We start from the raw sequence: 144,179 nt of genomic DNA on the forward strand, positions 1-144,179 counted from the left end.
TCTCTAAAGATGTCCAAAGGTTTCCATCAGGAGACAAACAGGCTAGAAAACAACCACCACCTGAAAGTATATCTCATCAGAAGTCATCAAAGTGGAGGAACTGGAGAAAGCCTTATGGGCTCAGGAATTAACCAATACAAGACAAAGATGTCTCTTCTGTGGTTGCAGGAACCCAAGACTGGGGTTAAGCTGCTGTGATTCACTGTGTTTCTAGGATTGTATCTTCACAACATATCTTTACCAGAAACAAAGTTTACGCTGGGTACAGACAACACATCCAGAAGACAGAAAACTGCTGCAGGATCTTGCTTACCCCTGCAATGGCATCTACTACATGGCACTTTACAGCACAGCTTCGATCTTCATCTCAGCAGGAGGAAAACTGCTTTAAGTGCGCTAGTAGTGCACTTTGGTGAAACCCACAAGACTCCAGCTAGAGAAGCAAGACAAAATGACACCTGAAAAGAATCCCTCCAGTGCACTAAATTACTAGTACATAGTAGTATTAATAATAATAATTATTATTATTTCTGTTTCCCCATTCCACCCTCTCTTCCCTGCCCTCCCAATTCCCTATTTTGGTCTTAACTTAAGAGATGTTCAATAACAAATTTGGGAAGTGCTGCTTCCTACTTACTACAAACATCTTTATACTGTTGCTTTCTGAGAAAATTTGACTATCTGACATCGTCTCCATTCTCCTTGCACTTTGTGAGATCCACATGAATCATTTAAAGACTGTATTAGGGAGCTACAGAAAGCTCAGACACACAAGCAAGTCACTATGTGTCAGCTGAGACATTAACTACGAAAGAGATTTAAGCTAAACTGAATTGCCTGGCAGTTGCATTTGCTTTAGATTAAGAGAAAATAAGCACAATTAATATGACTCAGCTGGTATGATATTTTGATGGTGCTTGTACCCAAAAGCTGTTCCTGGAAGAAGCTTATAGACTTGTATGTACCAAAGATTAAGAGCATGAGTTCTCCTGAGACCTTGCAAGAAGGTACAAGGAAAACAAAGCAGGTACACAATGTAACAAAGCAGGGAACTAGGTAAAATGATTTACAGCATTACCACCCAAAATATTGTTGAAGAAACTTTTCTGAAGTATTAGCAATAGGCATTGCAGTATGTTTATTTCCATTATAATAGACCATGTGTCAGGTACTGTAGGAACATGGAAGACAAAAGAATGTAACTCTGCTCCTGGCAGCTTCCAGTTTAAGACAGGATACAACAAGAGTATGCAGACAGGAATCAGACAGAGTCCAAGACAAGAGTCATCAGGATCATATGTTGGGTCTCAGCATGCCTGAGGACAGACATTGTCAAGGTTTGTGTTAGTGCCATAGCAAGTGACTTTGAAAAATAATGAGACAAAATGTTTTCAAATGTTTGTAAAACTAAGAGAGGGATTCCCCGGGAGTGAGGGATCCCAGGGAGTTCAAAATGAGAGTTAAGTCTCAGCAGTTTGATGCTGTCCAGAAGTGTAAATAAATAGGCTGGGAGATTCAACAAAGCAGAGTGAGAAATTAATCCTTGCAGTGAGTTTCTGAATTGATATGAGGTGGTGAAATTACTTTTGTCAAGGCCAGAGAATAGATTTCAGTAAATGTGACATGAGATAATGACAACTTGGATGACAGTTTATTTCTGTGTATGGAGTGAAGACATTTGAAAGTATGTGGAAAAAATGTAAACATAGCTTGGAAATGAGGACATAGGGAATTGAAGAAGGCACTTAGACCATGTCATTGTCAGTAATGAGCAAGGATGATTTAGGAAAGGCAAAGCTGATCGTGCTGGATCCAACTAGAGGCTGAGCCATGACTTATTACAGAGAGAGGCCGAACTCTACATTTGGTCAAATAAAAGACAAATCTGTGTTATAGGAGTAGATCTGCCCTTCATAGGAGGAGAAGCCATGCTGATGTTTGTGAATAAAATTACTCCAGTATAAGGTGCAGAGAAAAAATGGATCAGAGGACAGGATCTTTTAGTAGACCATAGACAGTATTTTGGGGTATACCAGGACCTTCTGAAAGGCAATTTGTAAGTGTATCTCAGAAAACAGGTGGAGAACCATTGGCAGACAAAATCACAAACGGTAAGGTTTTAAGAAGAGATTTTCAGATAAAATCAAAGGTACATGCCAGGATAACATGATGGCAGAGAATAGAGATTTTTGTTGGTTGATTGTATTTAATAGAATAAATAAAAACACACCAGCTGAGAAAAGGGAGAAAGACTAGAGGAGGTTCTGGGGAAAAGCAAGATAAGAAGGTCAAAAGAAGATGAGCTCTACCCAGATGATGAAGCCATATCTGCAGGAGAAGCAGTCAAAGAAGTAGTAGGTGAGGCAAGGCCATGTCATTATGTTGATTCCTTACCCCCCCACACCCCTTGGAAGCAATTGGCAAGACCTGTTTGGAGAAGAAAGAGACAAGAACATGGGGACAACTGAAAGTGTATGCACAGAGAAAGTGTGACTCAGCTAAGCCAGAGGCAAGGGATAGAGCTAAAGGACAGACACACTCGTCGTGGCAGAAGAATTCAGTCTATTCACAGGACTTAAGCCAGAGATGCCCCATAGCAAAAGCAAAAGAAGCAGCTACTGGAGGGCAGCCAGCCTGTAACTTCATGATAGGAAACAGAAGTAAACAATTAAAGGGTAGAGGAGACTGCAGAAAGGAAATATTTTTAGAAATGTATGTCACTAAGGCATGCATAGGCACTTTGATGAGCTATGCCTTTAACCGCATATATTGCTTTTCAGAAAAATCCTTAAGAGACAGAAATGTGTCTCTGCTTCAGCTGAGAGGGAAATTGAGATGCAGAAAGGGGTAATAGGTATAGTTTCACATGCAACATTGCCTCAGTGTCCATCTCCCTGTTCAATGATTGTGTAACCGCACTCAGCATGATTTCATTAGCAATAAGTGATGCATCAGGCAGGACACTTTTTCCAAGCCCATAAATGGTACTAGCTACGTTGGCCCATAACACTACTAGGTGTGTTAGCAGGTGGTTGAGCGATCCCTTGAAGACGGTTCCGTGCACAAAATAGTGAAACTATTCAACATATCATTTAGTGACACAGCCCTCTCTCTAGGTTACTGCTCCTACCTCAGGATCCAACACCGACTGAGAATCTTCTAGGACCTCCACATGACAAGCTGATTAGCAGCAGGCTGCACACTGTACCATTTAATCAAGCAAGTGCGCAATACTGTTGTCTGTACAATGTCCTACCACTGCATCTTTATCCAAACCAGTCCTCATCCTATTCACCCACAACCAAGTCCCTGTTAGTTTAGCTAGATCATGTGGGAGTGTGGAAGGGATGGATTTGGGAGGCAAGGGGAAACATCTGGAATTAACAAGGACCAAACAGAGAGCATCTTAACAACTGTGGAAGCTCTTCAGCCCATGTTGGCTTGATGCCTTCCCTAACCACCTTGCAGGGACTGCACAGATGCTGGTGGAGAGCATGCCATGCTGAGCATGCGGCACCTGGCTGCTGCACCCACTCAAGGAAACACACTCAAAAAAGTGAGATGCAAATGCTGCTTTCTGGCCACCGGACAGCCCCGCAAGAAATAAGGTCTCCCAGTATGCACGGGGACAAGTAGCAAGCAGCTTGCACAGAAAGTTCATGTGAACATTAACAGCCTGGCTTTAATGGCTCTTGCCATTCATAGAGTGAAACAGAGCTTTCCGTCACCCTGTTTCTTCCTGGCTCTGGTACAGATGCTGTTGTGAAGCATGCTTCTTTTGCAGACAGTGTACATTTTAATGTCCCCTTTCATCTTTCCCACCTAAAAAAACAGTATGACTTTCCAATGGAAAGCAGGTGTTGGAACACAGTGTACAAGGACCCACTCTCTCTGCTTCAAGTAGCAGACCACTCTCAGGGGCAGCGGTGAGGCAGCACGCTGGGCAAAGTCAAAGCGATGCAGCATTTGAAAGCAGAGAGCTTCAACATCCCTGGCCCAAGGCACACAGCCTCCCCCATGCTGCCTGACTGATCAAATGTGCAGCTGTGTCACCAGAGCCAACACCAAGAGAGGGGCATGGTGGGAGTCTCTCCTTCCCAGAGAGGCACTTTTCGCCTCTAGAAAGTGTCAAAATTTCACCACGGGGGAAGGTACAGAAAGGCCGTTTCATGAGAAGTTACCAAACAATTTCTCTCTCCTTCATGAATTGTCACAAACCATTAAACTCTGCGATAACTGGCAGACAGGAAAATCCTGTTGAACTGAATTGCAGTTCCTGAGCAGGAATAATAAACCTTCCAAGAATTCCAATTAATACTATCGAGCCCAGCAAAGAAAGATATTACCCTACCCCCCAAAAACGACTTGTTGGAAGCAAGTAGGTAAGCGAATGATTAAACAAGCTGTTATCTCAGCTTTCATCAGAGGCACATTTTGTTGAGGAAAACTCAAGTCCAGAGATGCAGTCAGTGTTTTGGGTTTTCTGTTTCAGAGCAAAGGACAGGAGATTTTAATTCCAGCTGTCCTTTTGTTCACGGTATGAGTAAGCCCATTCACATAGTACTTTCACTGTGTCTTTACTCACACAATTTCATGTCTATGAGAAAAACATTAAAATGAATGTATTCCAAAATTCTTTTCACATTAAAAACAGAAATCAATCTTCTCAGTGCTGTCACCACAGCATATTACATTCTACCCCCGTATTGAACCTTAAATACTCTTTACATGATACTAGATTTGCACATTTTTGCTAGGAACCTAAAATCAATAAAGGAATTGTTTTCATATCCACATTGCACACTTGTCTTCACAAATATCCAATTTACATGAAACAGTCATGACTAGACTGTCACCCTGTCCTTCGATGGCTCTTAAAACATAACTGAATGAAACTTGTCCAAAATAGGAATCAAACTCTACAAACTCCATTATTTCTGATGTTTTCATTATTTTTAAGTAATCCATTTGCATTTTTTAACCAAAAGGTGGGGGGGTGGAGAAGGGAAGCATAAGATCTTTTACACAGCCCTTAAAAAAAGGGCAATTACATGCCACTGTGAACTTCCTTTATTGTACCAGTAAGTGTTGTTTCTCATCAGCTAAAACCATATAAAAAAAAAAAAAACAGAAAGTAGATGTCATTAGACAGAAACAACTAACATTTGACACGTAGAAGGAAAGAAATAAGCCACAACCTTACCAGCAAGGAATTCTGATGAACAGCCACACTTGTCCTGTCAACTCCCACACCTCAAAAAGCAGAGAGGAAACACTTAGAGAAATCAGCTGCAATGCTGAAATTGCCCAAGAGGAAACTGGTGTCTCTTTTACAAGTCATGACTACACAAACCACAAGCCAGGCATCAAAGCAAGTGCTAAAAGCCATGCCTGCCAGAACTATTAATACTAGAACCAAAGTAGGTAGAAATGGGGTAGGAGACGGGACTAAAAAATTAGAAGTATTCCCAGATGGCTAGTTTTTTTAGTTTTTTGTTTCACAAATGGAAATGAGCTTAAAAGCTGTGTTATCGAAGAGTTCTGAGAAGAGGCCTAGAGTGCATTGTGAGAGGCAGGAGAAAGCGTATTATAGGTGCCCTATAACAAATTGCACTATCCAAGCCTCAGCACAGTCCCTGTTTCTAAGCCATTCCCCGGAGCACCCCTTCAGCCTTAGCTTCCCAGGGGCCCTCCAGGGTCCAAACCCTGGACCCCGAGGTGTGGGAGAGCTCAGGGCAGCCCGAGCCCAGCCACGCCAAGGCCGGGGAGCCCTTGGGACAAAAGGAAGGATGGGGCATGAAGCTCTACCAGTTTGTTTTTTCTGGGTCACCTGCAAGGTGTGTCCGAGGAAACACCATCCAGGCGGGGATGGAGCTGACAGCAAGATCTGCAAAAGAGCTCATGGGTCTAATAGTTTCAAATCAACAATCTTTATTTCCCATTTTTCACTACATGATGCAATGGCAAGCCAAAATTAATAGCCCTATTCAAAATATGAGACAGATGCTTCTATATAAAAATCAGGGCCTTGGTAGTTTTGGGTACTTTTCTGGCTTGCATATTCAACAGTTTCAGCCACAGGTATATGAACTTCAAGAATGAATAAACATCTAACTACAGCACAAATATCTAAATAATTTTTATTGTTCTCTCTAAACAGCTGTCTACGTATTTCATATATCACATTAGTCTAGAAAAGACAGAGCACGCACTCTGTTAAATCTCATCCTTCTTCAAAGTGATAAGCATAGCTAAAAATAAGGAAGATCATTGCATGCTTTGAAGTGAATTTTTCCTTTTTGACCCACTGGAATATTACAGACTCTTTCTTCAAAGCAGGACAGAGGGATGCTGCTGTCTAGGGATTCTCCTGTGTTTCCTCAGATCTCTCCCCGCTGCGGCAGGGAAATTCCAGGGTCCAAAGGCAGGTAAAGGAGACATCCAGAGATCTGAATGCTTTACTATTCATGACACTGAAATTACAGTGCCACCTGTAGGACACCCAGAAGAAATTTAATTTGGGCCTTGCTGATGCCACAAACACCAGTTGTTTTAATTATAGGGCTTTCTAGTAGTCTTGGCAGAAGCATAAGAACATAGAAAACAGATGACTCATATTAGTCTATGGGAAGTAACTTGAAAGCCTTGTTCACACTGAGCAACATACATTGTTTTAAGTACCTCAGTGCATCCAGAAGAAGATATTTTGCTATGAGGATGAATCTTTTGTGGGAGGAGGACGTGCCAGTACAATGCACTCATAGTCCATCCAGCTGGTGCCACTGTAGGCAGGAGAGAAGAGCCACATCCTCAACTGCTTCCAACCAAGACCGAGATCACCCTCAAACAGATGAATCTGAGGAAAGTTTCCATTATGGCTGCACATCTTTTCTTTTAAATTTACTTTTTAGCTATTTACTATGTAACTCAATGCATCACACTACAGTGACTGGTATTTCCACTGCATGCATACGGTACTTTGCATCAGTCTTGGGAAGTACTCCTATATCCTTCAGAATATACTAGTAAACTTATTTTATGTTGCTTTCTCTTTTTCGCTGCCACCCCACCCACCATTTAACAGAGTCATTTTCCACTTTTCCAGCCCATAGCTAAGGTGATGTCTGTAAAGACTTCTCTCCAATGTATCATTTGAAGATACATATTAAGACAAGGGTAAGTATAAGCACCTTTGTTGTTAAATTTCCATTAATAACATTTGAAGTGGAAAATACTCAACTGACTAACTTAATAGCTCTGTTGCTGCACACAAACTTAAAAGAGGAGGTGTACGACATGTTCAAAAGCACCTTCTGCTTCATGTTCAGCTGTGGTCAAAACCAGAACAAAATGTTCAGACAAATGAGGAAAGGAATGGTGAATAATATAATGGGTTTAAGAATGCTTTTGTTTAAATCAATGGTAGTTTTATGTGGAATACTATGTAAAATAACCATCATCAACAAACAATAGAAAGAATTCTGTAAGACTAAATAGCAAAGAGTGAAAAGAATGATCAAGAATTGCCAGGGAAAAAAGCTCTTGTAGGAAGATGGATTTTAATACAAACGATGCTTTGTAGTGTGGCATAATTGATAAGGGATTCAACAAAAATATTTAAAATTATGACTTATATAGGGAAAACACAACTTTCTCAGTTATATAAAACAAAAAAGGGAAGGAACAAACAATTAAAGGTGATATACAAAAATGGACAGAAGGAAATGGGATTGAGCACAGTATTTGGAACTCACTGCTGCAGTGAGCTAAGTCTAGAAGGTGGGGCAGAATTGAAAATATTATTCTGTGAAGCAGAGCAAATAGTGATTCACTGTGTGCAGAGAGCAGTAAATGAGGTAATTTCCAGGAAAATTAGGTTGAAACATACATGGCAAATTTCACAGCATAGGAAAATTATTCTCTCAGTTTTACTAGCTTCTTATGGCCAAAGCAGTGACAAAGAGTATGAGACCTTCACTAACGTTTGAGGTAGATGCTGCACATCACAAGAATAAACATTTCAGTAGGATGAGTGATGCAAAGAGTTAAAAAATTATGCATAGAATTGTGCAAATACATGCTGTAGAAATCACTAGGCTTCCATCCAGTGAGATGGGCAGGCTGGAGCAGAAAAGAGATTTCTGAAGGGAATTCCAAGACCTTGACAGCTTGCCAACATGGCTATAAGGACACAAGAAAACCTTAAAAATTTAGGAATTCCCAATTCCCATTTATCTGGCAAGCTCCCTGTGAGGAAGCAAAGGATTGTGGAAGCAGAATAACCAAAATCATGTGTAGCAGGAACATGAAGGCAGCTCACAGAGATAAGAGTAAGGTTTGGTGAAAGCAGGCAGGTTAAACTACTTTTCCATTGTGTTCCTACAGCAGATTTCAAATCCAGTGGATTTGGACATCGCACAGGGGAAAATACATCTGTCTGGTTGAAAATGCAAGACATAGCATCTGTCTTTTCTGCCTGAGCCGAGCAGCAGTTGTCACAGGAATCAGAAAAAAGTGACCCAGGTTCACAGCTTATTTGCAATGGAATCCCATTAGACACTGTCTTTTTTATTCAAAAATGCTCTGTGAGCATTTGTTTCTTACCAGACAGGAAAGTAAGCTATCATTTGAGCCTTCCTTAGCCTATTCAGCTAACTAAGTAACCGATGAATGTACCAAAAGGTACGGGAAAGCCACTGAAAGCAGATTACATATCACTTACAAACAAACCCTATTGGTTGCATGACTTCTGCCACAGGCTGCGGAGACCACAAGTGGGATGAGATGAGTCTCTATCAACCAATATGATTCATATTTGCCGTACCCATCTGTTACATGCAAACCAGTTGCTGCTGGCACTTAACATTTATGATTGAAAGCTACCAACTCCCACTACCATGAAGTTTTCCTTCTAAGCAGTAAAGATGTTCCAGCGTCCTCTGTGAGGTTTCTTTTCTGTTTTAACTTGTTTCACATGATGAAGTGAACTTGAAACTGAGCGCGCTAACCAGCCCTTGAACACTCCAGTGTTGAGAGAATGGCAGGGTTTACACACATCATTCCAGTTTTGTATTTCTCAGATCAAGTCAACCTCATAGGAGCATTATTTGCAAAACTAAAGGAGACGAAATCAGCTGTGTTTTTACCTCTACCACTTGGCTAAATCCCAGCATGAGACTTGGAGAATAAAATGCTGATGGACAACATAGGACTGGCAGCCTTTGAGCAGGGAACAAGCACTTGGAGGCTCCAGCCCTGGCTCTGGCACTGACTCACACTTGACTTTAAATTGACCACTTCCACAGCTTTGCCTCTACACTTTTAAAGGAGGTGCACAGTAATTACCTACAAGGAGGAATGTTATGAGAATTTGCTAATTAATACCTCTAAAGTGTTTGGAGTTCCTCAGATTAAATGTTTTGCAGGAGGGCAGTATATTAGCTATCTTTATAATGACAGCATGATCAGAAAAGAAAAACAGAACATCTTTAAAGTGACCAGCAAATTGCTCAAATGTCTTGAAAACAAACAGTTGCCAAAGTTAAACATTAGACACTGGTTTTATTGCAGCACTATACTAATCAAGGAGTTTAACATATGTTCAGAATCCTAAATCCCACTCTTTGAAGCAAAGTCATTTCTTCCACAACCTTATGCCACTGCTTTCCTTTCATCTTTGATAAAAAGCCTTTAGCAGTTCCAGTTGTATTAACACTACTGCTGCTTGTTGCGGCTGTATATGTTAAAAATGCATTGACCTGCCAGAGAGCCTGCAACAGCTTCCCATTGTAAATATTCACATGGACAATTTCATCACTAAATTTGTGACAGAAACTGAGTATTCCAGATACACTGGGAGTGTGGTGGGCTTGCAAGAAGGCCAGCAGCATCCTGGGCTATGTTCTTGGGAGCATAGCCAGGAAATCGAGGGACATAATTATGCCCCTTTGCTTAGTTCGAACCATATGTAAATACTGTATCCAGTTTGGGCCCCCCCCCCCCAATATAGGAAAGATGGTGACAAACTGGAACAAGCTCAGCAGGGGACACCAAGATGGTTGCAGCTGGAGCACTTCTCCTGCAAGGAGAAGCTGGAGGGGCTGGGACATTTCCAGCTCAGAGAAGGGACAACTTCAGGGGCCATCTAACAGCAGCCCTCCACCACCTGCAAGGGAGTCAGCAACATGATGGAGATAAGCTCTTCCCAGTGGGTCATGACGTAAGGATGAGACACAACAGGCAGAAGTTGAAACAGGAGAGCTTCAGACTGGATATAAAGAAAACCTCTTTCCCCATGAGGACAGTGGGACCAGTCTCCCAGAGAGGTTGTACAGTCTCCGTCCTTGGAGGTGTTCAAGACTCAACAGGATAGAGCCCTGAGCAAGCTGGTCTGAGCTCACAGCTGAGCCTGCTGTGAGCAGGAGGTTGGACTGAGGCCTCCTGAGCTCCCCTCCAGCCTTGGTGGTGCAATGAGCCTGTTGTTCCCTGTTTGATCCAAACCTACCCCTGACTAGTAGATCATCCACAAACCCGTAGTGAAGATATTAAAAAGTCTTCCCAGAAGTAGAAAAGTGCATATATTTTCAAAAGGCAGGATATGTATGAGTAAAAATACAAGTTTAGGAGAAGCTGTGTACTTGCGCACATTTGTAAAAATCTGTGCTAAAATCCAACAACAAAATATCACTGTTAGGGATATGGTAATGAATTGAGACTATACAACCTTCAAAAATACAATCCTTTAGAAGTTTTCTTATCTCACTAAGCCAACACATCCCTCTCCTTCACTCATATATTTCAGCTGTTCTGCCAAGTCATCCAAACGTAAAGTTTTTAAAGCATGTTTTTTCACAGACAGAAAAAATAATAAGACCTTTATACAACTATTTCATATTTTAAAAATTATTTGAGAAAAGAGGGTAGCTGTTGGATGTAACGCTTTTAAGAAAAAAGTTAGTTAAGTAGGAAAAATAAACCAACAACACACATTTTTTCCATTATCGCTCAACCATTTCTATTCCAAGCACAGGGTCATTTTGCAAAAGCAAAATTAAGAAAAAAAAAATAGTCTATTTCTTGAAAATGAAAATATTAAGATGTTTGAAAGTCTTCTAAAAAAATCATTATTTTCACACATCTCATTCATTTTTTAAAATAACTCTAGAGTTGTGCTCTAAGCTTTCTCAGGCTAGCCCATCTAATTACTTGTAAAGAACCCAAAAGAGAGACGTTCTACTCCAGCTATAAGATAAATAGATAAAAAGCCAATGCAGCCATTGACTGGTGTCATCAAATTCAACAATTTGTCGATAATTCATCAATAAACTTTAAACACTTTGTATATAAGTCACTCAGAGTGCATTAATTTCAATCGTACTTTAGGGTCACATGAGCTGCATTTAAATTCAAATACTGTACTGATATAGCCATCTGAAACGCAGAGCCTAATCACTGCCTTCAGAAATCTTTAACTTGCAAAAGGTCAATTTTTGAAACATTGGTCAGAAAAGGCTGACATACCATGGTCTTTTTGTTTGCACATCCATTTATCAAGTAATGGCTTTTCAAATGATACTATCATTAGGTATATACACATAATCTGTATTAATTTAGATTAATTGAATTTCCCCAAATCAAATTCCCTCCCATCTTATTTCCTTTGTTTGCATTCCTGGGCTGAAGGAAACTGACTGCTGAGCCCTCACACCTCCAAGGAGCAAAGCGGGTCATGCAGCAACACTGACACATTCACCAGGAAGAGCACCAGCATCAGCTGCGTGTTTGTAATTTCTCATTAGTATTTTCTGCTGAGGTTGCAAAGTGTCCATGATTGCTACTTCCTCTTTCTCTCTTTCTCCCCCACAGCATTTGTCCCTGGCACAGAACCAAGCCTGGCAGGATGAGGAGGGTGAAGGATGCTCTCCAGTCACTCTTTCTGCCCAGCTATGATTTTTACCCTTCCTCCACTCCCCCAGCTTATTTGCATTTTTCATCATCAACAGTCAGTCATAATAAGGTGACAGAAGGGAATAAAAGTGTTTTGTGATAATCTTAGTAAATATTTGAGTCATTGTGGTCTAGTGGTTAAAATCTCTCTCTCTATTTTGAATAGGTTCCTATGCTAGTACCTAAGCACTAGACTTCAAGAAATGTAATTGAGACTCGCTGTTCCTTTTTTACCAAGTCATTTTTCTCTAGGTTCACATGTGCCTCAACAGGGCACTTCACCTTCATAAAGACTTAAGTCTGGAGATCTCCAAACTTCTTAAGGAAGACAGCTCACTTAAGCCCACTGTATAGATGAGGAATGTGAAAATGTTAGGACTAGATTGTACCCTGATTAAACAAAACCCTAAGAACTTGTGTGACACCTCTACCAACACTTTTACATTGCTCATGACAGCAATTCTGTGCTAAAGCACTGAAAACTTCCCATGCAGGCACACTGAGGATACCCCACTAGTTTCTGCTTCGTCATAAGGGAGCAATTGCTTAACCAGCTCTCAGAAAAGCCTTCCAAATATTCCTTGATTAAAAAGACAATGTTATCTATGGTATCGTCAACTCTAACTTTCAGGTTCATCACCAACCAGCAGAAATTTATTTTCCTTTTATACCGGAACTGACCAGTCGTTGTGCAAGCTCCTCTGAAAGCAGCAAGATTCAAGCCATTGGAAATGAAGCAGAGGAAGAGCCCTTCCGCTGCTCTCCACCCCCACAGCCAGCGTGACTCAGTGGCATTGCCACACACAGTCCTCCGACACTTCAAGCAGGGCTCAGAGCTCCTCCACCTCACCACTACTCCTACAGAGTTGTTCCACTGCTCTAAACAGCTGCTGAGACCCAAGCAACTCATCATGCAAGGGTTTGGGCATAACAGCACTTCAACAAACACTTCAAGCTCACATATTATATTTTTAGTTCCAACAGTTCCTGTTATATAGGAATTCCTTGTCCATTCAAGAAAGAGACGAAGGGGAGCAAAGGTGAATGGCTATGGAAAGAGTGAAAAAGGGGAAGCGGGATGGCTAGAGAGAAGATGTGATTAGACAAACCAATAGTACAGATTCCTGCTTTGCTACATACCTTTTCTCCAAGAGCCTGCACCAGTTCTTTGCTGAAAAGTTCAAAGGTTCTTTGAAACTCAGAAAAGCACCATATCTTTTGAGGAGCTCTCCACAGCCCCCCAGGCAGTTTTTGCTTGCCAAGACACCCACCCAGTCTTCCAATTTCAGCTCTTTAAGGAGCTCTACATGTTTTCCACAGTGTCATCACTTTGAAGCAATTCCCTTCCTGTGGTACAGCCTGCTACAACAGTTTAACCACAGCTGTAACATCCCCAGTGCTCCCTACAGTCAGAAACTACCAAGGTACCCTTATGGGTGTTCTTGCTTGTCTTAGTCCTTGGCAAAGCAGCCCTCTGCCTGCCCCACGCCCCACCAGCCATCCCTGCTACCACTGAGCTTTGGCTCAAATGCCCAGGGCAATGTCACTCCCAAGGCTGACACAGAGACAGTGTGAGCAAGGCACTTCCCACAGCTGGATACTACAGCAAGACTCTGCAAGTGAGGTTACAGGTGGTGCACAAGGCTGAGAAGCCCTGTGCAAGTCTTCACAGCACCATCAGGATCTCCAGAATTAAAGCAAGCTTCCTTGGCCATTGCAAGGCAGTGCAGTGTTGTTCGAGAACATACTTGTGCAGGTTTCACCCCTGACACTTTCTAGAGTGCTTGTCCCAAGGCTACTATATAAAAAGAAGGATGGATAATATGGTGTCCCAAGGGGATGCAGAGGTGAAGCACCTGTATCTTCAATAACAAGCTGAAGAAAATTGATCTCATGGATTTTTTTTTTCTGAATTACTTACATGTCAGGTTTGAAAAGGAAATAAAAGTGTAATTTTTATTTAATGTTCTGAACTGGGTCAGAGTAAAGGTAATCCCAGACTCTGTCTCTGACAATGTCCAAGAGCAGATACCAAAACAAAAAGCACAGGAATAGAGACAATGTAAAGTGAGGCCTCCATGGGGACTTTCCACATGCCATTCCACAGTCTGGGCACATCCTGAAGGAAGATTTGCACAGCGTTGTTTTATGCAACAACTCTCAACAGCCTCTCCTTCCATAAACTTTTCTCCTTGCTTTTTGAATCCATTTATACATTCAGCAAAACAAAATCCAGACCAACTCCCACAATTTAATTGCGTGGTGTGTGAAAAAGTACTTCCTTTTTGCTTAAATTTACTGTGAGGTTCGTTGGGTCTTTTTGTTTGGTTGGGGCTTTGGGGGTTATTTTAATAAATGGTGCATATTAGTTTTCCTATGAAAAAATGAGTATTCACTGCCACCCTGTAGCGATCTCTGTGCCAATCATAACTGGCAGACCTTCACCACATTACCTCTCAAATCCTCTTTTTCAAGCTGAGGAGCCCCAATGTACTGAAACCCTAGTTCCCCTTTTCTGTACATTGTTTCTGACCTTAACGTCCCATCTTTTAATTAGCTCTTAACCCACAAAAGACCTGTAGCTGCCTAGCTGTCACAAGCCTTTGGCAATAGCCCTGCCAAAAGATTTCTGGAAATCCAAGTCCACTGCACTGATATGTTCCTGGGCAAGTAGTGCAGTAGGCCACCAACAACGAATTTGTAGAGCAAAATAGGTGGTGCCAAGGATCTGACACGCATGCAAGTATTGCAAATGAGTAGCCATAGTCTAGTCTCATGGACTGATTAGCAGTGCACTCCTGGAGCACATCTGGTTTAATTTTATACTCATTTTGTATAATGTGAGATCAGTCTGCTGTGTGAACCACAGCAAGGTAAGTGAGGATAATCAGGCGATTTGCTTCAGAAATGTACTCCTGATCTGAATTAGCCCACTTACAGCACTGCCATGCTCTGGGGCCGGTGACACCTGGCAGGAGAGGGCAAGGGCTGGTGACACCTGGCAGGAGAGGGCAGGGGTCAGGCTCTGCTGGGAAGCAGCACCATGCCCCAGCCATATGCAGCACAGCTGCTCACCTCTTCTGCTCTGCAAGCTACTTGTTTAATAAATACTACATATGCATGCACATATTAAGCATACATTTGTACAGCAGTGCATTTACAGAAGTCTTTCTATCCCATCCCTTAGGCTGCCTGCCAGAAACACTCAACTGAAGCAGTTCCAGATTTCTCTATAGCCTAACCCCATATAAAAAATTTGAACCAGCTTATGACCCAGCCTCCACGAGCCATAGAGTGTTTAACTATTAACTACTCATTGGACCATGGAAGATTTATATCAACAGCATACTTCCTGGTCCAGCCACTGTGTTACAGCTGGATGAAGCTCTGGTTTAAAGAGCAGAACATGACAGCTGGTGGAGTGACCTCCTCCAGCAGAGAAGGAAGCAGGGACCTACACTTGCATGCAGGGCTCGCCCTTTGGAGAGCTCAGGTTTCAGTGAGAGGCTCCCTTGGACCTCTTATGCTCTGAGATGAGATAAGGAGAGTCTAATAAAACACCTAGCTTCTGTGCATGACTCCATCAGCTCTATCTAATCAAAGCATGGTAGAAGCTGGTTATGCTGGAACAGCATTCAGTTGTGTAAAATGTTAGAGATTACAATTACACAAGGTATTCAAGAAAGCACTAGTTATAACCAACTTTTAATCCCATGAACAGTAGTCAGATAAAACATTTGTGTCCTTTCCCAGTCCTGCCCTATGACATATAGCGAAATCCAAAAGGAACATTACATACAGCTAAAAAGCTTTTGGGAAATATGTAGGAAGACATTTTGAAACAAGTGCCACATATAAATCTGACTCTACCAAAATCTGTAGAAGATAACAGCTTTGTTCCGATCATTACAACCCAGCGGAGACTCCCCCTCCTGCAGCTGTCTACTCAGCCTTCTGCTGCAGAAGGTAACAACAGCATGCATATCTTGTCCCCAAAGAGACCACGCTCTACACGTGCCCAATGAGCAGGCAGTGGAAACACTGCAAACCACAAACCTTGAGCCTCTCTTTACAGAACTTTTCCGTACCACAGCTCAAACCATTCCCTTCCCCCTTCTTCAGTAAGGAGAATTGTGCACATTCTAGTCCAGAAGAATTAAAGCAAAATAAGAGTTAGACCCTGACCACTTCTAGTATCCAAAAAAGAAAGTGGAATCACTCCAAACAGATCAAAGTGGTGACTAAAAATCTTAACAGAAAATTAAAACTCGTTCTGGACAGAGAAATATCCACCCAGATGTTTTTCTCAATGCTAATTTGCAGACTTAAGTTTTTAGTGTTCTTCCTTCTGCAGGCCTGGGAACCACATCAAGCAGAGGTCATTTCAAGGACTAAATAACTGGTAGGGACCACTACCATGTACTACTGAATGATCCACAGCCACTGAATAGTTAAGAGATTGCCAGCAGGGAAGATTGTTCAACTGTAGAAGAGCACTAGTTTACAATTCAAGCACTTTCCATTCCCACACTTGCTTTGCAGTGCTGAGTAAACTTGGCTTACCTCTGTCTCAGTTCCCAAAATCACCCAAGGAAAGTGACGGCTGTTCTCTCCCACTGATGGAATTGTTGTGAAAAGCAGACATTAATCCACTAAACAGTACAGGGAACTTGAGCTCTTCAGCTGTGGGAACTGAAGTCCTCAGGTACCACCCAAAACAAGTATCTGTTATTAGATGCCAATCAAGATCAGTCTGCCTCATTAATAGCGGCACTTAACCTTTCAACCAGAGGAACGGAAAAGATGCAAAGGCTACTACTTGCTGCCCAAACCCTCATGTTTTTAAGTTAATGAAGCTGATGACAATGCCATAGCTACAGTGACACAGAAGTCAGCTCTTTGTGCAAGAACAGGAGGTACCCTCTCACAGAAACACCTCTGGTCCAGGGGCTACAAGCGCCCCAGTTCCCAGGAGCTGCTGTGTAACAACATTAACACTGACACGTTCTTGACAGTCATTTTCCTTAGGGTTATATGCAGCATCCAGTTACTATCTCTGACAGCAGAGCCTAAGGATAGAACTAAACTTTCTAAACCTACTGATTCTTCTTCTGGAGCAAGAGAGTTCCCTACAGCAAGCCTGCAGCTTCCAGGCAGTTACAGAATAAAATCCTCGTATTTCCGTTCCAGAGAAGGCAGGTGACTGAGCTGAACCTGTGTGTTCAATTCTAATTTCACAACACACTATCTCAAGAAAATGCTTGCTTCCCCCCCACCCCATTTAAAAGTTTCAGACATTGCTAGATAATAAGGGAGTTTCCCCAACTTACATAACGCTTCCCCTTCTCCTCCTCTTCCCTTACATCCTCCAAGCTGGCGAAGCAGAGGATGTGGACGTAGCCCCAAGAAGTCTGCATGAAGAGCAACAGCGATCCTTGCTACATTCTCGCCAGTCATGCTACAGACCTCCCAGACCTGACCAGGAGATGAGGTGAGCGCCGGACTTTCTCTGCCACGTGGGGATGCTCCACATCAGAGACAATTACACCTCTGCTCAGCAATTCTCTTCCAAGAGACAGAAGGAAAAGGCAACTCCAGACAAACATAAACAGTTGCTTTGCTTTCTCTCTTCATCCCCTTTTTCTACTCTTCAGTTCAAAGGACTGTATTTTACCTGCTGTCCTTCCTTCAGCTCCAGGAACACCTGGACCTGGGAAGTGACCGCTTGTTCCAGGCAGCTACTTTTTCCAAGCCTCCAGCAGCCCAGCTGCAGCTGAGTTGGAGTTGCAAATGTGACAACTGAGCAGGGAGAGTAGCTCTGGGAGTTTGCTCCGGCGTAGGCTAAGAGTGGGAGGACTGGAAGAGGACTGACGTACCAAAGTCTGTATAAGGCCTTGTGACAACTAGCAGTTGTCTCGGTGGTTTTACAAGTATGAGTTGTATTTACTCTAGCTGAAGTGTTGCATCCGCAATAGAAATTCAGGTTTCCTATGGCTGCTTCCCAATTCAACATTCATGAAACAGCCAACACCCTTGGTCAGGATCAAGGCCTCATCATGGTAGATACTAGGTAGATAAAGAAGATGACATCATCCCATCCCAAAGAGCTGGCAAAGATAAAGAGGGAGTAAGATGATGGCAATGTTCCTGGAAAGGGGAAAAACAGATCCAACCATACCTCCTCTTGGCCTCTGTCAAAATAATGACTATGTGTAAAGCCCTGATTGTATGCATACACGTACATAAAAATCAAGACTCAAACTCAGAGCCGGGAAGTTATTTAGATGAAGTCTGCAAGCTCCTGCCTGTAATAATCTTCCTGCCTTCTGATTAGAGCCAAGAAAAGGGTTTAGCATTTTTCAGCTTCTCTAATCTAATACTATTTGTAAATGTGTTTTTCCTCCCTCCTATCTTTCCAGTTGGTTTTATTTATGTAGACATGCCAGTGCGGTAAATTTCAGACCTATAATTTGTGGCTTCCTGACTTAGGGATTGTTCTGAAGTAGTTCTCATGAGGCTGTTCCTCCAGCTAAATATTTACACACGTATACACTGCGCATAGCTTTTACTTATGTGCATGGGCAAGGGCTCTGCATGCTTCACAATTTTTCGGAGTCTACATGTGTTTCCGATCATGACAACACAGTGAAAATATGTGCCTACAAAACACATTTTAAATGTATTTATACAAAACAGTATGTGCTTACCCTTGAGGTGTTTTCTATATATAGAAAAGCTGAAGATTAGACTTCCTGTTCTCATTCTTTCCCTTCAAGTTTTTCTCTTGTTATTCATTGTATCCAGGTTTCCATTACGACTCAGCTATACATTATTTTTCACTGGCATGGAATCAATTCAAATGTGAATTCTAATAATACACATGTACATGATAAAGCATGATACTATCCCCTAAAGAGACATCTGGACTTTCACATTTCAGTCAGTTCAACAACAATGATGGTGCACAAATGAGCATCTTTGTCCTGCTCAGTGTCTACTGAGAGACCACAGCTTACAAGTCTTCAATGTATCAAAAAGGAGTATAGTTATGAATGACCACCAACGTTTGTTGCCATCATATTTAACATATACATGTTTCAAATCTCTCTTCTTTGAAAAAAATTCTAATAAATTCAATCTTGTCTACCAGAGTGGTTTTAAACAGTCATTTAGCTCCAAAGCCCTTTTTCTTTAATTATTTTAGCTTGTGGATGAGGCCAAACAAGTCATTCTAAGTTTTCTTTCTGATGGCAAAACTGAAGGTATTTCTTTATAAGAAGTTTCACATCCGAACCGTGCAATAAGCTACATGTACTATCAACTGTCAGTCACCCTGTTGATCCCAAATAGGAAATACAAAAAGCCATGGCTAGTTCTTGATGCCTCACAGTTTTGAAAGTATTCACAATGTGACTACTTCACAATATGAGCAGTTAAACATTACTTTCTCTACCATGACCGTCCTTTTCCTACTGCTGAGATGCAAGAGAGCAGGCAGGCTGCAGCAGCCGTGGGACCCGTGCTCACAACTTCCAAGTTCCCAGGTAACAGTTACTCACCTCTGGCATAGCCTTCCCCTGCCTATGAAATACAAAATACATATGACCATAGCCTGAAAACGCTAACACATTAAAATAGATGAGATTTAACAAAATGACTCTGGGTATTCCATAGCCTTTGGACTAATCTTATAAACTCGAGCAGTCGTCTAGAAGTCAATTGTGCTACATAAATGTATTCACACGCAGATAAATGCTTGCAGGACCAGGGCCTAAACTAAGCAGATTCTACAGACCTCACTATTATCCGGATTTACAGAAGATGATCTATTTGACTTCTGTTCTGTTCCTTTTTCATCATCATTATCCTGAATGGATTTTTATTTATGTGCATGACTGGACAGTCTGTGCTTTTTATGAATACCCGTATTCATCCACGGAGGACAAAAAACCATCTTTCTCCCACTGCAAAACTCTGTCAGGGAGCAGAGAGAGACCCACACAGCTTATCCAGGCAGTCAAACACCATGAATAACAAACAGGAAACCATAGAAGCAAACAGTTTCAGAAGGACTTGTACACCAGGGTGTTATACATGAGCTGTTTGTCACACCATTACAGACGGCAAATCAATTTGTACGATTCAGAATGTTTTCGCAATCTATTTGAGATAAAACAAAAGAGAGGGCTGAGCAGACCAGAAAATGCAACCAGCACTAGTCACCACTGACAACTCCTCAGTATCCCAGCTAACTAAAGAGTTACTGTTGTGCTCTCCTACAGCAGAGTCTTACAGATAAAAGCCTGATTGCCCAACCAGTCAGACTGCAAGCGCCATCTGCTCAACACAGTGATATTTGAAAAAATGTTAAATACTACAGCAACAAAACCTTGTCAGAAATTCCAGATAAGAGCTAGCCTTTTGCATGGATCCTTTTGAAATTGGATGAGGTTCAACAAGACCAAGTGCCCGTCCTGCACTTGGGTCACAACAACCCCATGCAACGCTACAGGCTTGGGGACAAGTGGCTGGAAAGCTCCCCCGCAGAAAAGGACCTGGGGGTGTTGATCGACAGCCAGCTGAATATGAGCCAGCAGTGTGCCCAGGTGGCCAAGAAGGCCAATGGCATCCTGGCCTGTATCAGAAAGAGTGTGGCCAGCAGGAGTAGGGAGGTCATCGTGCCCCTGTACTTGGCACTGGTGAGGCCGCACCTCAAATCCTGTGTTCAGTTTTGGGCCCCTCACTACAAGAAGGACATTGAGGTGCTGGAGCGTGTCCAGAGAAGGACGACGAAGCTGGTGAGGGGTCTGGAACACAAGTCTTATGAGGAGCGGCTGAGGGAGCTGGGGTTGTTCAGTCTGGAGAAGAGGAGGCTGAGGGGAGACCTCATCGCTCTCTACAACTCCCTGAAAGGAGGTTGCAGAGAGGTGGGTGTTGGTCTCTTCTCCCAAGTGATGAGGGACAGGACAAGAGGAAATGGCCTCAAGTTGCGCCAGGGAAGGTTCAGGCTGGATATTAGGAAAAATTTCTTTGCTGAGAGAGTAGCGAGACACTGGAATAAGCTGCCCAGGGAAGTGGTGGAGCCACCATCCCTGAAGGTGTTCAAGGAATGTGTGGAGGTGGCATTGTGGGACATGGTTTAATGGGCATGATGGTGTTAGTTGATGGTTGGACTTGATGATCTTACAGGCCTTTTCCAACCTTAGTGATTCTGTAATAAACCTATAGAAAGTGATATGAGAATATGCTGTATAAATGATAAACATTTTGGCAGTCACTGTCTGCCCATCTTGGCCAAAACCAGCGGGGACTGATCTAGGGCCTGCCAGGGTTACCAACACAAGATGCGGCAGTTTGCAGAAAAGCACCAGATCTCTCCAGCTGTACCTCTGATGTCCTCATATGCCCTGTGAAGGGGGCAGGGTGAGGAGGCTCCATCAGGTGAGCACCAAAGAGTATTGCATCCAAGAGAAAGACCTTTCTCAGACAGACTTTCTGACCAGTGCAAATGCCTCAGGGCACCAGTGCTGGGCTTGGTGCCCATCTCAGAGGAGTGAGGAGGCACAAGGTTCAGTGGTGGTACCACTGCGCCTGTTTTCACCTTGCATGAGAACAGTGCTGTGTGGATGGACTCTGCCGACACCCAACATGCTTTGGTGCAGGGTATCCTCCTCTTTGCTCTAATCTACAATCCTCCTCAGGGATCTTCAGCAACACCCAGTGCTCCCGGCACAAGAAGATAATCAGACAGACACCCCGGCTCCTCCAGCCATGGTCCAGTCCCTACCATGGCAAAGAGGAGGCACCATTCCTTCTACACCTCCACTCTCGTGAGCAGGACCTGGCGCTGCTGCAGCCCTTTCCTGCAGTGGGAGGAGTCCAGTGGAAAACCACAGACACCAGGAGCACAACGAGCTCACTTGGGAACTTTCTTATAGCCCGTTGGTCCCAAAACAAACTCTGAACTACACCCTTCCTCACCCATCAACTATCTCTTCCTAAAGAAAATACTGGGCCCAGGATCTGCTAGTAGGGTCACTGGGAGGAGGAAGGTACTGATGAGGAGCTGTTTTGGGCAGTGAGGAGGCAGAAGCACATGGTGGCATGTTTGGGAGAAAAAGGCTTGAGCATGTTCTGAACATACAAGTCTTCCCAACAAGTGTCCCTGTACTGGCTGTGTTTCTCTCCCAGCTGTGCTTCAGATTCCTAGTGCCATTCAGATATCAAAGAGGCAGAGACTAAAAGGCAAAAATAAATAAATCACCCACAGTCTCAAGCCAGAAGCCATTTGGAGTGAGGGGTTTGTTCCCTGAATCATTTACCATGTTTGAGTCTTGTGTTAAGCTTGGAATAGAAATTCAGACCACAGTTTTATCCAAATTTTATCCAAATCTGCAAATTCATGGAAAAAATAAAACAGGATTCTTAAGTTAAATTCTCTACTAATAAAACTGAGCACAACTTTAATCTAGTTTCTCCCATTCTGGTAAACCCACAAATTGACATAATCTCTGCTATTACAAATTTAATCCAGAATAATCCACTTTTTCTACTCATTCTGATGAGGGTTTCTCAAGAGAATAAATGGATCTTTAAGACAAAATAAATTGAAATAAAACATTTTTTTAAAAGGTTAAATGGCGCCTGATAGTCTACCTTCTGTCAAGTTAAGCAAACAAGGTGGGGGTGGACCCTACCTTGTAAATAAGGCAATTACAAATCTAGTTTCTACAGCCTGGAATGAAGCCAGGATCTAAGTGTGAAGGATTGAGAGGAAAAATCTGTTGTAAATTCCTTTAAGTGAAAGTCCCTATTTAAAAGGAAGAGAATAGCAGTTTTAAAAAGGTCATTAAGTCACAGCATTTTTTTCAAAGCACAGCTCTAAATGTCAATTTGACCTCTTTTTAAAGGCAGAAACAGACACAGCTGCACTTGGAGTGTAACCCTTACACTAGAAAGAGAATAGCAATGATTAACAAGATGCTTTGCACTGAACTTTCTGTAGACAGCCATAAAAAAATTAAATTTACCTACTCAGCAGGCAGCACAACCTCAATGATTGTGAAAATTTATTGTTGTATATTCTCAGTTTAGAAAAAAAAAAATCACAAAACCAAGAGAAATATACCTCTCCTACAGGCATAAAGTTGCAAGTTACACACAAGCTGCATCATTAAAGCTTTCACTTGAGCCTGATTTTACCCCCTTTCTAGGTAAGGTGACATGCTGTGGGGACAGGGAGATGTGGCAGCTGGCAGACCCATGTGCCTTGATTATAGTTTATAAGTCTAAGCTCTTCGGGAAGGATTGCAACAAAGGTGAAAGTGGCTCTGAAAGACAGAGCTGACAAATCAAGCAATTCCATCTCTGATAAATATTACAGATGAGTAGTTTAAATTCAGGCAGGATTCAAAAATACATGGGTATATATATGTACACCCACAGACATACACACACATAAATGCACTTCTATAAAGATCAGGCAAATTCCACTAAAACTAGGAAGCCGGACTGGAAGATTCACTTTATACTAAGCCTTTGCATTTTATTCATAAATTAAATAGACTGTGAGTGTTGTGACTAACTGGCAGATGGTAAATTGAGGCACTACATGGTGTTTACCATGAGGTAAACTGTTGCTTCTCCTTATTTTTAATTGGAGGTTAATTGAACTCTGGCACACTCCACTATAAACAAGTCCTGGCACTAAAAACAAAAAGACAAGGCATAATTTCATGAATATATTCCCTTAGTCCATCAAACATTCATCACATACATTGCTCAGATATACTGTCGAAAGTGATAAACATACACATATCAATAACAATAGTCTGATATTCTGCTCCATTCCCAATCACAGAGGTACCTGATCCTGCTTTCCAAGGCAAGCAAAAGCATAGGGTGCAACCACGTTCAAGAACGTGAAAGATCTGGCTCTAACTCTCCAAAGCCTTCCTGAACATATAGCATAAGACGATACCTTGATCCTGGCCCTCCATTCATCTTACAGATAATTGTACGCACATGCAAAAGCAACTATGATGTAGATATAAAATGACCTAGCAACATTTGACACACATCTCCTAGGTAACACCAGAACGCCTCATGGCAAATGCTCCAGCCACTTGCCATTACCCCCAGTCAGGATACTGGCAGATCACCCAAAAAGAAAACTTTGCAAGAAAGAAGGGTCCTGGCAGGAGAGTGATGGTAAATCCTAGAAGAAAACTACTATAGCACCATAGACTCAAACAACAACAGGCTGGCAAAGCTGCCACATTTCAGGCACTACATATCTGAGCAACCCCAACCTACTTGGAGTTGTACTGTGGATCAAGCAGAGATGAAGAGACACAAATATCTCATTTGTAGCTTTCTGCATACTTTGAAAAACAGAGGTTATTAGTTATTGTTTTTTAGCTTATCGGATTGTTATTCTCTTGCATTGCTACTTTGCTGTGTATATTATTCCCCGCGCCCAGAAAAAAAAAAAAAAAAAACACAACGTCCTTAATCACAGGTTGTTCCCACTAATAAAGTACCTATTTAATATGTTTATATAGGCTCTTTTCCACAGTACGAGTCATGTTAAAATTGCCCTAGTTAAAATATTTCCATTTATTTGCATGACTAATCAGTATTTATCAGTAACACAGCACTTTATATCTTCAAAGCACTTTAATTGCATCTAAATGGATTATCTGAGAACTTGCCCAAGAACATATCTTGGAATCTGATGCAGAGACTCAGCTATTGCTTCCTAAAATAACTACTGCCTTTACATGTGCATTGAATCACTGTGAGAATAATAGTGACAGGCCTGAAGAAGCATGTGTGTTACTTATGGAAAGAATGAATAGTCCATAGAAGAGATAAAGACAGCAGACCAGACAGTGTTCAGTGATGACAAGGAAAAGCAGATGGCTCAGTCCTTTGAGTGGTAGAAAAGACACAGTCTATCCCACTTCCCGCCATGCTTTTTGCTGAAGCGGGCTGTCGTACTCAGGTGCAAATGAAGTCCCACATCTCTAAAATTGCTTGCAAGAGACTTGCCACCGTTCTTTCACTTCCTCCTCTTTGGAGCTTTCTACAGACTTGTATGCCAAAATATTCAGGGCATCTGGTGCTGCCTTCTGGAGACTCTGGCCACTGATGACTTGCACTGTGTAGGAAATTAATTTCTCAGTATAATGCCATCACTGTGTCTCCCCACAAAGCTCTTATCCCTGGGCCACCCATTGGTTGAAAGAAGATGAGGGTGGTTACTTTTTTGCTTCACAGATAGTTTTAACAAGGAAGTTATATATAGAAACAAGCTACTTCCATAAGCACTGAGCTACCCTGCCTGTCTGCAAATTATCTTCCTTTTAAAAATTACGGATTATAACAGGAATGGCACGGAGAAGAAACAAATGGTCTTTCAGCTCTATCGTATCAAAGGAAGTGATACAAAAGAATAGATTTTGTAGACCTGTTGTTTTGGTTTTGAAAGACTAAAATATCTGTTAGAGCTATCAATGTGCTCTCCCTTGAAGGCTCCAAAGTGTAGAGCCATCTCTAATACTTTAATTAAGGGTGGGCGGGGGGCAAAATGTAGTTCCTCAAATTAAATAGCTATGTTTTTCTAATGTTCTGCAGATGCCTCAACTGAAGGAATGACAATGGTAATTGCAGAAAATGATGATTTTATTCTAGACAACTGCAGATCTGCAAAAGTATTGATTTCCACTGTACTGATTGTCATTTTTCCACTGAACTGAATCTTCTCATGCATTCACTAGATTGCCTCAAGCTCCTTTAAACCTCAAAACTTCACTACGATTATAGTTATTTGAAGTGCATATGGCGGCTTTCATCCAGAACAACCTGAAAGCTCTTGATGAACTCTACCAGGATGCAATTACATAGGGCCTACTCACATCTCTGCAGATTCATAAGGTTGGAAAGAGACATCAAGAGATCATTAAGTCTGTCCCTCCCAGCAGGATCAATTATACTTGGGCTATTCCTGACAGAGGCTGCCTAACCTGTTCCTAAAAGACATCAAATAATGGAGGTTCCACAGCTTCATTCCGCAGACTAAACCAGTGCTTAAGTCTCCTTGACTTTAGATTTTTCTACCAACTTCAAGCTCTATGCTGTAATTTAAGCCTACTGCCTCTTGTCCTATGAAAATCTGTCCTATAAATTTCTTACATAAATCTTTATCATGCTTGTTCTTACGACAAGAATTCAGTCACCTCTTAAGACTATGCAACATAATTTTACTTAATACTTCCTCAAAGGCCAATGTTTTCTAACCAAAGAGCCCTAAGGGGGCCGTTGCCCCCTCATTAGAAATACTTGCTGTGGTGAGTACTTCAGGTTATGTGACTGGCACTGCCAGCCCTAAAATGACAGTCACTAAAAGGCATGGAAGTGCCCCGTTAGCACGCTCAGTGACAGACTCTTGAAGAACCTGCCTAAAACAAGATCCCCAATCCTTTTTTCTGTTGTGTGTTGGTTAGAAATACAGGCAATTTACCATCATTTCCCAGGCAGATTATTATTCACACTGACATAACCACAGAGGTTGGTAGAGACTCAAAAGAAGATTTGAATGCCTGCTGATTGTGTCCCTCTTCAGCTTTAGGAAAAAAAAGAAAAAAATCAAGCCAACAAGAAGATCTCTGAGCAAAGCTCCTCTGTGTTGCTTTTTCCATTCCAAACCAAGGCTCTTGTTGCTGCTTCTTAGGCCTTTTGAACTGTATTACCACTATTTAGTATGAAAGTGCTTAGAAGCCAATTAAATCACCAATCCAGTGTGCTCAAGAAGTTGCAGCTATAAGATATGGCTTGCTACAAAAAAGCCTTACAATCCTAATAGATAGACTGTAATAAAGGGATAGAGCATGAAAACAGTTAACTTGTTTGCCAAAGTCAACTTAAAAAAGTATCCCACAGAAAACTAGATACATCCTCTATGCGGAAAACTAAAGATGTTGCAGCTGCAGGGAGGGGTGGGGGGGCATCTGCAAAACCACTGCTCCCCTCCCAACCCTATCACCTGTGTCTCCCACTCCTTAGCTGGGAGTTTTTCCAGCATTAAGCAGCCCTTCACTATCATTGAGTTTATGTAGGTAAACATGTAAAGTAAGTATTAAGTTTACAACGTAGGCAGCACAAGAGGTAAGTCGAGTTACCATTTTCTGGCTGAAGAGGCACCAAACCTCACAGCTCACCTCCTGATTTTGAGAGGGGAGCAGGAGACACAGAAGCCACCCCAGAAGGATCCTCAGCCCGAGCACAACTCCCATGTCTTCTCCATGAAGCACTGCTCGAAATATAACTTACACTAAGCAAATCATGCCTGAAAAATGTATGAAGCATTATTACTTTAAAACATAAACACTTTATAACCTAGTTAAGATATATTGCCTCTTCAGTCCTCTGAATATAGTTCTAACTTACCACAAATCTAGAGATCTCTCAGGAAAATCATGAAGTTCGCACATATGAACCAAGAGGGCTCCCCCCCATGAAGACTCCTTCCCATCTTCCTTTTCTCCCCCCCCCCCCCCCCCCCCCAATACAGGAAGAGAGATCACCAGCTGTCTGCTGAAGAAAACAACCACCAAACAGTGTGCATCATTCAGATAGCATGGATGATTCAGCTTTTCCACATGAACTTTACTGAAGTTGCACACAAATGCTGCTTTGTACATTTCTGAATCAAACACGTAATTAATAGTCCGAGTACATATCAACACAATTTCTGTTTGAAGAACAACTTTTCATGTAAAATGCAGCAGTGTAGCCATTACTTTACAACAGCTGCAGTTCTCAAACCTATAACTACATCTACCTGTGCTTATATATTGCAGTATCTCCAGCCTTTAAAAAAAAAAATTTATATTGTTCTCAAAAGTTGCACCAAACAGGGCAGTGAAAAGAGGATCTAGTGACAAGCTCATCATTTTGAAAGCCGCCTGATGTGATGTGCATTGGTTTTAAAGTGGGAGGGCTGGGAAGGAACAGAAAAGCCAGATGTTGCAAGCAGTCTGCTCTCCCAGGTACAAGAGCACAATAAGCAGCAGCTTGATCTGAACTGTCCCACAAAGTTACCTGCAGCTACATTTTGAAAGTTCAAGATATCCTCATTGTCTAGAAACCTGTAGGAGAAAAATGTTTAAAGTTTCCAGACAGTAGGCTGAGAGCAAAAAAACCAGACAAATGCAAAACACATACAAGTTTACTTAGTGTATTTTTGTTTTAGCACTGCTCAAAGATGAGAAAACAGTGGCTGTTTTTACTTCTCTAACTTCCTTGGCCTTTTTTCATTTGTTCAGATGTTCACTTGAATCCTCTTCATCAACAAGATCCTATTTTCATTTCACCCCTGCAGCTATAAATCAGGAATGGCTCTCATAAACCAAACAGATTTGATACAAAAAGTAAAAAAAGAATTAGACCTAGTGCTGCCTTGGACAGAACCTCTTGCCAGACAAGCCCTGCTTACTTAGCAGGAGAAATGCTTATCCTAGAGAACAGAAGCAGCACGTCGAACACGACACTGCCTTCTGCAGGCGCGCAAGCATGACAACGCAGAAACCACGTAAGGTGCTCAGCAAGGGCAGCCAAGCTGGAGCAATCTAGAGGAAGACACAACTGTTGCCCAAGTGCACATGCAGCACCCATGCCACCACAGGCCACCTTGCTTAAGCAAAGGGAGAAGGCAGCAGCAGATTGAATGGACTAGTCATCACTGGAAGTTGCTCAAGACCTGGAGAAAAATAACAGAAACGTTGCTTGGCCTGGTGCTTTGATCAACAGAAGGAAGCCTTTGGGGTCACCTAAGTGTGCCCCTTTCCATTAGGGCACCACCTGGGATTTTGTCTTAGGGGTGCAAGGTAGGTAAGAGTACTGGAAAGCAAGCAGAGAACCATTCTTTGGCAGCATCTCTTCTTCCACTATTGGCTTTTGTTCGTTTTCGTGTTTTTATAACTGACTTTCACTTCGTTTTAAGATGTAGACATGTTATGTACATCCAGCCCGAAGACCTTGTATCCAACTAGTCAGGCTGGTGCAACCCTCACCTTGCAGCTCCTGCCTGAAGTCAACACTGCCAGATTCACCCACCCTCACCAAGATGTCTCTGATCACACCCAGCTACGTGAGCAGCAAGCACTGTGTGAAACCAGAAGATGCCCGAAATCTTCTGCATTTTGAAAACATCAATTACTTCATTGGAAACTAGACAAAAATCCACATTTGCAGGAGTGAACTGTGGGAGATGTCACATGCTTTGGTTACCATGGGTGGTTCAGGTTTTCTGAACTTCAAATTTCTGGTGTTTTTTTCATTGCCCATCATTTCTTGATAGCAAGGGGAGTACTTCTCATCACAGCTTCCCATCACACCCCCCTCTTTGGGCAACCACTGGGAAAATGAGTCACGATACTGAAACCTGAGCCTCTTCCACATCCTGCTAGAGGCCTTATTCCTCACACCACGCCATAGACCATATCCATCCCAAGCACAACAGCCAACTCCAGTCAGTAGCAAGTCAAATGCGCTTCTTGTGGCCAGGCTCACCCATGCATGAGCACCCCTGGGTGCCTGCCTCAGTGCCTCGCTTCGCAGTCTCTCCCAGACAACTCCAGCTTACTTCACCACCTTGCTTTAATAAAGGTCTTTCTGCACAGCACTAGGTGAATCATGTCTGTGCCACACAAGGAGCTCACAGGCTGCCAAACTTTTTTTGTTTTTTAAATAACAGCTCCCTCACATTACCTCTGCATCAACGCCGTGCTGTGGGACACATCATCCCTCCAAACGGTTCTCACACTTCCACAGGAAAACAAACTTCGCAAACCAAAGAACAACTCACATATCAAGTAGCCTTTTCTTCTCAATTTTAATTTTCTAGTTCCAGACTCACATGCCATTCAAGTATACTTGTAAGTTAGTTCTGACCTACAGCTCATTGGGACCACAGTCACAGCAATCAAGTGCAGGTTATTCCACACAGGACACCACACAGCTGATGTGGACCGGCTGTATGACCCAGCGTACCACACCAGCCTCTTCCCTCTCTCCCTGCTAACAGGGAGCGAGTCTCACCTGGCTCCCAGCTCACAGAAAGGCCACGCTGGGGGAGTAAGGAAATCCCGTACTTGACTACAGGGCAGCAGGAAGCTGTCAGTGCGGATGCCGTTAGCAAAAATCCATCCGGTCCCTGAAAAAAAGCCGGAGAGCAGCCCCTGCGTGACAGCAGGAGAGGAGGCCACAGAGCTCACCAGTGGCCTGCTGCTTCAAGGGTTAATGCCCAGCCACATCGGCAGCATCCCAGGCAAGCCTTCGACTGGGAAACAATTAAGTGCACTGATCCTAAACGTTTGTACTTCCTGTCTTTGAGTTTATCACTTCTAAAAAAATCTGAGCAATTACTCATCTCTTCTGCAACTAAAAGCTTTCTAAACTTGTATTTTGAGAGCTGAACCAGAGGCCCGTCACTCAGCTCCTGAGCAGAAGGAAGAGAAGAGAGGCACTGCCGTTTTAGCTGCCGGGGTCCTCCTCGCCTTCTCATCCCTCCCTCCCGCCGAGGGAATGCACAGACAGCAGGAGAGGGGCAGGCAGGAAAGGGCAGGAGGCCTGTGCGGTAGGTCCGCACCCCTCTCTCCAAGGGGACCTGTGAACCCAGAGTTACAAAACTCAGAGCGAGGAGAAAAAGCAGACCCTTCTTCCTCTCCAGCGATAAGCAGACGATGTGTTTGGAGCTAAAGGGCCAAGGACTGCTTGGGGTGGTCTAAGCAGCGTCAAAGCAGAGTCTAAGCCAACAGCTTACTAAACAGAGAGGAATTCTTAGGCGAATCGAGAGCTTGGAAATACTGTCTTGCCACCGGCAGCGCTATTTTTACTGGAAAGCTCTGGCCGAAACTATTTTGGACAACAAAACAAACTAGATTATGCTATAAATATTAAAAGCTTTATAGCTGTTTGTTTGCGCAATAAATTCCTGGAAAGTCCCTTGGCCTTAATGTAGGGAGAAGGTCAGAGAGGAAGAAGGAAGTAGGGAAAGGGAAATAATTCATTTTGGAGATCATTTATTTTGTTTTCACCCTGCTCACTTACAGCAACTTATACCAGCTTCCCACCAGAAACAAACGGTCAAGAGCTGTGTCAGAAGATATTGAGACTTCTGCGTGTTCAATGGGACATTCAGTGGGCTTGGGGAAGACAGTCGCAGCTAGAGCTGCATTATGCTTAAGAAAGCCTTTGTTCAAGTTCTGTGGAGAAAAATTCAAATACCACGGTTGCTCTACAAGAATCTACAATACCTGAACTACAGCCCTCGCTTCCTACTATCATGTAATAAAATCAAATAAATCACCCAAGATGCAGCCACTAAAGTTTGGCTGATCCTTTCACCTGGGTGAAAAGCCTTAGTTTAATCATTATTCATTATCATCAATGAAGTTGTTATTCATAAGGTAGAAAAAGGGTTTCTTCTTGTGGTTTGGGTTTTTGTTTGGTTGGTTGTTTTTTTGGGTTGGTTGTTTGTTCTTTTACAGTTTACAGATAAAACTTTACAGCCCATTTGTGACTACTTTGCATTATTAACATTTTCACTGGATGGAAACAGGCGAGGATTTCACTAGAAGCATTTGCACTGGAAACAGCTAGTGGGGAATGGAAGAAGGAAACACATTAGTAAGTAGCACTGAGAAGCATGCAATTACTTGGACCCGTTAAATACACATCAATTTAGACTGTGGCATTTTCTATGGCTCTCAGTACATACTTCCCCAACAAAAAAGCCTCTAAGGGAAGGTCACGAGGGTCTGAGGCTAGTTACCTGCAAAGGCAGTCCCAGAGTACATCAAAATGCGCAGCGGCTGAGCGCCGGCAGCAAGCAAAGCCCACTGCTTCATTGGGATCTCATTGGGTTTGGCTCCACAGGTACGTTTCAACAGTTCCTACTCTGGCCCATCCATACTGAAGGAGAGCTGCACTTGCAGGGGAAAAAGAAGCCAAAACAAAAAACCAAACAAAAAAAACCAAGCAACTAACCCACTTTGCTGAATGTGGCACTGTAAATTGGACTTGGTTGTCCTCTGATTCTTTGGCTGCTGCCTAGCTGCCACCACACATGGTGAACGTTCATCCTCCCCAGAGCCCAGGGAACAAACAGAAATTGCAATCACAAACTGACCCCAAGGATTCTCCCTGTAAATCAGCACTGTCCAGCATTTGTTTTATGGTTAATTCCTCCATCTCCATAGCCAGTTAACAAATCACATAATCGCCTAAATAAAGATATTTTTGCCCTCTCCCAAAAAAATGTATTATGTTAACTCCATAACCACTTAAGGGGGAAAGCCAGTGGCTTACATCATCCTAAACAACTGAGGTGGCCACACAGGGAGGTTTAAAAAGAAATGTTTACATCTACTTTATGTCATGCTAAAACAAACACATTTGTCCCGCTGGCAGGAACTGGAGGACACCCAAAGGTCTGGGGTTTTTTTCCTCCACTGAATATGTAATCCTCATTTTTCTTCCTATTGGCAAAGTATGTGCAACAGAGAACTCCTACCTGTTTCATTTTTAGTATGTATTAAAAATACCCAACTCTAAGTGATATTGGCCCAGCAATGTTGTTCTTAAACTTGACTTTCTACTTCTGGACTGAGTCCAGAGTAACCCAAACTAAGCTTTTGGACCACTGCATGAGGCCCTGTGGGAATGACAATCTCACCAGCAGTTACCGACTATCACAAAAGAAGGTAAAAAAACTGATGATTACGCACTTGCTAGAGAGCTGGGTTTGCATTGTGCAGGCAACAGGGTAAAGAGGGGTTACTATTTTAAACTGATGCAGCAGCAACGTAGGCAGTAGAATCTGGTGAAATTATATATTGACAGCAGCTCTCAACTGCTTTTGTCACGCATCTTACAGCTCAAGTGCTGTGCATGGAACTATGAATAACTACTTTGAGGACAAAATTAGTTTACTCCAAAGGACCCAACACTTCTTTCCAGTTGGGCATGAGCATTTCTAAGTCATGGTCTGAGATGGTGCACTAGGACGTATGATGGAAGCCGGGGGAAGAAGAACTTAGGTAAGTGCAGAAACCACAAGCACAAGCCAGCACCCACCCTCTTCCAAGATACCAATCCAGCTGGCAAAGGCAATTCTGAGAACACATGCACACAAGAGTCTTGCTGCCCAGATCATGCATAAGAGACTCCAAAAATTGACTGATGAATGCAGAAAAGCTCCTGAGGAAGTAAAACCCTCAGAAAAGGTTTGAGCTGAATTTATCATCAAGGTTCAAATTAAAGCCTGATGAGGGGTTTAACTTGGTCTATTCAGGATGTGGCTGCAGGTTTAGAGCAGTTTGTGAAGACTGCCTCTTGGCAACATGTGATAAAACAGAACATAAGATTTGGAAAAAAAATATTTTCATAAAAAGAAAATTAGTTATCCTCTGCAACTATAAAACTAGTCAACTTCACCATCTGTTTCCTGGTTTGGCCAGGTTTTAGATTATTTTTTTCCCCTCTCTTCCTGTTCAATGAGCACCCAGCTTAGAGAGTATGTTGGTTTTAAAACAAGCCCTGCTTAGGAGGAAGAGAAGGTTATCAGTTCACTGATTAGTATAAAATTAGTATAATACTCCCAGTACTCTGTCCACCTCTGATGGTCATCCAGAATTCAAACACTAGTTAATTTCATTATCCATAATATTAGAGGAAACACATTGCTTGAAGAATTGCCCTGAACTCTGTCTCTACAAGCCATTAGTATTCATTTTTATACCTTATTTCCTCTTGCACATTACCATCTAGAATATTTTCTCGCAATGGTTATGTGAGGGAACACCCAGGGTATTGGCTTGCAAATACTCTGCAGACTAAAATAGAAGCCTGCTCAGTATTTCTGAAGTGCACGTTCCCGAAATGTCACTATACATATATGCAAAAGCACCAAATAATCATTTTTGTAGGTTTTATAATCTTTTCCAATTAATTGTGTTGTTTTGCTACCATGATAGAGTATTCAGAGTATTGTGGAATACTGGACCATGGCAGGATATCTGGATACGTGTGTTGCAATACTCGTTAGGGAAGTCAACCTAGGCATAGTTTTGTTATAACAGATACACGTACCTTAATACCAAAAAGTGAGCCAAGTTTCTGCATAATAGCAGTTTCTAACTTGTTACCTACATATCTCAGACTAAGCCAAAAAGATATTGCCCAATTTATTCGTAGCTCTGTGTGTCTTTTTTCTCCCACCCAAACTATAGAGCACCCTCTATATACACTATACACAGTAAGAAGTTAGGCAATCAATGTATTTCAAATTAAACCGCTGGGACAAAGAAAGTACACTAGTCTTCGGGAGTTCAGACTTTTCAGACGTTTCCCCTCGCTTTTCAATTATTATGGTGCAAAGAGGAAGAGCAGGAGATGGGTAGGAGAAATTATTCCACAAACACAGAACAGATTTCACCCTCTCCAAATGAGATTAAAAAGTAAAAGGAACGATCTGCAAAAGTTGAATTTTTAACACTTCTCCATGCACTAGAACTTCTAACATGAGCCATTAGTGTAAAGAAGAAAAATAACCACACTCAGGAGTATTGTGACATGCACTGCTATGGGTCTTTCCTGCATTTTAAACCATTCTTCCAAATCAACAGCTGCATTTCTCCAAAACAGTAACAATAGTGGTAAATTATCTGTGCCATGTTGCTATTTGCTAAACATCAGCTAGTTAATATTGCACGTTGTGCACAAACATAGAGAAAGCTGGGGTTTTAAATCTCTATTCTTTGCTAGGGAAGAGGGGTCATGTAGGGAAGCAAACCATCTAAAGTTCAAGTGCTTCTCATAGAACAGTGTAAAACCTGCTCTTAAAGATCTGCTTTCTACCAGTTCCTTGCAACTTCACTTTATTTCTCTTCCTACCACACTTGTAGGAGGGTACTTGTATTTTCCCCCTCATTTGGTGTTTGTGCAGTGAGGGACTTCCAATGTTTCTCTGAAACAAAATGTAGGACTTGATTAGCTGCCATACACATCTGCAGCAGCTTATTCAACCAATTGCATTATCATACAGTGGTAACAGTGCACTTGTTCTCTACACAACACCGAGTCCGTCTCCAAATCAGAGCCTGACTCCCCCATCTACTCCTTCAGTTCTCTCGGAAAGACCTTTCAGTATTAACATTTTGTAACAAATATAAAGAAAAGGAAGAGCTACATGCTTGCTTCTTTGGTAAAGAAATCATTTGGACATTATTTGTGCATACCTGAGCTAAGAACACCCTTGCTTAGTGGTCACTTCTCAGAGCCACATACAACCACTCCACATAGCAAGAGGCTCCACAGGATGGAGGAGAGCTGCTTTGGTGTGACATACACATAGGCAAAGCAGCTGCTGGAAAGTCCTTGAAGAGATGAGGTTCCTTCTGCTACCATTGGCCATACTCACTAAAAATAACACTGATCAGGAGGGCTAGGGAGCAGTTGTCCTCCCTTGAAATACCTTGGTTGCAGGTGCCTATGGACTTACAGCCTTTCCTGAGTTCTTCAGACCTCCTCCCCTCTCTATGCAGGAGGAGAGGGGACTGTTACTTCCCCTTGAACATGACATAATTTATGAACATGTGTCTCCCATAGATACTCCCTTCTTTTCCTTCCTTTCTCTCAGGAAAAGGGACAAAATGGGTCACTTTGAATCAAGATTTCTAGAGTGAATGATGAGTGCCTAACCATGAAGCCCAACAACAGTTGATAAAAATTTACATTAGAGGAGAATCTTGCAGTCAATACATTAACAGCTACCCCTGTGTAGCAAGATCAGATCAGGTCTTTAAAAAGATGCAGACATTTGGAAGAAGGTCAAGTTACATATATCGGAAAGCTATACAGGCAAAGGAAAAAGGGGTCTGGCATTTAATTCACCTTACCAAGTGCTTAAAGTTACAGCTATCTATTTTATTGGGTTTTTAAGTTTTCTTGATACATTTGCTTTTTGGTAATCAATGTCACCAGCACAGGAAACAAAAAGTTCTAGTTTATATATATTAGAAAGAGAAGAGTCTGCTCCCGTAAGTCTTTCAACTGCACTTATCGCTTCATGTTTCACAAACCAGAGATATGGCCACATTTTAGGTCACTGTGTTAAACTGCTTGTTCCCATAAGTGAAGTCACTGCACTAAAAAGTCATGAGAGGTAGAGGGATGGAGGACGAGTGCATGTGTCCAATATCTACAATTTATACTGCAACCCAAAATACCCTATTACTATTGAGAACAGCTATCGGAGCCTTTCCATCTGATAATCAGAGAGGGAAAATAACCCAACCCTCTGCTGAGGCCAATAAAATGCCAGCTTCCCAGAGAAAGACTCCTACATAACATACATTACATAAAAAGGTTTGCAGCATAGTGAGCAGTAAGCAGCACTGGCAGACAAGAGTATCAAGAAGTCAAGGTAGCTTACTAGAGCACACGGTTAAGTTCACAGTAATAAGGATGTGGCTTTTGCAACAAAAACAGGTATATTGTGTTCTGCTACATTTATTCGGCCTACATACACTCCAATGGCCAAAAGTCCATCAATAATGACGGATAAAGCTCAAAAGGGGCAAAAAAACCCGCAACGTTATTTGCCTTTTTGATTGAGAAACCATGTACGACTGTTTTCAATGATCTTGACTAATTTACAGCAGAAACTCAGCTGCATTAGACAAAGTATTGCCAGCAGGTTGAGAGAGGTGATCCTTTCCCTTTACTCAGCACTCATGGGGACATACCTGGGGTACCATGTCCAGTTCTGGGCTCCCCAGTGCAAGAGAGACATGGACATATGGAATAGAATTCAATGAAGGGACCCCAAGATGATGAAGGGACTGGAGCATCTATCCTATGAGGAGAGGCTGCGAGAGCTGGGACTGTTCCACCTGGAGAAGAGAAGGCTCAGGGAGATCTTACCAATGCATATAAATACCTGAAGGGAGGGTCCAAAGACGACAGAGCCAGGCTGCTCTTAGTGGTGCCCAGTGACAAAACCGGATGCAACAGGCACAAACTGAAACGCAGGAGGTTCCCTCTGAACATCAGAAAACACTTTTTTACTGTGAGGGTTACCGAGCACTGGCACACATTGCCCACGGCGGTTGTGGAGTTTCCATCCTTGGAGATATTCAAAACCCATCTGGACATAGTCCTGGGCAACTGGCTCTAGGTGGATCTGGCTGAGCAGGGGGGTTGGACCAGATGACCTCCAGAGGTCCCTTCCAACCTCAACCATTCTGTGATTCTGTGAAACTGCAATACCACTTCTGATTATTTCCAGAAAAGTACCTCTGTTTCCCCTGTTCATAAGAGCCAGGGAACTCTTTCCCTGGACAATCAACTATTGGATATCCTTACGACTGACAAAAAGGTCAAATTTAGTGCCTTAACTCAGCATGGTTAGGACGCTGGAGTGTGGAGAGGACATTGGTTGGTTGGGTTGTTGGTTTTTAATTTGGGGGGGTGGAAGGGGGGAGGAAGGAGGGGAGAGGGAATTAGCTTGTATTTAGGCAATAAGACAGATTTTGAAAGTGTCACTCTGCCTAAATGCTTATAAATTCCTCTTTCTTCATAGCTGCAGTGATTTACATCTATTTGTTAAGTTAGGGCAAGCTTATTTCACTACTCTTAGATCAAACTTCAGGAGAACCTAACTGAACAAAGGCAGGAAACTTTTCAGTGTCTTAAAAATGTGCCCGGGTACAACCCAAAGAAACCAAGTGCACCCATAGGTTATTCCACGCCAATATGCATGAATGCATACACCAAAGTATATCCTTCCCCATTCATTTTTAAACCATGGAAAACAGGACATTAAAGAACAAGCAAAAATTCTGTTTTACAGCCTTGTTTAGACATCTCTGACTTTAAATCAAAGTTATTGAGTGGATTAAATTTAAACAGTTTGATCAATTTGGGACTGGACTATACTACAACACAGTGCCTACAACACGACAGTTTCAGCCCTCTCCTCAGAGGCAGGACCAAACTGGTCTAGGATTCAACTGCACTGCAGCTGTGTTTGGCCATATCTCTAGTACAGACTGCCATCGTGGGAGGGTGGAGAACAGTGGCACAAGACAGCCATATTATAATCTGCTTTGATCAAAAAGGTCCAAACCAGCCCCCACTTAAATCACCAGTGAGTCAGAATCAAACATAATTAATTGAGAACTGAATTTAACACCCTGTGTCTCTGCAGGGCTGTAGCACAACTTCATTAACTTGTTGCAGCAGAATGGTCACATCTTCACAGCTAGAATTATGGTATGTTTTTAACACTTGTGTTATCACATACGATTCTTGCCCCAGTCCAAAGTGCACACTAGCATTTAACCTCCCTCTTTCCCCACCAATTATTAAATACAAATTCTTCTTCTTTTCTTCAGCAAGACCAAAGGAGTAAAGGCTGTTGGCAATGCATCATCTATGAAAATAGTTAGTCTTATAATTAGTGAGGAATATAAGACTTTTTTTCTCTTCATCTGACTAAATCTGTGCCCAGTACCACAGACAGGAAGGTACAAACTGTATCTGTTTAAGTGTAAAATATATACAACTATATTTAATATTTAAATTACTTTAAACACAACTGTTTGCATACTAACAATCTTATGTACATTCAGTTTTAAACAATACCTCTTTAATATCCTCTTCTTTTGTTAAACAAGTTTTATTTTTCTCCCAAAATACCCAATGCTACTTTAAAATTCTGGAGTGAGAAAAATTTGAGCTATATAGAAAATAGCAAGATGTCTAACAATTGTAATGTATCATAGCACATATTTTTTCATAAAAACAATGCATCATTCAAAAACTGAACCACTGTAGAAGTTCTCATAAGTCCAACAGGACTGTCTTTAAAAGCTTACTTTGGTTAACAGCAAACCATTCTTAAACAATTAAGGAAAAATATATATATTTTACCACCTCTACAGATGCATTTCCTTGGCATGTTGTAGCAATCCACATATCTTTACGGACGAGCACTACAGCTGTTCTGCGCTCTTTATTTGTACTGTGATTTCAATAAAATGGATTATGTATCAGGTTGGATTGATTCATAATTAAATTAGTCCAACTTCTTAAGATCTCTGAATAAGTGAACTCTCTTCCTAAGACTTCCTAAGATGTCTGGATATCTGAGAAAGAATGGCAACACTAATATTTCTTCCTCACAAGGTTGATCTCATGCAGTACTTGCAACGGCATTATTAATTTGTATGAAACTGCCATTTCCCTGCTTAATCTTTCCTGGTCAGGAGCGCAACACAACTTTTGCTGAGCTCTACATACTCTGCCTCAGCACATTCAGACAACTGAAGTGCCACTGGACTTTACAGTAATGCAATGATTTCCCCTGAGTCATTACGCATATTTCAGGTCACGTGTGGCCTCTATATCACTGAAATTTTACTCATTTCCAGGGGAATAAATGCCTTCAGCTTTTGGCCAGGAAGAGGAACTTGATCTTTACCTTTCTTCCCTCCTTGCGCTATGAAACTCTCTGATCCATCAAAAATCACAAACAAAAAGGCAAAAATGTAAGATTCTCCAGGAAAAGAACACTGCATTAGTCACTATGCAGCAGTTAAGCTGAAAAGTAGAGAAGTCTGACCGATGAGCAAAGGCACTTGGTAACAGTCCTGTGAACAATAGTCAATGAGTCAACAATTTCAGTCTCGTGATCCAACCGACCAGCAGCGAGGGCTCTGCTGAGGAAGATTTTGTGGACGATGTAACAGAAGATTTTTTGGCACCTTCCTCTTGAAAAGGAATTGTTGCACTGTTGTGGAGGTCTGTATTCATAAAATACCTGCTGCCTCGAATATAATCCGTTCCTCTCACTAACTGCTTGTCAGACACTGGCCTTGAGAGGGGGTGTTGTGTGGAGGGACTTTCTTCAATGATTGGGGGTATCCTTTCATTACTGAAGTACCTGCAGAGGACATCTTCACCTGTGCCAACAGGAGGAGGAAAACCAATTATTGCTGACTTCAAAACCCTCCATTAACATTTTCTATTTTTATCAAAAGATTCTGGTTATACTTCAAGTTACCAAGATTTTGGTTACCTTTCATAACACACCTGGACGTAAGCAGCTGTCAGTAGATTTATGGCTTTTTGCACCTTTAATATTTAAGCAACACACAGAACAACAAAAGAAATTCACACAGAGAAAGGATACCATTTGATTGTTAAATTCCAGATTCACACACCCCCAAACTGCTAGCACAGATCACCTTCATGCAAATCATTATCATGAGTGAGACCTAACAAACCTTCTCGTAACATGTGTCATTCAAGATGCTGATAAACATGGATTCAACTCTGGTCTATCTGAATGTAACTCATGAGTAACTTAAAAGCTACAAATATTACTCTGGACAACAGAAATTAATTTTTCAGATAAAGATGTAAGCACTTCCCTGGTTTTGAACCATTGATTTGCAATGATTTCTCTGTTTTTACTCTTCCCTAGATACCTGACCATGGCTGCTGCTAGAGACATCCTACTGGGCTAGAGAGGCCTTTGTTCTGACCCAGTACAGCTTACGTACAAGCCTGCAGCACTTAAGAACATTGCAAGAGTTAAAAAAGCCAACACAAAACCAAAACCAAACAAAAAAACCATACACACAAAAAACAGTCCTGCCACCCTGTGATTGTTCTGTTAGACTTGTTACTTAGCCTGTTTCTAATATCCCTCCAGGTTGCTGCTTCTTGTTATCAGCTTCTATTTTTGCATTAAAATAATAGATTTCAGTTTCTATTTTCCCTAGACATCAGCTTTCTTAACTGATTTCAAGAATAAACTAAAAAGTCATCCTTTCTTATTTCCCCCCTCTAACAGGACTCATAGCCTTTCAGATGCAAAAGGGGGAAGGGAGAGAAGGGCAGTGGGGGAAGGAAAAAAGCCACCCAACCTAACACCCAACCTTATCAGCTTCTGTCTCTCTCCCATTCTGTGACATCTGCAGAATATGTTGTTTTTCTAACAGCAGTCGCAGCAAAAAGCAACTCCTAAAGGCCCTACATTTTACTTTTGAGAACAAGCTTGCTTCTACAACAGCCTCCACAATGAGCTAAACAAACAGAACGACATCGAAAAAACAGTTTTATGATCAATATTAAATGCAGAAGAAAGGGAAGGGGTGGTAAGAGCAAAATGGTAAACCTGTGCTATAAAGAGACATGTACAGATCTGCCCTAGTCATTCTAGCCCACTTTTAACACTCACAAGAATTCTAAGATAGAACAAAAGTTTGAGCAGCAGCACAGAATAGCCTCACAAATTTCACAACTACCATCTGGCATTCCTGCTAAAACCAACGATCATTATCTTGGATCAGTTCAGCAATACACAAATACTAATCCTTCGTTCCTAATTCAGACACTTCCATTCAGTTCATCCCAAGGAAAATTTGGAGAGGGAGGGAAGAGAAAGAGGGACAAGAGCTAAAACCTTGCCTTTTCTCCCTGGTGCTCGTGGCTTGGAGAAGGGTTCTGCAGCTCCTATCCAGCTCCCATCAGCAGGCATTGACAAGGGACGAGGTTTTCCTAAAGGCAACAGAGGTTAGGAGGAACAACATTAAGTTTAGGAAAACAATTTTTAAATTGATATCTTTCACAATTAAGCAAAGGGAGAGTTACAGCAGTTAAAATTGCAGTAAAAAAATATTTCAAGGTATTTCCACTGGTGAAATATAAGAAAGCAGTGTTCTGAGATTGAACAGCCACACTCTTGCTTGTTTACAGCAGCAGTGGACATTATGACCAAAAGTTATAAGCAAAATACATGGAAATGGCCAACCATGGCAGCAGAGCCCAGCTGAATAACATTCATTAAAGAAATAACAGCATTTAAGTGAAATTATTTCAGATGTGGAATTTCAGTCACAATTTGCACAGACTGCCCTTAATATCCATCAAGTCTAACGAGCAGTTTTTTAACACAAATTATTCCAAATTGACCAAAGCATTTATGATAACAGCACTAATGAAAGAGGAATGAACTCACCATAGGACTGTGTTTTTTCCCTCATCTTGGCTGGTAGGTTATTTGCTTCCATGGGGTACCCAGGCAACTGATCCGAATCAGCAATAGTAAACCTTCGCCTTCGACTCTCCTGATCCAGAAAGGAATTGGGAGACTCGGCACCCCTGGACCCAGATAGTGGCTGACTGGGTTTGTTGCCTCCTCCATATACAAAACTCCCCTTTTCATCTCTGAAAGGACGTTTCACTTCAGTTAGTGGCTTAAAGGAGTTTCATGCTACAAACATTAGTAAGTTTGAAAGATACTTCTAGCACCCAGTCATGCTCCTGACAACTGGCACTGTGCTGCCAACAAGCTAAAAAAAAAAGTCAAGTGATGGAAGACTTCATTATAAACATATTTACCAAGGAGAAAAGAAAGCTACCACCCTCATGCTAATTCACTTTTAATGAGCCAGTAATTTAACACCCAGAGAAGTTTAGAGGGTTTTTTTACCTCAAAAAGCTTTTGAGAAATGAGACCTTTCTGCCCTGCGGGTATCAAAGCTCCTGATTCACTGCCTGTTCAGTACACAGTTGTGACGGAGGAGTGCATACATAGATTTATCCACCTGTCTGTAATGGCAACATCTACTGCCTCCATCTGAGGGACTATGCTTTTCAGTCATTCTAAGAGCCCAACAACTGCCACTGGATATTCATCACCTTCTCTCTCCATCCGAAAGTGAGACCCCCCTGAGAGCTTCCAGTAATAAATTCAGTGTATATACATATGATTTTGAGCAATTTCTGCAGGAACTCCCGTCCCAGAGCAATCCTTCATTCCAAAGGCCAGGAACAGCCATTTTTAGAACCAGTCCTTGTGAGTACTTTTGGAAGAAAAGCTACCCTCCAAGTTAAGATTTGTCCATTTTTTCCCCCCCCTTCCCTGTACATGCTACAATCTTATTGCTTGAAGCAACCATCAGCCAAGTCAAGCATAAAAATACACAGCTGACTGTCTTAAGCACATACATATCCCATTATTCTTAACAGCCCCCCGGCCAGCGCATACCACTTTTTCCAGTTCTCCATCAAGAACAATGCTAGAACTCAGTGAATGGGGTGGAGCTATTTATGGAGATTCAGGGACCAAAAATTGCACAGAAGTGTTACACCACAACTATGTGTGTGCAGAGAGCTCTCCTACAACACCACCGTGTGGAGACTGTGCCGTGGGAAGGGAAACCAGCCACTGCTCTCTGCCTCCCCAGCGTGGACCAGACAAGGTCCACGCCAGGAAGGGAAGAGAACAGGATGATGAGGGGGAAAAAAAGAAACGACCACACAAATGCACCACAGTTTCAAAAGACGACCAAAACATGCAGAGGTGAAATTACACAGCCAAACAGAAGGCAAGAGAACTGCCCTTTCTCCTCTTCCTGTCTGCCACAGCTTCCCACATTTGCTTTTTATAAAAGTCAAAGTCAAGAAGCCTTCCCCTTTCCACACATCATCCAGGACAAGTTTTACAGCTCACATTGCTACTTCCTTCCTTGTCAACAGGGATTCAGGTGTAAAGGCATCCGAAGCTAGGTATAATTTTGTGACTCTTTAGGAAAGAGATAAACAGACTGAGCACATGCACATAATTCACCAATGCGCTTGAAATATAACAATTTAAAGAAAAGACCAAGGCATTCCAAACTCAGCTGTTAAATCTACATACTTGTTTTTATGCCATGAAATTTGATTTTTTTTAGTATTTTTTTTTTTAAACTGAGCATGCATAAACATGAAAAACAGGGAGACAGCAGGTCAATGTGGGTCCAACTTCAGTAAAGAGACCCCACATTGGAGAAACCCTCTCTCCCTGCCCTAGTACTGCCCTAAAGACTGCAGCAATACAACCTCTGTCTCTATATCAGGCCTTACATGACAGGAGGCAAGCTCTCCTCCCATATGAGTCCTGCAGCAAAAGGTCAAGAGTTTCTGTGCTGGGCTATCTAGAAGTAACCTAAAGTGTCAGGGCAGGCCAGGAAGCATGCCCTGCTTGAAAACCCTTTTGTCTGTCACTTTCCCAGGTCAACTGGCAGTGTTATGGCATGAGTCAGCCTGGACTTGAGAACAAACAAAAGCTAGCCATACCATACTCCCCCCCTCCCTTCTGTGTACACAGGTCTCCATTTTTATAGCTTACACCACAGGGTAAAAAATAAAGTTGAATGAATTGACTCTCCCTTCCCTTCAGCGGGAACATTCCTGATTTATACAGCTTGCAAGTTTAACAATTTAAAACAAGTACTCTTCTATCCTAACTCCCACAACAGTTACTTAATTTGTCAAAAAAAAAAAGTAGAAAAAGTTACAGACAAAAACGACTTCTTGCTATGTGCAGTTGGATTTAAACAAAATCAAAAACATAACCCCACAACAAAACCAGGGATGACATCCATTCATGCTTTGAGAACAACTCTGATTATGGGGCACACAATAATCTTCTAATAATAAAATCTATCATGATCCTGGTAGTTTACGCATTTAAGCATAAGTTAAACAATCCTATGTATTTAAGCAACTAGAAGAAAGTCTGTGAGATCTGCAGTTTCCTCAAGCTAATTTGCACAGAGCTCTAACAGCAAGACAGCTCAGAAACAAGTGTAATAAAGGAGTTTTTTCTTCAGTAGTGCATGTTTACTTGCATACCGAGGAGAATACGGAACAGCTGGTGGAGGTGGTATATACAGATCCAAAATGGCTGGCTTCTCTTTTTTCAGTGAAATATCCATGGTGCTTTCTGGTGACTGGGTTGAAGTTGGTGGAGGACTGGTCTGAAACGTTAGACAGCTATCAAACATCTAGGCATTGATTTATCATTTACCAAAAGATAAGTCAATAATCAATAGTACCATTTCATCCCCTAGTGAACTACTTCTATGCTTAATAAACATGTTAGAAACTCTTAGTATTGACATTTTCCTCCGCCCCCAGTTTTAGCTAGCTTTGCAGTCCCTCCTACAGAAATCCTATCACAGGTAATGCATTGCTCAAGAATTTTTTTCTCTTTCCAGTTCTATTTTTCCTGCAAATTCCATAGACAGAAAAAGCAACAGAGACAAAACCCCTTCTTCTATTTTTAGATCTATTAGAGGAATGCAATTTGTTAAATACAGATACGATCTGCAACACTTACAAAGCCAGCTCACACTACCCTTATTCTATACAGTCCAATGTCTGGGGCATGGGAACAGGCAGGAATATGGTGAAGTTCAGCGCAAATTGCATCAAGTGATATAACTAGCGTAAGGGAAGCAAAGGAAAAATATACTTGATATTGCTCATCTGTGCAAGTTTGCCATTTTGCTTTTTGGGGCTCACTTCTATGTCCCCAGCATCTTGCCAGGCTCCTGTCCGCCTCTACGAGAGCAAAGGCTTGAAGGACCCTTTCACCTTTGTCAGGCAAGAGGACTGCACTCTCCCCTTTTTGTCAAGGACTGCCCAGGCTTTCACTCTGGCCACTCAGTTAATAGCACCCCTGCACAAGCATCTGCCTTTTACCAGTCAGTACACTGGAGCCCAGAACTGTCAACAGGCTTCTCCAATCACCCATTCCCCCAAGAAAAAGCTGCTAGGCACAGCCTATATCCCAGCCCATCTCAGCTCTTCACACTGGTAACACAGTCCTTGCTTTGGGTAACCCTGGAAAATTCACAGGGTGATGTTTTCTTCTCTTTGGCTCTGATTAAATGGCAGGCATAATGCCACAAAAACAGACACAGGCATTGGTTAAAGGAAGGATGAGAAAGGAATTAAGCACGTATCCTCTACCCAGTTTGAGAGAAATCTGCCTGCCTCGAGACTTGCAGTAGCCACTGGCATTTCACAAGTTGAAAAATTATACTCACAACTGTAGGGAGACTTGTGTCAGAATAGGAGTAGGAATAGGAACTCTCCCTGGTTTTCTTTATTGCAGGTAATCAGTTTAGATTCAATTAGGTTATTTCCTGCTGTAAGCTTTAAGCCCTAAGCTTCCTAATACAACGTGTAATTCCTCAACATGGTTATTTAAGTTATTAACTTCACTTTCTCTGTCTGCTCATTACCCAACCTGTGAATTGCCCAACAACCAAATGTTCTTTAAACAAGTAATTTAAATAACTTCTTGAAAAATAATCACTCTTTCCCACCCTTCACCAGACTAAAAAGAGGACAAATACATGGGATAATCTAAACTGTGTCAGCAAAAACTTATTATTCTGCTAAATAGAGGCAGCATTAATTACTTCATGGTGATGAATTCCATACGTATCAGTGGTTTCAGCAGTTTCGCCTCAGGTAAGTTCTCCCAGTGGCATGCTGACTGATTAAAATGCTCAACACACCTAGTCCCTTTGTGTATCAAAAGGACATTATCTAGGTTTAAAAAAAAAAAAAAAAGGCAAGAAAATGTTCCCTTTTATCTAGGAACCAGAAGAGGACAACCATTTCAGCTACCCTGCCTTGACCTATACTTAAACATGAGTACCTGGGAGTGTTTCTGGTATTTTTCTTTTTCAAGTTGTAACCAAGGCATTCCCATCCCAACACTACAGTTGAGGCGGCAGCCTCTCACCTGCACCAAGGGTGGCTTCCAGCGTAGGTTCTTCAGTGGAGCGGGAGTAAAATGGAAAGAGCCTGTAGGACGTTTCTTAAGCAGCAGCCTGACTCCAGCAGGATTCTCTCGCAACTTTGCCACCAGATTTTTTAGTTGCCATCCAACCTGGAAGAGAATAAAAGACATCTTTTATTTAGTATTGCTTTTCCAAAAGCAAGCAAACAAGAAAAAAACAAATCCCCCAAGTCAAACTGTCTGCTTTAACATGAAGCTGAAGAGAGAAAAGAGATGCAGAAAAGCCAGAATGAAGAAAAAATTGGAAAGCTCCTTTTTTGGAAGGATCATCTCTGTTTTGTTTCAGAGAAAGATCTCTACTTAACCTGTAAATTAAACACTGAGATATCAAGCAATGCTCTTTATACCTCAGCTCCGGTCCTAGAAGGATGCATGAACGTGGTCAAACTGAGTGAGTAACACAGGGATTCAGAGTGAACTACTTCAATCATGTTTCTTTCTCACATTGAAAGGCATTGCTTACCTGTGCTAAGCAAAAATACAATCTTTTTATCTAAGTTCCCAGATGCAAATTATTTGACAAATACCTGGGGTTTTTTAAAGCTATTTTTATCTGCATTCCAGTACACTGTAACAATGCATTTTAAAGCAGGCCTTGTATACAACATGAAATATTTTAATATGATGCATACAGCATTTAAACACAATATATTGCACATTTATTTTATCAAAATATTGCAAATAATTAAGTCCAAGTAAGATTTGTCTTGAAAGCAAAACGTTAAAAAGTCTCAAAGATTTCAAGAGGAAAACACCAGAACTGCCTCCTGACCCCATCCATTCAGAACCTGTAGGGAGCAAGCTTTGCAGAGCAAGCGTAAGGGAAGATCGGTAAGGCTGTTTGTTACTAACCACAGTTTGCCGATTAACCTGGATCACTTCATCACCAGCATGAATCTTCTGAGATCGATCAGCAGGGGACTATGAAGAGGAAAACAAGAGGCATGTGCTTCAGCAGGTTTTCTTTCCTCCTGTAACAACCCCCACCTGGCTAAGTCAAAGGTTGTATCTATAATGATGAGCATTGCTGAAAATTTTCGCACAGCTAGATCACATATTACATCTGCTGACGACTTGAGAAATGCAAACAAATTCAACTTATGATTTGTTTTTGATACTGAGGGAACTAGAGGGAAAAGGAGAAGAAATAGCCTACATCTGTCACAGGCCAAATTGTATCTCCACTGTACTTTTGCCTCAGTTTGTATTGTAGTTCCAGAGAGCAGTGGGAGAAGACTGAAGAAAAAACTTCTGTCCTAACAGAGCAACTATCTTAAACTTAGTTTTCAAATAAATGTATACTGATTTTTAAAAAATACACTAAGATTTTGAATGTACAGAACAAAAAAGGACCAAAAACCCTTCAACCTACAAAACAGACCCATTTCACTTTCACTTTTTGTTTCCTAATGTAAATAAAAGCTACCAACTTGAATGTGAAATTATCTGCCTGCATCACCAAGGTCAACAGATAAAATAATGCTTGCACATATCAAGTGTGCTTAGATAGGTATTTGAAAAATACCTATAATAATAATAATAAAATACATTTTTCTTGGAACAAAAACCAGGCTCCAGGGAGCCATTAGTGAAGAACAGCTAAATGTGTCAATATTTATTTAGATTTATCTACGGCTGGTGACATGTACCAGCTATCACTACAGTTATTAAAAACTGTCTCACTGCCATAACACACCAACTCTGACCAGCCTTGACAACACCCAAAGCGCACAGGCATACTACCTTGGTATATTGCACCCTGGTCACGGGACAACTTCTCCTCCCAATCCCCCCACCCCATGAGTAACAATCCGGCAGCAGGCCAGCTCTTCCCAGTGACTCCAGAACTAAGCACTTCGATTAAGGACTCCCTTCTCCTCGTCATCACACCTTCAGAGCTTAAGTAACATTTTTATTACAAGGAAATGTAGGAATAAACAGCGCAACAAGGGAAGACAACGTGGGGGAATTTGTGGGAGGCTCCAGCTATCATGACTAACCCCATTTCTTCATTGTCTTCTCGCTTCCTTTGAAAGGAAATGCCTCCATGGAAAGCTGCATATATGAGTCAACCAAGATCATGAAAAAACGCTGGGTTAAAGTCAAGTTTGTATAAAACAAAGCTCATTTCAAGCTGTCCTTTGGGCGATCAACAGCCCATCTGAGGGAGGGTGGGGGACCCTTGCAGAGAAGGATTCCTACAAGTGCCAGCTAACACAGCAGACACTGCAATTGCATTGTGAGAAAGGAGGAAAGAGCAAAGTTTAGATCTAGGCCAACGGTGGCGTGGGATGTCACAAGTAGGACGGCACAACTCAGGAATCCTCTTGGCTGACTGGTATCAAATGCGTCGACTTCCCCAGTCCTTCCAATGTACAGTACTGTTAATTTTGGGGTGCAATTCCACTGCATTCCAACCCACGGACTTCTGGGGACAGCTACTAAAATACCATTCCAAACCTAGCAAGGAAATTGAGCTAAGACACAGCCTGATCCCACACCACCAGAAAGACACCAGTTGTTTGCAGCTCTGTTACTTCAAGTTTTGTTGCTCCGAAGGAAAGAGCCAGTGTTCATAAAAAGTGGAAGTTTAGGTTAACGCTCAAAGCTATAGAAGCAATACAGCCCCACTCCTGGCCTCCAAAAATGAGATCTATACAGCCAGGGAGCTTGGCAGCAGTCTATGTTACATCCTCTCACATTTAATCGGATATTGAAATTGCTGTCCAAGTGGCCTTGGTCTACGTTGCAGACCCTATACAGTGTTATGCCAGGGCAATAGCATGAAAGCTATAAAAGCTTTCAGTTTTCACTCTGAACTGCAAGCACAAATTTCCACCCGCTTCTCCCTGACCCCTGAACTTGGCAGGGGTACCATTAGAATCCCAGGTTCTTTCCTATTCACAAAAAAGGCATTGCTGCAAAAGGCAAGCTCCTCCACTCCTTTTTCTTTCAGCCACTACTCCCGGAGAGCAGCATGGCTGACAGCACAGCATCAGCCGCCAGACCCAGCTGCTGGCCAGAGGTCCACTGCAATGACTGCCAGAAGCCTTTACAGCTACAGAGAAGTCACAATGTAAGAATAAAACAAGCAACCATCTGCAGCAAAAAAATACAGTTGCCTATCATGCTGACCATTTCCTTCCATCAAACAGCTCTTACAGACTTATTTTCATAGTCTTTTTACTTTGCAAGGTAATTTTATCACTGGACATCTCACTCATTTCATTACTCATTGCTGAATTTAGCACACTACCACCTAAACGTTCCCATTAGGGGAGATTGCCTTTGCCAAAGGAGAGCAAATACATTCAAGACTTTGTTAAGCAAGATACCATAAGTGCTCAGAACAGCAGATACAGTAACTTATTAAAGCAATTATTTTAACACCAAGCATTTGAACTAACTCATGTACTTGCAGGAACTGGTTTAATTAGACTAACAGTGAAACACAGACACAAAATATTTACAAATTGTGGATAAACAAATGACTCATCACACAGTATTTAAAGCAGTAATATCATGAAAGTTGTATGTAAACCAAGAAAAAGTAGTAAAAAAGTCAAACTCAATCAAAGCTACTGTCAGATAGCCTGAGTTAATCTACATTTACTTCACTTACGTTTTCTGTAGTTCCAGTAATTACATGTAATCCATCGTAAGTTGATTTGATGTACATTCCCTAAATGTAAGTAGAAAATGAAAAACAAGTTTAAAGGCAAAAAACCCACGTAACTTACCTGATTAAACAACTGTTGGCAACGGACTCAAAACATTATTAAAAATACTTAACAATTCACACATTTTCCCTAGAAAAGTGTATGGTCTAATATTACAACATTCTAAACCTCTTCAGAGATCACTTTTACCATAATTAATTGTAATATTTATAATGACTTTAAAAACTAATATATGGAATGCAATTTAGAAACACTGTCTGGCTAGTAATGCCAAACACTGCTGGTTTTGCTGCCTTGTCGGTCTTTGGCCTTGAACAAAACTTTATTTCCTTACTGCCTGGTCTGCACTAGAGAATTACAGGTTTTACTAGATGGCCACCAGCTCTCTCCATACAAAGCACACTTACACAGGTGGGCTACAAATACTGCCTACATGTTATTTTACAGTTTCTCTTGGCACGTCAATATAGAGACTGCCTTGTAACCACAGTGCTGACATAAGCAATAAAAGCTCTGGCAGAACCAAGTATTTGCGGCTGTATATGTTAATGCTGAGTGTGAATGCAAGGAGAAAACACAGATGAAACACCATATTAAAAGTCACCAACAGGTATTAACTAATAATTGCATAGACTTCCCCACAAGAGGTGACCAGTACATTGTTTTCATCATCTATGAACAAATACATCTCTACTTTTCCTACCTATGTTCCTTGTTAGAAGCACTCACACTGAGCTGTACAGAACTGGATGTTATTCAGGAGTTGGAGGCAGCTTAGTTTCCTGAAGTTACCACACTGGCTTATAAGTACAAGGAAAAATACACGATTTTTTTTTTTTTTTTTGCCCCTTCCTCTCCAGCCAATTCCTGTCCCTGTTTGCCTGTCGGTATCCAATTGTGTGCACCTACCTCCTCGTTTCTTACTTAGTCCAAGCTAGGGTGACTCTGCTTTGTTGTAGCTTGTGCATTAGCAAAGAGGTCCCCATAATTTCAAGAATGCATGGCTGCATGACCAGTGGCCTAGGTAAAACTACATAGCACAGTAAGACTGTAAAGCTTCCTCTAAAAGTGTTTCTCTTCCGCCTTTGGGGGCAGGGGGGAATACAAATGCACTTAAGAATTTAAATTCCGTCCAACTCATTCCAATATGTCTGTTCCCCAGCCAGAAAATCCACCAAGATTTCAAACTCACAGCCAGCACTCATCTAAGCACTACCCACTGAATGAACTGGATTCAGTAATACGACACAACCACTGAACTTTTAAAAGGATTTCGTATGTTCCTGATAACAGCAGACCTCAAAAATCCTCATACTCTTCACAATCTTGCTATAAACATACATAAAAATGCGTCTTTCAAAAACACAAACACCAATCCTCATGACCTTCTCCCTCCCCCTTCAGAAAAACAGCTCGTTAACGTAACCTGCAAAAATAAAATGTCTGATTTCACAAGCATCTGTAAATGCCCCAATACCCTGGTTAAGACACAAATCTGCAACACTTCACCACCAAAATCATATTTGGGATCAAATCTATCAACATGCATACCCATCTCTGGCAGCCACTCCAGCACACCACCTGACAATTGACCTTCAAGGTTCCCTCCCCATGCCTCTTTCTGCTCCCCATAGGATATGTTTTGAAACATCTTGCTGTACACACACACGCAGTGGCTCACAAGACTACCTATTAAACACTGGGGACATCAGGACACTCCAGAATCAGTTCTTACCAGGCCTTCCCCAGGTTTAATGTTGGTTAAATGAACCTCCTCCAGACACGCACACTGGCTCATCAATGGATCTGTAGTAGATCGGATGGCTTTATCACAAATGCCATTTAAAGACTTAGCCTACAATGAGAACATACAAAAAACCGTTACAAAATTTCTCTCCTGGTTGCTTCTTCCTCTTTCAGTTTTCAAAAACGGAAAGGAAACGAATTCTAACTTGGTCCACTAATAAAGCATAGCTAAGAATCACCAAAACAGAAGATTCATACAGATCTTTTCTACAGCATGTCTGTCTTCTTACTGTCACCTAGTACAGACAACCTGTTTCCGTTAGTGCCATCTCATCATTGCTAACAGATGCCAACACATCCTCTGTTTAAAAAAAAAAAAAACACACAAAACACAGCAAAAAAAATTGGGTTTGGGGTTTGTTTGCTTTAACCAAAATATAACCCATTAAAATACTGAAACATTTTGAGGATTCTTTGTGGGACCAATTGACAGTTTTTCATATTGTTCTTCCTTTCTGCTATGAGAACAAAATTGGCCATGTATCAAAAAAAAGAGATGCTGGCCACTGACTTATCTGCACAAAGCTTTACAGTAGGACATCTAGCACTTAAGCATTTCAGCATTACTTCTCTCCACTGTGCCTCTGAGCTGACCTCTTCTGGAATGCTTACGCAGACAAGGTTCATATTTCCTTTTGACCAAAACATAACTGATCCTAAGCCAACATTATAACTAAAGCCTAATCCTGACCTTGTGTGTGTTTGTCTTGCAGAACTTTTAACTAGCAGAATAGCTAATTAATCAGAAGGAAAAAAAATCTAGTCAAAAAAATCTGTGCTGTCTCTACACTTACAAATTTCACTAATGCCCCACAGCATGTTCTGTGTCTTCACATTAACTGAAGCAATGCTGAAATTCAAAGTAGGTTACAAAAGCTTAAAGGAGAAGGGACGGAGGATTAGTACCCATTACAGTAGTTAGTTATACACAATCTGGGAACCAGCAACGCCACCTTTCACAAGGTGTTTGAATCCTTCAGTCAAAGTAGACATATATAATTACAGGGTGGGAGGAGCTGTCTTGTAGGAAGACAACGGTTTGGACTACAACAGTCCCTGGAAACAATAGTTGCAATGGTTTTTGTTTTGTTTGTTTTACATCAGATTTATAGAGCAGCAATAAAATAAATCAAAACAATGCCCAAGTGTGAATGCAAGGAACTGCTCAAACAAGGGAACTCCAAATAACAATACCTACTTCCAGAGTGGGTGTGCGCAAATGGAAAAAGATGCAAAAAACTCCCTTTTACGTGGTCTCATTATTTATGGACAAAACTATTTTTAGTTATTGTGCTACTAAATTCCTAAGCATCTAAGAGCTAGCGGAAGGCCTTATCAAAGAGCACAGCCTGGTTCATGTCAAAAGCAGGAAGTGATGATTAACTGTTACAAAATATAAAAAGCATTCCATTGCACTCCTCGTTTGGTCACAAGGCTGCTTCAAACAACCCTGAAAACTCAGATCTTTCAAGCTCAAGTACAATTAGAGACAGAACTTCAGTTCTGTGGCAGGGCAGTTCTTTTACATGAAGCTTATTAAGGCACTAAATGCACATCTCAGGCATTTGTTTATTTAGCCTATGATCATTCTACAGTACTATGCCTCCCTTGAAAATATGAGGCCTAAATTCTTTTGAAAAAAATAGCTGTGCGATGAAACTTTAATGAATACTTGACTCCATGCTATTACACACACTACCCATCTGTTCAGATTTCACTGACTTCCTCTACCGTAAAGAATATTCACAAAATGGCCCATAACAATGTTTACTTGCATGATATGCTTGTATGTGTGGGATTGGAAAGCTGTTGTCAGTACAGTCAGCGTAGAAACTATCGAAATAAATGTGAATGCAGGCAGCTGAGTTTCAACAGAAACATGTACTTACTACAGTCTGAACTTTATCTTCCATGTCAGCCACAGTGCAGTCCTAAAAACAAAACAAGAACAAAAACCCTAGATTAACTAATAAACATGTAAACACACCATCTCTGAAAACTCTGCAAAACTGACACTTTAACCTCAAACTGAAATAGAGTTATTCATGCTGCAGGGATTAATCAGATTAGCTTCACCCAGTAGGGCTCCAATGTATTGTTAAACAACTATTTTCTGGCCCTGGTAGAAAGTAATAATAAACCTTTAAAACTAAGAGAACATGGGATTCAATTACAGCAGCAGACCCTTCCAGAAAAGCAGAACCCTGCACAATAAAACTAGACTCTCAGAAGGCCAGGCACATGAGCTTGCCTTACACCAATCAACCCCAACTCAGGCGCTCCTCTGTCCCAGGCATCAAAACAGATCTAAAACATATTGTTAAAAATAGAATGAAAAGTTATTTTTTTAAAAAATATGCTATCGATGACATTCCTGAGGGCCAGAGGACTGCACACAAAACATTATTTACACAGGCCAGGTACAAAAGTCTTTGAACTGAAACAAGTTCATGTAACAGACTATAGAAGTCATCATTGTTTTCTGCAAGAGCAGCTGAACTAAATAATGGTATTAGATTCTCAGGTTAAAAAGTGAAAACAGCTAGTAAATAATGGAACAAGATTTACAATATCTATAAGTAGACAACCCCAAGCCCCAAGCATTTAAACAAGCTTAAATTCCAAGATATTTGCCAGTGACATCTCAACCTGCATAACTACCACACAACGCCTGAGAAATGCATCCAGGAGCTGTGAATTGAAGCTGTTCCATATTTCTAATCATCCTCAACATTTCTTCCTTCCTAGCTCTATTCTGTGTTTTTAAATACAGAAATCAAAAAAAAAAAACACATACACTCCTCCAGATACAGACACACCAGGGATGATATAAAACAGCTCAGCCATGCTCTCTTTTATGTTTTCATAAAAAGTCTTAACACCCTGTTCACTGTTGTAGTGACCACCAAGGACTGAGGTCATACTTTTTACATTCTCTCACCAAAAGCTTCAAGACCTTTCCTGAACACTACTACAAAGTTTAGACTACATCGCTGTGCATCAGCATAGTTTTTCTCTGCTAAATACATCTGCATGAATTAATAGTGAATGTCACCTACCATCATGCAGCCCAGTTGCTCAATATTGTGAAGTCCTTCTGCTCCTTTTCATTTCTATTTACACTGATTATTATTTTAACCTTTAAGTTTGCCATAAAACTTTAGAACTTTAAGTGAAGTAAACTCTGTTCCTCATATCCATCTAGCTGTCATTAAAGTCAACTGGAATCCTACTGCATTCCCACCTTGTTTTATTATTCACCCAGTTTTACACATCACTTATGATCACGCAGAGCACCGCTGGGTCCACAAGAGCCATGCGGGTCTCTTCTCCATTATGAGAGACAACCATTTATTCCTGCACTCTATCCCTAATAAGAAATACTTCTTAAATCTAAAAACTCACCTAAAGATTTTTCAATTTTGTCTCTCTTCCACATCAGCGGACTCCTTCAGACCATTCTAACACATCTACAGTGTCCCAGTAAAAAATAGTGTTGATTCTTCCCCCATTAATGCTTTTTTTCATATGCAACAATCCCATTCTTTATTATAGCTCGTATCAAATTGGCAGAGAAGTACTCTGACGCTTTTTAAAAGGCTAGGGTGGTATTGGCCAACTTGCATTCTCCTTCCATCAAAGGCTGATTTAACTGACAGATTAGACATCATTTTTAGTAGTTTTCATTAATACAGTTCAGCAACCTCGTATCTCTGTTCCTGTAGCACTCTTGGGTGAACACTATCTGCTGCTAGAAATGCTTACTGTTCTACTTCACAAACTGCAAAATCTGTAGCTATAAACCACTGACTTTCTGCAATTGCACACACAACACCCAGACAAGAAGGGCATTCAGCAGCAAGCCAAACTTCTGTGCCTTTGAACTTATATCCAAACACTACCCTTTCACAACGATCCAGCTGATACAACTGGGTGTCATCATAGCTTGACAACTCACAGGATGTTTCTGTCCTTTGACATCACCCCCCCAAAATGGGAAGAGAATCACCCATGTCACAGGAGGCCACAGATTAATGGCTACGAGCAAGTTCAGCAGGAGCTGAAGCCTGAACATCATGTTTCACAGCCAAATAGTGGCACACTGTCAGAACGGTTTTGAAAACAGGCAGTCTTATTCAGAGAGCAAAATGACGTCATTTGCCAAGACTGCCACAGTTGTTACGCATTGTTTTAGCTGTTACCAAGACAAGTGCTCATCACACAGCTAATAAATGGAAAGTTTTAAAACAAAACACTGCGGTCTCACACTAGGAGCATAAGCAACCTGGCTAGCGGGATTTGTATGATAAAGGCGGCAGCTCCTTCTGTACATGCAGCATTTCCCATCTGATGCCTCAAACACTCAGTATGGGACAAGACTTAAGGACTCTGCAAGCATGGGTATCATAACCAATGGAGTCATATTTTTGTTTAGAGTTAGCACTGATAACTGTTTTTCAAAATGTTGTTTGGAGCTTGAAAAGTCTTCAAATGCAGACCAACTATTTCAAAAAACTAACCCTCTTTCCATTAAAGCTCAAGAAAATCTAAGTAGCCTTTAAACCACAGTCACTTAAGATACAGCCAGCAACAGCAAAATTAGAAATTAAGTGGGGAAAAAACCCACAACTCAGAAAAATGGACAAGTGAAACTGACCTTCATGGACCTTCAAAGTTTGAAGCAAACTCTCATTTCCAGATCTGCCTTCCAATTAGCACTCTGCACACAGCAAGCACATTACTTCCCCAAACACCCCCCTTCCTTCCCTTTTGGAAAGCGAAGAGGAAAAGAAATCAGCTGACCTTCTGAACAGTAGTAGTCAGATCCAAGCAGAGCTGAATGATTCTGTTCTTCATTGATGAAAAGTCAGCAATACCTGTAAATGGGGTCCTACAACAAGAGAAAATTCCCCTTAGATCGAAGGGACCAATCTTCTCCCATCCTAACTTATCAATGAGGAACAGCATGTGAGAGCAAGAGCTGTAACTCTGACACCCATACAAGCACGAGCACACAGTTTTACAATATAAATACTCCTGACTGCATAGTCCCGCTCTGTCCTGGCATCAAAACTGTTGAATATCTAGCCCTGTGATAAGCAAGTTCAGAAAGCAAAACCAGAAGAAACAGTCAATTTTCTAAACCACAGTTTCGTCAGCTGCATGCTCCAGTCAGATCACGCTGACTGTGTTGTAAAAAAACCACACCCTTGGGTTTACCAGCAAGTAGATTTCTACCTCCCGAGTCTCTTATTACCAAACTCAGACTAGAGAGAAAAAAAAAATTCTCTAAAAGAAGAAAAATGGATTTTCACATTTTACACTCTGAGGTGCAGTGAAGCTCAATCGTAAGGGAAAAAAAAAAAAAAAAAGGATCATTATAGGTAGGGCAGCTTTCGAGCCTATAAAGTCTCACCTCAGATCCTCCAGACAGCTGAAAGGGCTAGAAAGGGTGTTCAGAAGCAACCCCAGCAGGTTTGGAAACAAACAAGCCAGCCACCTGGCTGATGGTGAGTTGCAGAAGAAATTTAGGGTGAGCTGCCAGCAACAGGGTGAGAGGAGAGGACCAGGTGAGAGGCACAAGCTGTTAACGTCACTGCCTGGACACAGAACAGACTCCTTCCTGGAGAGCGGGGATATTGAGGGATGAAAGCTCTCCTTGCTGCTGGTCCCCATACAGCTCTCCTCCCAACCTTCCATCTCAGGAAAGCTGGCAAGGGGCTTGAGAATTTACGTTCATCTGTTATCATGGACAGCATCCCTGCCAGCATCTGAACGGCTCTGCTGCCTGCTTGCTTCCGCTGCAGCTGTCACAAAACAACTCTGGCTCTTGCCAGGAAAAAAAAGAAGAAAAAAACCACACAGGCAGAGGGATAGTTTCTCCCACTGCTCGGTTTTCAAGCCGCAGAACTAAGGTCACAATTTCAGTAGAACTTTAAAAATTCTTTTAGAAAAGGACCTGCCAATGACAAGTAATTTAGAAGGTGGGAAGGGGAGAGGTGGAAGTCACATGCATGAGGAACTGACCTGAATGGGAGACTCCTACTTCTATAAATACCAGTTTGGATGCAATGTTAACAGTTTCACTGGTTTTAGCAAGAGTGGAAGCGCAAGAGCAGATACCCTAGATTAAATTTGTCCACTGGAGGCTTTCTGGCAACACCAAAAAAAAGGGTGAGAGAGATCAAGAAGAGCTTTACACCCAAGCATCTAGAAATTGCCCTACGAGAAGAAGCAATTCATTATAGCAGTAAGCTAAAAAATAAAGATTTTATTCTTACCTGTCCAACCATGCAAGCAATGCTTTGGCAGCACCAATAAGCTCTACCACAGAAGTAAGGAATTCATTGGGGGGCTTGCGAGAGGTATTTCCATCATAATTTGAACTTTTCCTACGGCTACTGATGTAATTTTGCAGATTGTTGGATGATGCTCGCAGCTTGAGAACCAGGTTCTTCATATTGTCTGTTTCAAGGCCATAGTTCTGCAAGGAATATTATTAAGCTTGATAAATCTCCCTGTTGAGTCCTCCTATTTATTATACCACAAGTTACAAACTCCTATGGAATGAAAAGTCTAAGGATTTGCCCAATTTTTTTCTCGTTTTTGGCAAAAATGCCTTCTAAGATTTGTTCTACGCTACAGCCACTATAGAATAATTTTATAGGTGCCAAACCCTCCCAGTTTCTGATATTAATGAGATTTGAGGACACTTTTCAATCAGAATGAAGTCCCAATGTTCTATCAGATGTCATTTACCTTTAAAATGTAATTGGAGTAACAGGATTGTGTTGTTTTAATTTTTGTTAAAAGGAAAGCAAATTATGTTTTTTCTTAACATGTTTTCTATACTGTGGTACATAAACACTGAAGTAACATTTCATTCACAACTAAAGATAAATTTAATCTGGCAAGAGATAAACATCAACAGGAAGCAAATGCAATTTCACAGTCAAAAGCTGGAATAAGTATTTGGATCACAAGTTTTCAGGAACTGTGCTCCTTGATTACAGCAGTGCAATTATTTGCAAGTTTGAGGACTGCATTAACACTATACATAGTAATTAAAACCATTCTTAGACATCATATTTTTCATTCAACAGCATCTTCATAAAAATTTTTGAAACCTAAAAAAAACCTGTAAGTCCTGCCTGTAACTTTATAAATTCAAATACAACCAAACCATGCTCCATAAGATTAAAACCCAATTGTTTTACGCAACACATTGATAATCTCATTCCAAACATGTCAGAAATGCTATACTATATGTTCTGAAGGCAACTCAATTTTGTAATCAAGATTTTCTTCTCTTTGCTGTCAGTGTGCAAATGTGTGAATTATGTAGCAACATGTTGCCGAGTATCTTTGCTTTTGAGTTATCCCGCCTTGCAAAACCTCTGTGGGCACCTTCTGAAATTTAAGTCCCAGGCAATGCTTAGCTCTTTTAGAGTGAAAAGCCCTACTTTTCTTACAAAACAAACAAAACAAAAAAAATCAAAACACCCCCACCCAAAAATACGAAAACACTGCCTTTCTCTATTCTTTTGCTGCTGTAGATTCTTGCTACCAACCTCCAAGTTCCACAGTTTAGTCAGTTACACTATCTACTCTTTCTCCTTCTCCCCTCAAAAAACTAAAGCAACTAAAGCAAATCTTAATTCCATTCAATTCCAAGTTTCTGGGTGTTCCCAATGCCTCCACTCAGGATCACAGCATCACACAGGCTGAAGGGGAGCTCAGGAGATCTCAGAAAAGGGTGACAAAGCTGATGAGGGGTCTGGAGAACAGGTCTTGTAAGGAGTGGTTGAGAAAGCTGGTGGTGTTTAGCCTGGAGAAGACAAGGCTCAGGGGAGACCTTCTTGCTCTCTACAACTACCTGAAAGGGAGTTGCAGAGAGGTGGGTGTTGGTCTCCCAAGAGACAAGTGATAGCACAAGAGGAAATGGCCGCAAGTTGCATCACGGGAGGTTTAGATTGGGTATGAGGAAAAACTTGTCACTGAAAGAGTTGTCAGACATTGGAACCGGCAGCCCAGGGGGGTGGTTGAGTCACCATCACTGGAGGTATTTAGAAGACGTGTGGATGAGGTGCTTAGGGACATGGTTTAGTGGTGGACTTAGCGGGTTTAGGTTTATGGTTGGACTTGATGATCTTAAAGGTCTTTTCCAACCCAAATGATTCTATGATTCTGCTCACAGCAGGCTCAGCTGTGAGCTCAGACCAGCTTGTCCAGGGCTTTATCCAGTCTGGTCTTGAAAACCTCCAAGGACAGAGACTGCACAACCTTTCTGGGCAACGAGATCCACCATTAATTAACTGTCCTCAGGGTGAGAAAGTGTTTCCTTAAACCCAGCCTGAACCTCTCATTTCAACTTCTGCTCAATGTCTCTCATCCTCCTGCCACACACCACCATGAACAGCCCAGCTCTGTCATCCTGCCAACCATGTCCCCCCCATGGTAGGTGCTGGGGATCTGCTGTTAGGCCTCTCTGAAGCTGTCTCTTCCCCAGCCTGAAGACGTCCCAGTCCCTCAGCCTCTCCTCATGGGTGAGTACTCCAACCCTGACCAACCTGGCAGCCCTCCATTGAGCTTGCTCTGGGTTTGTCCACGTCTTTCCTGTACTTGGGGGCAGGGGGCATATGTAGACTAATTAGTGCCAAGTAAAGGGCAACAATCACTTCCCTCCTTCTCCTGGCCATGCTCCCATTAACACAGCCCGCAATGCTGCTGACTTCTTTGCTGCCAGGGCACACCGACAGCTTGTGGCTCCATTCCGTCCACAGTCAAGCATCCATAAAACAGGCTGGAGTATCTTAGATAAAGTCATTTACAAAAGATGAAACAGAACCTTTGCCCCAAAGAAAGCCACCAGTGTAAGGAGAGGTTTCAGTTCCTCAGCTACCTTTGAAATACCTACCACCTCCTATGGATAAGATCCCAGTGGGTCTAAGTTACACAAGTGCCTCCCTCCTCCCCCTTGAGTACTCTTGGCAAGGAAGCACCCTTAAAGTGCAGCCAGGAGTAGGGGTTGAGAGGATATATCCAATTAAAAAATGCCACTGTTGCAACAGCAAAGGATATCCTTAAATTTTCCAGGATCACAGAGGGAAAGATTTGTATTACTAAACAATGTTAAAGTACTTGCACACTGTCATGTGTGAACTTATCACCTTTTAATTTTAATTAAAAGAAAACAAAAGAGGATCATTCAGATGCATTTCTTGCAGTTAGTTTTCTCCTCCTCACAGGACACTGCCTATTAGTCTATTTTTGGAGGAATACTTTTTCACCAACAGGTCTGGATATGGGATAACCTCCTGTGACGACAAGAACTTGAAAGTAGCCATGTGCCAGAAATCTCCCCCTTTAACAGGGAAATTAGAGGACACTGACCCCCCTCCTTCCATAAAGGGACAGAAAATACAAAAGATTTTTCCTGTACAGTGGTATAACCTCCTAATCACTCTGGTCAGAACTTGAGAGAGTCTCCATATATTTAAGTATCTCCAGGTTGGTCTTTCTGTCACTCAGGTGCAGAAATCGTGCCCACCAACTGTGGGTGTCTGCAATTAAAGATGGCCCCAGAATCTAAGAGGACATGTGTCGATATACCAGGTCAGATTTTGGCTTTGGCCCTAAAACATTCACATACTCCTTATCACACCTCTTTCACCTTATTTATACAGTGGGTCAGTCTGGTGTGACTTTTCCAGTTCAGCTAGTTTTTAAATAATTCTCTCAAGTAGTTCTCAGTTTTGAGGTGGACTTCAGCAACACAGGTGGTGTCTCTGGAGATAGAGGCTCCAGCTTATGACTGCAACTGGTCTCTCCAACAGCCTATCAAGAGCACATGTCAGACAAGCTCTCCAGTCATTGCACTCAGCTTTCCTACTACTTCCCTCAGAGACTCTACAGAGCACACACGAGATATCTAAACTGGCAGTTTGTGCTCTAGGAAAAGTACACGCTCAGCACTACGCCTATCCAGCACAACAGGCAGCACGCAGCTCTTCAGTACAGGTGACTGAATTTGCCAACTACAGATCAGCCCGGAGGGATGAACTTCCCCAGAACAAAGGGTTATCACAACCCAAGCCACCTCTGCTCCAGGAGCAAGCCAGTCTCCTCCCCTGTTTGCTCTAATACACAGAAAACATTAAGCCCCTTCACCACATACAGCAATGTTTCTATCCACTATCTTGACCACCTCGCACATAACCACCTATTTCTGCTATTTTTCTGCTCCTTCACTTGCAGTGTCCAGTCTGTTGGGAGGGCTGGTTTGGGGAACTAAACCATTCAAAAATATCTATTCCCTCTTTTACTGTAGTGTGCGGTCAGCTGGTTTAGCTCCCTGAAGTAGCTCACCTCAGGGTCAGGTGAGTGCAAGCACAAAAGATCACTAATCTGAGGACAGGAGGGGGTGGAGGCAGCAGCTGACTTGGATTAATTTAACTTGTCATGGAGCTGTAGCCCCAATTCAGGACAGATAGGAACGTTGATAGCATGGCAGCACACCAAACAGCCTTCACAGTGACACACAGTTGAAGTGCAAAGCTTAGCAGGCTTTTTTTGAAATATTTCTACAGAACTGAGGCTACAATATCTACCATATTATTATTTAAGCAACCAAAACGTTTTAGATGTTGCTCACGAACCAAAGAACACATTACATTTTCCTATTGCTTCCGATTTAAAACATCAAAGCTGCTTTCATCAAAACACAGGCTGAAACCAGCGGTCAAGAACACCCTATGTCAAACATTCCCAGGTTGTTACTCATTAACCTGGGGAGCCACACACAGGGCTGGAGCAAGAGACAGCACACACACGTGCACGAGAGAGCACATGTGCACAAGAACGCACTCTTTCCAAACTCGATTGCACTTAATGAGAAAAAGTACACTGGCCAAATAATTGCTCAAGGTCAGGCAGCCAACATTAAAAATAAAAAGTGTGGCTAACCTAAGTCAGTTGTGTCAGACTTAACTGGGGCTGATCCAGAGCTCTGCTACTGCCCAGGGGCAGTATCGCCTTCCCCTTCACAGGCATGTTCATGTGCCGCAGTGTGATGAGCTGGATCTGCTGGCTGATCCAACTGAAAACCAGCTCTGGGAAAAAAAAAATGAATAAAAACAAACCAAATGCCTGTTCAAAAGCTGATCCAACTCAATGCACGCCTATATAAACACTAGAGTTAAGACAAGGTACTGTCAGTCACCCATTCTTGCTCTCTCCCTTTTAACAGAAATGCATCCTAAAGAATCCTCTGGAGTCCAAAATTTCCTAATAAACAGAACTAAAATTAAGTTAAGACCTCTAGAAAACTGAAATCTTATGAGGTGGTGCATAGATGTGGTGCTTTTGACAAAGATTAGCCACAAAAGATAAGTCTTCATGTATGCATGTTCTATTTCATGTAACGATGTTATATTTCGTTGCTCTGCAAATATGCTGGCAGAACATTACTATCAGTGAAACTATCAAAGGCACAATGCTAAAAACTTCTTTTTGTTTTGTGGTTTTTCTTTTTTAGCTTGCTTAAAACTAGTATCTTTTTATTCTAACCTCAAGAAAAATCAGCTGCTTTTTTGCTTCCTAACTCTCCCATCATACAATGTAGGTAAAGATTTAGAAATCTAATCCAAAGAACACATTAAAAGTGAAAATATTTGCATACAGTTTCCTGTTAATGGTCGCATTGTTTTATATTTATTAAGCCCAAACAAGCAAGTCTATCCATCAGAGAATGGTGAGTAAGCATTCAGTTTTCACCACCACTCTAGATGCTTTTTGTCCCAATTATTTGGTTGAGAAAACTTACTTTCTGGATCCCTGCCCCTGATTTTGTGGTTTTGCATGAGTTTAAAAAGCGTTTCTGTGTATGTTTGTTCCCCCCTCCCCCAAATACTTCAGTCAACTAAGAAATGTCTTCCTCCCATCCCTTTTCTCCCCCAAGTAAATATTGTCATTGACAAAAAAAGGAGGCGCTCAAGTTGATGGTTTTTTCCCCTCTGGGGAATTCAGTTTCTTTGATGTGTCCTCTAAATTCCTTAAATAAAAGTCTTCAACACCTGTTCAGAAAAATCTATTAGAGCAGCTCAAGAACAACAGAAATGCGCTCACAGGAAACCTTCACTTTTTATCCCTGTCCACCCTCTCTCCAGCTGCAGCTGAAGAGGCAGCATTGTTGCACATGGAGCCACTGCTATGAGGAGACAAGGGAACACTGCCTCATCACCGAAATGGCAGAGAAAGATGCAATCATTTCTCTTTCAACCACCCTGGTTCTGGAGTTCACTTACTACAGCAGCAAACACCATAACCTGCAGATATATTTTCAGCTTGGCAGTGTAGCTGCTAAAGAGGGCTCTACCCCTACAAAATAAAAAAATAAACAAATAATTAAAAACAAAAAAGGTATATTTGGTGTCCTTTGTCAAGGAAAGGACTACCTTCACACTGTATTTTTACAACTGATCTACTGAGGTTGGAAAAAAGGTCTGTATGGTCAATGCTTGAAAAGAATGCAGTAGAAAGATGCTCCAAAGACAAGTGCTTCACTGCCTTTAGAGCCGCAAGTGTTTTTGCCGTGTGAGGGAACGAAAGCACCGATCTGAAGGAAGCTCAGCTGGAAAACTGCCAAGGCAAAACTAGACAAAAAGGGAAATATTTCTTGAGAACTCCAGGACTGGGGAACAAGCAAAACCCCCTCTCAGCCGTTTCCCCCCACCAAGAATGACAACTTTCAAAGCCTGACCTCAGGTGGGCCAGCCAATGACACATTTCCACAGTATGAGCTGAAAGTGAGCTAAAAGCATAGTGGGACAGGTAGAAAAAAAAATAAAAAAAAGAGAGAGAGAAAAATCCCAAAAATAGTTCCTTTGCTTTTTAATTCAAGGCCCTAGAAGTTAGGGAAATGTCACCATATACGCACACACACAAAAAACATCCACTAAATGATATCAATACACAGACCCACTTTCAAAGAACTAATACAGGTGGAATAGGGAAATCTTTATTCTCTCACACAAAAAGAAGAGACAGCAAAATAAAAAAATTAGTCACTAGAACTTAAAACACACCATCCCCCTTGGGAACAAAATCAGTGGTGATTTTATACAACAATCCCAAAAACTCAAGGTAAAGGGCATCAAGAAGGTGACAAAGGGCATACCTAAAACACAGGAATTCTTCCTCCACCTCTTAAAAGGGAACAAGGGCATTTCACCTCCAATATGTGAACTGTCTAATGCATTAGACATTGAACTGCATTTCACAAAGGATCTCCAGAAATGAGTCTGAGGTCAAAACTTTTGTCTACAAAGGAAATTAGAAGGAAATTGTAGGAGATAAAACACAGCTTTAGGTTCTGGCGGTTGTCCAGCTTTGTTCATTTTATTCTAATATTTTAAAAAGTAAGAAGAAAAAAGTGCCTTTGGGGGCTGCCATATCCATTACTTCACTCAGGACTGTATACAGCACACAGTACATTTACTAACTAACCAGACCGCTTCACTTGCCCAACAGATTATCCCTTCCCACAACATGAACTGCATTTCAGGCTAATGACAGTCTTCTATCAGATTTTCAAGTTAAACATTAAAAATTTTTGATAGGTCAAATACTGAAGAGGAAATAAAACATTTTTCAAATAAAAGAGCAACTCTTTAGGAAACATTTCAGATTGTATTAAGAGATTTCATTAAATACACTTCTTTCAGTACAAGCTATCCAATTTCTTCCTGGTTATAGAGGACAAATGATCCCTGTAGCACCTCCCTGCAGCAAATAAAGCACGTAGCACACAGGCAATAAGGACTCTCCATTTTAAGAAGAGTATGCTCAGTCCTGCAAGTCTTGCCTAATGAAGGGAAGGCAGGCCAGTGCTGGCCAAGGAATCATTGGGCAGCCTTTCCCACCCTTCTCCCTGATGTAATCATATATATCTCTGGCGCTCATTCGCTGCGTTACATCAAACATGTCTTCAAGACTGTGTCCAAACTACGGCTTTTAAATAATGCCTGCACTAGCAAAACAATCCAAAACATTTCTTTTCAGAGAGTGTTTGTTTTAAAAGTTTCTGCGCAGTTATATATCAGGAGTAAGACAGAGGGACAGCTTAAGTTCCGAACCCAATGACAGTTGAATTCGACTGTAACTGAGTTAGCAAAACATCCCTCAAGAACATTTTCTTCACTTTGTGTGTAGACTACAGAATTGCCCTAAACCCATTTTAACTGATGTGAGGAACCATTAGCAGCTGTCATTTCAACAGTGTGTCTATCTTCTATGACAAATTCAATCTACTCAATAGCAATTTTAATCACTCTGTTCACTAACAGGAGCCACAAGATCTATCAATGCTACTCAGACAACTTCTTTCTTTAGAAGTGCAACCAAATGAATTAGCATTTCCTCTTAACAGGAAAAAGTTAACACAAAGCTTGCGAGAATGAAACAAATTCTTACTATTTTCTTTTACCGTGATGTGTAACAGAAAGCAAGAGACACAGGTATTCTGGTTTTATCAGACTCTCCTTAGTTATTCACTCAAAAGAGCACTTCAAGAAATTCTTTGCCTGTCTGTTCACCACTTAACTAACCAGTGCACACAGGAGATCCACAGCCTCTAGAACCAGTTCCTGGTGTCCAATCCGTGAGATACCCAAGTCTTCAAGGTCCTGGTGAGAAATCTGTAACAGCTGTTCACCATTTATCTTCTCTCGTTCAAATTTATGGACATACTGCTGCAGGCAATCATCCAGGCCTACCAAAACACAAAAGAGAGAAGAGGATGTGATCACAAATTTGTCTTTTCTTCCCCTTCCCTCCAATTAAAAAAAAAAACCCTCACAACAAAAACAAACCTTGCGAAAGGCACAAATTGCAAGTTCATACGATATGCGATACCAAATTATGAAAGAACTTGCAGTGCGACTGAAGTTGTACCACAGGAGCATAGAAACAGAACACGCAAGTTGTGTGGATCTTTGGGTCCCCTAAGTCAATGCATGACCCACCTGCTCCTCGTGGATCAAGCTCAGCAGGTTAAGAATGTCCCTTTGGTGTCTGCATAGGGAAAGCTATCAGGGGGCATACATGGACTCTGCTATCAGGGTAACCCAAAACCCCAAAGGGCAACCAAAGCAACAACAAAAAATAACTGACAAAAAAGATAAATACAACAAGGCAAGGCAAGAACAAAGATCTTGCCCAAAGCCTAGTTAAACAAGCAAACAAACAAAAGCACAAAACCCCCCAGTTCCCCATCCACTTATCTATAAAAGGGCTGATGAGAGGAAAATGGAACAATCAAAGGCAAAGCAATCAAAATTATGTTTGGCTCAAGTCTCATTACTCCCTTGATTTATGAGACCCTGCAGCTTCCTGAATCAGTCATTCCTTCCCCTTGCTAAGGATTAATGGCACACACCAGTAAGAAATCTAATTCACTTTTGTATCTATGAAGTATTTTTAAGACAGTTTAAAGTATTTTGTGCCAGCAATACCCCCGAAATCCTCACTTTAAATTGTGATTCTATGATCCAGTTCTCTACAGTATCTTTTCCGCAGTGATTACAGAAAGGATTTCTGGTTTTCATTATGTCTTATTTAACTAAACTTCATGTGTTAATCCTGTTTTCTTGTGTATTCTGCTCATTTCCTCTGTTCTTAAAGATCCTGTGAGCAGCAACAATTTGGGGAAAAAATTTGGATGGATGTGTTATTTTAAAGATGATACAATGCTCTTGATGCCCTGTCCCACTTCAACATATTAGCTAGAGCAAAAGGGACAGATCCAATTAGATCTGTACATATACACCATGTTCACTGAAAATAGTTGACACGCAAAAATTCAGATTACACATTTGACATTTACTTTATAGCATCCACAATAGCTACATTGTTTGACTATTCAATTTTAAAAAAAACTGAACCTTTAGCTGTATAAAGGATGTTTATCCAGTACGCTGGCTCAAAAGGAAGCCATTGAGATGGACAGGATGTCGAATGCTGCAGATGAGAAACATGAACAGCATCCTGAACTACAAGGAAACGAGAGCCAAAAGACCAGCACCCAGTTCCACTCATGGGCCTGCAATAGCAGCCTGGAAAACAGCACTCCCAGCACACTCTACTGCCAAGAAAACATTCAAGACAAATCACAAGGGGGGTTTAGGAGTCACATGAAACATATTTGTTTCATAACGGCAGCACGAGCAGTCGCTGCTGCCTTGCAGTGTCTGGTCACAGCAGATCTGTAGATTATGGACTCTGAAAGGCACAGGCTTAGTTAACACACATCACTTGCCTTCATAATGCTCACTCAGAAATTAATAAGGACAGACACCTTGGCACTTAACAGTCACCCCTTTACATGACTTGGGCAAGCTTAATCATTGCAGTACACCAAAATCTGGCTGAACAAGCTTGGCTCCTCCATGTGCAGAGCTACCAGTGTGCACAACTTGATTTTTAAGCATAATTATGAATGAGAAAACCCACATGCAGGATGAGCAGAGCCTCCTAGGGCTACAGTTGTTTGGGGTACACTCTTGTTTCCTCCCATCTGTCTTGGCAAGGCCGCATAAATTTTGAAAATTGAGCCCAGTGTTCTCTTTCCCATAGGCACCAAATTCTCCTTTAGGCTATACAAACTCTTTTCCCAGGAAAAATAATAAAAAGATCTGGCCTTCATTGTTTAACAATTTATTTTTTCAAAACAAATCCTCCACCAAGGCTGACATGCAGTGCACATATTTGGCATTCCCAATTTTTAATGCTGTTCTGCAGACCGCTGTTTCCCATCATTTGCCATTGTAAGCCCATAGTTTCCATTACAAATTACACAAACACCTAAAATAAAACACTTTATTCAGCATGCAATGAAGTTTTTATTTTTTAAGTTTTTTTGATGCAGTGTTGCTTTTGCCTACTATCCTTTCTGTGTGTTCACTCAACTTTCTAGATCCTCATTCTATGCTAAAACATGAGACTCACAAACATATATATCCCCCCCAAGAAATACAACTATGGCTTTCAGCTTGCCTGTGCCTTTTTTTTTTTTTTAATTCATGCTTGCCTGTTCTTGAAGGTCTATTACAACTTGAACAGCTACCTCTAAAATATTTTTTTAGTAAGAGCCCTTAAAAACAATACTTCTACAATCACACCATAAGACTATATTTTATAAAATAAAATTTACAAAATCACACAAATGTTAATTCAAAACAGTCAACACAGGGGCACAGCCACTCAGCCGGAAATGTATTTAAGATTAAGTGACCAAAACTATGCAAAGCAGGAAGTGAAGACAGACCCACACACTCATGGCAAGCATTCACTAATGGTTTAAGATGAGCTTACTAACATTAGTGTTGTTATTATTTTTATTAAGAAACATATGGAAAAATCTTAAACATTTTAACTGAGATGGAAACCACATTTATAGCCTATTGTCTAATTTTCCATCGTATGAATGAAATGTTTAAACATCATATGCAAACCAAAAAATTCTTATTTCTCCAAGAGGAAAAGGAAAAAAGGGAGGGAAAAAAGGACTCATAAATCAGTTCAATAAAGTAAACTAAATAATATTTAAGTAAAGTTTAAGAAGTCAGCATTCAAATGCCACTGGTAATATAAATGAACTGCTCACTTTTTCCTTCTTCCAAACATCTCTGTTCTTTCTATGCATTTTCTCTGTGAACTTCAGAGCCTCACATAGACTTGGTATTGCCCATTAGCAAAGTCTGGATATTTTTGAGAAACTTAGATGAATTAAAAACCTATAAAAAGCAGTCTACATTACTCAGAAAGAGGCTTCCTTACATGCCAGATAATTTCCAACAGTGCAATATTAGCAGGTTCAAGCAAGAAAATAGTTTTCTCTATTTCAAAAAAAAAAAAATACAATTAAGACTCTGACATTGGAAAAGATATCTATATTTATCTTTTTTACCCACTGAAGAGCCCTTCTGAAGTCTGATCTATTCATTTTATTCTCAAAGTGTTTTTAAAAAGCATTTGTCTCAATTGCATGGGAGAAATCTTTATATAATTCCTTGCACATACATCAAAACCATACACGAAAGATAACATCCTTCCTACTTACATAATTTGTTAGAGAATGAGGGAAGATGGAAATAGAAATAGCAACTGCAGAATGTTACCCAAGTTTTACAACAATAGTAGCAGTGATTTTTGGGGAGGGAGGGAGGAAGGGAGAGGGAACCTAGTTAGTGCTATTTGTATTGTGAAAACCCTTCTGAGGAACTGCAGTGTAACTTGAACAAAACTCCCTCCCAAGTTTTGGCAGGTGTAGAGATGTGCAATAGATCCTAAGAACCGTCTAGACTTTTCTGTCTAAAATAACCTTCCACCACCATGCAAAGCACCCCAGAAGACATTCAATACCTTGCATTCATGCAAAAACATTAGGACAGGGCTTACACTTAGAGATTTGCACTGATACCAATCTCAGTCTGTTTCCAAGATCAAGAAAGTTATTTTGAATAAGAATTGAGGGGAAAAAAAACAACTTTGAGGAGGTTAAGGGGGAGGCTTGGGTCTTAGCCATAAGTATCAGTTTACTATTCAGAGAGAATTAACATTTCTACTGTTGATAGGTGTTAGCCATTCAGCAATGACTATCTGACTCCCAAAGTACTAAAGATGTGTGTTTTGTAAATAGAGTCATTAAGCAGTTTGGCACTTTTTGCTCAGCTCCTGTGCTGAACATAACCAAATAACTTACCTACCATAAAGCAATAAAAACAGTTAACTAATGTATTATGGCCACAGGTCCAAAACCAGCCGACTCACCACCTCTTCTTTCCTCCCACCATCCCACTCTTCCTCACTCTCTTCTCTTGAGAGAAGAGAGTCTATATACTCCAATATGGGGGAGGTGGGGGGGAGCAAGGAAGGGGAAGGGGAGCTAGACTGGGCAAGGAACTGAGGAAGAAACAAAGAGGGAACTGGAAGGTGATGGGGATTGTCTTCTATTAGTTCAGGAACTTGAGCAGATTCTCAGGATAGCTTATAAAACGCCAAAGCTGACACAAGGAAGCAGTAGGAGCGCCAGCCACTTGAACAGAGGAAGAACTCGTAAGTACAAGGCCTTCTCCTTCACATAGCACCACCATGGGGATCGTTGCTCACTGTCTCCAGGACATACAGCCTTATTATGAATACGTACTCATCTCTTCTCTGTTGGGTGACTAACAAACTGATGGCACCTGGTGTCTCAGGGTAGCACCAAGGTTCAACCACAACCCTCAGCCTGTCGAGGGGCTCCCTTGGACCTTGGATAGCTGGCTAGGTACGACTGCCGAAGTCTTTTTTGCCTCATCAACTTAAGAAACACACATTCAAAAGTTGTAAGAATCCGACCTTCCCACCTAAAAAACTCACTCTTATTCTGGTCTCCCCTTCAGGGTCTATTCAGTTGCCACTTTTAGTCTCCAAAGACTCCTTGCGCACACTAACTTCAATCCATCCTCCCAAGCTTTGAAAGATCATCAGTTCTAGGATAATCTTTGACATACCCCATGGTATGTGACATTATACTATCATTTATATTCCACATCATTTTGTAACTGTTATTGTGATAGCTTCCTCCCTTCATTTCCTCGATCTATTTTCAGGACTGGAAAAAAATAATAAAAGAAAAACCAGGAGGGAATCAAGGCAGCATATGAACACCAAAAAGTGAAAAGAGCTACTTCATAAGCAGGTGAACTAGCAGTTGAGAAGGCAAATTAAAGTAAGGAAAAAGGGTCTGCAAGAGAGCTGTGAAAAGCTGAAGTAGCTCAGTAGGACAGCTACAGGGCAAAAAGAAACAAATTGGAAAGTTCAGGAGAAAGAAAACACACAGTTACGCTGAACAGACCCAACCCACAGGGAAGTCTGCTGCCTCCCTGGGGCCCGGGTAAGAGAGGTCACCAGGAAACTCCCTGGTCTGGGACGGCCCACTGATTGCTATCCGCTGTTGGTTTTGCAGGTTGGCAGCGATGAGGTTGAGCGAAGTAGCCTAAAAGTGATCAAGAGGGACTTCAGAGCGCTGGGGAGACTGGTTGAGGGATCGGGAGCACAGGTAGTGTTTTCCTCAATCCCTTCACTGGCAGAGGGGAACACTGAAAGGAACAGGAAAGCGGACCTGGTTAACACATGGCTCAGAGGATGGTGCCGTCAGAGGAATTTTGGGTTTTTTGACCATGGGTCGGTCTACACGGCACTAGGCCTGCTGGCTGCAGATGGAGTTCAACTATTGTCAAGGGGAAAAAGGATTCTTGCTCATGAGTTGGCGGGCCTCATTGAGAGGGCTTTAAACTAGATTTGAAGGGGCAAGGGGATGAAACCAGGCTGCCTAGAGATGAGCCTAGGGGTGGCGTGCTGATGTTGGGGGCGAAATCGATAGCCCAGCTCAAGTGCATCTACTCCAATGCACACAGCATGGGCAGCAAACAGGACTGGATATTAGGAAAAATTTCTTTACTGACAGAGTGGTGAGACACTGCAATAAGCTGCCCAGGGAAGTGGTGGAGTCACCATCACTGGAGGTGTTGAAGGAACGTGTGGACGAGGCATTGTAGGACATGGTTTAATGGGCATGGTGGTGTGGGGTTGATGGTTGGACTTGATCTTACAGGTCTTTTCCAACCTTAGTGATTCTGTGATTCTTTAATATGGAACGCAGTGGGAAGGTTGTTCCACTGTAACACCACGGATGCCATTCTTCTCCTGCAGTATTACAGAGCCAGGGATGACTTTAACAAAGGAATTCAAGGTCCTTTAAAAGGATGATGATAAATAAATCTAGAGCAGTCAGTGGAAACTTAATTCAGTAATAATTTGAGCCTAGGTAATAGCTGACTTTCTAGGTCCCACATGCCTGATTGTTTCTTAGCTATCATGACTGTTTTAGCATTTATCTTTCCATAAGTTTTCAAAAAAGTTTAGTTATCAGTTTGGTGAGCCACTTATAGGGGTCTCAAAAGAGCTCAAAGGCCTTAGTTTGCCTAGAAAAAAATAAAAGCCTTCAAGAGGTATTTGAATTACTGTGTAGCCTACAAAAGTAAAAAAACTTCCTTGTTCAATTTTTTAATCCAAGTAGTTTCAGACACTTGTAATACTGCCACCATCTGAAGTATCAATCACTTCAAAAAACCCCACAGAATTGACGAGCAAGAGCTGCTTATTATCAGCATGACAAAATGTCTCCTGCATAAACCAGCTTGTTTATAAAATAAGTTCTCCTCATGTAGTCAATTGTAAGCAACACTTCCACGTTTCTATTTTATCATCTGCATTCTAACCAAGCAGGCACGCACTGTTGCCGCACCAGGCATTATGTCTAGCTTTGCTGAGGGCAGGCATTGCCTACAACAGCCAGAACGGTACAGAAGTTTCTTGCCTGTCCCCTCCTTCATACAGGGATGGAACCAGACAAATTCACAGAAACCACTAAGGTTGGAAAAGACCTGTAAGATCATCAAATCCAGCCATCAACCCAACACCACACCATGCCCACTAAACCAGGTCCCACAATGCCATGTCCACATGTTCCTTGAACACCTAATTCTTGGCCGCTGCCTGCCAGCAGGGATACAAAAGGCAACTCTCTCATGATGGTCACAGCAGGACAGAGGGAAAGGGTGAAGACTTCAACTTTGACAATGAGTGCTTTACTGTCCCCTCTGTAATCCCCTCTGACTGACAGTCGCACAGAAAGCCTTTGCAACATGTTCCTATTTTCAGTATTTCCAACAAACATATTCACCCTGGAAAAACAGACTACATACACACACGTTCACACTACCTCAAAATAAATCCATTCATTCCATTCAAATCCATCCATAAATCCCTTAGCTTCTTTTGAATGCAAAACTGAAAGCTTTGCCTTGTAATAAATGAACTGGTGGGTAAATTTGGGTTGTAAACCATCCTGAACAGAAGGGCTATGGAGACTGTGTTTAACCTTTAGTCGCTCCATATAGATGCGATCTCAGATTGACAGGCCTTCTGTGTGCTATACTTTTTACCAGTCCTCCCTACAAAGCCATTGATTGAGACCATTCCAGCAGTACCCATTTTATCATGCTCCAGACTGCGAATTTGAGGACAACTATAAGCTTCATGATTTACCCTGTGAAGTGTTGAAGTATGTTAAGGAAGAATCAAAATAGCTTTTGTCCACACGCTTGCTGAATCCTTCCAGGAAGCCCAGCAGGTTTGCAAAGCAAGACCTCTCTCTATAAAAGCCAGAAAAACCCACTCAGATTTCCCTCACAACATATTTTCAGGAAACTAAGCAGACATGGAATAAGAAAGAGTGGAGTCTTTACAGAAGAAATGATTGTAGGGAGGAGGACACGATAAAGGCCTATAAAGCCAGAAGTAGCACAAAAAAAACCAGAAAGAGCACTGATTATACATCACCTCTTACAATACAGGAATTAGGGAAAGGCAATGAAGCTAGCATCTAACAGGTCCAAACAAGCAGTAAGAGAGTAATTCTTCACACAGCAGTATGCAATGAATGTTCAACATCCATATGGGTTCAGGGGAGGGTGAACAGGTTCATGAAAGAAAATGCCACAGAAGTCATGTCTGACTTTGAAAGACTCAAACAGAAGTGGCTGAAGGCTTGAGGAAGCCTACAGAATGTCAACTTTCCTACGATCCTCCTTAATGTATCCCTTTTTGGCAAACGTTCAGGATGGGACACTGAGCTAGATGGCACAGGACACAGGACTTCCACAGCTGTGCCATACTCAGCAGCAAAATGTAGATGGCAGCTTCCTTTTAATTACTTTTATCCTAAGACTTAAGGAAACTGTTATCTCTTCACGAGTGAAAGCTACTATTGGTGTTAGTATTTACTGCAATAGTGACACAAGATTTCCCCAAAAATCCAAAAGCTCTGTATAGAGAAATAGAAGGCGGGGGTGGGGATAGAGGAAAAGGCTGAACACTAATACTGAATTGTGAAATCAATTTAATCCAAAGATATAACCAAAGCTTTTACAGACTTTAAAAAAAAAAAAAAAAAAACACACACACAGCAAAAATAGACCCTAGTAATACTAGGAAGTAGATCCCAGTGAATCACGCAGCTGCTCTTGTGGGTTGTAATCCAGCTTGAGATATTAACAGTAAGTGTGAAATTGCAAGAGTGAATTGATTTAGAAATTGTACCTTCAATTGACAATGAGTGAACTTGCATCACGACTGCAAAAATATATTTGACAAGTGAATGGTAGCATACAATAAACTGAGATAAAAGCAATTTCTAATAAATGGAAAGTTAATGGTATTTAATTCCAACAGCATTTCAGCTAAAACCTCAAAGTTACATTTTCTTTCTTTTTAATAGCTCCTTTTCAGGGAACTTATGGGAAAAATTGGGGTGGGGGAAGAGAAACCTACTATTTTCCATAGGAGGTTTCTTATTATGACACAGCTTTAAGGCTTCAAATTATAGACAAAATTTAAATGTAATGCTACAGAAACTGCAAAGTGAATTGTGCTGGCATGCCACATTTCTCAAAAAAAAAAAAACCCAGGACACAGCATAATGACATACAGGTTTAACTAGAAAAAAAACCCTCTCTTTATAGAAGATATACAAGCATGAAGACAGAGGACAATCATACTTTATTATGAAGACACAGGACAATCATACTTTACTACACTGAAAAACAGATCACTATGCCACACCCACAGAGACAGAAATTAAAGCCTTTTTCAATTTGACAGGGCATTCCCTCTAGACATGAAAAAGTAGAGTATACCAGGAAACCAAGAAAAAAAAAAATCTCTTGTATTACATTCCCACCAATTTGAAGGCAGGTGGGTCAGAATACACATGCAGTCATGCTTTGCACCAGCAGAGCTGGACTGGACAGCTGTGCACAGCTGTGGGCCCCTGCAGCACGTACTAGGCCATAACCTAGTGGGGCTTTGCTGCCATGACACTCGCTAATGTCACCCACTTCCCTGAGAGAATGTGATTGACGCCACCTCTGACTATTAGGCCATTAAGTATGATTTCGCTTCTAGGGTTGAAATCTTGACTCACTGGGAAGGAAGAGGGAAGACATGAGAGACGCCCTTTTTCAGGACTTACCACTCAGCGCCAAGCAGCCAGACTCCGCAGTGCCACCCCAAATACTCATCTTGGGAAAATGAGTTTCCAAGAAGGAAGAATAGGAACCACAAACAAGGGCTCATATTCAAGACCTCAAACACCTGGCAGCATGGTATCTTACTGGCAGCATTTCAGCTGTAACTCTTCACTAATCCCAGCCGCCACCAGAATAGGACTACTGACCAGAGAAAGACAAAGGATGAAAAAAAAAAAAAAAAAGAAGAAAACTGATGGACATAATTTTTTCCTGCTGACTTGTGTGTACATTGTCTGTCTGCATCAAGGATTAAGTTCATGTGATGAAGTAGCTTCACACAATACAACACTCATGCTTTGGTTTTCTCTTTTAAGAATCAAATACATCACTCACTGACCAACTACACTTGGCGAAAGCAACCTTTCCATGCTTTAATAGATTTTGTTTGGCAAACTAAATGAGATGGAAGCAGAGCATAACCGTATGTTCTCTGCAGATAGACCTGGCACTCTAAGTTTCAACAGAACATGCAATGAAAGCCAACATTCAGCAAATGCATGCAAAACATGAAAATAGAGAACACACCTGCCCTGGGCAGACAAGCCCAAATAGCTTCCTAGCCAATACCGTAAGATGTCTTCCAGGACACTGCTGACAACACCCTCCCTGACTTCACAGTAAAAATGATATCCTACTTGTGGCAAGATGCAAGTCACGTTCATCCCCTGGGTATACTGCAGCATGAGTAAGGCAACACAAACCAAATAAAATGGCAGTATATTGTAGCTGTAATGAGGCACTTACATTTAATCAACATTTATTGCTCAAGTAGCACCTAAGAACTACTATAAACTCCAAACTGAAACTAAGAAAACATCTCTTTGCCCAATATACTAATACGTGCAAAGGTGTGCCTATTTGTCTGTTGGTTGCATATAAAATAGCTGTAATTAAACGGGTTTAGAATGGCTCTCCACTGGCACGAAGCACTTTCAGCAAGTATGACCCAGGGTGAAAAAGAATAACAAGGTCTAAGTTTTTACCATTATATCTAGCAATCAACTTATCCCCCTGAGGAAAATTATTTTAAACCCACAGAGCTTGGCATTGCATACTGTAGTAGACTACTGCAATGGCAGAAAAATTCACATTTAATTGTTACTAAAAGAGATTGTTCTTGAACCAATTCATTCAGACTCTTTTGACAGCCATCACGTCCAGTGAACATACCCTAGTGTTTGTCACAACCTAATGAAATCATTTTGCTGGTGAAGACATGAGGGACAGTGTCAGCAAATACAGAGCTTTTAGCATGGTAGAAGAATAATCACTCAATGTGACTTTAAAGTCACATGCATGCATTAAGGGAGGCAAGAAGGACTACTAAATGGCTGAGGTGGGAGATAGATGCAACAGGATTTAAAAGGTCTAAAAACACTGCCAGCTCCTTCCTACACCCTAGAAAATTGTCTTCTGTCTTTTTTTTTTGTTGCTTGCAACTTATGTCTGTGACTAATCAAAAGGTGTTGCTTAAACAGGGGATCAATAGAAGTATTACACCAGCATAGAGTGACTTCATTAATTCCTCTCAAGCAATGAGTGTAGAACAGTTCCACATACCTCAGGATAAATTAACGTGTCCTATTAGTGACATAAAGCATCATCCTCACATACTATGTTAAAACTCTGACAATGAAACTTTCACCAAAGTTTAAATGTGGGGACTGTGTTCCACCCTGGGCTTGAAAATCTCACTCCTCTTGGATGCTCAGAAGTTGTTTCCCAATGTACATGGGCTCGAAGAACCACTAAGTCTCTCTCCAGTAGGAAACAAAAGCAAGCGGTAAAATCAAAAGTAAAAAGTGGAGAAAACCATGTGATTCCAGTATTCCTTTTTCCTCACCCCACTAAGGCTTTTTCTTCACAGTAAGTACCCTTTAGGACATGCTGGCCAATACGTTTTAAATTATTCGCAAACAAGAATTTGCAACTTCTTTAGTCAAGGTAGGTCTGTTTTTCTCTGTCACTGAAAAATTAATTGTTCGTTCCATTGATGCAAATAATAGCTTTGCCTAGGCACAGTAGGGTTTTGGCAGGAATGAAAGCAGAGTGGTATCTGGCTACTGAAAGCTGCAGGTGAGAAGAGTCTACAGACAAGACCTTTGTTCCTTCCTCCATACAGTGCTAGGCTTTGTAGGGAATCAATCCACTTCACCATGTGCCCTCTCCCGTACAGAGCATATGGGATGACTGCCTCAGAAACGAACCACTCATGGGCATACCACAGCCTTTGTCTCTTCTGCAGCTAGGTGGCAACAAGAACTGAGGTAGGAGACCAATTGCCATTTCATCTTCAGGCTGGTCCAACACCCTGACTCACTCTCTCAGTAGGGAGGCCACAAGCAGGAAGACAACATGACCTCAGAGCATTCACTTCATTGGATCCCAGATGGCACAGAGAGATGCATAGCTGGTTACTGCCAACTCACTTTTATCCAAAACCAAGGTACAGCTGCCCCGCACCACCACAGACAGATCTGTACCAGCCCCTTAACATCAACATCTTGATAGGAGAAGGCAAGCTGCACGGATGCCTGTGCCTCAACCGCTGCAATAGGACCTTTATAAGCTCAACAGCAGCAGCAGCTTCAGCTAGTACAATGGGCTGTAAATTGGGAAAAGATGCAGGAGGACACAACCTGGTCTGCCATCTTTACTGTGAAATTACTGCAGAGAACAAGGGCAGAAAGTTGCAGGGGGATGTGGGTTAAACAGCAGAAAGTGACACAACAATGCCCAGCAGAGCTCATCTGTTAGAGACCTGACTTATACCTCATGAGATCCCCCACGCTGCTCCTCACTGGACTGGCTGCGGACCCCACCTACAGAGAGGCGTATTTCCTCGCACCCGTAAGAGAAGCCCAAAAGAAATCTTATTTATGCTACTAACAGATACAGATGTTTTCACTGTATCAGTGCAACCACAGAGAAATACATTTCCCAGAATTTTCCAACTCACACAACCATGCTAAATTTGTTGGGTGTTTTCTTTTTTATACCACTATTCTAACACACATTTTTTACTGAATTTTTACTCAAAACAAGCCTTTAAAACACTTTAACATTTCGCTTACGTAGGTATAATAGCACTGAACCTAAAATAGTTTCAATGCTAGCTGTGGAGTCATCCACAAGATTAAAAAAAAATCTGGTTCCCATAATGGAAACAATTTAATTTTGTTTTATTGTTCTAGTGAAATACATATTGTAGCTTAATCCATAGCAGAAATATGGAATCATTCAAGTCCCCAGAGGCAGAAATTCTGGAAGCTATGGCAATTACAGAATTAGGACACAGTCTGTAAGTTATGTTGTATGGCTGAAGACCACCTCTGTAGTCTCATCCTTCCCATCGTTCATCTCACTTCTCTCTCCAAGATCCCTGATCCCCACCTTTCTCACTGCACCATACTACCACCCCCTTGCCAGAAAACCTTCCAGGTCCTATCCATAGCAGGAGTGGTGACAGAGAGCCAAACTAGAGGTGATAAGGGGCCCCATCAGGTGCTCTGGCTGTGTCTGAGCATCTTCTGGGAGGCGCACCAGAGAAACACTGCAAATAGCAGGCTGGACAAGCTCTGTGTTGTGAACCAACGTACACCATCTCAGAGACACTAGTACACAACCTGGCAGCAATGACACCATGCAAGGCACAGGTTTTGGGAAATATACTATGTAGGTGCCATATAGGAGGAATCAGAGAGATGTCACAGGACTGTATTTGGTACCATGGACTTAATGAATATAAGAAGGCACTTTTAACGACTGATGGTATGTCGGACAAGAGGCAATGAATGCCTCAAAACATAGAGGACAGTGAGGAATACAGTGTTGTATGGGATGGAAGGTTGCATAAGTAGTATGTTAATATTCGACCCTCTAAGTATTGGGGGGGGGGGGGGGGGGAGGAGGAGAAGGTGATGGGACATAGATGGAGAAAGTCTCTGCACTGTCAGTACTTGACATAACAACAAAGTCCCTCCTGCATGACACTGCTCTTGCCATATCCCCAGATACAAAATATTCAAGACACACCAAGTGCATTTACTGCCTAAGTGTTCAAAACTGGCTACGCTGTGTCACATCAGCGCCCCAGGTTGCTGGTCAGACTGGTCCTCTGGGACTCAAATGTTATTACCATCAGTCATTTTGTATAATATTGCTTAAAGTGAAGCAACATTTCACTTCTTACCAAGAGGTACGTCCTTTGGTGGGGTTTCACCCCATCCCTCACATCTCCTTGCTCCAGTTTTCCAAGAAGCAGCCATATGAAGTTAAACTTACCAAGACACAGCTCCCTATTACTGTACTTTTCTAGCTCACTTAACTTCGTTATTACTATACTTTAAAGTAATTCACAACCAAACTTAAAAACAATTTTCACAACAGCACCAGACATGGGAGCACTCCTGGACAACTTCTTCAGCCATTCCCCTTATAAAGTCTTGTAATTTCAATTGTAATGTTAATACATTCACAGTAACACGCAGTTTACCTCAGCACCATCACAAGATGACACTTCAAGGTGTCAAAAATTCAAAGCTGTCCGAATGAGGAAATGTTTCTGCTTCACAGAGTTAACCTCAGTAAAATACAGCCACCTGTATTTTCACCTATATGATCTTTTGCCTACTGTTACTTCAAAGCCATGCTTCTTCAGTTCATTACTCTCATGCATGTAACAATTCTCTCTGTCTACAGGGCACCACTGATTTCTTACGTATAGTCAATTTTTCCTCATACTGAGTTTTTCTATGCCACTATTTTTTTTTTTTTAAGAACAATGTTACTTTCAAAGCTTGTTTTAGAAAAACATCTTTTTCTTTGTATGTTAACTTTTTTCATTAGGGTTGGCTTTCATACAAAACAACTTAATCAATAATCAATTTAAACAAAAAAAAAAAATCACCATTCCCATGCTTGTCTCAGTTAAGCACAAATTCAGCAGCTGAAAGGACAGGAACTGGTAGAAAAAGGCAACCCTTACAAGAGGCAAAACCAGGCAGATCCATCCTAAAAACTGACAAGCCACCCATGGAGAAAACGTCTGTTAACCCAGTGGCTGATCCGTCTTGTAAGGACCATATTTCTCCCTCATCCCAAATACTACTCCTCCCAATTTCAGTTATATCAAACTTCACATCAGCCACATCTACAGCTGTACAGTAACCAAGGGGGAGGATTCTCTAAAATGGATTTTAAATAAGACTAAATAGTTAACACTTGTGAAATTGATAAACTAACCATTTAACAGCCCTACTTCTGGAGAGTATATTAAGTGGACAATCTCCCCTTAAGGCTTTGAGTTCTGTATTTGCAAAACAGATGCACGAAGGGATGAAAATCCCATAAACGGTTTGCATTCTTGATGTCTGACACAATTTAGTCCTTGGGGAGCGCACTACGTGTGTACGTGTGCATATGCAGGAGATTGCATGCAATCTTTTACAATAAGGCCCTAATCCTGAACCTGTAACATTACTTTAAGCACCAGAAATAACCTACAGTTCTGCTGCTGTTTTAAGACCAGTGATCAGAATGTCACCTATTAACTTTTGCATCACTATGACAGGTTTGTGTTCCTGCTTCCCAGAAAATCCAGTTGCTCTTCCTCACTCTTCTTGGTTGCTCTTTTTGTAAATAAACAAACAAACCCTACAGATACTTCTTGTACACTTACGTTGATGATTCAGAGCATACTGCAGTTTCCTGAATGTAGACCCTGCTTTAGCTACCTCAAGTACATAATGAGAAGGATACGGCTATTTAGTTGGACACTAACAACAGGAGATACCTGTTAACAATAAAATCATACAGACAAACTCTTCAATGTAATGACCCTAGCCTGGGTTATGAAGATACGCAAGAGAAACTGCAAGAGCAGGGGAGGGATGACTGCATTTACTCTTAACACAGTAGTTAATTGCTCTCCAATTTCTATTTCTAGGGTCACCTAGACATTAATTTCTTATTTTTCTTCTACCTACTGCTCCTCTATTTACCTTTCAAATAACATTCCGTTTCAAAAAAAAAAAAATTCAAGCATCCTGTTGGTGCTCAGAGGTTTTATGCTGTCCACTACCAGCTATTACAAACTTCAGTGCTTTTTGCAAATCACTACAAAGAGCAGAAATAATGAGAAGTAGTAAATGCAAGGTTTCATGTGAAATTGAGTGCCTTATGTAGCTCCGTGACTTAACATTATACTCGGAGAAGAATGGGGTAGAAAGAACTAAGTTATAGTTCATGACCATTGTCAAATTCTCAAAGCTTTGCTGGTCCTTGAAATACAGATTTGGAAGAAGCCTAGCCACGTTATTCTAACAAATACTTATCTTGTCATCAACATAATTTTCCAGAGAAAAAAACTGAAATATGATATGCTCTCCTCTTCTGATCTATCAAAGAAGTTCTACTGACCTTAATCACAGTATGGCCTTACTAGAGCCATTAATTCAAAACATGTGAAAGGTTACAAAATTCCTCAAAAAAATTTACAAGCTTTTTTTTCTCTCCCCCCTCTTCCTTTCCCATCTTTAAAAGCTGCATCATTTTTATAAAAGTGCCATCTGATGGGTATAAAGACTGTATGAAACTGAAAGGCATAGAAACTTAGAAGCAGCAGTTTGACCAATAATAAAAGAGATACTACATTTGATCCAGAAATATCGTAAGTTTTTTTCAAATGCAGTTATTTGTTTGTTTTGACCAACTTAAGGCTGCCTGAGCAGCCTCTCTCCTGGATGCATGCTTGAGATAAAGTATTACAGAGCCTTATTTTCAAGCTAGCTAAAGAGATCAAATACCCTCTTCAACCTAGAGCTTATTTCCACAGCTTCGACTTCTGCAAGTTCATCTTCTGCACAGTTAGTACTGTGTGCAGCAATCTCCAGCTAGTGATCAAATTTTCAAAACTTCCAAATCATGAGAAATTGCTCACTGTGCCCAAGGAGGTATTTGGAAATGTAAATTCAGAAGTAATGCTTCAGTGTGCTACTTTGCAAGGGGAGAGAGAACATGCAACCAGGTTGATCCTCTTCAACCCCTGAGAGTACTCCTATTTGTTAACTATGTGGCGATGGACTTTTAAGGCTGTGATTTATGGAAGCCTGTTTGATCACTGTTCATCTTTGTTCTGCACTTACAGGCACTATAGTGACCTTATTTACACCCAAGTTAATCATTAGGTCTTACAGAGGGTGGGGAACAGTGGGGGAAGGTAAGGGGTGGGGAAGGGGAGGGAAAGAAAGATTTCTTTTCTGAATTAAAAGCATTAGTGATTTTTTAGAAGTTATCGAAACAACAGGAAAGAAACAGTGTGTCACACAGATACTTTCTCTTTATGCAGACTTGGCTTCACATCCCCAAACCGAGACTGCTGCTGAGAGGATGGCACCATTACCATGAGCTCTCTACCAAAACTTCCAGAAAACCCACCAACTTCAGCTGTGTCCTCTGCACAGGTAACGGAGGCCCATAAACAGAAAGCTGTGAAGTACCAACTTATTTCCAAACTGTCACCACAGAGGCCACCAGGCACTCCTGTCTCCTGCTTACCATTAGCTGGAAAAGAATGAGGGCTCCCCACCCAAGGGCTAATCTAATTCATCACAACATTTGCTGCTCTTTGTCACTTCTATAAGCATCTGCTTTACTGAAGAAAAAAAATCCAAATTCCTCTGAAAACGGTTATAAAACAGCCAGGAGACAGTGAGGCTGCTCCTACCCAAGTAAGACCAACGTGACAAATTATCACCTGGGAAAGAAGATCACATGACAGAAAAATACCAGGAACAAAAGGGAAATACAGCCACAAGAGAAAAGATGAGGAGAAATTACTATTGAAAATTTCCATTTGAGACATTCACCCAACAGACACCATTTAACTATCCTTTAAACAGTCACACTACTTCAACTACAGTAAGCATACAAGTTTTTTGCATTATTTTCCTATCTTAGTGTTTATTTCAAATTGACAGAAGTAGCAGTATCTCAAAAGCAAGCAACCCACAGGAGAGCATTATGGGCATATAATAAATAGGGTAACATAGAAGTCTTCTTATCCCCAAGTTATTCTCTCTAGACATCCCATCCCACTCACGTGAAATAAGACAGATATTTCTTTTACCCCCAATGTTTTCAGTTCTAATATATATATATATAAAACTGCCATCAACCTCTTGGTCTGCAGACACTAAACTTCACCTACTGTTTCCCCCCTCTCACACACACACACACTAATCCTACTGAAATATGCTGGAATGAGAGCCACCTAAACCAAAAACATGCATTTAGTTGCAGACTAGAGCTGACAGCAGCAGCTCACACCCTCTTCCTAGAGAGGGAGCTGGCCGGGCTTGGGGAGCTTTGGGACAGAGGGGACAGGCCAGACCCCTACCCAACCGCACTCTCCATCTCCATGCCTAAACCTCCAGCAAGGGAAGCCTTTAGAGACAACTGCATAGCAAAACTCGCTGGCAAAGCAACAACCCAACTTAAAAAACAAGCAACCCGTTCCACACAGAGACGGAAATCAAAACTTCAGCCCACTTTATCCAGAGCTGGACTTCCATCAGTCCATACATCCCATCACCAAGCTTCTGCCTGTCTGGTTTACTGTTGCTGACAACTTCTTCACAACAGCATGGATAAATACTCTTCCAAAGGAATAAAATGGAAGCAAGGATGAGCATAAAATTCAATCACATGCAATATTAATATTAATCACAGTAATTACACAGACTACAGGCAACACAAAAGCATACTTTCCTAAGGTGGCTGCCTTCACAGCTTGCCAACTTTAACAGGTTAGGCCCCTCCCATGGGGAAAATAGGTCAACGTCTTTGCAGTAAGAGTAATTTTTATACTCCTTATCAAACAAAAAAAAAAGGCCTTTGCTGGCCCTAAAAATAAATACTACCCTTCAACAGGTCAAGTGCAAAGCAATTTTGTTTTCTAAAAGCAGTAACAGTACCCTCTACATCAGTTGTTTGTGTCTCTAGTACACGAAGCCTGTTTGCCTGACAACTACGTGGTTAATACGGCACAACAACCCCCCCACCCTAAGGCCTTCATCTCAAACATGCAATTAAGAGTTTGCCTTTTAAAGGTTTGGAGGTTTTTGTGGTTGAAGGAGTAGTTCATTAGTCACAAGAGCTCCTTTTCTTGAACTCTGGTAATTAACACTCTGATGCCTGTTCCCACAGTGGAAACAAGAGGGAACGCTGCAAAACTGCCTGCCTCTTGGCTCCCAAGAAGAAATGGGGTGATCCTTTTAATTTGGTTTGGCTGCCTTCTCGTACCACCATGTGGAACTGTTTTGGTTGATTGCAGCAAGGTCCATTACTCATGTCTGCCTCTCCTTTGTGACTGCACCCTTGCAAACACTGTGGTTATTACTGTTACACCCATGAGCTAGTCAGGGAGCAGTTTGCTGTAAGGCAACAGCTGATGTAGTTGCCAGATAGCCAACCTTTTAGATGACAACCTCCTACACTGTTACGAAACATTTATGACTAGCACCTTACAATCTCAGGGTCACCAGGGAGGCGTAAATACAGGCACATGAGAATCACCAGCCACCAGCACCTGCTAATCACATTAATATGTCATAGCAAGCTGAATGACATTAACAGAAAAATGCTGATGGTGCATACCTCTTTCCATCATGTACAGATCCCCAGGAGTCACTACTGGATTCTCCTAGGAGACGCTGTCATTACTTGGATGCACACTTTACTTCATGTTAAAAATCCCCACAATGTTACATCAGGAATTCTAGCTTCTTAAAAGTTATTGCTTGCATTATTTTTTTATAGCATACTGGAGTCCCTTCCATAAGCCAGGACACACAAGGAGCCTCAAGACCAAAGAACAAAAATCCTAACCACTGTCCAAAGGGAGTCTGAAACAGAGAGAGGAACATAAGATGAGGAATGACACTCCACCGCATTGGACAGACAACCATTTCACTGCACTAGCCATCGCCTTTCACCTGCAAAGGGCTGGGAAGGTTGATGCCATCACAGCTGACAGCTTTGAGGACAGCTTCACAGCAATGTGAAAAGAATCAGACAGCTTAAAGGTGTTCAGGTAAAGTAGCTGCTGGGTTCCCAACAATGAGTGAGGGAAGACGTGCAGAGCAAGGCTAGAAGGCCTGGCCAGAAAGATCTGAGAGCGAAAGCAGCCAGCATACATTTGAAGCAATAAAGGCGGCAGTAGAGAAGAGGGAAGAAAAGACTGATACCGTTAGCACACCTAACTAGACAAAAAAAAAAAAAACAAACAAACAAAAAAAAAAGCTTTGCAGCAGCAAAACACGCTGATAACGTTGTCCCAGTGACAAGAGAGACCTGCTTTGAGACACACAATGCAATAGGCATTTTAAAGCCTATCGCTGAAGTATCTCAGCTTCCTTTGAACAGACTGTGTCAAACCCAAGGTTTATCAACTGAGCAGTCAATCACCAAATCTCTCAGCTATCCCTTATTTTTATAATTGCTTTAAATGTCTAAAGCAATTGCTTCAAACAATTAGCTGCCTGACACATTTTCATTATTCCACATCATCTTACAGCCCTAGTTAGGTGTGCAGTAATGATGCTACTTCCTAAAATAGCAGAGACCTCATCAGAGTTCAAGTGCAACACCCCAACTGTAAGAAAGCCAAGGGCATCTAAGATCAACAGTGGCAAAGCTGACTGAGGGCTCTGTCTGAATCGTACACAAGTCCAAAATACCACCAACCTGTCCAGGAGCTCTACGTCCTTCCTAGATGTAAAGTGGAGTGGAGGAGGGCAGGAGAGAGCCCTATATCTGACATCCTCATACAGTATTTTTTGTGATTATGAAAAAGCAAGAGCATGAGCAGATATTCCACCCTCTTAGTAGGGTGGTGACAAGATATTTCTGAATCTCTGCTGAAGCTCCAAACAAGTCTTCCTGACACTTCTAAAGCACAGCAAAGCACCATCAGATATTTGTAGCGAAGTCAGTCAATTCGATTGATGGCTACTTGCTTCTTTCTCACAGCATTTTAGCTAAATTGGGTTTTGTTTGGTTTGGGTTTTTTTGGAAAGATCTGTTACAGAATACAACTTTATTGGTGCAGCTTCCAGAGAGTGCATAATTCCTAGGTGCCAGAAGCATCTTTAGGGAAGGCGCTCACATATATGCCTAACAAAGCTGCAAGCAGAATGAAAACAGTTTAAATCTTAATAGAAAACTAGTTTTGAAAGTTAACTTTTGTTACTTTAGTAAAAAGTTAGAACTTAAAAATATCAAAGATTTTTGAGAACATGTAATGACAGGAAGGAATATTAAAGAGCAAAACATATTTCAGTAAAGCCACAAGAGATAGTTGAAAACTTAGGTAATTATCTTTCAACATACTCTTAACCCTTGGAAAATTGAAGGTGATACTGGACAATAAGATTACATGTATTATGCTCATGGGTTAGAAGCCACACAGCCCATTCAGTATTCTGCAGCAAGCAAGCGATGTTAATGTGAGCAAAACCTGTACGCATACATACAAGCTGACAATCTGGGAAATGAGTAGTTCTGTGCATGACAGCTCAACAAAAGTGTCCAGGCATGCCTAGCACGGGACTGACTCTACTGGGAGCTGGAATTGCTCTCCAAATATACTGCCCTGAGAAGCCAGTACTAATCTTACTACACTAAAAGCTGACACACAGTGTTGCTAGCGGTACTCTGGCCACATCCCAGAGTCCAGCTGTCAACTGCCTTGTTTCAAGAGACAATTTTATACACCAAAGGATGCTCACTAGCTTGGAACCTAGGCACCATGATGTGGTCCAAGAAGACAAATTATTAAACAGCTTCCCAAAATATTCAAGACTAGCTACTTCACTGGAAGTTTGGTTTCAGCAACATCAATGGAAAACATTTTCCAACTGGTTTCCCATCATGGCTAGCACCATAAGATAGGAGGGTTTCTACTGTAAAAAGAATTCAAAGTAGCCCCAGAAGGCTGCTCCAAGTGCTTCTAATTATACCACAAAGATCTAAAAAGTATCAGCCACCCCTGATTCAATTACAATTGTCAGATGCTGCCTTTTCATGCAATAACATGTGGTGCTGCTCATCCTTCTACATAGCTCTACAAGGTAGTCCACTGATTAAAGACACTGCACTGGAGCTAGACAAAGTAGAAAGGACAGAAGAGGTCAGTTATTATCACACTTGCGTCAGTTACTACTCTCACATGCAATATTCCAAGAACTCTGTGTTAAAATATACCAAACTTTTCATCAGATGCTGAATAGCATGAGATACAATTACAGCTCTCCCCCATACAGATCACACTGATTACATTCAACAACTCTTTTGTACATCAGATGCCTATTGACTAGTAGTATTCCAACAACCCTAAATGCAGGCATGCTCTATTTTCTTAAGCAAGCATACACATATTTTTTAAATGAGCATGCCCCCTTGTTTATTGTTATGTCTTCCTGCATCCCAGCAGTTCTCAGGTGAGCGATGGAGAAAGGAGGATCCAGTGACTACAACACTGAACCAGGGCCTGCAAGTTTTCTTCCTCTGCTGCAGACATCATGGGATGGACCCAGTTGGAGACTGACATGCTTCAACTCCCAGGATACTCAACAGAGACCTCCTACTCAGTACTCAATGGAGCCCAGAGCATGATTCAACTTACCCTGAAACAGACACCGAGAACAACATCTGCTGAGCCACCCTCTAGACTCCAGTGACCATAACAAGAGTATAGACATCTGAATTAATCATGTCTTAATCCTGATTTGAATGCCACCCACTGTATGACCAGAGGCAAATCACTTTCTTACACAATATGCTCCACACTGCAGAGCCATAAAAGGACACTTGAAGGAGCCCAAACAGACGTTTCAGGAGTTCATAAGCAATGTAACTGCATTAGGGGATGCAAATAGCAAAGACTTTCATGCTAATGCTGTTTCTACTACATAAATAACCTACTTCAGGTTTGTTGGACCTGCCCTGTGTAAGGTAGGCACAGCCCAAATTCCTCACAGTCTTAACTCCCTATCTTTAAAATTAAAGTAACAGCAAATTCCTACTGAGAGGGGTACCGAAAGAATAAAATAAAGACTGGGAAGCACCAGGGACACTGTGATAATGATGCATTAAGGCTAAATCAAGATAAGAATTGCATAAGGCACCAGAAGAACACTTCCTCAGCCCCCAGAGACTTTGTTTCTCAAGGCTCTACTCCAGTCATCTTCTCTTGATACTTTCAAAATCTGAATAAAAGTACCCCAACTAGCTAGAATCCTACCAGCCAGCATCAGTCTGGTACACATGCTCTAGTAAAGTAGTAAGCAGCAAAACATTTAAGCAGCATGAACCTATCGTAAGAGCAACCATAAAAATAGATCCCCCACTACTAGCAAATACCTGCTATGGAAGCACAGCATCCATCTCAGTCCATTTTAATGCTCCAGCTTCGGCACTGCTGCAAACCCACACCTAGCCTCCCGAATAAGCAATGACTCTCATTCTTAGTCAAATGGCAATATTCCATGTTTCTCCAAGATTACCATTAAATCCAAATCATAACTGAGGGCAAACCGTGTTCTTAACTTATTTCTTTAGTGCAGTGATGTGTAACACATGTTATTGTGAGATACAACGAAAACCAGCAAGAAATAAAAATGTTATTGGCAGGTTTGATTTCCAAGTTCTTGTTTTGATCACATATGGATTTATTTATCTAGTCTGATTTATTTATCTTTGTCTGAAATAGTGTGAAGTATGTATAGTCAGAGAAAAGATGAAGGATTGTTTTTAAATACAAGGAAATAACTACGATGGTTTTATGTTTACACAGGGATTATATTTCACAAGAGGTATAATATTACATGCTCTGGTGAGTACAGCGTAAGTTTGAATACTACATGGAATACTACAAATTTTAAAGAAAAAAAATACAAGCACATAGAATTTATAGCATATTTATCTTTTGTCTCCTCTTTCTTCCAAAGTTTCCATTACAGCTTGCATTAGGAATGCCAACAATTACTAAGTTTTATGTTTTGCCATAATCCTTTTAAAATTCTGTTTGGTGAAGCAATAAGAATACAAACAGCAAGAATCCTGCACCTTACGAAGGATGAGCGAGTGAAGCAGTGAATACACTTCACCACTAGAACTATTCAGAGGGGGAAAGCAAAAAAAGACCCACTCATATCAGAGTAGGTATCTGCATTTCACTACATTTCCACTTCTCCTCTACAATATTCTCTGGGCACAGCTCCATCCCCTGGTCCCTGCACATGTTTTTCAGTTCACATTCTTCAGGCATGTCTGAACTTGTTCTTATAGCCCTCCTTCCTCAGGGGAAGTCCTACATAGGAGGGGAAAAGAAAAAAAAAAAATAGAAGTCTTCATCCCTTATTGCTCCCTTCTCACTCCACGCCCCCATAGCCAAGCACACGTCTTCTCAGCAGTGCAGCGCTAAGATACCTGCTCAGGTACAGTGTTCTGCCTCCTGCAGCAGCGCGACAGCAGCCAACTCAAAATTAAATTTTCAAGGCACTGAAGTTGTGATATTGCTGTCCCAATGAAACAAACTGGTAGATTTTCATTCTTCCATTTACATGTCCACCTGTCACCAAAGGGTTGCCTTTTGGCCATCACAGAAGGACACAGCTCTTTCACAATGCTAGTTCACGAGGAGGAAAAAAAGCACCGTCAAGACCTGCAGCTCAGTTCCTCTGGAACAGGCAACAGCAGTAACATCACAACAGAAGGCAGAAATCCTCTCTTATTAGATAAGGGTCTTTTACAAGCTACAAAAGCTAGAAAGCCCAACAGAAGCCCTTAACCAGTCTGCCTCACTGGCCCACTGTACTCGTAATATATCCAAAGGAGGCAACACCTTGAGCCCTTCCCTTCTGTTCTGACTAGGAAGGCATCTGTATCACACAAGATATCTTTTATTTAGTAACAAAATGGGAATTTGCAGAGCTTTTCCTAAAGCATTCACCCAGCAAACTTCATTCCAGTAATACAAGACTCTGTGAGATAAGGAAAGATATTAACGATAAAAGGACGGCAACCTAAGCAACATTCATTTTGCACACACAAGGCAGAGACATCAGGATCATTAGCCTAGAAGCATGTACCAACACTTGCTTTAGCAGAAGCCTTAGCCCTTGATGAGCACCAATTAAGTTTTAAATGGTGTTCTTTCCTTTGATCAAGAAACAAGATACGATCACATTTATGCCACAGAGCTTTGATTGCAACAGCACACCAGATGCTTTGCTTACCTACACTTAACTACTAGTATAAGAAACAGTCCAAAAAACTAAAGAGATTTTGTCATTCCAGTGACAAATAACTGTCTTCACATAACAGGGTATCAGAGAACCATGTACAAGAAACTACATGAACTCAGCACTAATGCAATAAGGTAACATAATTCGGCCAGATACCAAATGCATGTCTGTGAGACCAAAGTTACAGCAGTCAGTGATGCGATCTCACTAAATCAAACACAGATGCTTGGTTTTGTCCAGCATGTGTGACATTTGATCAAAATTAGCTACATTTTGTAATATCATAAATATCTATTAAAATAGGTAATGAATGTTTTAAGCCAGTGAAACAGATCAGGCTGATTCAGTGTACCTCCCGCAGATCCTCCAAGCTGTGAAGTGTTACTGCTTGCACTCTGAGAAGATGGGGGTAGGCATATGGAAACCCACAGGCAATTTCCTCATGGAGAGGAAGCGTGGCCCAGGGATCTGAATGACAGCCTCAGACTCCAAATGTCATCTCACTCTGGTAATAACAGCCCAAACGACAAAAGGACTGTATACCCTGCCTAACATCAGAGATCCACAGTCAAACAGCATTTTTTTTTTTTTCCGAATTTCCTATCTCTTACTGCAGCCCTGTGGACAAACACACTAAAATCTGTGAGCAATCCCATGACCACAAGAAGCTGGGTCCTGAAGAACTACCGTAAATACATGAGAGGTTGCCATAGAGGCCCCAGCTCCATTAACTCCTGTCCACCCTTCCTTTCCTCTCTTCAAGTTAGCCATGAAAACATCACTACCTCCTCCTTGACAGGACTTACATATTTGGGGTATGTGGAGAATAGAGCGAGGAGACACTGCAGAAACACCATTCCTCTAGGGAGATAAGACCTGACTGTGTGACGTTAGGAAAATGCAAGGTACAAATTAAGACCAATATCATTGCTTTTATGGAAAAAACGCAATGGTAATCAACTTTTTCCACCTAATTTGCAGAGGCACTGTTTGGACTTATTCATTAACATACCTTCTGTGGGAAGTTTCCCTGGAAGTGAAAATCTTGTCCTAAGACAATGCAGCAAACCGAAAACTGAGCAGTCTTGTTACCTCTTCTGCAATCTTTAACTGTCACTAGTCATCGTCCGTTTGACATGCCTGGAAGGAGCTCATCTGACCATGACTTAAACCAGACAATCCAGAAGTTTAGATTTAAGAAGTCAAAAGGGAAGAATAAACACCACCCAAAAAACCCCACATACTTTTGAATACTTGCTGACAGGCTATATGCATGCATCACTCATAACTGCAATTCATCTAGTAGCATGTGTTGGATAACAGCCTTTTGTCAGGGTCTTTTACTTAAGAAAATAAAAGACCATGACAAATTTCAACATGCATTTTATCCAGTGCCCTGTACTTTGTCTTCCCTTAGCTCTTGCAGCGTGCTAGACAGTGTATAAACAGAGAGAGGCATGATCCTTGGCCAAGAGGATTTACATGCTGAAAATAAGGGGTCCCAGACAGAAGTGCAAAGAATGAACACATAATGAGAGTTATGAAAATCTGACACACAAACACATTTCATCAGAAATGAGGCTTTTCCTACAGAAGTCTCCAACAACAGACACAAATGACCTCCTGTCACTCAAGGAAAAGCTTGAAAGAAAGAAGGAAAAAAGCTACTGACTCGCTGGCCAATCTCCACACCTTTTACTGAGCAGTTGGAAGAAATTTCTCTTAATAATTATACCACCTCACATCTCTAGTTGGTTAATACTGAGCAAGCACCTTCGCTCTTAACACTACTACCTATGTTCAGGTACTACCTAAATATACCTTGTATACTTAAAATTCATTGCCAGGGTTTCACTACATCCCTCTGCAAAGGTTACAATCAACTTTCCACTAATGCCCATTGTGATTTTAGCATTTAAAATGTTGCTTTTCCAGACATTATGCTGACAGCATTCAACTTTTAGACTTTCTGATGTTTGGTTAAAATAGTTTGAACAGCAACTTAATGGCAAATAAACAGAGTTGACTGTGAACATGAAAAGATCAGGAGGAAAAAAAATTTAAAAAAATCATAGAACCTACAAGCAGCTCAAGAAACTGCAGCACAGCAAAAAAACATGATAACATGATCTAAACACATGAACACAGAGGCCAACTTTGGTTTATTTTTTCATACACATTCACTGATCTTAGCAACGATGAATAATTTTAAGACTGCAGTAGTACAGACTCATTGTGCAACTTTTTACATTGTTTCAACCCACAAATAAATATAAATAGACATATTTAGTATATATCTTTTGCTAGTAAAACTTTACGGGCCAGCTATATGCAGAATTTCAGGTGAGATCTGCAAAGAGTGGTTATTCCACATCATTTTCTGATCTATTTAACACATACTCTATGCAAGTATTTAAGTAACCAAGTAAACAGATGAAAGAGATTCTTCTGCAGCCCCAGTTATGGGCAGCTCTCTACTGTTCTTCACTGAAAGCAAAATACTCTGTCTTAAGAAATAACCAGGGATTTCTTACTGTTAGATTTTTCCCAAATAATTTGAACACAACAGCATTCACTTGAGAGCACCTAAAAAGAAAAGGAGGTTAAAAAATAACTCAAGTGCTATGCATTACCCATAATTGTTTCTAAAATCCAGCTATGGTTTGCAGCTCCCAGCACACACAGTTAACATGACTGACCTTGTTGAAATCTCCCTGGGTAAGCAAGATAGCCCTAAAAAAAGAACACCAGGCCCTCACGATTAATTGCTAACTATTAATAAATTAGCATATTTCTCCCTCTTCTCCCAAGCATACCTATAAATAAATATAACTGCCCAAAAGCTTTACCAGGAATGGAAATTAGAGTATTTCATGATATAACAGGCACAGTAATAAGTGATATCCATGAACTACTGAGGAAGGGAATAACCGAACCTGGAGCGCAACAAAGAAACCAAAGCAGGCGTGCAATCCCCAGCTAGCCGAGTCTACAGCTACAGCGACAAAGGCCAAATTGTAATGGAGCCTCGCAACACAGGCTTCTAACCACAAACGCGTCAAAGCAGCAAACTGTCTTCACCGTGTAAAATTTGGCTTGAAGTCACAACTCACATAAATATGTGAGGCCTGGGGGCAGGGGGAAGAGGCAGATCAGGCTACAGCAAACAAAACGGAGGCACAGCAATGTTCTCTAAGACAGTAACATTTCTCACACAGGAGGCTCTATCCCATATGCAGTTTTCCTTCCTCTTGCATCTTTTGAGGAATAACCTTAGCAGTGGGGTTTTCAGTAGCCAGGGGCTTCTGGAACCAGAGAAAGTTTCTCCACATGATCAGATCACTCTCTTTCCTTCAAGTTGCTGCTCCACCAGTAAAATTATGCCACTTTTGTGCTGGAGATTTCTCCATATGCATAGCCCTATGGATCTAAATGGGTTCTTGCTAGTTTCTGGACCCAGGACAGCCCAGAAAACTGCAAGACCACAATCAAACAAATACCAGCAGCGTACTGCAGATGTGCTACAACTTCCATGGCCATACACCTGTCCCACAATAACCTGAATGACTCCAGGAATCCCTCCTGAGGAGCTCTGGGGGAATTCAGCCTCCTGGGCACACAAGGGAATGCTGTGAGATACAGGTGAGGACTTTGAGCCCGTAAACATCTTAACCTGCACAGGAGCAAGACCGCAGGTCAACTGCAACACCATTCAAATGTTAGTTTACACCCCAACAAGGATCAACTCAAAAAAAAAAAAGAAAAGAAAAAAATACATCTTCTCAGTATAGTCAGGAAAACAGTGCAGGCTATACCACTCAAAGAGCATAAACTCTATGTCAACCCAGCCACAACTTAAATCAACACAGCATCCTAGCCAAAGAAGTACCTTTTTTCATTGCTGAATATGGACCCTAAATACTATTTGAATTTGTGTCACGTGTAAGAGAAACCTGTACCTACACCACTGCTTGTTCCAGACAGAAATGAAGGAGGTGCTTATAAAAATATCAGATAGTTTTCTAACCCTGATGTTGTAGCTAGAAAGTTATCACATCCTTGGTCAAAGCTTAAGTAATGCTTCACCTTCACAGAAAATGGCTAGTGAGTAAAAGTGCAACTCTTCCTCAGCAGCTTCGGTTTAACTACACCAATTCTTATTAGCTACATAGCCTGCTACTGTCAGTACAGTGCACTCTGCCAGAAAAAACACCCTTGTTCGCAAAAAATAGCAGCATTCTAGTCTGAATTAGCAAGAGAAGACAAGCAACTGCGTTTTGTATCAGCTGTTGTTGGTAACAATGAACAGAGCACTTTTTATTTAAAACCTGACTACAAAAACCTAAAAATATTCATGTTCGGCTTACTAATTCTTGATAGGTTCTATTTTAAATTCTAGATAAATGCTATTCACACTGTTTACCTAGGAGTGAACAGCTCCAAAAAAAAAAAAAAAAAAATCACAGAACAAAACTCTTCAGGATAAGAGTTACCTTGTTAGAAAAAGTTAGTTCAAAAGCCACTTAAAAAAAAGAAAAAGGCAAGTTCACCAAGAGCAAATAAGCTAACTGTCCAGCAGTGGTCATACAGCTTGTTTTTGCACTTTGCTTTTTGGGGTTTGTTTCATGGAACGGGGGGAAGTTTCCATGCTGCTTTGGGTTTGGAAAAGTTAGTTAAAAAAAATCAATTTATAGGTGTTTGATTGTAAAAAGATTTGGAAGAAAAAGAAAAATGGTTCCTGGAGAAATATTCTCAGTTTTACATTGAACATTAAAATGGACTAAATCAAACCACTTATCTCCGCTATTCTCTACATTTTCCCTACGATGTTTTTATCATTGTACGATAAGCATGCATCATTATCTGCAAAACCGATCTCCCCACTGAGAGCTGGCATCTCCCACTACAGTTATTTATGCCATTCTTCTAGAACACATTTCCATGGCATCACAGCACTAACTACAGGCAGCGCATATCACCAGCCAAATATTTTCTCCCAGAACTTGACCAGTTCAGTGAAGATCATGGTATCACCCTTCCTAGATGGCACATGTAAGAAAACAAATGGCATAAGCTCCCCTCCAATTACTTGTTTTATAAAACTAACCTTAGGAATTAAATATAATATTCACAAGGTAAAATACAGAACATTGGTCTTCAGTCAAACATAAAATTCAGTGGTTGTGAACTACCCAGTAAATAACCATTTCAGATTAAAAACAAACTATGAAGCATTGTGCTAATAAGGCTGTTAGCTATCTATTAAAGTGTCAATTTTAACGTGCAGAGATGAAAGCTTAATCATAAAGAAAAATTTTCCACATCTCATTTCTTTATTACAGTCTGTCATGCAGGGAGTGACATAAAATGACGCTGTGCACCAAAGAGGTCGAAAGCTTACCTCGAAACTGAAAAACAACAGCAGAAACAAAAGCTGCCAGCAGTCTTTAATTTATTCCTTCGCATTTCAAAGGACACGTGTTTGCATTAGTCAGAAGATCCACCTCCCAACTACAGCCAGCCCTCAAATTACTCTGCATAACACTAATTGAGGGTCCAGCTAAAGAGTTACCTGTTCAAGGAACCTGCGAGTAAAACAAATTATGCAAGAAAGCAAGCCAAGCATGCTTAAGTATAATAAAGCCTTTTTAAATGATTAGCAGATCTACTCTTTAGTCTGGCAAGGTAACAAACTTTCAGCGCCCAAGAGAAAAAACACAATGAAGGAAAAGCATTATATAAATATTCCACATGCCAAAGCAAAAGGCTTATTTCATTGGAACAATGCACTCCTGTTTAAACCAATACCAATCAGAAAAAAGATCTTTCTGTGGAAGTTATTTATATGTTAACGCATAACTTCACAGCACGTTTGTACGGCATCCTCTTCTCACAAAGGCTGCTTGGACGGTCCCTCGCTGGCACCGGCCCCTTCACGCACATGTTCACGCTCAGGAGGGCTGGGAGTATGCATCTCCCGCTGCATGAAAGCATGAGCCTGCTTTCCAAATCTGCCTCAGCCTTGAGCCGAACTACTGCCAAGTGCTGACCACAGGCACGCAGTCTAATCAGCATTACGGTCCTGAGACAGAGGAGTAATGGCTGCTATAAGTAAAATGCCACTTCTAATCCAGGGAAACTCTCGCCCCTGAAAGCATTCCTAATTTCCCATCAACTTCAACTCCAGCAAAGCCTGTGAAAACACTTTATGTAACAAAAGATGATCACACTAAAGCGTAGTCCTACAAGAAAACAGAAGTACATTTCTTAAGTCATAAATCCCACACCTAACTCATAGCTATTTCCCTTTTGATTTATTTCCTGTAGAGTGGGAACTGTGACAGCAGTATCCCAATGGACATTCGGAAAGCACTCACAGAGTCCAACCTGATTTGACAAAACTGAGGTTCAACCTGCCTTCAAGGAAAAGCCCGAAGACACCCAACTCTGCGGAGGTCCCCCAGGGAACGGGGCACCTCGTGGGTGCAGCCCACGACCCAGCGCCCGCTTTATCCCCACCTTCTCTCTCCCACCGAAGAGCTTCCCGGAGCTGGACGCAGGGGCAGGCTTCCCAAACGCCTCCTTCACACCTCAGTCCCGCGGAGGCTTTCCGCAGCTATGTCAACATCGCGAACAAACCTCGAAGCAGAGCAGGAAGTTTTGATAGGCGGGAGAGGGAGAGAAACAAGCACACAGACGAGAGACGAGGGGTGGGAGGGATGGACGGACGGACAGAGGGGCGAAGGGGCCGCTATTCAGCTCTCCGAGCGGGAGCCCACAGCGTTTTAATCCCATCACCGTTAAGCACGATTAAGAATTCTTGCTTACTTGAGCTAGTTTGTAAAGTTTTTGCTTAACTTACAAAACTGAGGTTTTTTCGACCAGTAAGCTGCTTTTGCTCGAAAAGCTGAAAGTTAACTCCTCGTGTCTGCCTGAAGGAGAACAGTTACTATCTCTACGCGAGCAGACTGGCCAGCACGACCGCGAAGGGGACCGAGCCCGGGGGAGACCCCACCGCAAATACACGTACCTCGAGCCAGCCGCCCTCACGCAGCCCGGTGCAAAGCTCACCTCACCCATTCCCCACGTCCAAAAAACCCCCCCGAAAACCTACAGCGCGAAGTACGCACAAGTGCGCTAACAGGTAAGGAGAGAAGGAAGCCAGGAGGGACCGGTACGCCGCCACCTCCCAAGCACCACGCCGGGGGAGTCCCGGGGCTCAGCCGGCGGGGCGGCCACGGAGCCGGGGCCGGGGCTGGCACCGCCGCGGCGCGGCGCTGCCGAAGGTGCCCGGCGGCGGCCCCGCTCGCCCGGCCGGCCATGCGGCCGCCCCGCCAGGAGCCCGACACCGGAAAGCTCCGGCGGCACCAACCGGGCCGGCGCCCTCTTACCCTTAGTCCAGTCCACCACTTGCTTCGGGCTCCACCTGGTCACCGGCTCCATGGCGGGCTCAACCCTGCCAGCACCAGCCCCCGCGGGAGACCGCAGCCGCGCTCCTCCGGACGCGCACTCGTCCCCTCTCAGGCGCCCATCCCGGCAGCGCCGCTCCGGGCCGCCCCCTCCTCGGTCTGGCTCCTCCCGCCGGTGGCGGCCGGGCCCGCCCCGCTGTCGCTCCGCCCCCAGGTGCTGTCCCTCGGCGGGCCGGGCCGGGCCGCGCCGGGCGCAGCCGTTACGGGCGGTTCCGCCCCGCAGCCGGTTCTACGGGGCGGAACCGGCCGTAACGGCTGCGCCCGACCCGGCCCGGCCCTGTACTTGGGAAAACGCCGAGGAGAAACTTCCTGGGGTCCCTGCGGCTTCTCCCGGGAAGGGGAGAGGAAGGTGTCCGCGGACAATGCTTTTAAACGCTTGTTACCTTGCAGACTCTGCCTGTAAAGGAAGAAAGTCCCAAAACCATGAAATAAGCAGACACTTCGCCTAACGCTTTAAATTTCATTACTGTCTGTAAGCCACGTCCAGCTTTGACTTCGTTGGGAACGAATCTGCGCAGAAAGGGCACTCTGAAGCAGCACGGTAGCTGAGACCGTGCTGCAACACCCTTCAAGTGTGTCTTGTCGGAAAGCCACCGCTCTCTGGACCGTGTGGTGACAGAAAGCTCACTTTTCTTTAAAGCAAGGTGCAGTGTTAGCTCTCCTGGGTGTGAAGACCAGCCTGGAAGATTTAGAGAATCCAGGCAGAGAGCAGGTGAACGGAAACAGTAATTGTTACTTGAAACAGGAATTGCTACTAGTAATACCACCCCTACTGTCATATTAACATTGCTTAATTTGTACTCAGTGATTAATGCAATTTCTTTTAAACATTCGGCTTTTGGAGGCTCAGCATTTCCATGTACACACGGTGGGGAGGCCCACCGCTGAGGTGGCTGTGCCTGGTGATACCGCGGTGAGGAAAGGGAAGGAGTGATGGACATGTGGGATGATTCCCCTCGCCGCAGTTTGCATGGGGTGGCCTGACAAGCAGAAAGGCCGCGATCCGGGAGCTGCCCAGCATCCTGCCCCGGCAGTGGTGGCCTGCCCGCGGGGTGGAGCGGCGGCCAGGCTCTTCACCCCGCTTCAGTGGCGGCTCTGTGTGAGTCATGGCCCCATGGCAATTTTAGCAGCGACTGCAGACTGCCTTCAACCGCATTTGTCCCAGTATTGGCATTTGGGTTTTTTATTTCTGAATCCTGTACTTAAAGGAGTCCTTGGGTGTGGATGCCATTTCACCATAATAGATTACTTCTGTTTTGCTGCTCTTGCTTGGGAGCTACATGAAGCCACCCAGTGTGCCTCAGGCTTGCTTTCCTCAGAGGAAATGTGTCCCCGTGTCCTGGCCACCTCCTGAAGCCCACGTAAGCCCTTAGTGATCTCAGCCTCTACTCAGAGGTTTAAGCACTGACCTCCAAAACTGGGTGCCCAGTGTACTGACCTCCACCGTTCCTTGATACCGAACATGTAACTCAACCTACAACTACTTCTCCATAAGCAAAGCAGCAAGGAGATGTGGAGAAACCAGGCATTTCTATCACATGCATCACTTCGGGGCTCTGGCTCAGCAACAAATTCCAGCCCAAAGCCCTTTTGTAATATGCACGAAGGTGTCACTGGTCCTCTTCCTCAGTGCGAAAGAGCAGAGTGAACTCTGCTGTGAGAATAAGACTGTGAAATTTTAACTTGGCAATATTAGAGAGCAGGTAAGCAGCTGGGATTTCAGACTATCCCATATCCCACTGTTTTCATCAGCTCCCATCTCTATCCATCTGTTACGTACTTGAAACCTAGTCTCCTTGGGACAGGGGCTGTCAGTTCTGTGCGTGGCTGTGCAGCACCCAGCTTTCCCCCTGCAGCACAAACAGCTGCCTCCCTGCAGGCAGGTGAGAGCAGACACTGCTGCAGACTCCTGCCACAGGGTCAAGAAGCGACACTTCACAAGTTCTAGTTTTGGGAAGTCCTAGTAAAAAAAATGCTCTTTTTGCATGTGATGAAAACTAGTAATTTGTTCATTCTTTTTGTTACATGGTGGCTGAAGGTCTATTTTTAGTCCTTGATTATAAGGTCAATTCATTATAGCTAATTTATTTATTTGCTTTTTAGTTTGTGAAATATTAACCCTGCCAGTTAACCTCTCTGCCTATTTGAAAGATTAAAATGCAGTTCACCACAGCTTTAATATTGGTGCGACAACCAAAAGTTTCTTGATTCCCCACTGAATCATGTGTCATTCACACTTAAAGAGCAACAAAACAGCAGCTCTCCCCCTTCGCAGAGGCCTGAGAAAACAGATGGGCCTTGCTATGTGCCCTGCTAATGGTTTCACAAGGGTTAATGTAACTGTGCTTCTGTCTTAACTACACAGATGCTTCCCAAGGTTGCAGGCAGGAAAGCAAATGTCTCTTGCTGTTGGTGTTTGGAGCATTCATCTGCTGTCATCCTTCTCTGTCACACATCTAGGGCCGGTCCCTGTGTCTGGTCTGGATAAGATGAGCACCATATTTTGTGAGTAAGGCATGCAGTTCTGGTCACTTGCTAGCAGATTGCCAATCTGATAAATCCATTATTCATTGACAGTATTTTTTGTAATTTGCGAAATGACAAATCTGTTTGGTTTTTTTCTCAGCACGATGATACTGCAGTGACTCTCTGTTCTTTTATTACATTATGTCCCTCAACACCAGCTGCTTTACAGCCTGCTCTGGACAAATGAAATGGGGCTGACTGGGGAAGGCAGCATTTCTCCAGTTTCTCAAAGAGGTTCATAGCTGAGTTGCTTACCTGTGCTACTCTTTCCAAGCCCAGATTGCAACTGCTCCTTTGAGTTGATTTTTCTCATGATTGCATCATCTCAATCTCGTCTTTATTTATTTGAGACAAGATTAACTAGTAGTCAATTGGCATGATGCAATTAGATGTTCTGTTTGTAGGATAAGTTATTTTGTTCAAAAAATACTCATTGCCAAAAGAAATTTTAAAAAAACCCAACTGTGTCTGATTTCCAGTAATGACAAATCAAAAAATAACACTGCCCCTTTGCATGTCTTCACATGCTCTGTGGGTTAGTTAGTTTATGAGTTTTGTGCCAGTATGGAGTATTAGGAAAGATGTGAGTTCCCTTTCCCTGCTTGCAGCCTTGTGTGGAGTTGATTGCTGTGGCAAGGGCCAGACTACCAGCTCTCCAGAAGTACACATTTTTTCATTTGTTATAATTTTCCAATGATAAAAGTGATTTGATTCAAGAAGGAGATTCAGACCAATGATTTGCTGATTGCCTGCTTTCTTTTATTCTTTCTTTTTATTTCCCCTTCCAGACCAGGTTTTCAAAGGGACATCAGGTTAGTTTGCATGGGGAGTCTGGCAACACACAGCTCAGTGTGGACCAGGATCATGTTTTCACAGTCATGGACGCAGCACCCTGCACTCTCCTATCACTCTGCAGCAAAGACTTACAAAACAGTCACAAATGCACAGCCACACCCCTGTTAAGTTGGCAGAGGAAGCTAGACAGTATTTGTCACCTTCAGGTTTCTATCCTGGCAGCTGGTCAGCAGAAGGAGGGCAGGTGATTCTTTGTAACAGGAATTCTGCTGGGAAAAACTTATCCTTTCAAAAAAAAAATGTGTATTTGAATCATTGGAAAGGCTTAGCATCATTTCAGCAGCTAGGTTGGCTCTAGTCTGGCTTAACATTAGACTTACCGTTTTATCTAAACAGTCTGATTGACCCTGCTTGTTAGGCCATAGTTTTCAATACCAAATCTGTGAGCTCCCAGGTCACCAGCTTGGATCTGAGTCGTGCGTGGTAGGTAGATGATCATATTTCTGACAAAGTAGTCGAAGTGTACAAGGATTGTATTCAAATTTTAAGCTGCTATCAGGGGGACAGACAGTGGTTGATCTAGCACAAAAACCTGCTGTTACAGAAATAACACAACAAAATTCATTGAACAGTTTAGAGTTTAGTGGGTTTGGACCAGTTTATCACTTTACATCCCATGGCTCTACATGCAGCTGCTCATGTTCCCTGACCACTGCATCACAGTCTCCCCATTACCAGACTTACTACCAGCTGCCAGAGCTACGCAGCAGGTCCCTTCTGGTAGTGCAGATTTGCACTAACAGCAGCAGCTCTGCACAGCTGCAGAGCTCCCTGCCTGTGGGGATGCAGGCTTGAATCTTAAGGCCCTTTCTGGAAGAGAGGTAATGGCTGTTACTCATCTCTAGATGGGTGAATAAACAAATGTTTAGCCAAAGGTCACATGCCAATTTTAAAAACTTGGCTGATGGTGACAGCCAACATGGCTTTACTAAGGGCAAATTGTGCCTGACAAATCTGGTGGCCTTCTACGATGAAATTACAGCATTGGTGGATAAGGGAAGAGCAACTGACATCATCTGCCTGGACTTGTCCAAAGCATTTGACACTGTCCTGCACAACATCCTTGTCTCTAAATTGGAGAGACGTGGATTTGATGGATGGACCACTTGGTGGATAAGGAATTGGCTGGATGGTCACACTCAAAGAGTTGTGGTCAGCAGCTCAATGTCCAAGTGGAGACCAGTGATGAGTGGTGGTCCTCAGAGGTCGGTATTGGGACCGGTGCTGTTTAACAACTTTGTCAGTGACATGGACAGTGGGATTCAGTGCACCCGCAGCAAGTTTGCTAATGACACCAAGCTGTGTGGTGTGGTAGACACACTGCAGGGAAGAGATGCCATCCAGAGGGAACTCGACAGGCTCAAGAGCTGGCTCCGTGTGAACCTCATGAGGATCAACAAGGCCAAGTGCAAGGTCCTGCAAATGGGTCGGGGCAATCCCAAACACAAATACAGGCTGGGCGGAGAATGGATTGAGAGCAGCCCTGAGGAGAAGGGCTTGGGGATGTTTGTTGATGAGAAGCTCAACATGAGCCAACAATGTGTGCTTGCAGGCCAGAAAGCCAACCGTATCCTGGGCTGCATCCAAAGAAGCGTGACCAGCAGGTCGAGGGACGTGATTCTCCCCCTCTACTCTTCTCTCATAACACCCCACCCAAAGTACTGCATTCAGCTCTGGGGCCCACAACATAAGAAGGGCATGGACCTGTTGGAATGAGTCCAGAGGAGAGCCACGAAGATGGTCAGAGGGTTGGAGCAGATCTCCTATGCAAACAGGGTGGGAGAGTTGCGATTGTTCAGCCTGGAGAAGAGAAAGCTCCAGGGAGACCTCATAGCAGCTTTCCAGTACCTGAAGGGGGCCTATAAGATAGCTGGAGAGGGACTTTTTACAGGGGTAGGTAGTGATAGGGCAAGGGATAATGGCTTTAAACTAAAAGAGGGTAAATTTAGGTTAGATATAAGGCAGAAAGAGGATGGTGAGGTACTGAAACAGATTACCAAGAGATGTTGTGGATGCCCCCTCCCTGGAAGTGTTCAAGGCCAGTTCGGATGGGGCAACCTGGTCTAGTGGAAGGTGTCCCCGCCTGGGTTGGAACTAGATGATCTTTAAGGTGCCTTCCAACCCAAACCATTCTATGATTCTATGAAAACGTGTGTTTTCTGTTCAGGGCCACAAAAAGTTATTTTTCTTACTGATTCAAATTTTTTAGAGGGGTCAGCATATTGCAATTTGTATTTTTGAATGGAAGGGTTGTCCATCACTACTACTGTCACTACAAAAAAATTAGGATTTCCATATGACTTTCCAAGCATTACCTCACTCACACACATGGTCCACAGAAGTCAGTAGGACTTTTTGCACAACAGCAAGAGAATTTTACCCTACCTAACTAGAATTTAGAGCTTCCCGGTAAGGTCAGCGAGTATTTAAAGTTCATTTGGAAATTGCGACAGGTAAATTAACTGAGTCAGAGTGAGTCAGGTTCAGAACTGGGTTTGGTTCTCTAAGCGTGTAATTAAAAAAAATCACACTAATGAGAAGCTGTTGTTGCACAAGCATCAGCATCCTATTTCTCACCTTGATGCTGGAATTGTTAGTGATGGATCTCTTCCATCCATGACAGTGTGGGAGATCTTGGTGTAGCTGTTGAGAGAAATAGGTCTGCCTAGTCCTTTTTTGAATACAATGTATGCAAAAAGAGTTTTTTTCAGGTGCATGGGGTACAGAGGGTAGCCTGGGGGTCTTCCTGGCTTGATCATTTTGGAAAAACAATGTCCTGGCCATGCCTTCCCTGTACCCTAGACAGAGCTGACTGACCAAGGTGTACTGTCATTTGATGCAATACTCTCATGAATTCAGAGTGATTTTGATAAAGCAATTAAATTTTCAGTAAAACAAAAATAGGCATTTCAGATCGGACCAACTATATAAAAAGTCTTGCCATAAATGAAATATTGGTTGCTGAGAAAAGGAAACATCAGAAAGTTATGAATTCTGGCCCCAGTGTTTGCACCAGTTCTCTTGGTGACCTGGACCAAATCCTTTAATCTCTGTATTTCTGTCTCCTCACCAGTCAAAGGTTTATAATCTCACATTGGTGAGAAATACCCTATTCTTCTTATCTAGTATATTCTTTCCCTTCTAAATAACTGAAATACCTACAGAAATAAAAATAAATTGCTAACTCCAGTTAATGGAAAGATATCTAAGCCCTGAAATGTTTCTAAGTATGAAGGAGTAAGAAACGAATAGTTAGGTGAAGAGACAAATGCAGAGTGGTTCTAATGATTTTGCTAAATTAATTTAATTTTATGTATGTCTACAGTTGGCCATAGTACAACATGTATTGTATAAAGAGGGTTATGGTTATGGCTAGTTTATCAGTAATCAAAGTTAAGTTAGGAAGACCTACATATATCAATGACTCTATCAGACTTCTTGCAGATTTTTTTTTTTTTCCATTACAAGGTTCCTGCACAACTTATTTCCTAAGGATAGAGCTGTATTGGATCCTGTACTTGGATTGTCCCTGTTTTCTTCCCTTCAGGTTTTAAAAAACCTACACAAAGTTCCTAGTTGGGTGAAAGTTGCCACTGCCTGCTGCTATAGGTGTATATGTCTACATGTAAATATACATGCACATCTAAATGTAAATATACGTACACTGATGATGCTGTGCTAAACTAAGCTAAGCAGTAAGTAGAAATGTCTTCTCCAGAAGTTTTTACTCAAAGAAAAATTCTCTAAAGTTTATTGAGTAATTTTTTTTTCATTCAAGAGTGCAGAAATAGGCCTTAAATTGCCATATATACACATTTTTAATCCACTAGGTGATTTTATTAGGTAAGTCTCAAATCACTGCACAGAAATCGTTTCCTCCACTGCAACCTTGTGCTGAGGTAGCATGTTTTAGAAGAGGATCACAAACCTATTTTGCGAAACATGAATTTATTATAAATATATTTTATAGTTAATAGAAATTGGTTTATAAACTTACTTTGGCCTACCTCGGGTCCCTTTACCTGGCTAGGAAGCTATCTGACTCTCAGGTAAACGGAGCATGGAAGTGATTTGTGTAAAATTACAAAACTCACCTAAATCAATGCTTAAAGAGAAATTTAAAGTCAAACGGCAACATTTCTGTAAGCAGAAATAAGGAGACAATTTTACCTGGTCCTCATCTCACTGCCCAATTGGCACCCAAGAAGAAAGATTTGTCTGAATGCACCCTGTCAGCCAGTTTGATTGGATATGGAAGAATTATGTTCCCAAATGGAAATCAGCTGCTGGGAGTTTAACATTAGCAAAAAGAAGGTTTTGCTGGTGGAGCGGGGAAAGCACTTTGCAAAATTAGCAGGAGCAGAGTCTGCCCCATCTACTGTGGGTGTTTATCCAGCAGTCATTTATCAAAGGCACACAGAAGTAGACTCGGACCCAATCCTGCTTGATGCCTGGAGGGGCAGAGAGAGCGAGATGTGGCGTGGTGCCGTACCACCGGCAGGTGAAGCAGACACGGCACAGCCAAGACCCCAGCGCAAGAGCAGAGGAGGAGGCAGAGGTACCATTTGACTCCCTTCAAGCTCCACACTGCTCCAGGGTGAGGAAGCATGAGGAGCGAGGCTGCGATGGCAGGCAGTGTGGAGGAGAAGGGTCGCCGGAGCAGATGGGAAGTCCCCACCATGCAGATGGTGGAAACCTCCTTCTCCTGCTGAAGGGGCACATGTGGGCCAAAGCAGGAAAGATCATTTCTCGTATATCAGAGATGACATCAGCACACCCAATCCCCTGTTTGTCTGGAAACTTGCTCGAAATAAGGTCTAAGAGATATGAATTCACTGATGGAAAACCAGAGCTATTCCTGCACGCAGCATGCTGATAGTCCTTCGTATGTTGTATTTAAAGACTCTGATTCAAGAAGCCCATGTTCTGCTTAAATCACTCTAACTCCTCTTCCCCGTCTTACTTAACAGGAAACAACAGCCAAAGGGATTTAAAGCCAGGCTGAATCTGGGCCTCTGCACATGCAGCAGTGGAATGGTGAGCTAGAAACAGGCTTTTTGAAAAGCTATATGGCCTTAAAAGAAGACAGAATTTCTTGCTCCCTTTTGCAGTCTTCCTCTGGCTTCTTCTTTTTAAAGGATGTTAGATATGCAAGTATTTTAATTCAGCCATTTTTCTTAATAGCCTAAATGTATCTGCAGACTCTGAAATGTAAGAAAGGTGCATTAACTCGATCTGCTAGAGCTTTACTTGCAAATAGAAGTTAATTTTTGGAAGGGGAAAATAGTAATAAGAAATAAACAAATTATTTGAATATTTGCTTGTCTTTAAAAATAATAACTAAAATCTGAGCAGAAGGTTTGATTTATTTTTTTTTTGCACTAGTTGTCATTTAAGTAGAATTGGCAGCAGTATCACAACTGGTGACTGCAGCCAAGAAAATCAACCTAATCAGGAATCAAAGACCCCATTAACTTTAGCAACAGTTTCTCTAGAAAGCTGGAAAGCAAGCTACTGTTGTAGTATCTTCTATAGCATTCTCAAATCTTCAGATCTTAAAACATGCTGCAAACATTAATGAGCAGTCTCACAAAATACCTGTGGTCTTGTGGTTAAGACAGCGCAACTCAATTTCAAAAGAAAGAGGTTCAAAGCCTTGCTCTGTCACAGCCAGCTCATGCAAGACTAAGAAAGACTCTGATCCTGAAGTGCTTTAAATTTAGGCATGAGAGTAATTCTGTTAAATTCAGTGGGAAGAATGTGCCTAAATGTTTTCAGATTTAGGGGATCTAAGGGTACCTTTGGGTTCCAAGTCCAAACAACCATCCTGCAGCTGCTAACAGCCTCACCGCCGACTGTCCATTGGAGCACCTGAGGAGCTTCCAAAAATAATTCCACTTACTCCCCCGCAGAGGGAGAATCTGTGGCAGAGGGTCTGCTGGAAGGAGCAGAGCAGAGATAGGAGGGAGAGCAGTAATATCTTAAAACACGACTGTTTAACTACTGCCACAGCTGTCTTGGCACACATCTGCCCAGGCTCTCACTCCAGGCTTGGCCAAGGTCTACAGAACAATGACTATCTCTGGACCAGGGCTTTTTCTGGGTTCACGTGCTAACTTTGTTCACTTCCCTGTGGCACGTGGGTATCCTGAATTAATAGGCATATTCAGAACAGGTCTGATCAAACCTGTTGGGTGAAAATGCTGGGGCTCCATCCGCCAGCTGGGCAAGCCGCAGCCTCACCCAGGCTGTGGGGCATCTCAGTTCAGCTCCCCCCTCTGCCCCACAGGATTTTGGTTTGCTTCCCGGGGCCATTTCTAGCTATAAGTTTCACCTCCCCAGTCTAGCCCTAGCAGTGTTTCTTAGTGCACTGGCTCAGCAACTTCTTGCAAAGCTTTTTAGATTTCGTGGCTTATATCCTTTATGTGGCCAGCTCTCCTCACATGTTGCCTATGTAATCTGAGGAGAAAGCAAATGCCTTGGCTCTGTGGCACTTGCCCTTGCGGCAAGTGCTGTTGGTACTGGCAAAGTACTGCTATTATAAAACATTGCTTGAAAATGAAATGATAAATCACACTCAACAGTTTGCTTTGTACATTACAGCTTTTTTATCATCATTGCTGAGAAGTTTATACCTGTCATTCCTTCATCGAGGAGCAGCATTGAAATATTTCCTGTACATTCATCACAAGCTTTTTCCTTTAATAAATTACTGCTTTGTGTATAATGCTTCCTTAGACTGTATATTACTCTTGCTTCTGCAGAGTTGACTCATTGGTTGTGTTGAGCCTGGGATGCAAAGTGAAGCCCTGGGGAGAGGAGCTCAGAGGAATGGAGAGGAAAAAGGGGTCATTTAATCCTCTGAAAATACAGCTTTGCAGAGACCAAAGAGTAGGTCTGTCATTTGAATCAGTGACTGCTCTGAGAGCAATAAAAGTCACAAACAAATGTTGATACCACAAGTGTTGGAAGACCGTATAAATGAGAAAGGGTAAAGCAATTATCTGGAGTACAATAGTCCTTCTCGAAACACACTGATCTTCAAAAATACGTTTACAGCCTCCTTTCTGGACAGTAATTTTCATAGCAGAAGTCTGGCAAAAAACTTTGGAAACCACATTCAGTAAGTTTTCTTTGTCTCCACTGTAAGGGTAATTATGTTTCCTTTCCGCTGCTTTTAGGACTTTTTTCCCAAAATTTGATAATGTAATTAGAAAGTGTAGCAACAGGCAAGGAGTTGACTAGACTGGAATTGCAAATTTTTGCAAGAATTAAGTCTGCAGTGGCCTTTTAGTGTAAAAGAGGACTTTGGTCACCTCTTCCTCAGTAACAGCATCCTAAACATGAAACGATAAGACTTGAAAAAGGTACAAAGAAAGATTGCAGGGCATATAAAGACTTGAACATCACAAAAAAAAGCAAGGAAACAGCTTTAAGACAGCAGATTCACTGGACAGAAATTAGGACAACACATCAAATATACATTGTTTATTGTTGATGCCTGAGGCCACAAAATTATTTGGAGTCTTTGGCTTTCTGTGTGTACAAGATGACGGCAGAAGCCAGACAATGGACTGATGCTTGTTCTTTTAAACCTTACCACCAGATGAGTGGGGTTGTTGTTTTAAAATATTTAGTGTTTCGTTGGACGGCTGGCATCTCTCACATGCTCCTTGAAAGAGAAAGAGCACTGCAAGGATCCGTTGCAAGTTCAAAATCCTCATTCAGCCCTCAATTATCCATCCCTCCCACACAGACAGAGCTGTATTTACAACTTTTTAGTTTGGGGCCTACTTTTTTTTATTGTGGTTTTAGTTTGGTTTATAGCACTATATATTTTTGGCATTTGTTCTTCGATTTTAAAGTGATTTTCATGGTCATGGAAGGACATAGAGTCCAAAAGTTCCAACAGAGCAAGGCACAAAAGGTACGGTGTGCTGAGCAAGTCATCAGCAGTAGCCTTTGGGTCAGGGTCATGGCAAAACCCATTTTCCCCACACAGCCTTGCCAAAGAACCGCAGCCCTGCTATATATGGACAAATTCTTTGTAAGGACCTCTGCCTGCGTTTTTGCAAAATGGCTTATCTTTTCAAGAAAACAGAGGTGAATTGGTCTGGCACCTGGCAGATGCTCGTTTTAATACCAAGTCCTGTGTGAGCATCTGAGTAGCAGTATTCAAAACAAGTCCAAGAGAAAGACTCATCTCATTCAAGGTCAGCTTTGCCTGGTGGCTCCCCTCCCTTTCTGCAGTCACAGGGAGAGATCACCGCAGGGCAAATGTATTCGATTGGGAAGGGGGTGGGATGAATTCCTTCGCCAATGATTTACATGCAAAGCTTCCATCAACAAGCAAGATTTGATCAACAATCAGCAAGATTTGATCACTTAAGTACTTCCAGTGATCTTGAAATACCTCTCTTAATTTACAGCGTGATTTGGCACATTTTCTGACAGTTTCAAGGGAGGCCTAAGGAGGTTTTGCTCAAATTTGTTCAAGAAGAAATAGAAACTGGTTTTTCTCTAAGTTCTTGCATTGTTTCTTTTGCGCCCAACAGCTGCAAATGGAAAGAGTGGGCAGATTTCTCAAAGCTGAGCACCTTCAGGTCCCATGGGACCAAACTGGAGGTAATTTTAACCATGATCAAAAATGATGCTACAGGATTTCAACACCAGAAGTGGAAAGGATGTACTTCCATGCAGGACTCCCAGCAGATTTCTGGGGTGAATTCTGGCTCTGGAAGCCAGGAGCAGCTTCTCCATTCACTGACCCTTAGTGTGATCAGGATTTGCCCTATGAAAGCCTAATCAACGCTGAAGTGAATGAGATTCTTCATTTACTGCCTACAGCAGGTTTATATGAAGCCTACCTCCTCTGTATCCCTGGCAATTGCTTCTGCAGTGTTTATGTCAAAACACAAACCTCTTCTTAATGAAAAAGGTGAACACGTATACTGCACATGAAAGTGACAAACAGAAACCTTTATTCCTGAAGAAGTACGGGAGAGCAAGCCATCACTGTGCATCCTTTGTTCATGTTCTGAAAGGAGCCATATTCAATGGAAAAATAAAATAAATATTCCAAAGACTTCATGACTCCTTTTTCATTCAGTGTTACTGTACCGGAAAATTCTTTTATATAACAATATTTTACTACCTTTTGACAAAATTCTACCTTTATTGAGATCAGTTGCTGGGGTTTTATTGCACTACTATGTGTTTGGTAACTCAATCTGTAGTTAAGGCTGCTGTTATATGAAAAAAATAGGTTCAGAAATGGACTACTTGGCTGGTGAGGCATGAGTCTTTTTCTGTCTTCATGTATAATTATCGACTAATAGGAATGGTTTCACAGTACTGTATATTTTACTATTATCACTATGTCCTCTGTTTACTGTCAGTTGAATTACGGATTTTTCCCACTTTTTTTTTTTTAAAAAAAGCAACTAAATGTGATCCAGAGCAATGCAGGTTTGCCAATTTTGCTAAAGCTGCTGATTCAACAAGGTCTTTCTGCATTTGTAAATTGAGGGGCATGCGCAGTGGGGCTATTTTTGAAACAGTACCACAGCCATATGTTTAAAGTTACACTGGCATTTAAGTACTCTGTGGAATCAAACCTTAATGCTGTGGGCTAAGTTGAGATGACTCACTTAAGGGAAAAAATCATAGAATCATAGAATCATTTAGGTTGGAAAAGACCTTTAAGATCATCAAGTCCAACCGTTAACCTAGCACTGCCAAGTCCATCACTAAAGTATGTCCCTAAGCGCCAGCCACATCTACATAAATACCTCCAGGGATGGTGACTCAACCACTTCCCTGGGCAGCCTGTTCCAGTGCTTGACAACCCTTTCGGTGAAGAAATTCTTCCAATCTAAACATCCCCTGGTGCAACTTGAGGCCATTTCCTCTCGTCCTATCCCTTGTTACTTGGGAACAGAGACCTACACCAACCTCCCTTACAACCTCCTTTCAGGTAGTTGTAGAGAGCGATAAGGTCTCCCCTCAGCCTCCTCTTCTCCAGACTGAACAACCCCAGTTCCCTCAGACACTCCTCATAAGACTTGTGCTCCAGACCCCTCACCAGCTTCATCGCCCTTCTCTGGACACGCTCCAGCACCTCAATGTCCTTCTTGTAGTGAGGGGCCCAAAACTGAACACAGTATTTGAGGTGCGGCCTCACCAGCACCGAGTACAGAGGCACAATCACCTCCCTACTCCTGCTGGCCACACCATTTCTGATACAAGCCAGGATGCCGTTGGCCTTCTTGGCCACCTGGGCACACTGCTGGCTCATATTCAGCCGGCTGTCGACCAACACCCCCAGGTCCTTTTCTGCGGGGGAGCTTTCCAGCCACTCGTCCCCAAGCCTGTAGCATTGCATGGGGTTGTTGTGACCCAAGTGCAGGACCCCGCACTTAGCCCTGTTGAATCTCGTACAGTTGGCCTCAGCCCATCGATCCAGCCTGTCCAGATCCCTCTGCAGAGCCTTCTGACCCTCAAGCAGATCAACACTCCCTCCCAACTTCGTGTCATCTGCAAGCTTACTGAGGGTGCACTCGATCCCCTCATCCAGATCATTGATAAATATATTAAACAGAACTGGCCCCAATACTGAGCCCTGGGGGACTCCGCTTGTGACCGATTGCTAAAATCATGTATGTGAAAAAATATTTCTGCTTCCTCATAAGTCATCGAATAGCTGCTTTTATTAAAATTCCAAAGATAAGCTTCTCTTAATTGACTATACCATTTTAAGTCAGGAAGCACAAACCTCAGTAATATCATTAATATGTGATTTAAGAGGATTCAACCTCATAAGCTGTGATAAAAAATAGTCAGTGTAAGAGATACATTGTTAACTTCTTAAGGAAAATCTGTCTAATGCAAAACATAGTTGATCAGTGCATTTAGCTAACTTCAAGTGAAGAAACAGTTCTGAAAATGAACGTTCATGGTTTCAAGTAATGCAGAAGGCCAAGCAGAAACTACCAGTGAGAGATAGTTTGCCCCTAAGTCCATAAATTCTGTGAACATACTGTAGTGTTGGGTGTTAAGTGTTAAACATCCTGAAACCTTCATCAGCAGTTTGTCCATCAGCAGGCAAATTTTCCAGATGGGCTTTGGATCATCAATTATGTTGCTCCTAATTGCAAGTTCCTCTTCTATGTGTCTCCTTCCCTGCTGCTTCAATGTGAAGAAAGGTAAAGTCTTTAACCATTAAGCAGCTGGCACAACTTGTGTAAACAACTCTTAGCACTGAATTTGAGAATGTTTACAAAATTGGTAAGGCTCAAGTGGGCATTTTACCTTTAGTATTTGGTTTTCTACACAAAACGTGTCAGAAATAAAAACAGGTAGTGCATTCTCAGCTCTTTCTGATTCCAAGTTTTTCTCATGAATGCCATTTACAACAGGCAGCTCTTCTAAACATTGTAGCTGCAGGAACAAAAAGTGCAGATGGGCAACAACGACAACAACAAAGAAAAAAAAACCAAAGCAAAACCAAAATGAAGAAAAGAGTTCTGTGTTTAAGTAATACTGTCTTCCTTTGCCAAGTAAAACGAAGTCTCTAATGGCTGCAGTTTGGGGCTATTTTTCACAGATCTCTGTAAAAAAATGTACAGAAATGCATTCATGGAGCTAGCAGGATTTTGCATTTCATTTATCCATTTGTTTTATGGCAGCAGAACGATAAGATTTTATTTCTTTTTTGCCATCATGAGTTCTTTACTTTTTTACCTTTAAAAATCATGCTTCAGAAGATTTGCTTATAAACGAAGGAATGAGGTCTTTAGGATATTTGGAACCTTTGAATGACTTCTTGTTGACATATTTAACTGTTCAGTCCAATAGAAATAAGATAGGGCCTCAGATGAATCTTTCCCTGGATACATACTTCACTAGATTCAATTTTCCCATAGTCTCTTAAAACATGCAGCGTTCTTGTGCTTATACAGACATTTTTGAGATATCACCTGCATGGTTTATGTCAACTTCTGTGTAGAATCTTTTGGGTATACAGACCCCTGTTAAGAGTCTTCTGGGTATTCGGACCCTTGTTAAAATACTAAGCAACTGCTATTTCTAAAGACCAATGGTCTTATTTGCATCTTTTTAAATGAATTAAGCCACATTTGGTCCTAATCTCAGATATCCCATGTTGGTCTTGTTCTTTGACAAATCTGCTGAAACTTAGTCAAATTTGTAAGTACTGACTGTGACATTTGCTGTCACAATTTGTGACATTGTCTACATCTCCATTTTTAAAATGCTGAAGTAAGGGTATTTCACAGCAGTCTCTGTTGACAGAGAAAAATGTTTTGCACAGGAAATCAGTGAATGATCTCTCACTGATTTCAGTACAAATAAAATTAGATTCAGCATTCTGCATTTCAAAAGGTAGTTATAGATAAATAAACAAGTTATTAAGAGTTTATCATCTGAACTAAATGGACCCTCTGAATCTTTTGGGAAACATCCCTCTTTAGGTATCATTGGTTAATAAACAGCCACCCTTTGCAGATTAACCACCTATTTATCTTCCCCATTTAACTCCTTAGTCTTCTGATACCTGGCTAATAGCTTATATTAAAAACTTCCAAATCTATTGAGATTTTTCATTTCATTTTGCACGTGCTGTATTGCTTTTGTGGTTTTAACTGTGCTACAGAGTTTGCTTGAAACAGGAGGTGGCAAAAATTACCTCAGTCTTCTCGGTGGCTTCAGCAGTGACTTGGCAGATCTTTTTTAGGAGGTTTATATAAGTGACAGCATCTCTAACCAAACAGTTCTTGTGCAGTCCTGATACATTCAGCTTATCAAGAAGTCTGCAAAAGTATTGATCTCTTTTTATTTGTCCAAATATTGACTATTTACACACTTGTGGGAAGGAAAAAGAAATAACTTAAGGCAGCCAAAGTGTTCCAATGAGTCAATCAGGGCAAACAGTATATATTCAATCTGTACTCAGCTTTGAGGAACCGGATGAACTTATTTTAATTTTTAAAATATTTTCTCCACACATGTTAATAACCCTTTAAACTTGACTTATTCCTCTTCCTTCAATATGACTCACAATTTCTTACGCACTTTACTTTTGAAACCCGCAGCTTGGAAAGATTTTAACAGCATAACAGTTCCTGATTTTTGTGGGTTGTGTTACATTTATTACTTGGAGCTATGTGCCAGTGCTGTACTTGGGCTGATACAGGCAATAGCCTAAGGTTAACCTGTGCCTCAAGGAGCTCGTCTTCTAACCAGGCTGAGATGATAACCACCGAACTGCAAGCACCTACCTAGCATTGCGATAGAGAAATCATGTTTTCCTGAGGGTGGAGGTATGCAAAGAAGACAGGATTGTTTAGTTTTAGTTAGCAGTACACTAGAGCTGGTACTGGCCTTGCAACATTCCTGTGTTTTAGAGGAGGAACTGAAGGCTCAAGGGGGTGGCACTTGTGTAGGAGGGTATCCTGACTGCCCTGGACAGCATGTTAGAGGAATGGAGAAAGTCTATGGAAAGGAGTTGGCAGGCCCAACGCGTCTAAGAGTAGAAAAGCAAGGAGCATAAATAAAACCACAGATACTGCAGAGGCAAGGAGTAATACCTAGGCTACCTGGGCAGTTAGCCTGCAGTGACTACTTTTTGGCGTGTCTCCCAATAGCCACCCTTTGTCCCACAAATCCCAAGGAATGAGATAATGCGAAAGTTAGTCCCCAGAAAGACCCCACTCATGTATACAAGACTTGTATATAAGGAGTGAGCAAGATAGCTGTTTGAATTACATCCCATATTTCTGGAAATGTGTGGAAAAAATCATTCTAGAGAGAAAGAAAGAAGAAGAATCAAAAGGAGAATTTGCGTTTTGATAAAGCAGATAATACAAATTAGATATTTGTCATGATCTTTGGCCATGTCTATATTCAGTTCTTTCTCAAAGGTCATTTTGTCATAGTGGGCTCAGCAATCCTGTGAAATATAATTAACTCTGTCCTTTCATGTAAGACAGAATGTGGTCCAAGTTTGAATAGAAAGATAACGGCTTTTATCCATTTTTTTCTCCCAAAATGCTTCAGCAGTGTTGTCATAGATCAAAATCTGTGCTGCCAAATAAATACATGGAATTCCTTATGCTAGTGGAAACTGAGCAGCTAAATTCTCATGCAACAAGTACACGTACATGTACATCAGCAAAGAAGAAAGAAGACTCATGTATATCACAATGTCACATGCATTTTACCGGATAAGAAAGATGACTCTTGTTCATCTGTTTTATCATGATGTTACAAACATGAGGAGTATCTGCTGAAACCAATCCTTTTAGCAGAACAGCAACTTTATATTTGTTACTGAAAGACATTTCAAAAGCATTATTGCAAAAGGCACATTGAGGTCTCACTGACATTAATGAAATTCTGGTTTCAAAAGGAAAGGGAAAAAAATAACATTGACCTTATCAGGCAAAGCTAAGAAGAAGGAATATTTTCCTTTCACTGAATTACATCATGATACTGTATTTTGATTTGTCCTTGCATAGACTTTCATCCAAGGAGCTCAAGGAAGTTCACAAATAACTGTGAGTCTCAGAGAGTAGAGAAAGTGATAAACATTGACTGATTTGTGCACAGTCATTCAAAAATTAATAGCAGAGAAAGGCCCAGATCTCACATCTTCTGGCAGCAGCAAGAGCCATGCTGCTGATTCAGTAGCACACTTAAGATCATGCCTGGCTTAAGCGTGCAGGTTCGTTTTGAGCACCTGAGCACTACTCAGCAGAGAAGATACCTAAGCACATTTCTGAATGGTGATCTAACTTTGTTTGCTAGGAAGCTTGGTGAAGTTTGCACTGCATCTTACTTCTGTACCCATTCAGTTGGCAAACAAAAAAGCTTCAGGCTCCAGCTTGCCTCATCCAAACACAGGCATCACTGCAAGAAACCGAAGAAGAGAAATCATCTTTATTTCATGGGAGTGGCCACTATCCACTGATGAATATAGGTAAAATGGCTTAAATTAGGATGTTGAAATGCATCTCAGCCCTAGCTCAAGCCTTATTTATCTGTGTGCACTGGAGCAGCCCAGGCAGAAGTACTCAAGCTGTGTGGCAACTCGGACGCAGAGAAGATAAGCTCCAGTAGAAAGGTGCAGTGGACAGCTGGCAGGGGGACATGGGAGAGAAGAAACAGATTGATTCAGTGCAAGGCATCTGTCAGAGCCTCAAGTGAAGATTGGAAACTTGGAAACCAGTGATAGTGCCAATTCCATTAGTGTCCAGCACAAGGTGCTCTATAGGTTTCATACAATTAAAAAAAATCAATAAAAGATGGGATAAATAGTGTTCTAGATTTCTAGCATTCTAAACAACTGTCTTGTTTTAAACTTCAGTCTAAACCTTCTACTTTTGTTCTGGTTTTATCAAGATAATATTTCAGCAGTGATGTATGCAACACAGTTCATTGAAATGAAAGAGACTAGTTGACAGTGGGAGCTGTGAAGATCAGTTTCTTATGGCTCTGTATGACATGTGATTTATTTCCTTCTGTAACAAAGTGTGGTGTCTGATCAGAGCGTTTCCGAATTGCCATTGTCTGTCTCCCATGTGGCATTTTCTAGTGGCTGGTATTACAGATGAGATCATTTATAGAAAATACCCTCAATAGGGGCACAATTTTTCCTCTACTGTACCAAATAACTTCAATGAGCCTTTGCACTTTGATGAGAAGTTTATAACATAGAGTTACATTTTCAAAAGTTCTTAGTTGTCTTGGTCTGTATTTTATTTTCAGACATCTGCCAAAAATCAGTTTGGTTTTTTTTAAGCAACATCTGGAGTAAATTCAAGAAACTCTATGCTGCTATGACCTTACAACACTACACTATAATACTAATAAAACACACTTTAAAAAAAAATTCTTTGTGTTCTGTTAAGCACTGCCTATTTACAAGAACAAGCTAATTTTGTGAAGACAAAACAGAGCTTTGCATGTCATAGAAGACTTATTTTAAAACTTATTCGGTTACATGGACCATTTTGCACCCTTTTCCATCAACAAATAATTGAAAAATATCATCAGCCAATTTGCCCCAGATTTGTAAGCCCTAGGGAACTAGATTTCAAGGGGAAAAAAGAGATAAAGAAAGTAAGTAATATTACAGATTGCACTGAGCCAGGTCTGTTTCCACTCTGCTTCCAGATCTGCAAGTTGAGGGGAAAGTAAAGTGATCCTTTATTTAATAATTAGTTAAGTCCTAATTAATTTCAGAAGCCTAGGGAAGGGAGTAAACTAAAATCCCAGCTACAGATGAATTTATTTGGACATTTTCTCTAAGGTTACTAAAAAACAGGAGTAAGCGTTGCAGGAAAAGATTCATTTGTATGATGTAGGTAGAAGACACAGGAAAGCTTCTAAGCACTTAAGAAAGTACCTTCTCATATCTGTCAATCATCATAGCTACAGTAATATTATTGCTACTACTCCTGTATTAACAAACAGTGCCGGCAATACATTCTATTATGCCTTGAAAAAGCAGTTATTTTGCTTACTTGGAAAAGACCGGCCTGCACCCTATAGCAAGGAAGTCAGAACATAGCCCAACACACTGTATCAAGCATCAAGACACAGAAGTAGAAGACAAGGTAAATGCATCCATCTTTGAACTACCCTGAAGAAAGCGATAGCAAAATACGTACTGATCTGCCTTGGGGTCTGCTATGTCCATACAAAGGGCACATAGGCCAGGCTGGAGTAAGGAATTAGAAGAGTAGTTCTCTCTTCATAACAGTTAGAAAGGGAAAGCCAAGCTGGCATGGTAGCTTAGTGAATTAAATCTTTAGCCCATTAGACCCTGGTGGCACAGCCAGGTCAGCACTGGTTTTACTGTCAAGTCAAATCATGCCCACATAACTTCTGTTTCTGGGAAGGAAGAAATATTTGCATTTATTTACCTTTGCACTAAGAGGCAAAAATCCCCATGAAAGCCATGAATGACTTGCTGACTGAGTTTAGCAGCAAGAATGCCTAACCGTGAAGCCAAATGTGTCGCACAAATATGTTTATTCCTCCAGGTCCATCCTGATTCCATTTTGCATTATTCCCTGAGGTGGACAAAACTTTAAAGCTTGGAAGTAAAATTAGGGTCAGAGCAGTACACAGTCATTCTCATATGGATCCAAGTTTCACAGCATGGAAATGCCAGCTGGTTTGAAAGCAAGCTGGAAATATTATGAGAACAGATTCTTTCCTGACTGTTAGGCGTGTTTATTTTATCTCCCTGGGGAGAATGTGGGTTCCCTAAGCCACACTCTGCATTTAGACTCTCTACCGGGAAACCCTAGAGCAGCAATTGTAAATCACAGCTTTCTATGCGCTGTACTTGACAGCTGGGTCTTGGAAACTTGCAGTGTCTCTGCTGCTCTCTTGGCTGAAGCCAACAGTATTTCTACAAAGGATTTAATGGATTTCCCACTGGGGGCCAATGAAGATGTTACTACTATCAGTTATGATGGAGAAATCTTACCTTAAGCATTCTCCTTTGTTTCTCTTTTACAAATAGAAAAAACCCACCTAGCTCATTTCAGGAAGAAAGAGCATAATGGTATTGACACAGGTTCATGTATACCTGGTCAGACCAGTTGTAGAGATGAAAGGCTTTAGATAGATACTGTTATTTCTCTCAGTGATTTTGCATCCTTTCTTTATGTTCTTCACTAAATACAATAAAACTTGGCAATATTTTAGCTTGACACCTTCCCTTCAGCAGCTTTAAAGAAACAAAGATTTTTTTTTCTGTTTTTAAAGGGGCTTTGAGAAAATCAAACACAATATTCCAATTAATTTAGAAGTGGTCTGATATGTCATCTCAGCTTTCAGCATGTCAAGAGAGAGAAGACTTGATGTTTACTGGCAACCTCAACAAACTACTCACCTGTAGTCTATTTCATCACCTGATTTGATCTCTGAAACGCATATTTTTAGGCAGCATGTTTACCTGCTCTTCTTCGTAAGACGTGTATACCAAGAGGCCCTGCCTTTCCTCTAGAATTGTGTAATTTTTTGAACAACTTATGAGAAAACAGGAGCTTTACCTACTACATCTTCTGGAGAATACTGAATGATAATTACATACATCAATATAACCTTCAAGCAACGTCACCTATTTTAAAGCTTAGTCACAGCTGGTGATGAGAGATTAGAAAGGTAAAAGTTGAAGGTAAGAATTAAGATTTCAGGGCATAAATTTGCTTCACCTGAGCTCATTTCTCCCCCTTGCACAAGCTGAAAGTTGGCATTTGGAATGGGGCTGTCGCTCTGGACATCTTTGGTGTTCTTCTGAATCACCTGGACCTCCACAGCATGACTTGCCACAGCTGAGCATCCTGTGGAGCCACAGGAGCTCTCCTGCAGATCACTACGCAGTACATGCATCCTCAGTGAGACTTAGGCTGGGGTTTTACCTGACAGCTGTTGCCGTGTGATGATCGGTATTTCTTCTTATGGGAAAGAGAGGTCTGTGGGTCCTATTTGTGGCAGAAATCTCATTTATTTGAGCACAGATGAAAAGCTGAATGAAGCTAAGCTGTGTTTAGGAACATTAATTTAACATGAAAATCAATCAATGAAAACATACAGGAGTCAACTTCTACTTAGGCTAGTTTGAAGTTAGTGAATAGATCAAAGCAGTTAAAACAAAAATAATGACTTACAAAGACTAATGATAGAGAATAAGAACCTGTAGAAAAACAAACAAAACACCTGCCTGAACTTGAGGGTGGCAAGGGAATTATCCACAATGAAACATATTTCCTGAAACATGTTTACATGAAAATTGCTTGGGGGTTGGGAGCACAAAGTAATTAGCTGAAAAATTACTAGATGGGTGAGTTTAAATGATCTGTTTGCCTAGTCAGTGTTTTAGGGCCAATGCAAACTAATGGAAGGAGAGAAAGGGAAAGGAGGACACCACAGGTAAAATACAGGAGCAAAGGACACGTTTGTTTATTTGTCAGTCAATAATAATATCCCATAAAGCCACACTGCTTAAATTATTAGAGCTGATCAAGGTTCTCTCACCGTAATGCTTTTCCAACAGAAAATGCAGTTCCCATAAAGCCACAGAATCACAGAATCACTACAGTTGGAAAAGACCTGTAAGATCATCAAGTCCAACCATCAACATGTGGAAAGCCATTGCTTTCCACAAGAAAAATATATTTAAATATCTTTTTCTGGGAAAAATAGTATTCTGAGTTGTTGAATTGACTCGAGATGTTTCATTTTAAGTCAGTTAGCTAAATTGTTTTTCCTTCCTATGGCCAACTGCCTCATAGGAGCTCTAGACCAAGCACCTTGCTCTCTTAGGGCTGGGCTGGGCATTGTGGTTATACAACATCTCCAGTGACGCAAAACAGCATCACCTGACTGTATGACATGATGCATCACAGGATTCACTTGAACAGAGTTTGTAATGAGAGGTATAACCTAACCAGAAAGCTTGGCCCTTAAAAGAGGATGAAAATTGACTACCATAAGGCAAACACAAGGTTCAGCTGCACTAGATGGTGTTGGTTACATACTGTCCTGTTGATGGGCAGGAGCATGGCAGGAATTATGATCAGAGCACCTGCCACACTCAGAAAAAAGCCACCTGAAGTTTCTGAGATTCAAACACAGGCTGTCACAGGTGTAAGTCATGTTCTCAAAGCAGTCTGCCCTTTCAAGGCTAGGATGAAGCTTATCCCTTGCAAGTTTTTCTAGTAATCAACTTTACACAAGAAAGTGTTAACCTAAAAAGGTACATAGAAGCGGCCAATTACCTATTTGTGCCCTGATAAAAGCATTGATGGTATTTTAATGAACATCAGTTGCAGCCTATTGCATCCCAGGCAACTGCCACACCACGTTCTGGGCAATGCTGGATCCCAGAAGTGCTGCTGTATGCACCTGGTCTCCTGGAGTGTCATAAGCTTGCAAGCACTGGAGCAATTTCAGGCAATGTCACAACAGGGAAAATAATGCACACAGAGTGTGTGATACAGATGGTATTTCCTGTCTTCCAGATACCGCTTTTAATGCCCAACTGTGTGATCTTTACTGACACTGAATGAGAATTTCCTTTGCGTATCATGCCCTGCCTACAACTACTCTAGTCTTTGTTATAGGAACACATTCATTATTCTTATATTCTTTACTATATAGTACCTCTGCTCTTACATTGAAGTATGCGTTTGGCAAAACATCATGAGATGACAGCAAGTCTTCTTCATCCATTGGTGACCACACTGTCAGCATTTATTCCAGCAACCACCCTGGAAACAGGACCCTTTCCCCTGTATTTTTGGCCATTTCCAAATGCAACTGCAGTCTGCTTGGAAAGCCAGTGACTCCGGGTGCAAGAACTAATATCAATATAAACGCTCTTTCTGGCTGCATTTTCTTTTTGAAGAACAGACAGCAATTCTGTGGCTTAGCTGGAAAGAATGAAACTTAGCAAAGTCCTACTTCAGGAAACAAGCATGTGCTTAAATCCCACTGACTTAAACTTAAAGCCTTCGTACTACCCCTGAAGGTGAACTTTTCCTGAGCAAGGGTTTGATACTTTAACCAACTTACGTTGTTGAACTGGATTAATAGGCTGCATTGGAATCCATGCAGATGACTGTAGGCTGTGAGTTTAACACACTTTCACCATAATGGAGATCTTCTTAGAAGCTGATCTCCTTCATCATTATTCATGGGTATTTACCCCCATTATCTTACGCCCTGTGTAGGCAGAGTGCATAGTTAAAGAAAAATAAACAAATTAAATTGCCAACCCCTGGCAAATGCCCAAAGCCATGCCACCATCTGCCCACCCCACCCACTGATAAAACAAATTCCTGGCACTTTGCCTAGACTCAGGAATGCTAAATTAAATAAGTATTCCTGGTTGTGCACGCTGAAAGTCAGAAAATCTGGACCCTAATGGAAAAAAAGAGGAAATGAGTCAACACCCCAGCAACTTTCCACTATGAACCTTCTGTGGCCGGCACCTGGAAATTCAAATCTGGGGAGTAAGCCTAAAATCATCCCAGGAAATATTATTGGCTAGCCCAGGTCATATGAGAAGTGGAGAGCCCCGAGTCCCTGAGACTGACCCCAAAAAAGGTTGGAACACCTTCCCTGAGTTCATGGGGGAAATCAGTTAGATGCAGGGGTGCTCAGTAGTTTACGTCAGTAAGAGCACCTGGGGATTAAGGCAGATTAAAGGCCCACTGCAGGAATTTGTGATGGACAAGGTCATCCACTTCTCCTTTCACCTTTGGGGTAGAGTCTGTCCACAGACTGAGCACAGATACCAAGTTCATCTCAAACTGCAAGGGCAACAGCTATGTCAAAGGGGAGATGGGATCTGCAACTCCAGTGTGACAGCCCACAGGGACAATGGTAGCAGCCCTTTCCAGCGAGTCTTACATCCCCACCTAGGTCAAGGCAAACTCCATTAATGCAGTGCGCTGCAGTGTTAGCTCTAGCTCCTTCGAGAGGGGAAAGCTGAGAATGACCTTATGCATTGCTTTTCCTTCCAAGCAGACTTTCTACAAGCAGGGACAGGGATCATTCAGAGCCCACAAAGGCACAAGCAGTCCCTGTTTCTACATCTCATTCTTCTTTTGATAGCCAAGTATCAAACATGAACAGATCCCTAGAATCACTTTCCCATCCGTCTTTCACCCCATCTCTGCTGGTTTATGCCACTGTAAGTAAAAGGGCAATCAGACCTCACATTTCTATTCCATGTATGATAATCATCATCTAAAGAGAAACTGTATTTGATACATAAAGTGCTCAGCTATCAGCTTTAATTTTATACTACGAAGAGCCGCTTTTAATTGTTACCAGGAATGTGTGTCAAAGGGGAAGGAACCAAAAATAGCTCTGAATGCAAAAAAAAGAAAAAAGAAAAAGCACCATAGCTACTATTCTAACAGCACACGTATGTCTGTTAACCTTAAGGATTTGCCAATAGTGAGGGTATGTGTTTTAACTCGCTATAAAATGAATGTGCCTGTGGGCCAGATTTGTATCTTAGTTATAACTATGTAAAGCAGAAATAAACTTCTTTGAAGTTGTTAGACTTATTTTGGATTTATAGTACTCTGAGATCAAAATCGGAACTGCATTTTAAATTAAGATGAGCAGAACAATGAAAGAGGCAAAAGATTGTGATGGCAATGAGTACAAGATCTCTAATATAAAGCTCAAGTTTTCTGTGCACAGTGTAATGAAGCAGGGGAACATTGCTGGCTAGATGGTTCGTATTACTATGTAATGAAGTTAGTATATAAATTATTGCATGCAGACACACACTCACACGCTATTTCTTTGGCTTCTATTTTCATGAGTTTCTTTGCCTTCTTTGTTCTGGGAAGCAAGTAATAGAAGAAAATACAAAAGTGAATAATATGTATCCAAATACATGCATATTAAATATGTTTGGAAGCATAATGATTATTTTTAAACCTGTTTTCCTTATTACGTGCTGACTAGAATAAAGAAGACAAAGAAGTACATGTCTTTCACTTCTTCTAAAAAAACATATTTCCAAAGCCTCTCTGTTCTAGGCAGAATCCAAAGAAATATGTAAAGTTCTTCTATACATAAGGGAATGCTTTCAGACAGCATTTTAGAGCATTTTGGAACATCATAGTACCAACATGGTGTATGTCTTCTCCTCTTTCCCGTAAGAAAAAACAATTAATGAATAACAGAAAAATACTGATGATCAGTGAAGCATCCCATGTAATACACTTGACTTTTTTAATCTTCTGTGATAAACACAGAAGCTAAGACAAACACATAAACAAGGGCTGTAATTAATGACGAGTGAAATGGATTTTAAAGTTCTTTTCTGCAATAATAATACATTTATGTACCTAAAAGCATCCAAACGCAAATTGTTTGTTAACAAACTATACCTCTTAAACTGAAACTACCACTTCTGGTTGTTTCACTTTTTTAGAAAGTTAGCTGAGATGCTGAGTTCTAATTGATTTCTAATATTCTCAATATTTCTCAATATTTCTAATTGATTTAATTGGACATGAAAATGTGCAGACCATCCAAACTCAGGCTTACTCTGCTAAGGAAGTATGGACCAGAAAAGCATCTTTCCCTCCTGATAAATGTGCCTGATTCCTAGACATGAAACTTTTCACTCAGCTTCCCAAAGAAGCTGCCTGACATACAGAATGAATGACACAATGATTGCAGTGATGTCCCATACAGAGTGTACATGAAGGATCCTTTTCTGCATATTACTTTGTGAATTCCCAGTGCGAGTTTGTGTGGTTTTCAAAAAAAATCTATTGAGGATATATAAAACCACCCCAGCAACAGGGGTGGGGTTTTTTTTGCTCAAACAGCTGCTGTACCCTTATGTTCTGCCAGGAAACTGCTTTTGGTGGGGACACTCACTAGTTTGAAGAAACCCAACCACAAAATGTGTATTGTTTTGAAAAGTTTGTATTTCTGCTGTTCACATGCAACTGGTCATGGCACACACTGTTCATTAGGAAACATCTGTCTACGGATTTTCACAGTTGCAAGCATTTTAAAGCATAATAATGATTCTGAAAGTAGATAACTTTGAAACAGTTATATGCAGGCAGGTTTTAAAAACTAAATAAAAGTTACATGGAAAATTCATGTCACTGATGAAATGTCAACATGCTGATGTACAGGAAGAAGGAGAGGAACATCCAGTCCAGTAACTGCTATGTAATGTTTCTTTGTATTTGAAGGCCAGAAAGGTACTTCCAATTCTGTGCAGCAGAGAGGTTCCATCTCTACTTTACAGAGAAAAAATAAGAAATAATAAACTCTTAGAAAAGGCAAATAATTTGCAGCAAGATATTTTGTCTAAGCATTGGCCTAGACAGTTTTGATCCAGAAAGGATATAGAAAGAATAGTAATTAAACATTCCAATTATTTTTACATCAGTTGTACAGCATTTATACATTCTGTGAATCTGAGTCAGTGGAAGCTCGCTTTTGGGTAACAGTGTTTTGGTTAAACATCTGAGTTCCGAAGACTGTATTTGAAGGAAGAACAATTATCCCAGCTTCTGACACAAAGAAACTAGGTTTTGGGACAAATGTTTCTAGACATGGGTATGCTAAACCCCAAAAAAGTCACTGGAAAATTTGAGTTCTTTTGTTTCAGTGTGACACTCATGGCAGAGCAAAAATTCAGCTTCAGCTGTCTTCCGGTACTCAGACATTGAAATTAGACAACTAGCCAGCAGAGTCCCCAATTTTTAAGACTGTCACCTACTCTTCAGTCCACAACCCCATCAAGGGAAACAGAGTTCAGTTTTAAAAAGTGCTAAACGTTCATTTTAGATGCTCGGATTATCTCTGGAGTCAGTGGTGATCCAAGGCATACAATACTTCACAGGACTGAAATGTACACAGAGCTTCCTCCAGCCTGATGAGTAGAAGTTATGCATCTAATATTACTGTCATGAATGACGCTTCCACCTGGAAGAAGTCATCATAGAAGAGCTGTGTAATATTTAATAGAAATAATCTCTCTATTATACAAAAAATTATTTGTTTTATGGATCAAGGAAATCCAGCACAAGCCATCTGCGTGTCTTACATTAGATATATATAATTAAATATGGCAAATAAAGAAAATATTTAATTCTTCATCCTCAAAGTTTACATTTCTGTAGTATCTTCTATCACAGAATCAGACTGTTAGTTACAGCATTCTACTTTCTTCATCCCTATTATGCTTTTATATGTTCTTGGAGATTTTCAATAGTGTCTGTAAGGAGTATCAAAGCATAGGTCATTTAGCAAACATAATTTGATGATGCAGCATTATTTCCACAAGGAGGACCAACTAATCTGTTTACAGTAGGAGTGATACAGCTGCAGAGCAGCAACTGCACAGACAGGCACAAGCACAATCAGAGGAGCGACTGTATGCCTCTGGAGCCATCTGATACAGAGATGTCTGACTCTATAAAGTGAGAATAGAAAATTTACTGCAATGGCCTATTTCACCATACTTACAACTGAACTGTGTCTGTAGTAATAATCACCATGGTATGAATGCCAAAACAGAGTGATGGACAATTGTGACAGTCAAAAAACCAGGATGTTGGGGTGCCATGAATGCATCTCTCTCACAATCTAGGCATAACCTTGATCATTTGGAAAAGCTTTGAATCTCAGAAGCAAATTGTCAAAGGGCAAGAATCTTGTTAAAGTAAATCAGTGTTGACACTCAAAGGGAGAGAGCAAGACTTCTTCAACACCCAGAACAACCACACTGGCAAATCAATCACTGCCAAGCTTTTACCTCCTGCTACGCTTTCCCAAGTAAAACATAGCAGGAGAACTGTGAGAACCCCAGAAAGGTGACAGAGCAGGACGTGGGACACATATGGTTTTCAAAAATATCCATCAATGTTGTAATGTCTGCCCTGCCAACAGGTGGTTCCTACAGTAACTGCTAAATGCTGAATATTTGCTTCCATGTTTTACTAATGCTGTCACAGCCACGCAGGGGCATACAGAAGATTCAGTCCTCTTCTTTATGCTAGTGTTGTCAAGGATTTTACCCCCAAAGAGGCTGCAGAGTTGCCTCAAAATTTTAAGAACTCAAATAAGCTGGAGCAGCAATATACTTACCTGAAAGCTCATCACCTTGAGATACTTCAGTTTGAATTCTTTCTCTATCACACCTGAGTGCTTACAGGCAAGCTCCTAAATGAAGCACCGTGAGTAAGTGTTGCACATCTAGAGGGGGTTGCAATCTCTAGGCCATATAACACTGCCATAGAGGAGAACCTCTGCTACAGACACACTGACAGTCTATACACAGCCACAAGTTTCCACAACTAGATCTCATTGTTTTTTCTCTCCTGGCTGTTGAGTGACTTCTTCACATATCGGATTTTCTTGAAGTACAAGTACCAGGTGACAATAAAATAGAGATCAGGTAGATGCAATATTTAGACAGATGCTAAAACATCTTATTGTGCATTGGAAGACCATAGCAAGTACTGGCATTCTTTCTCATTTAGTAGAAAGGACACAAAATTAATACCATTTAAGGGGAACATCTTTTCATCCCCAAAGGGTTCCAAAACAAACAAAACACAATTGAAATGTAGTTGCCCTGAGGTTGTAAGGCAGCATCAGCACATACCAAAACAAACAAGAGAAAAGGTGGGAAGGAACATTAAGACACCATTATAGTTTTTTCTCCTTATAACTATTTATTTGTGTCCTTACATATAAACCAAACTGGATTTTAAACCCAAATCTTACCTGGAAGATTCCCAGCCATTACATTTCTCTCAGAAAGTTAAAAGGCCAAGTTGACCATACTGGAGGAAATACAGAGCAAATACATTACAGCCTAAAATTCAACGCCCAAAAGTTTAGCTAGATTAAAAAATTGTTCTTACATCTAGGGAGCTTCATCAATGTACACCTCTGATGTAGACATACAGTAGCACATCCTGGTGTTTGCCCAGTGTGGTTGACCTCTTCGTAAACCCTGGAAAACTTTGACACCTGTTTGGCCCTGAATGAATTCAGTTCAATGAAGACAATACAATATCCTGCCCCCCCTCAAATACACAAATCTTATTTCCCTGGTATTTGTTAAGAGTTCATGGGAAAAGAAGAGTCTTGGTTATGAACTAGAATAAGACAAGATCATAAAGAGAACTTTATAATAAGATTATTTTAAAGATAATCCACCAACTGGTTTTAAGTTTACAGCACTGCAACTCAAGGAAAACGCATTTTCATTGTTTTTACGTGGAATAGCTGGAACTGGTTAGCATCCAAAATTCAGCAGGAATTTATTTGTTGTAGGTAGAATGCATAGCCAATGAGTGAGGGTAATTATTTCCACCTATAATATACTTCTCATTCATTAACTCAAAAGAGAATATAAACTATTTTTTAAATAAAAATCAAAGTATAACCTTAGTTTGTACTCTTTACTATAAACATATAGCAATGCAATAACCTGTTGGACAAAAGCAAGTAAAACCAATGAAATCTAATTCTGCTTTTAATAAATTTTCCCACCCTTGCTGACTATATTCTTATTCAGTGTCTCTGCTATCAGCTGTGACATTGCTCCAAGCCAAAACCAAACTCCTCCTGTCCTTTTGCTGGGATTTAATGTTTAGAAATAAATGTTCTTAATCCTTAAGGACTTGTAGAACAAGCTGTCATTTTAATCCACTGTGATGCAACTTGCCTAGTATCTGAAGAAACTTCACCCATTTCTTTCTAGGTGAAAACAAAATGTGGTGATGTCACATGAGAATGGAATCACTGCTTACTTCTGCTGCAAGAAAATTCAGGTGTGGATGAACCAACCATCTCTTGCTATCTTTTCCTACGTATAGCAAAAAGGACAGTGCCAGTTCAAGCAGGTTTGTCAGTAGCCAAACCCTGAACACAGACTTCTTTTTAAGAATTTTCCAGCAATTGTAAGGATCAAGCAATAGTTAGAATTGTGCATCCTTGCACAGATAAGCACCGGCTTTCACCAGAAGATCAACAGAGGACGCAGAAACAGACGCCCAGTGTCTCAGTGCCCCCACTCACATAGGGATGCTGCACTGACACATCACCCATTGTATCTGCTGCGACTTCTCTGAAGCATTCTCATACAATTCCTACTGAAAAAAAAAGTTATCTGTGTCACCACACAGATTAAATTGATTTTTATATACCTCCTGATTACACTAATCTGTTTTGTTAGTGAAATTAAATGGATTGAGAAGCTGCCACATTTTATACATTTGTGGCACAGGGAGCTGGATGCTGTTCTCAGCTCTGTCACTTGACTTTGAGCAACTCACGTAGTCTCTGTCCCAGTTCTTGCAGACATCAAATGATGACAATAACACTTACCTGTCTGACGAGAAGGTTGTGAAATGCTTTTCATTAATGTTTGTAAGAAGGTTTTAGAATTTCATACAGAAGATCTACAGACCAATTTTGCAGGTCAATATTTTTACAGCATCAGAGTCATTCTCCTTTGCAGAACCTGTCTAATCAGTAGAGAGGCAAAAAACAATATCCAGATGTTTACAGTCACATTGGAGGGGTAAGAGAGGATGATACAAACAGCAAGGTTTTTGCCCTTGCCCTTTCAAATTATGATGCTACAACATTGCTTCTTGTCTCATTCACTGAGGGGAGAGCCTGCCTATGGAAGCAAACGAAGCAATAAGAAAGAGTAAATTCCTCCCTTGGCTCTGTGTGTGAGAACAACTGAGCGTCCTCTTGTTATACGATGATAACTGTTCATGCCAAGGACTCAGGAAGAGTCCTGGAAAATTTAGATTAAAAAAGTAACAATCATCTGTGATATGCTCTTCTTTTCCCACTGGCAAACACTGGCTGAAAGAGACTCTAGTTATTCCCGGTACAACTTTCCTGTGTTGCTACTCGAGTTCATTGCACGACAAAGGTTTTCCATGTTGAGAAGGTCACACGTTCTTCAAACGCTTGATTCATGGCCAAGCCAAGTCTTCGGGTTCAGTGACTGCAGAGGGCTATAACCCTTTCAAAGCAATGAGACACTTCCAGATAAAAAAGGGAGCAGCTTGACTTGGGAGCGCCATGCTTGAGCCGAAGGTCTCTGTGCACCCTGCACAGTTTGCTGACCCACTCCCTGTGTTTGGCTGCAAGGAACAGGCGAGTCAAGGCCTATTTCCTCAGCCTACCCAAAATCTGCAGCTGAATGTAATTACCAGGATTTGCCTCTTTCTATATTAATTAATTTTTCTTGTCTTTTAACCCTGCAAGTGTCACAGGACAATTAGAAGAATGAGCTGGGAAAATGCTATTATGGACTTGTTCTTAAATGCAATTTCCCTCTGTCTCTCTCTTTTTTTAAAAGGGATTTATAAACCATGTCATCTGTCAATGGTAACGAGCCAGTGGAAAAAGTCAGGAAGCGAGATTTGGATGACCATGTTTTTTCTTATCAGAACTGCCAACCATGGGGTGTGGCTGACTCAACATGCCCTTCAGTTCCTTGTGTTTCTGTTTGATTTGGCTATTCACATGGCAAGTTTGTTGGAGGTACTCTAAGTATATGAATGCCATTGAACACAATAGGGTCTTCACTAGTATCTTAGGAAATAATGTATAAGACATAGTAATTCTTTTGATAGCAGTTCCCAAATCCCACCTAAAGAAACAGACAAACGACCCTCTATTGCATATGAAAGTCTATCACTTCAATTAGGACAATCTGAGTGAAAATGCTTTTTACATATTTTTGCTTTGGGATCCAGCAAGGTAAAAAAGAGAGTTATTAGATAGCTGGTGGGTAGGAATAAAAGAAAATCCTTTTCTTCCATATAGAAGTATAATATCAAGAATAGCGCCCTTGAATCCTGTCTTTTGTCCTCTGTCACTCAAAGAGGTATCTAGAGCCACACAGGCCACTGCCACCACACGGGTAGTAAATTGCCTCCCACAACTGATTCCCATATTACGAAAATATGAAGAGGCTACCTCAGCTTGTTCATGTTCTGACCCTTTAAGCTGCATTAATTAAGAAAATCAGAGTCAATAAAATTGACTGGATTCTCAAAGGTGAACAAACAATAAACCGACAATTCCATTGCACTCAATTCCCTTCTCATCTGTCAGGGAAAGGACAGGACATCACTAGTGCTTATAACTGACATGACTACTTCTGCAAGTGCAGGCTTTACGGACTGTGCAAATAGAAACAAAGAACCTGCAATAGCCAAGATAAAGACGAGCATAGGATGAATCAGATTGGTGGCTGTGGGAATGGATTTCAGGGCTTTTACGAAGCTATGTGACCTGGCAGGAGCCCAGGTGGGGTGAGGGAGGATCTGAGATAGAGAAGATTTGCTTGAGGAAGACACCAATGACACGTCTGATATTATATATGAAAGTGGGAGAGGTTGGAAATAGATTTTTAGTCATCGTCACAAAGGTGGCAGCTAAATCTATGGGGATAACTAAAGTAATCTTATGTATTCATTTATCTACCCACACACGTACACACCCTTGCTGACTTCCTAATTGACGTTGTGGCCAGAGAAGAAAGAGAGGCTATTTGTATTTTATTTCTGATCCAGCTGGACCCAAGAGGTGCCAGGAATCTTGTGAGAAAGGCTCCTTTCAAAAAGAAATTTAGCTGTATTTCAGGCAGTGTGAATTATGGTTCTCTGAAACCTCCAGTCATTCAAAAAATACTTTTTTGCTCAGTAAGGGAGCATGGTAACTTAGCATGACAATGTGCTACACTATCAGATAGAGAATTTTTTAATAATTCCTGTACTGTGGTGTTTTAAAATACAAAAAAAAAAAAAGCAAGTTATTCCATGAAGAGCCAACTGCTGAATCATTTTTTTCCTTTTGAATTTGCATTTTTTTCCAGGCATGTTTTTACAACTTACCCTTTACATCAACACTTAACTTCCACCCACCTCAAAAAGACCCCTGGTTCCATGCTGTGCTCTCTCACTAATAACTTTGGAGGGGTAGGAAGTACCGTGACTGGCTCTGAGCTGTTTCTGTGCTGGCTGGTCAGCCACTACACACATCACCATTGGTCAATGAACTTATGCTGCAGCCTTTTCCTCAGTGGGGACACCCCTCTGGGTCTTATTCCACTCTCCAGGCACTGATTTTCCTTAAATGTGCAGAAGCTTCATATCTCTAAGCTCTTTATGCCTTTTTTCCGAAGTAGCTGAAATGGTTCAAAAGTTTTAGAAGGCCATTGACAAATACAGCAAAAAAAGAAAAAAGGTAATAGTTGTATTGAATTTAGAAGCCCCGAGTTTAAATTTCGCACCCGGTTCTTAGTTTAAAAATTAAATTAACATGTAGTTCTTAAGAAAAACAAAATTCAGTTACATCACTTTTTTACTGAAATGTAGTTCATGCTCTTCAGGTGTCCCAGGCAGCTACACCACAACACAGTGCCTATGCCGTGTCCTCAGGACACATCGCCAAGCAGTAGTGCTGTTTGATTTCAATGTTAGTTTAACTGATGTAGCCTATTTTTTTCTGTGAGGTAGGTATGCACATTAAATAAAAAAATGGGCCATGCTGTAGTGGGTGCAGTCACTGGTCCTTCTTGCCTAATAATTTTCATTTGTCAATCTCTAGTGTGATCTGCTTCAGACGAAGTCAAGTCCTTTTCTGCCTTGTTAATGCCAGATGTGCAGTGAGGTGTAAGCAAGAGAGTACTCATTCCCTGTCCATCCCTGACAACTGATCTGGGATCCAAAAGGGTCAGCTCGAGTATTTCATTCTCTCAAGGGTTGATAAAGGGAATTGAACAAAATGCTGGGGTTTATTTTCACACCTTCTCAAGCACTATATTTTATTTAAAAGATTTCCGTATTTAGCACTAGAGGATAATTGGAAGCATCTGATACAGTGTCTTTATTGCCACTGGAGCAGGGAATGGCTGTTAGGCTACGAATAACGGAGACAGCTGTCTAGCTGACATGGGGCTGGGATCGCATTAGGTTTTTCATCTCTCTTGAACACTTTTGGTACCTTGTGCTATGTTATTTTATTTTGTTCCTTTCTTACATAGCGAATGTAGCAGTACTCCAGTACCAGTGGGTTTCCCAGGAGCCGGGTGTCTGGGACCGTGGGGGCTCCCCATGGAGGCAGCCAGGCAGGACCTGGCAGCCAGGACCCATCCCATTGCCCCAGCCAGGAGCAAGTATCCGGGGGCACAAGGGCAGCCCCAGCCCCAGGCATCGGGCATCTCCCTGGGGACGGGGATGCGCTGAGACTAGATGGGACAGCAGGTTCTGTGAGTAATTTGGTAGAATTAAACTACAATATTGGTAACTATCCCAAATGGCTTAATGTATGAACTGTTTTCTGTATTATGATTTTGGATATTACACCTCAAAAACAGTGGATAAAGATGCACAGAAATACATTTTTCTGCTTTTACAAGTTCACTGTATTTGTCCAGTTACAAATACAATCTCCTGTAGCATTCACTGCATAAAACCTTCAGCTTCTCACTACAGAGCCAAGTTCCCTAAGAGGTTTCTTTACAAGAAGTTCTCCATGCTTGATTAGCTGGAGTCCTTACTGAGCTTACAACACTCAGTTTGTTGCCATTATTCTCTCCAGAAGATTCCCCCAAATTTGCTACTTTTGGAGGAATAGCGGATCTAATTAAAAACAAGCTTTGCCAATTATTCAGCTGGGCATTTTGACCCACAATAGTCACTAAGTATTTGCATCTGTCTTAAGCTATCAAAATGTAGAGGGAATTACACATAGAAAAGAAAGTCTAAAATGTTTCTGCCTTGCTAATCTCTGCTATTAAGTATAGAACCAGAAAAACTAAATTACTTCATTAATTGTTCCTGACTTACAGGGTTAACATAGCCTGTGTCAATATATTCAGATCCAAAGATACTATCCTTGTTCTTAGATGTACTGCAGCTGCTTTCATTAAAAATCTCAATATTTATGCTCTGGGAGGTGGCAAAGTGAAGTCTTGCTTAAGAGCAGCAATGTAAACAGCATTATACCTCCCTTCAGCAAGAACTATTCACACACCTGTCTTTTTTGGAAGAGTTTCACTTTGCTATTTTTATTTCCCTATGCTTGTGAACTCAGTAGGTTAAGAACTTTTTTTTTTCCCTTTTTGATACATGTGCCAGCTACACCTTTCCACTAATCCTTACTTGATCTGAGGGTGGGCATATCTAATCACAGGAGTGTTTGAGGACCTCAGGGTATAGTGAATATTTTGCATGCCCAACCTACTTCCACTGTGCTAGCTGCTGTTATCTTAGGCATAACTATTACCTCAGACTTGCCAAGTATTAGGTATGTGACATGACACATATTTTCCCACAATGTCTTGCTCTTCCCCACAAAACTTAATATCTCACTCAACCGTGGGAAATATTTCTTTGTGCACTTGCACATGGAGGACAGCGGTGAATATCCTGAAATTGGCAATTCCCATTGCCTGGAGTCTGCATTTCACTATAGCACAAGTACGTCTGACTCCCTGCAGTTTGCATTGTCCCTCTAGGATTTGCAGGTGTCTGTATGGGCTCCCCAATATGTCTTTGTAGATGAAGGTACAGCACAAATTGTGGGGGGAGGCTGGTGGTCCATTCCACCATCCCTGAATCGGCACTTAACTCCATGGTAAACCACAGTCACAAATTACAATAGATTTTATTAAAAATGCTTTCAGCAACCGAGTATCTCCTGGCAGCACAGTTAAGTCCTACCACCAGCGTAAAGGCAGGCTCCCTCCTTCTGGGGGATGGCTTGGAGCCACTCAGTGGCTGAAAGCACTCTGAGTCTTCTCAAGCTTTTGGCGCTTCCCACTATCACTAGTGTTGGTGCAGTTCAAGTACAGGCAGGGACAGGGACAGTGCTAGTGCAATAATAATACACTTGAGTATTTCATCAAGGTTGTGACATGTCTTTTGTAATATATTTTCGAGCTTCCATAAAGGCAGCAGGGAATAAACACGCTTTGCCATTAACGTTGAACCCTAGATACAAAACATTTACAGAACAGTCCTGTAGCACCTGGCTAGATCCCACTAATGTCACATCTGTTGACAGAATGAATGGGGCATGTCAGTTCCCTGGAAATGGATATATTTCCTCTGTGGTGTGATAGATGCTTGAAGACCAGGAGAACCTCCGTGCCTTAGAGATGGAGCTGTAGGAAGGCGATTTCATTAGAGCCTCTCAGAGACAGCCCAACTGCTCTACCTGCCCTGCAAATGCTTTCCTATGTCTTTGTTGGAAATTAGTTACCTAATCTTATGGTAAAGGATTACTGCAGTCAATATGCAGTAATCTCATTAGTCTAAATTGACGAACACTACAGGATCAGCAATAGGTTTAATATATTGCAATGTTTGTACTATGATGTCCTGAATTCTTCCCCTACTGGTCAAAATCCTTGCACTAGCGAGGGACGGAAGGGGTGCTTTGGATATCATCCATATGACAGATGCACAGGCCAGGCACGCACTGAAGATGCAAAATCTCATTGCAGGGTTCTGTTTTCTAACTGCGTTGGATCAATATCTAAAATTATCTAAATTCTGTCACTGAAAATGTCATAGCGAAGCATAACCGGACTTAGACCATTACAACATGGATATACTTACAACATACATACAATTCTGTTACTTAACAGGCATGAAAGAAAAACTGTTTTCAAGTGGTGACCTGCCCATCTAGACAACGTATTGGCAATACTTTAAGCCAAGCAATGGAAACCATCTGAACTTGGTCTATGTTACTGCTTTCAGTGCTACTACCGCTGGAATATTAGCTGGCATTATAGTGGGGAGCTTCCAGGGGGAAAAAAGCTATTGCTGGCATAATCGTTAGTCTAGGAGTGAAGTTTAATTTGCCAGAAAAATAACATTTCTCATAACCTTTGTGAGACATTGAACAGTGGCTCTTATATGCCAGTTCTGACATACCATTACAGAAAGACCAGTAAACCTAATAAGTTTTCCGGCAACTTTCTCACATAGAATAACTAATACCTGAAGATTTATCTTCTGATTACTAGTGTACGTTATAAATAATAAAGAAGAATTAAAGTTAGTTTACCTCTGAAGTGACAAGGAAAAATATATATATATATGAGAAAGTATTTGCTTTAAATTATATTCCTGCAAACCAGATTTCACTGTATTTTTTCTGTACAGAGAAAGGAAATAAATAAATTTTTAAAAACCAAACCAAAAACTGAAATGTCACTGAGATGGTTGTCCCAGTGATATCTGATAGAAAGAGAATCTGAAACTGGCAAACAAAAAAGTTTCATCAGAAACATCTGCTCAGATTAACTGTTAGGTCTACTATTGCATACATAACGGTTTATTTACATTTTATTTCAGAAATGTTTTTTAAAATGATTGACAGAGAAGTTTCCTGGCACAAGGAGGGAAGGAAACCTTTTTAGAAACTATTACTATATCTGCCATGTAAATTAATATTAAATGATTAAGTGTATCATTTAGCTATCAGTCCATAACCATAACAACTTTAATCCACTGCAGTGTGTAAAGGACATCTGTAAAGAATAGGAGAATGGCGTCTTCCTCCAATTACCAATAACAGTTTCAGACCATCAATAAATGCTGAAAGAAAAATTCTCTGTTGTACTGATTTGGGACTGCACATTATAGTAATGTGAGAAATATTTAATATATAAATGATATCTAATGCGTAAATATATACAGACACATGAACATACATGCATATTCACACACACACACACTGAGTACCTCTCATCACAAATAACTGGGAAGACTATTTGAAAAGAGCTTAATTCACTACTGCATGTCTCCCATTTTATGCCACATTAGGTTCTTTTGTCTAGGCATGGGACCCCCATGTTAGAGTGGAATTTCATGAAAGTGACTTATTCAAAGTGCTTAAATCACAACAGCTTTGCTACAAGTTTGTAGATAATGTTTGGGCAACCAGGAAGCCTAAATGATTCTGCAGTTGCTCAGAAGAAGGGAAAAAAAAAATGGCGATCAGGATATCTCAGCTCTTAAAGAAATGTATTCCTTATTTTACTTTCAGATGTTTTTAAAACATAACAAGTGTGTTAACTTACCTCAATCTTAAATACATGCTGAGCATAATACATAAGCTGTATGCTGTCCTGGCACGAAACATGGGCACATCACAAGATACTGAGGAAGGGAGTCTTCTTTCTCTGTCAGAAAGATATACTGAAATTTGATCATTTGAGGATAAAATGTTAGTTGATAGCATTTAAAAAATCCCGTTCTGCTTTTTTTTTTTTTTGTTTTTGGAGGGGGTGTCCTTTAAGAATCAGCCTTTCCTGATCACCATATAGAGTAGCTTTCAAATCTGTGTTCGGTTTCTAGAAAACTGAATAGAATAGAAATAGAATAGAAATAGAATAGGAATAGGAATAGAAATAGAATAGAAAACTGAATAGAAAAATAATGGTTTTATTTGTTATTTCTGTCATTATTTTTTTCTTTTTTTAAAATCAACATGAAAATAAAATCCATATGTGAAAATTATGGTTTTCCAGTACCGGCACTTTCTATGTCACATTTCAGGTAAGAATAACTTTCTTCTCAGACAAATTACATCACCTCATAAAGAATTTCAAATGCCAGCAGATTCCTGAGCAACAGCAAAAAAAAAGTAGTATTAGAAGCTATTTCTTTAGAACCAGAGGGCAACCAAGAGCTAATATTCAACAGTGTTACCTTAGGGTACAAATTTTAGTTACATTTTAGTAGAAAAGCACGCCATAAAAAACAGATTAAAACATCATATTCCAACACCTACAAACTTCAGCTCAAAGAAACTAATTACTGAAAGCCTTGCTTCAGAAACTGAAGCTGAAATAAGCCCATGGTCCTGCAACACCCTTCATTCCCCCATGCCCAAACACTGTGCTGAGATTCCAATCAGGCACAGTAACCTTGGCATAGAGCAATTGCTGTCTATAAGTCGATGTAGGCAACCTCTTTCGCAGCCAAGAATTATTATTCTGTTGTTTTTTTTCTCAGAGTGTTACCATGTCCCCAGTAGGTCTTAATTGTCATTGGGGCTCAAGAAGATTCTGAGCATCCCCTAACACCTCAATAAAGTAGGGTTTTTCAGACTTTAAAAGGACCAGAGATAGAAGTATGACAAAAAAAATCATGATTCAAGTATACCCAATGTCACAACTTGAGGAGAGGGGTGACTGTGAATGTCACAAAACTCAACTGTTTTTTAATAGTATGTATACAGAATTAACAACTATGTAAGGAACACAAAATGCCTGAGATACCCAAATAAAAGTTTTCATATACTCTGTGCCCAAAACTGAACAATGAAAAAAATAATAATGAAAAGGAAGTAAATAAACTGCATTTATTAACTACTGGAATATAAAAAGAATATTAGTTTTCACAACCTGGCATTGATGTTTGAAAACCAAAAGTGTAAGCAATGGAAATACACCAAAAACAATAAAAACCAAAAAGAATGAAAAGGCAAATGTTGAAAAAAATGAACCCTGCTTTTCCTTTTAATAACTGAAGTCAGGTTTTTAATATGGGTGAAGCATTCCCTCCACAAATTTATGAGCCAAATATCCAAGAAACTATGTTGGAGAAGGACAAAGAAAACAGATCCTTAATAACTTACTATTTCTTTAACATGCAGAAATCGTCTGTTAAATATAAAACTAATCTTGGGACCTCAAATGTAGTATCATCAGTAATATGCTATATGCCTATAGTGTTTCTTTCTCAGCGACTTGATGTATCTTGGTTTAGTTGTTGGCTCTCTGTTTCTGCTTCCTTCACACATGATGTTCGGTTATCATACTGAATAAACAGGGCAGAAAATACAAGTCTTACTGTTTCCTTTTATACACTTCTTAGAAAAATTTCTAAAGTTTGGTCCTCCAGATTTCTGTCCCAAAGCTTCACAGGACTAGGTAGGCATTGCAAGACGAACTTAATGAATCTTCGTTTTCTTCAGCTCAGGCCTGTTTATTTTAAGCCACAGCCTCTGACCCCCTTGCTTCGCAATGTGTGGAAGTTACAATTATCAAAGCAGTTTCAGCAATACCTGCATGAGTTTCCAGACCTAATTTCTTCATATGGAGGAAATGGTATCTTTTCTTTTAGTAACTGCATTTTTTGCATTACAATTAGTTTTATTTGTGCAGTGATTAGGGATGGCACCATATCTTCCTAATCAAAGAGGGGATGTTTGTTTTCAGTTTCTGTGCTTGCCACCAGTGATGGGCAAAAGTGTGGCAGTCAAATACCCAGAATTAGAGGTGAGGCCCATCACTAATGTGAATGTCTTTTAGAGACACCTTAGATACAGAAGGATGATTTTTATCTTGTAAACACCCATGTCATGCTCCTTGGCGACTCTGATTTTGTACCACTATTCCCGCTGTGGTCCCACTGGTGCTGTGTGAATGGAAATGCTGCTCACTGTGGATTTCACAGGCACAGCTGCGGTAGCAAACTTGCACAGACCTTTCGCAGATCTAAATGACTGTACAAAGACAGAGTTCATCTGGCTCCATGGCATTTAAGTGGATATAAGTCGAAGGAGACTCAGTTTCAAGAGTTTTTACACTAAGATATACTTTTCCATCTACTCTTAAGAGTAAGAAAGAGAAGCATCCCCTTTTTCCTAACACAGCTGGGTTGAAAAATGTGTACTGTTTCACAGGTATCATGTAGGTCTCGTTTTGTCTGCCATGTCTTATTCTTGCTGAGCACCAGAAGCTAAAATGCAATGAAACTGTTAATAGGAAGTGAGTAAGAAAGGAGAGAAGGGGCAATGTGAGTGCCTCTGAAGAAAAGAGGTCTACTCCAGGCTTGCTCCTCTCGGGCAGACAGCGCTGGTGCTTCTTTATGCCAAGAGCTGAGGTCAAGATGGATTTTACACATTAAAGATGCTGGCTTCACAAGGAGGAGGGATAAGCTGCCACTAATAGTGAGCAGAGAGGAGCTTTGGAGCTTTGGGCAGTCAGGCAGCGGAGCAGGTAGCAGGCTTCCCTACCAAGCTGGGGCAGAGCCAGACCCACAAGCAGGTCAAGCTAAGCTACAGCTCTTTCTTTGCTGTTTATGGCACTTCTTTGGATGCTTCTTTGGCAAATAAACATGACTTTGTTTTGGAGAAGCTGTTTCCTGAGTCACTTTAATTAACTGCTGTCACAACAGAGGTAAAGGGTGTGTATGTGCCAAATCCAGTTAGGCCTGTCAAGTTAATGCTGCTGGTAAACAGGTGAGTTGAAGCCTTGAGATGTAATCTGAAAGTGGGAGCATGCATGATTCCCCCAAGAGGGACAAGGTAGCCAGATGCATCTGTCTCCCAAAGGGTGCATTAATGGGAGACAAAAATAGGTCACCTTTCTGGATGACCACAACTGCACTAGGGAAATGAGGAGAGACCTCTCGCTGTGTCCTTTAGGCAGGAGAAGAAAAGGATGTTTCCTCTTCTTAAAGGGTTGGAAGTTGAAGAGAAGGCTATGTCTTCTCCTATCAGCTAGAAAAGGAAGGCATGAAGAGGTATTTCTACTCATCTGTCACTCAGTTATTAAAATGGCAATCCATTGTGATTACATCGTGGATTATTGTCCTAGAAAAGAAGCTTTTGCAGGTGTCAGTGACACAGGGAGGGTGAAGAGGAATCAGCATGCTGTGAACCAACACACTATGCAATGGGCAGAGTCAGGTGGCACAAGGAGGCAGGAAGCCTCTGGCTGGCTCCACTGCTATCACCTTTTAGAGTTTGCTGGGTTTGCCTTGAAATAAAAAAATAGTCTTGCAAAGATGAAGTCAAGACTAACTGCTCCAGAGAGCTGACTACAGTTGTATGTACTACCACAGGGATAAGTTATGTTATTTCTCTCTTCATCTTACGCTGGTACCTTCCTCTGTCCCTTTAGTGACACATACTTGGGTTTCCCCACAACCTGAGAACTCTGTACAGGATGGTTGGACCATCAGAGCCATTTGAAGTATAAGCAGATTATTTCTTCCAAGCAGTGATACAAGAAGTGCCAAGACCTTTGCCATCTCCATGGAGATCAGTGACATGCATGAATGCTTGACATCTCCTCCAAGGAGGTTGATGCCCCTGCTTCAACATTTTCCTTTTCAACGGAAAGGAGGCTGGTGGTTTTCATCCAGCTCTGTGCCTCCCCAATTCTGTGAGGGCCTCAGTGCTCAGTCCCATGGAAAAGTTAGTCCCCTCATCTGGGACAGAAACTGCATGAAGCTTTTCAGTTGTGTAGGCAAAATTGAATTTTGCAACCCCAGATGGGAGGTACCAAAGCTACTTTTATGGGAAGAGAAGAGGGGTGGGGAAAGACACAGAAAACATAGGGAAACTAGAGAAAGGAAACTAGGGGAGAACCTCAGAAAGCCAGGATTGCTGCTTCTGCTGTCACAGAAGTTTTGGACGAGCTGGAGGGGGGTTAGCCCTTTCAGCATTATTGTTACCCTAGACCCCCTTATGTTTTGCCTGGACAGTAGCAGTACCAGCTTGGCTTTCAGGGCTCAGTCATAGTCCCCCAGGAGTCTGCAAATGCAGCTGCTTCATTTGCCTTTGCCTCAAACCAGTCTGATCCCCTTTTACCCCAGCACCTGCCAGCATGCTCCTTGCTGCTGATTTTCATATTTTTTTAAGGAAAATGTGATTCTCCCATAATAACTAGATTCAAGAAGGTGGGACTTTTAGAAGAAGCTGGTAGCATGACATTTACAACAAAGCTTAGTGGGTTGGCAATTTCTCTTAGTCCATAGGCTTAATCATAGAATCATAGAATGGTTTGGGTTGGAAGGCACCTTAAAGATCATCTAGTTCCAACCCCCCTGCCATGGGCAGGGACACCTTCCACTAGACCAGCTTGCTCAAAGCCCCATCCGACATGGCCTTGAACACTTTAAGGGTTGGGGCATCCACAACAACTTCTCTGGGCAACCTGTTCCAGAGCCTCACCAGCCTCATCGCAAAGAATTTCTTCCTTATATCTAATCTAAATCTACCCTCTTTTAGTTTAAAGCCATTACCCCTTGCACTATTACTACATACCCTTGTAAAAAGTCCCATTCCAGCTATCTTATAGGCCCCCTTCAGGTACTGGAAGGCTGCTATAAGGTCTCCCTGGAGCTTTCTCTTCTCCAGGCTGAACAACCCCAACTCTCCCAGCCTGTTTTCGTAGGAAAGCTTCTCCAGCCCTCTGACCATCTTCGTGGCCCTCCTCTGGACTCATTCCAACAGGTCCATGCCCTTCTTATGTTGGGGGCCCCAGAGCTGAATGCAGTACTTTGGGTGGGGTGTCACAAGAGCGGAGTAAAGGGGGAGAATCACGTCCCTCGACCTGCTGGTCACGCTTCTTTGGATGCAGCCCAGGATACGGTTGGCTTTCTGGTCTGTGAGCGCACATTGCCAGCTCATGTTGAGCTTCTCGCCAATCAGTCCTATGCAGATGGTTCCTAGTGGGCCCAGCAAGAGATTTTCTTTGATCTGGTGTTTGGGAAGGGTTAAAACTTTCTGTTTGCAAAATCACATTAATTATAAAAGTTGATTAGTGTTGCTAATTGTCACTGAACTGTCATATATAACTATATCCAAACATCAGTCTCTAATTGTCCAACCTCATGCTTCTGCAAATTTGCGTTGTTTTGCTAATTGTGCTTTGTCTTTATTTGGTTGAAACTTGTTGTGACTGGAACTGTTACTCCGTGGTTGTACAGAAGCCAAAAGTACAGAGGCTTGATTCCAGCTGGAAACTATAATTGATATTATTATCTACAATGCAAATAATTATAACTCAGTGTACTTCCTCTTCAGTAGGTTTTTCTTGGCAGGACGATTTGATCTTTACTGTTGAATTATTCATTTTCGCCCCACTTAAAATATATGGCCCATTTATTTATGCCACTAAAATGGCAGTCCATTCAAGAACATAGCCAAATAAGGTCCAGTCCATTTTGAACCCATATAAAGCTCCTCTCCTCCTCATTGGGACCTGCATAATATAAAAAAATGCCTCTCTGTCAAATTTTGTAAACAGATAGCAAACGAGGTATTAACAAATCAGTTAATTA

At 41.4% G+C, this 144,179-nt stretch overlaps 1 protein-coding gene across 2 annotated transcripts; it reads right to left on the reverse strand.

The window, feature by feature from the left end:
* Nucleotides 1-38,650: 38,650 nt before the first annotated feature.
* On the reverse strand, nt 38,651-99,136 carry CNKSR3 (CNKSR family member 3). 2 transcript variants are annotated; one of them, XM_059831085.1, is made up of 13 exons: nt 99,046-99,136; nt 66,759-66,922; nt 58,434-58,636; nt 56,956-57,043; nt 54,042-54,083; nt 52,082-52,201; nt 50,289-50,348; nt 47,519-47,587; nt 46,610-46,756; nt 44,704-44,828; nt 42,041-42,249; nt 41,491-41,580; nt 38,651-39,977 (listed from the first exon to the last, which is right to left on the reverse strand). In XM_059831085.1, exons 1-13 carry the CDS (start codon nt 99,095-99,097, stop codon nt 39,679-39,681), a joined length of 1,668 nt encoding a protein of 555 aa, XP_059687068.1. In that variant the 5' UTR covers nt 99,098-99,136; the 3' UTR covers nt 38,651-39,678. The 2 variants fall into 2 exon arrangements, with proteins under 2 accessions (XP_059687068.1, XP_059687078.1); XM_059831095.1 differs by having other exon boundaries at nt 38,651-39,979; nt 41,481-41,580.
* Between the last annotated feature and the right edge of the window lie 45,043 nt (nt 99,137-144,179).

The sequence above is a fragment of the Gavia stellata genome, chromosome 2 (assembly GCF_030936135.1).
Source record: "Gavia stellata isolate bGavSte3 chromosome 2, bGavSte3.hap2, whole genome shotgun sequence".
Classification (NCBI taxonomy): domain Eukaryota; kingdom Metazoa; phylum Chordata; class Aves; order Gaviiformes; family Gaviidae; genus Gavia; species Gavia stellata.

Excerpts from the sequence above, each read along its gene's own strand:
- CNKSR3 (XM_059831095.1), bottom strand. The coding sequence starts at position 99,097 with ATGGAGCCGGTGACCAGGTGGAGCCCGAAGCAAGTGGTGGACTGGACT. Across the intron at positions 58,637-66,758 it reads TGGATCTCCTGTGTGCACTG|AACTATGGCCTTGAAACAGA; the intron begins GTTAGTTAAGTG and ends TATTCCTTGCAG. Across the intron at positions 41,581-42,040 it reads GGAAAAAACACAGTCCTATG|GAAAACCTCGTCCCTTGTCA; the intron begins GTGAGTTCATTC and ends TGTTGCCTTTAG.